A 143781-nucleotide genomic window follows, 5' to 3' on the forward strand; every position below is an offset into this window, starting at 1 on the left:
TGGTCTAGCCTGGGTCTTCCACCAGATGCCACCACCCGTGGCCTGTGTCCTTAACACTGTGTCCAGCATACAGTAGGTACTAAGTGTCTACAGCATTTGCTCACTCATCCACATGTGCTGAGGCCCACTGTGGGTCAGAGCAAGGGCAGCCTCCCTGGTGTGACAACTCTCAGGAGCTTCTCCTGGGCCCTAACAGCCCTCTCCTGCCCTCCCACCCTGAAGCTTTATCCTCCCAGGGGGACATTAGAGACCCTGAGGGTGAGCAAGGGGCTTGAAGAAGGAGCAGGAGGAGGGCTTGAGGAGCAAGGAGATGCAAACGTGGAGATGGGGGATGTCATGGAGGGACACACATAGAGAAGGGCATTTGGAGAAGTCTCAGTAATGATGCTTGATGTCTGATGATGGACGGGATGGAACCTTGTGGAGGATGAGACCTGAAAGCTTGTGACCACAGCCTGGGCTGGTCAGGTGGGGGAGGGAGCTGTCATGTGAAGCTGGAGTGGGGTGGTGGGTGAGACATGGTGGGGAAATTGTATGCTTAACCTTCTAACTGTAAAAGATAGATGATGATGGATGAATGGACCAAGAAATGATCAATTAATTGATCGGTAGATAATTGATGGATGATAGATGGATGATAAGTGGATGGATTAAGGAAGATAGATAATTAATTGAATACTTGATCAACAGAGAAAAGATAAATGGATAAATAAAGGAGAGATGATAGGTGGTAGACTGACAGATAAATGATAGATGATGGACAGATAGGAATAGGGGTGAGGAAGTGGCTATGAACCAGTTAAAACCCAGGCAGGGCCCCTCCATCCCTGGGAAGCTGGTATCTCCTCAGGCTCAGGTGCCCTACATACAACCCAAGATACAACAGTTTACTCCTGCCCAGTTCAAACCCTTGGTGTCCCCTAGGTGTGGGTCACTCTACAGGCTTCCCTCACCTGCCTCTTCATCCTCACCACCCACATGTGAGACCCTGGCCCACTTGATGGGTGAGGAAGGAGGAGGGACAGGACAGGTCAGGCGACCCTCCTCACCCCCAGGAGGTGACAGCCACAGAAGGTGAAGCCAGCAGACTGAAAAGGTGACCATTTGCTTTCACATCTGCCACGCTCACCTGCCTGTTTTCCTCCTCCCTCCCTCAGGTGCCTTCCAACTACCTTTAATTGATTTTAATTCTTTTTCCTCATGGCAATACTTTTAAAAATCAGGAAGCTAAATGTTTTCATGTTTTTCTTCTTTCTCAAGGATTTATTTCAGGAGTAAACTAAGTAAGCTTCTGGGTCTGTGTGGCACAAGGAGCTGCCCCAGGGCAGCAAGGCCCCTCTCTGGCCCCCAGCCCCTGTTCTTGGTGTCCTCTCAGTTGGGAGATGGGCTCAGTCTGCCCCCAGATAGGATAAAAGTCAACTGTCCCAACTGCCACCTGGCCAGTACTGAGGAAGGGCCCCCAGTCCCTAAAATGGGTTCCCTCCTTGCCCCTACTATGCAGGTAACCTGACCGAAGCTCCAACAGGCAGGCCTTGGAGCAGGACAGGCCCATCTAGATTTTCGTCTCCTGAGCCCCCTCCAGGTCCAACCCCTCACAGATGCTCATCTGTAAGACTGTGGGTCCTAGGGCTGATCTGGCAGGGCCCTGACCGAGGGCCTGGGGTTTGTGTAGAAATTTGAGGGGGGGGGGGATACAGGGGAACATGGCTGGGCAGGGTTTCCTCTGAACATTTGCCTCAGAGTGCTGACTTGTGGAAACTAAACTTGTGGAATCCCCAGTTCCAGCAGAGTCAGCGCCCCCTGCCTGGACCCCGTGCCTGCAGAGTCAACACCACCCTCTTGCCAAGGGGAACCCTGAATTGTGCAAGATGCAGCTGCATTCCAGGCTCTGAAAACATGAGCTCATATATACACAGCTTGTGACCATCTCTCTCCTGGGCAGGAGTAACTGGGAATCAAACTTCCTCCCTCACAGGCACAATCACATACATGCCCTCCTTCACAGTACCCTGCTCCCAACACACTCACCAACTCCCTGCCTAACCAATTTTTCACACTGATGGGTCACAGTCATTGATGTGAATTCAACACAAACAGAAATCCCCAATTTGGGGTGCAGTATAGAAGTAAACTTAATTATTGAGTGCAAACAACTAAATTATCAAGAATGGCTATGAGGCCCTGGGGTGAAGTGGCCCTGGGGAGGACAGCTCTGCTCTGCTCAACTCTGGTCTGGTGAGATAGCTTTGGTGTCTCAACTCCATCCAGGGAAAAGCAGTCTTCAGTTGAAAGGGAACGTGTAACCCAAGGGCAAGCTGACTTACATATATGACAAAAGTCCTTACCACTGGTCCTTGATTGGTCTGTCTTCATTTAAACGAGGACTCCAAATCCTTGCAGTTTGATTGGTCCAAAGGCACTGTGCTAATTGGTCAGAATGGAGCCTCTATGGTCAGTGAAGAAGCTGATAGGAATATAGCTGCTGCACAGCTCCAACCAGATAAGGAAAGTCCCGGTCCAATTCATTAACACAGGATTCCAGGAATTCCTTTACAAGGGCAGAAACTTCAGTGCAGGCAGACAGTTCAGTTTAAAGACTTTTCCACAAAGTGTAGTTTGTGTGAGAGGTCCCATGTGGAAATGGCTGCTAGGCTCTATTTTTCATATTTGAGCCCAATTAGTCAACAGCAGTCCCTCTTAGCAGGTATCTTCTCTCAGAGTCCACAACATCCTACTCACACACCATCCCTCACAACTGTCATCACACTTGGCTTCACACGCCCTCTGACACACACACCCAACTCCTGCCCTCACAAGTTCCCTTATATACTCCTTCTTTCACACATCTCTTACCAGCTCACTCACATCCCTCATACACCTCTTCCCCACATACCTTTGATAAAAGAAGCTCTCTCCCCACCCCAGCAACCTCTCCAAGCCTCTGCTCAGCTTTGGAGGTGGAAAAGGCATCCCAACACTGTGGTAGACACGATGAAGAACTACAGTCATGGGTCCCTTAAGGACAGGGACCCATTCTAAGAAATACCCCATTAGGTGACTTCATCGTTGTGTGAACATCACAGAGTGCACTTACATGAACTTGGATGGCGCAACCTGCTACACACCTCAGCCGTATGGGATAGCCTTTTGCCCCTGGGCTACATACCTGCACAGTTGTTACTGTGCTGAATACTGCTGACAACTGTAATACATGGTAAGTGCTTGTGTATGTGAACGTAGGAAAGGTACAGTAAAAATACAATATACCTGTACAGGGCACTTGCCATGAATGGAGTTGTTCTGAGTGAGATGGTGAGTGAGTGGTAAGTGAAACTGTGTACACTACTACTAGGTGTATAAACACTATACACCTAGGCTATCCTGTTTATAAAAATATTTTTCTTCAATAATAAATTAACCTTAGCTTACCATAACTTTTTACCTTACAAATGGTTTTTTAAATCCTCACCAGAGTACACTTTTTTCATTGCTTTTAGAGAGGAAGGGAAAGAGAGAAACATCATTGTGAGAGAGAAGCATCAACTGGTTGCCTCCTCTATGCTCCTGAACTGGGGATGGTACCCATAACATAGGTATGTGCCCTGATCAGGAATCAAACCCTGAAGCAACCCTTTGGTTACAGGATGACACTCCAACTGAGCCACACTGGCCAGGGCTACTCTATACACTTTTAAAAGTTTTTTAAACTTTTTGACTCTTTTTAGCTTAAAACACACACACATTTCCCTGGCTGGTGTGGCTCAGTGGATTGAGTGCTGGCCTGCAAACCAAAGGGTGATGGGGTTGGATTCCCAGTCAGAGCACATGCCTGGGTTGCAGGCCAGGTCCCCAGTAGGGGGCGCATGAGAGGCAACCACACATTGGAGTTTCTCTCCCTCTTACTCCCCCTCTCTAAAAATAAGTAAAATCTTAAAAAACACAAATATATTGTATAGCTATACAAACTTTTTCTTTTCTTTTTTTTAAATTTTAATTTTTTATTTTAGAGAGGGGGAGAGCCAGGAAGGAGAGAACACTGATGTGAGACTGAAACATCAACTGGCTGCCTTCAGTGCATGCCCTGACTGGGGACTGAACCTGTGCCCTGACCTCAAAAAGTGAACTTTCAGTTTGTGGGATGATGCCCAACCAACTGAGCCACACCAACTGGGGCCATTTTCTTTCTTTATGTCCTTGTTCTATAAGCTCTTTTCTATTTAAAAATTAACATGCTTTATTTTTTTAACTTTTTTTTTTTTTTTTGCTAAAAACTAAGACATAAACACATGTACTAGCCTAGGCCTATCCAGGGTCAGGGACATCAATATTACAGTTTTCCCACTCCATATCTTGTCCCAATGGAAGGTCTTCCGGGGCAATAACACATGTGGGCTATCATTTCCTATAACAATTCTCCTGGAACACCTCCTGAACGATCTGTCTGAGGCTCTTCTAGAGGTCATTCTTCAGAAATGTCACTGGTAGTGTACTTGGTTTCTTTCTTTTTTTTCATCATAGATTTGCCTGTAAGCAGGTAATAATACTATGGACATTCCTCTCTATTAATGAAAACCTTTCATTTGGGGGGTCCACATTTTCAAACTTTTTAAGGAGCATGCTGAGTTCTGAAAAAGCTTCTAAACTCTTATTTCTATCTTCACCTGAAGACATGCTTATTGATTTTAGAGAGAGAGAAAGGAAGAGAGAGGGAGGAGAGAAACATCGATGTGAAAGAGAAACATTGATCAGTTGCCTCTTATACTCTCCCTGACCGGGAACTAAACCTACAACCTAGGCATGTGCCCTGACCAGGAATCAAAACTGCGGCATTTCTTCAGTTTACAGGACACACTCCGATCAACTGAGCCATAGTGAGAGAGAAGTGGCCAGAGCTCTTCTAAACTCTGCATTGTGAATTTTCTTGGAGGGTTTTCTTCTTTTTCTTTCCCTGCAGTTTCTTTTTCTCTGGTTTCCTCTTCAGCTGGGTGTTCCTGTTTCAGTTCCAACCACTTATTAGTCAGTCCTGGGAAACCACCATGAGGAGTTCCTCAGTGTCATCCTCATCAACACCCAGGGTAATGCTGTGGATTTCTGCACCCATCTTATCCTTGGCAAATCCTTTGAAGTCATGGACGAACCTCTTGAGCATCTTCTGGATGACACTCATGGGGACATCACCCCAAGTAAAGTTCTTGATGTTGTCATAGATGTTGTAATCTTTCCAGAATTGCATCAGTGTCTCCCTCAGTTGCAGCAATAGCTAGGGCTAATAGTATGCTTTAAAAGCTGCTACAACTCCTTAATCCACTAGTTGAATTAAAGAGGTAGTATTTGGAGGGATAAACACCACTTTGATCATTAGTATGAAGATCACCAACAAAAAAGGATGTCCAGGAGCACTGTCAGCAACAAACAAAATCTTGCAAACTCTTATTCTCCAAACACAACTTCTCCATTTCACTGGCACAGTAATTCAGGAGGACATCTTGGAAGATGAGCTGCATTATCAAGACTTCTTATTGCTCCTGTAGTAACGTTCTGGCGGTGTGTGCTTACTGATGTGCTTGAAGGCTCTGGAGTTCTCACTGTGCCAGATCACAAGGGGCTTCAGTTTGTAGCCTGTGACACTGCCCTCAAGCAAGACTGTTAACTTGTCCTTAAAAACCTTAAAACCTAGTATTGACTTGGCCTTCTTATAAATGAAAGCCCTTTTGGGCATTCATTTACACAATATGGACATTTCATCCATATTGAGTATTTTCTCTGGCAAGTAATTTTCCTCCACAATCAGCTTCTAGAGTTTCCGAAAATTCTTCAGCTGCCTTCCTGTCAGCACCCTCAGACTACCAGTCATTTTCACATTATGTAAGGAATAACAATTGTTAAATTGTTTAAACCACCCAGAGCTAGCAGTAAATTCAACATCATAGTTGATCCAGCCTTATCTTTCAACATTGCAACTTTTACCCTTGGCTGTGGTCATTACAGTGTGGACAGGGACCAGCCTCTGTCTGGTCTTGAATCCAGGTCAGTAGAAGTTTCCCCGTGTCTGATATGGGCTCTTCTTGAACTTCTCTTAGTCTCATTTCCTTCAGTGAGGCAGATCCTGTAACAGCTTCTGTCACTTTTGTCTTGTTGGTAAAGATGGTGGCTGTGGTGGAATGGGACGTGCCTGACTGGCGAACAATAACCATCATGGACTTTCCATGTTCCTAGTCGTTACCGCTTCTGATTTTATTTTCAGGTCAGTCACTGAATGTGGCCTCTTACTGGCAACATTAGCAGTGGATTGTGTGTGCTTAGTGGCCATGATGAACAAAACAACACAAGATTAAATCAAGCATGAGGAAAAAATGATACAATCAAGAGATTTGGTAAACATGAGATGTATGAGGCTACTGCCAGGTTAACTTGGCATATCGTTTTATAGCAAACTTTTTCTTTTATAAATAGAAAGAGCATATGATAAAAAGTATAATATAGTAAATAGATAAACCAGTAGCAGTCATTTGTGATCATTATCAAATGCTATGTACTGTACATAATTGCATGTGCTGTACTTTTATGTGACTGGCAGCACAGTAGGTCTGTTTACACCTGCATCATCATGAACATGTGAATAATGCATGGCACTATGATGTTACAACAGTTCTGACATCACTAGATGATAGCAATTTTGATATCATCAAAATTGATGATAGCTCAATTATAATCTTATGAGACCACTTTTTATATGTGGTTTATTGTCGACCAAAATGTTATGTGGTACAACTCTACTCTTACTAGAATGTTAAGAAGGGCTTCCTGGAGGAGGAGGCATTTTCTCCAAGACCTGAAGTGTGAGTAAATAGGGGGTTAGTAAGGAGTGTTCCAGCCAAAAGGGAACAGCATGTTCAAAGGTGCAGAGACATGGATCATACGCAGTTACCATCACTGGAGTGTGAAGGTGGGGAGCTGGGGACAATGAGGGCCTTGAGGGAAAAGTGTCAAGAGGGCTGTGGTCACCCTTGCCCTGATGGACCTAATTCAATCTGGGTCACAAGCACTGACTGATCAGGTGGCGTACAGGGTAGGGGCCTCATGGGAGGAAGTGCTGACCCTAGACAAAGCTGCCACATTTTTTTTCCTCCCCAAGTCCCAGCCTAGGAGAAAAGGCCTTTAAGAGAAGCCTGGCTGGTGGTCTGGGCCATTGTAGATCTCAGCTCCAGGCACAGAGTAAAGGCACCATCAAGGAAGGGACCATCAAGGCGAAGAGTTTGGGAAGGGTCTGCAGCCTGGGCTTCAGTAGGTCATGGTGGAAAGAAGTCAGCAGTCATGGGCAGTAGCCCAGCCCAATCCAGGAGATAAGCACCCTGGACCATCACAGCTAACCAGACAGGTGCTGAGGCACTGGGATAGGAACTGACCAGCCTCACTCAGGGATGTAACCTGCCACAAACCCTAAAGTCTCAGGTCTCTGTCACCTGAGACGTACAAGGGCCCTAAAGACTTGTGGCCTTGTAGGTCTCAGGTGACGGATAGCTGGGCCCACTTGTCTGATGGACATTTCCTCAAAGGCACTGCCTTAGCCCATCCAAGCTGCTATAACCAAGTCCACAGTCTGGGCAGCTTAAACAAAGGGCATTTATTTCTCACTCTGGAGCCTCCAAGTGTGAGGTAAAGGAGCATGCAGGTTTGGCAGGTCTAGCATCTGTCACTTTCACCTGAGTGTCTCCATCATCCTCACCCTGGCATCTGTCACCTTTACCTAGGAGTCTGTCACCTTCACACAGGCATCTCATATCCATCACATTTCCCCAGATGTGTCTGTTACCTTTTCCCAGCTGTCTCTCAGAGAGCAGGACAAGCATGGAGAGCACCTCGGGGCTTCTGCCCACAAGATATTTAGCTAGGAATCAGGATCTTGCCTGGTCCTGGTGGCTGGAGGAGCTGCAGACTTGACAGAACATACCAAGCTGAGCCACAGGAGTCTACTGACCTTGAGAACCTCTGCTGCACTCCCACCCCAAAGCTCAGAGCCTAGAGGCAGCACTGGGACTAGTATCCTAACTGGCTGCCAACCAGGAGGCAGCCTCCAGCCTCCCCTCTGTAGCATGGGAGATGGTTCCTATGGGGCTTGGATGGCTGCAAGGGATGTAGAGCACCATGCATCCTCCCAGCCCTGGACAGGCCCCAGGGAAGGCCCGGAGAGGAGTGGTCAGGTTCACGTTCCTCACCTAGGACCCTGTGAAAGGTCCAGAAGGCTTCTATGTGTGGCACAGCCCAGCTGGCAGGGCTTTGCTCAGCCGGCCGAGCTCAGGGCAATAATTGGTCTTGCTGCACCAGAAGCCTGCATGAGTAACAACTTCCAGCCAAGTGGTCAATTAATGGAGCAATTCCCAAGCTGTGCTCAAGGAGCACACCCAGATCAGGTGCTCATTGCACAGAAGCCCAGCACCTGTAGCCCAGGAGTAGTGGACTGGTCAGCCACTGTCCTCACTGCCTGGCAGGCAGGAGGGCTCCCGCATAAAGCTCTCTCTTACAGGTACCCCCATTTCTCTGAGGGGCACACAAATGAGTGCTATCCTGAGCTGGCCACATGGGGCCACACCCCATATCCTGGAGCTGATCCCTCTGCTCCCATTTTGTTTCCCACTGCCTGCGCCCAGGCCCCATGGCATTATTCCTGGAGTCAGCCTGCCTAGCACCTCCAGAAACCTCCAAGGAAAAATGCAGACTTGTGATTTCGGGTTGACAAATATGCTTGTTTCCCTCAAAAGAGGCTGTAAGGCGGGAGCTGACAGAGGGAGGCAATCAAAAGGGGAACCCACTGGGGGCCAGGCTGAGGCACAGAAGCATGTTCTTCATCCATGTGCACATATGTATGGGAGAGCTATTTATGTGTATACATGTTTGCATGTGCACATGGGCATATGGCTGCCTGTGCATGTGCCCGTGAATATGTGAGGAGGGTGGGTGGAACTCTACTTTTGGCTGCTGTGTGGTCCTGAGCTCTGAGCCTCAGATACCTCACCTGTAAGGAGGGTGGTGGCAAGGCACTGAAAAGGGAAAAGTGCTGCTCAATTAGGTCTTCAGGAGAGCAGATGTCACAGCAACCCCTCAGGGGCCTGACATTGAAAATCAAGGGTAGCACCAGACCCTCTGAACTTGCATCCTCACCCTCCTCTGTCCATGAGCAACATTTCCACAGCATGAGTCCAGCAGGAGACAAAGGGCCGTGAACAACCTGGTCAAGTGGGGGCCCAGCACTAAGGTCAGAGGCAGGTGCTAACACAGTGGCCCAAAGGGGGCATGCACTGAGGAGAAAGTGGAAAGGCTGCAGCCAAACCCCAGGCAGAGACTGAGGAGCCAGAGCTCAGGACAAGGAAAGTACAATGATGCTTTTCATTCCAAATTTCTAGAATGTTCCTTGGGCTGTTTTCAGTCTGGATTCCCTTTCTCCTGGGATCCCAGGAAACTTTATAATCAGTTCCAGGCTCTGAACTACTAAAGAACCTGTCATCAACTTTGTGAGGGTGAGGGAAAGAAGAAGCTGTCACAGGGATGATCTTGTGTGGTCAGGCAGGGGCCCCAGAAAGGGACAAAGGGCTGAGGGAGGATCTCCTGGGGACAAGTTGTAGAACAGGAGAAGAATGTGGTTGCGCTCGCACCCTCTCAAGTGCAGGGTTCCCCACTGTTGGCTGAATGACCTCCCATCTTGGCCTGTTTCCTCAGGAGAAAGGCAGGGACAGCAGCCCCTACCTGCTGGGCTGGTCAGAGGAATCAAGTAAATACACATGGGCACTAGAGCAGCACAGGGGCCCCCCGAGGTCCAGGAGGCAGAAGTGAAGGGCAGGGGTGGGTGTGGGGAGGCATGAGCTCTGGAGAGCTGTGGGAGAAGGCCATGGAGGGAGGGGAAGGGGGGCATACAGCATGAGTAATGGGTTGGGGGTATTTGGGGGAACAGTGAGGTGGGAGGACATCTGGGTGCAGGGGCTACAGCAGGTAGCACAAGTGGAGGGGTGGGGCCCGGTCCTACAGTGCCTGAGAGTATGGCGTAAACATGAACTGGCGCCAGGCTGATAAGGAACTCCAAGGGTCCTCGGGGTCAGCCTCTGCTAGAGGCAAGTGCAGTCTCAAGTCAGAATTATTCAGAAAACACTCCTGACAGAAGGGAGAAGATTCCCACTTTTAATATCACTGACCACCATGGTCAATAGTAGGTGAAGTGCTTCTTTCAGTAACTGTAAAGTGAGAACAGTAATTGTAAAGTGAAATATAAGCATTTAGAAAAGCAGTAGGACCCTGGGTGGGCAGAACGGTGGGGGCTCTTTGGTGTGAGATGGGCAGCGGGGATCCTGGTCCATCAAAGGCCTCCCAGGTTATCTGTCAGGAAGGCCAGCAGAAAGCGGCTGACGTGCCTGTCCACAATGATGGGGGAGAAGCCCAGGACACGCCGGGACCTTGGCAGTACCTTGGAGTCTGGAACACAATGGGGATGGGGGCATGTCTCAGAACCCAGCAGAGATGCCTCTCTCAGCCTCACAGTATTGCCAGCCCCAAACCCGAGGGGCATGGGGTCAGCACCCCCAGGGGGACCTGCCAGGCACTGACCCCACATGACCTCAGCAATTTCAGCATGGTCGGAAAGGGACGGCAGGGATGCCCTGCTGGGCCTGGAGGGGGCCTCAGCCATGGGCTCCAGTCTACCCATCAGGGCCCTGACACTGGAGCAGACCTGAGACCGTGGGGCATGCTCTGCTCCAGGCAAGGCTTTCTAACCCAAGCCCTGCTGCACTCCTCCTCCCACAAGGGGCCACCATTCTCTGACCCCTGGGGTGGTGGGTCACTGAGGGTCATGTGTACAAAATGAGACCCACCATCACTGGGTTTGGTGGGCTCAAGTCCCACACTTCCTATTTCTCCTGAGCCCAGTCCCTGTCCCATTCCTGGTGAGCAAACTGAGGCATGATGACACCAGGGACTTGTGCCTTCCGGCAGAGCTGAGTGGGCAGTGTGCCCAACATGCATGGGAGCCCCCTCTGCTCTGTGGTCCCATGCGGGCTGGGCTGAGGCTGAGCGACACCCACCTGAAGGGCAGCAGTAGATGAGGAGGGCCAGCCCCGCAGCCAGGCCCAGACCGGCCAGAAAGGCTGTGGTTCCTGGCAGAGAAATAAGTATCAGTGGCCACTTGCACCTAAGGGTGGGGAGAGGTCCTCAGGCCACAAGGGACAGGCTAGAGCCCCACACTGGAGTCAGCTGGGTGAGGATACCCCCGATGAGCACTTTGGGTAGGGGGAAAGCTGTCCATAGGAAGCCAGGAACAGAGCCCAAATTAGAGTGGAGAAGACCCCAGGTGGATATGGGGCCCTGGGCAGGGGGACAGAGGGGGCAGCAGGAGGCGGTTACCCCTGTCACTGAGCTCATGGCTTGCGGTGCCCGAGTCTAGCTCTGTGCAATCTGAGATCTCTGGAAACAAAATCACAGGGTGCAGTTAGTCATGGGGTGGGCCAGAGAGGAAAGTAGTTGCCTGCCCTCAGGAAACCAAGGGGGCTCCCTCACTCCTGGTACCACCCAGCCCCTGGCTGAGCTGGACCAGGCTGTGCTATCACTGAGTACTCTGGCCCTGCTTGCTGGAGTAAGTACCGGGGAGGGGACCCTGCACAGTTTTTGGTTATCCCCTTTAGTCCACTTCCTGGTACCTTGAGGGTCATGGAGTAGGGAGAAGGCATTGTTCTCTGGTGGCCGTGAGACACCAGATGCAGTGGGAAAACCTGCCTGTCAAAATTCTGACACTGCCCATGTGTCAGCAGGGTGCTTTATCTTCCCAGGCCTTCCCAACGAGCCACATGCCAGACAGCCCTTGGGGGTAGCCATGAGCAGGGGAGGTGCTCGACTCCCAGCAGGGGTGTGGGGCCCTGAGGGCTAGTGTAACAGGACCATCTGGTGCCAGAGCTCAGAGCTAGTGCTTCAAGCCTGTCTTTGGGGTCAGAGACACCAGCCACAGGTCATGGCTGAGTGGCGTGGGTGAGCCACCCCACCCCTTGAGGCCTCTGGCCTCTTCTAAGAACTGGGAGAGAGCAGCCAATCCTCCTGGGGATCAGGGCACAGAAGCCTAAGACTGAACTGCCTGCACCTCCCCATCCTATTCCCAGCTCATCATAGGGACCCTCTAAACTGAAACACACACACGCTGAGCTGGCCATCTAGGCCTGAGACCAGGGATCCACCTGGATGAAGGGTGGTCACAACCTCAGTATCCAGCATGGGGGCCAGTTCACTCAGGCTGGTGTAACCGTGAGCCATTGCGATCATAAAGGGAAGGGTTTCCATAGTGCACTGGGTTAAAGATGGAAGAGGCAGATTCTACCTTTTGTGTAAAAGCTGGCACAAAAGAGACAGAGACACAGACAGGGAGACAGAGATATCTGTGTTGCCAGAAATACTCTCTCTACTTTCTAGGGGCTACACAAGATGAGATGTGGCCAGAGGAGGTCAATGCTAAGCCCTGAAGACTGGGACATGCACTTACGCAAGGTGCGCCGGCTGGGCAGGCAGCGGTGCAGGGACTGGGCGTGGATGTATAGAGCTCGGTAGAACTCCTGGCAATCCCTCTCGTTGCTCCGTTGCAGATGGCCCAGGAGGTCACAGAGCCGCACATGCAGGGATGCCTTGGGGTTCCGGAACTGGGGGGCATAAGGGACACAAAGGAAGGTCAGGCTACAGAAGACTGGGCCAAACGTGGCTGTGGGATGGGGATAGGTGGGCTCCAGGGTCAGCTCCTCCATTCCTTCTGGCTCCAGCTTCCTCATGGAGGGTGGGGAGGGGTGACTCCATACAGGTGCTCCAAACACCCCTGGGGAAGTAGTGGCTGTGAACCATGGCCTCATGGTGCCCAAAATGTGCTGGGTTCACAGCACAGCTGCTAATCCTTGCATTCCACGTGAAGGTGGAAACAAGTCACCAAGAAAGGCAGCAGTGACATCATTGCAAGTGTGGAAATTTAGTAGCTTGCTGTGTGACTTCAGTAAGTCTCTTCACCCTCAAAGACTTGGTTCGTTCATTTGTAAAAAGGGAATAATAAGCCCATACTGTACTGTTGTAGAAAATCAATGTGATGGTGTGATAACTTCTAGTAGCTTACAGTCTACAGGAATGTGATTCAAGTGTTTAAAAAATAAATCAAGGGTCAAGAAGAAAATAATTGGCTCTTTCAATATGTCTGATAGAGAAATGCGTGGTCCTAAAGGTCAGTGGACAGGGCACTTGGCATTCACCCCCAGGTCCTGGCATGTGGCCTGGTGCTGCCACCTAGTGGCAGCATACCATTCGACATGGAACCAGTATTCAGTACCCAGGAGGAAAGGGACTATGCTGGTATAAGGGCAACCACTGAGAAGTTTCCTTTTTCTTGTACAAAAGTCGAAAATGTTTCAAATTTCTTTTACAATGAGTATGTTCTAGACTTTTAATTACAACAGTAAGATACAAATTTGAGCTCTTACTTTTTACCTTCCTGTAATACTTTTATAAGCAATACCAGGTCCACGTGCATTCCTTTAGTCAGGGATCAACCTTACCTGTCCCCAAGAGAGGCATGAACCCTCCAAACAGCCCTACATCTGGCGCCATTTACCTGTGCCATGGCAGGAAGCTGCAGCTCTAAAAGGACCCTGGCAGTCACCCATCTGGGAGGCAAGCCCTGAACCCCAAAGCCCTGGCTGGTCTCTGGAACCCATCCTCAGCCCCACACAAGAGCCAGAGAAGCAGTGTAGCAAGCCAATGTCACCCACTCTTATCCAGTGTCCACAAACAGGACAGGCCAGATTACATCTAAGACATGTGCCCACCCTGGCTAGTATGGCTCAGTGGATTGAGTGCCAGCCTGGGAACTGAAAGGTCACAGGTTCAATTCCCAGTCAGAGCACATGCCTGGGTTGCGGACCAGGTCCCCAGTGGGGAAGCATGTGAGAGGCAAGTGATCACTGCATCTCTGGCACATCAATGCTTCTCTCCCTCTCTTTCTCCCTCCCCTCCCCTGTCTCTAAAAATAAATAAAATCTTAAAAAAATAAAATTTTTGCCCATTTTGAACTTTTGGAAGAGGCAAAGTGAAGAACTGTCTGGGACTGGCCAGTGTCCCTACTCCCATCCCCTTGCCCCACTCCCAGACTTGTCACATTGTGGGTTGTTGTCACATGTCTACTGTGACACTCCCATCATTCTGAAAGAGGACAGTAAGCACAATGAGATATAAAAAGACTGAGACCGAGAGAGCTGATGTTCTGGGCCCAAGGTCACGACAAAGAGATAAGTTTCCACCTCTGAGCTCTCTCCTTCCTCCCACTTTCTTCCAGCACAGGAAGGAAGGGAGAATAGAGATATGTCAGGCCCACCCCTCAGCACCTTTTCTGCATCCTTGTTACTGAGGATCTGGGGGTAGTAGCGGTTCAGCTGAAGAATGATCTTGTCCACCTGCTGCTCACTCAGGCACCCGTGGCCCATCAGGAAAGGTGTGTCCTGGACCAGCCGGTCACAGTAGGTCTGCTCTGAAACAGGCAGAGAACATGGAGGACATGAGCCAGCATGGCCAGACGCAGCCTTGGCAAGAACTTCTCATAGCAATGGCCCCATGCCCATGGGTAGCACACCAGCTATAAGCACCTGGACAACTATTGACATCCCAGACTGCATGGGCCTCATGCACAGCCCAGAACCCTCCATGTCTTCAGAAGACGGGGTAGGGGGTGTGGTGAGAACTGTCCAGAGCGCGCAAAAACAGTACAGAGCCTCTGCTCCCTTTCTTCTATGAACATAAACTCTGAGGGGCTAAGAGTTTGCTGTTCACAGGCCCGTATAGGGTCCTCTAGAAATATCCAGGCCTAGGGAAGGGCATGGGCAGCCTGACCCACAGCTTCCACAGGCACTACTATCATGGGGACAGAAGGCTGAGGGTGGGCTGAGATGGCATGGCTGCAGGACCAAGCAAGCAGCAGGTGGACAGGATCACCCTTCACACTGTCTGCACAGCCCTAAGAAGTACCAACAGCAGACCATTAAGTGTGCCTGCCCGGGGTGCAGGGAAAGGGTTTTTCTGTCTGGTCTTTAAGAATCAGCATTAAAGCGTCACTGTTGCACCTTCCTTCCCATTAAAAACATTCTTTAGAATGACAAGCCTTTACAGGAACTAGTATAAAGGACACATGGACAAAAACTAAGGAGGGTGGAAATGGAAGGGAGGTAGGGAGCACTGGGGAAGTGAGCTGAGATGGGAGTAAAAGACAGAAAACTGTACTTGAACAACAATTAAATAAATTAATTTTTTTAAAAAAAGAATGACAAGCCTGTAAAAGTGAGGGGTGGGATAAAGGCTGGCAGAGGGGGACACAGGGTATCCAAGGGAGGATCCTGAGTCCCTCTGGCACCAGCTGCCTGAATCAGTGCACCACCTTATTTACCTACCTGCGGCAGCTTGTGCTGCTTTCTGGTGGACACAGGGGTTAGGGGGCGGGCAGAGCTCTACAGGAGAAGAGTTTTTGTATGTGATTAGAGTTAAATTGGTATCAACTCAAATTTGATTGTTATAACTTTAGGAGGTTATGTATAATCTCATGTCAACCACAAAGAAAATATCCACACAATATATTCAAAATGTGTTACTATAAAAACTCAACTAAACACAAAAGAAGGCAGTAAGGGAAGAGATGAAGGACAAAAACCTACAAGATATACAGAAAATAAATAGCAAAAGGTAAAAACATGTTTTTTTCTATCAATAAATTAAATGAATTAACTTCTCCAATTGAAAGGCAGAAATTGGCAGAATGAATCTGTGATGTGATTTATAAGAAATATGTATTTGGTCTTCAGCCCACTTCCTGGCACACCAGGCCCTAATCCCCGGATATTCTTAGTTGATGAATGGTTAAGTCTTTTGTTACTCATAACAAGCCCCTTTCAACATCACCTGAGTTTGTGTACTGAGATGACTTGGAAAGCTCCTGCAAAAGCAGAGGGTGGGAGCGAGTTGCCAGGAGAACCAACCAAGTGACTAGAGGGCTGCAACTTTCAGTCCCACCCCAGCCATCAGGGGAGAGGAGAGGAGAAGTGCTGGAGGTTGAATCATTCACTGTTGGCCAGTAATTTCATTAATCATGCCCATGTAATGAAGCCTCTATAAAAACCCAAAGGATAGGGTCTGGAGAGCTGCTGAGGTGCTGGGAGGGTGGTCCATGCGGCAGGGGCATGGAAGCTGTACACCCCTTCCCACATGTGTTGCTCTCTGTATCTCTTCCATCTGACTGTTCATTAGTATCCTTTGAAATATCCTTTGTAATAAGTTGGTAGTCATAAGTAAAATGTTTCCCAAGTTCTGTGAATCACTCTAGCAAGTGATCAAACCCAATAGGGGGTTGTGGGAAATCTAATTTATAACCAGCTGGTCACAAGCCTAGGCGAAAACCTGGACTTATGATTGGCATCTGAACTGGGAAAAGTCTTCTGGGACTGAGGCCTTAACCTGTGGGATCTGATACTATCTCCAGGTAGACTGTGTGGGAATTGAGTTAAATTGTAGAAAACCCAGTTCATGTCCACCAGACAACTGGACAATTGTTTGGGGATGAGGAACAAATCCCACACATTTGGTAACCAGAAGTGTCAGAATTATTAAGAAGTGGAGTGTGTGGGGCAGAAGTAGAGAAGAAACTGGTTTTCCCACAGGATTAAAAAATATATGGTATTACTCAATATATGATGTCTTCAAAAGACTCACTTTAGATTTGTGTCACAAAAGACACAAATTGGGTAAAAATGAAATGATGGGAAAAGACATTCTGTGCAAACAGTAACCAAGAGAAATTAGGTGGCCATACTAGTATAAGAAAAAAAAGCCTTTAAGTCAAAAATTATTATATGAGACAAAGAAGCACATTTTATTTTTTATTTTTTTTTAAGAAGCACATTTTATATGGCTCTGGCCAAGATGGAGGTGTAGGTACAAACCCTCCACTTCCTTGCACAACCAAAAGGAGGATAACAATGAATCTAAAAACAATAAATAACTAAAAGTGCCAGAAAATCAAACTGCATGCAACTCTGACAACCAATGAGTTAAAGAAACAGTCAACCAGACCAACCAGACTGGTAGGAGGGGGACAATTCAGAGATGGGGGGCAGATGGGCCGATGGAGAGAACCTGCAGCAAGGTGAAGGACCACAGGGCGGGGCTGGCTGAACAGGAAACTGAGACTCAGAGCTGACAATGGACTACGGCAGAGGTTGCCACAGTGGGAGAAACTCCCAGTCTCACAAGAGAGTTCATTGGAAAGTTGGGCTAGAGCCAAGCAAGCGAACTGCATTGTTCCCTCTCTGACCCCTCCCCCACAGACAGCACCACAACACAGCAAAGAAGGTTGCCCTGCCCTGATGAATACCTAAGGCCTCCACCCCCTTACAACTTAACAGGTACACCAAAAAAAAAAAAAAAAAGAAGAAGAAATATGGCCCAAATGAAAGTACAGAGCAAAACTCCAGAAAAAGAACTAAGTGATGAGGAGATAGCCAATGTATCTGGTGAAAAGTTCAAAACACTCAATCAAAATGCTCACAGAACTGACTGAGCTTGGTTGAAAAATGAAAAAACAAATGAAGGATACCCAAAGTGGAATAAAGCAGAACATTCAGGGAACCAACAGTGGCAGGAAGGAAACCAGAGCTCTAAGCAATGATTTGGAACAAAAGGAAAAAATAAACATCCAACCTGAACAGAATGAAGACATAAGAATTCAAAAAAAATGAAGAAAGGCTTAGGAAACTCTGAGACTTTAAACATCCCAATATCCAAATTATAGGGGTGCTAGAATGAGAAGAACAAGAGCAAGAAATTAAAAGCTTATTTGAACAAATAATGAAGGAAAACTTTCCCAATCTGGCAAAGGAAATAGACTTCCAGGAAGTCTAGGAGGCTCAGAGAGTCTCAAAGAAGTTGAACCCAACGAGGAACACATCAAGGCACATCATCATTACATTACCCAGGATTACAGATAAAAAGAGAATCTTAAAAGCTGCAAGAGGAAAGGAGACAGTTAAATACAAAGGAGTTCCCATAAGACTATCAGCTGATTTCTCAAAAGGAACCTTACAGGCTAGAAGGGGCTAGAAAGAAGTATTCTAAGTAATGAAAGGCAAGGAACTACATCCAAGATTACTCTATCCATTGAAAAGCTATCATTTAGAATGGAAGGGCAGACAAAGTGCTTCCCAGATAAGGTCAAGTTAAAGTAGTTCATCATCATCAAGCCCTTATTATATGAAATGGTAAAGGGACTTATCTTTAAGTCCCTTCAGTCAGAAACTGAAGAAGATCAAAAACTATGAACAGTAAAATGACAACAAACTGACAACCGAACCTAAAAAAAAAGAAAAACAACGAAAACAAAAACTATGCAAACAAGAGGACTCGGATCAGAATCACAGAAATGGAGATCACATAGAGGGTTTTCAGTGCAGAGGGGAAGGGGAGGGATGGCGGGGGAAGGAATAGGAAGAATAATTGGTAGGCATAAAATACACGGGAAGAGGTTAAGAAGGGTAATTGAAACAGAGAATTCAAAGAACTTTTACATACAACCCATGGACATGAACTAAGGAGGAGGTAATGCTGGAGGGTTTGGAGGTGCAGAGCAGAGGGGAAATACAGGGGGAGAAGTTGGGAAAACTGTAATAGCATAACCAATATAATATACTTAAAAAGTATATTATGCTTTTTAAGTACTTCATGAAAAAAGCACATTATATAAAAGGGATATTCACCAATAAGATATAACAAACATTTATGCACCAAATATCAGAGCCCCCAAATATATGAGGCAAACATAGGCAGAATTGAAGGGAGAAATAGACAGCTTTATAATAATAGTTTGAGACTTTCAAATATACCACTTTCATTAAAAAATACAACAGACAGAAGATGAGGAAAAACAGAATGTAAACACCTGCATAAACCAACAATACCTAACAGACATATAAACAATACTGCATCAAACGATAATGGAATATACATTCTTCTCAAGCATATTTGGAACATTCTCTAAGGTAGACCTCAAAAGAAGTTTGGCCACAAAACAAGTCTTAATAGGCTTTAAAATATTTAAATTCTACAAAGGATCTTATCTGGAATTAAAGGAATAAAGCTAGAAATCAGTAACAGAAGGAACACTGAAAATTTCACAAGTATGTGAAAATTAAACAACCAATGGACTGTTTCTTCCAAGAAGAAATCACAAGGGAAATTAAAAAATACCTTGAGACAAATGAAAATAAAAACACAGCATATCAAAACTTAAGGTTTATAGCCCTGGCTGGTGTGGTTCAGTGGATTGAGCACTGGCCTGTGGACCTAAGGGTCACTGATTCGGTTCCCCCAGTAAAGGCACATGTCTGGGCTGCAGGCTGGGTCACCAGTTGGGGGTGCATGAGAGGCAATCATTCCATGTTTGATGTTTCTCTTGCACACTGATGTTTCCCTCCCTCTCTATCTCCCTCCTTTCCCCTCTCTAAAAATAAATCAATAAAATATTTTTTAATTTTAAAAACATAGAGGAAGTGGTGAAAACAGTGCTGGAAGGGGGATATATAGCTGTAAATGTGCATAATAAAATAGAAGACCTTATATCAATAACGTAAAGTTACACCTCAAGAAATTAGAAAAAGAGCAAATTAAACCCAGTGGCAAGAGCAAGGAAGGACATAATAGAGACTAGAGTACAGGTAAATGAAATAAGAGGAAGTAAAATTATCTGTTTGTAGATGACATGATCTTATATATAGAAAATCCCAAAGTCAAAAAAAACCCTGTTAGAACTAATATATTCACAGTAAAGTTGCAAGATACAAAATCAACAACACAAAAATCAGCTGCATTTCTATACATTAACAATGAACAATCAAAAAAAGAAAAAACACAATCCCATTTACAGTAGCATAAAAAAGAATAAAATACTAAGGAATAAGTTTAACCAATGACGTAAAAGACTTGTACACTGAAAACTACAAAAAAGAAATTGTTGAAAGAAATAAAATAAGACACAAATAAGTTGAAAGATATCCCATGTTCATGGATTGGAAGACTTAATGTTGGGAGGATGACTCGTTACCCAAAGTGATCTGCAAATTCAATATAATCCCTATCTAAAACCTAATGATGATTTTTCCAGAAACAGAAAAAGCCATCTTAAAATTCATATATCAAGGAACATTCGTAGCAAAAACAATCCTGAAAAAGAACAAAGTTGGAACACTCACATTTCCTAATTTTAAAACTTAATACAAAGCTACAGGGGTCAAAACAGTGTAGTCATAGTATAAGTCATAGATATATAAACCAATGGACCAGGATAAAGAGTTCAGAATAAATAGTATTTTGAGTGGAAAAAAACAGAGTGAAAAAACAACCCACAGAATAGGAGACTATATCTGCAAAACATGTATCTAATAAGGGAATAATATTCAGAATATACAAAGAACTCTTATAACTCAACAACAAAAAACCTACAAACAATCCAACTTAAAAAAGGGCAAAGTACTTGAACAGGCATTTCTCCAATGATATACAAATGGCTACTACACACATGAAAAGATGTTCAATATCATTAGTCATTAAGGAAATGTAAATCAAACCACAATGAGATATCACTTCATACTCATTAGGGTGACTGTGTGTGTGTATGTATATGTATATTACTACTAATGTGATTATTATATTGAAGGATTTTCACATGTTTAAACATCCTTGCAGTCTAGAAATAAATCCTTTTAATGTGCTGCTGAATTCATTTTGCTAGTAATACACAGGGCTCAGTAGAAGTAAGGCCTGCTTAGGTAGGGTAATAATACGGATGTAATAATTTATAGTTTTAATTTGAACATTTCACTTAAAATGTCATATGGCATGCTTGAGTGTGATATTGTTATATTACAGAATTACATGCTTATAATTTTGCAATAAAAGATTTGTAATAAAAAGGGGCATTATTTATGCCAGACTATCTATCTATCTATCTATATATATATATACACACACCTATATACATACACATATATAAAATACTGGAAATATATGTATATGAAGAATGATGATGAAAAAATTGGAACTCTCATGCATTGCAGGTGGGCATGTAAAATGGTGCAGCCAGTATGGAAAAACAGTATGGTAGTTCCTCAAAAAGCTAAACACAGAGTCATCATAAGATTGTACAATTCCATGTCTAGGTACACATCAAAAAGAATTGAAAGTAGGAACTACAACAGATACTTGCACATGAATGTTCAGAGTAGCATTATTCACAACAGCCAAATGGTGGAAACGATGATGGTGAATGAGTAAAACGAATGCGGTGTATACACACAAGGGAATGTTATTCAGCCTTAAAAGGAAAGGAAATTCTGACACATGCTATAAACATAGGTGGATACTGAAAACAGTATGCTAAGTTTAAATCAGTCAGAAATAAAAGGACAAATATTGTATGATTCCACTTATAGGATATATCCAGAACAGGCAAATTCTAGAAACAGAAAGTAGAATGATGATTATCAGGAGCTGGGGGGATGAAAGAAAGAGGAGTTATTGTTTAATGGAGATAGGGTTTCTGTTTGGGATGATAAACAAGTTCTGGAAATGGATAGTGGTAATGGTCTCACAATATCGTTAATGTATTTAATGCCACTGAAATAGTTAAAATGGTACCACACACACACAAAAGGTTAATGGATAATTAAACTGTAGTTTATGTATATGATAAAATATAATTCAGTGATAAAAAGACCTACAAAGTCACAAGACATGGAGGAAACTCAAATGCATATTTGTTTTTTAATGTATTTTAGACAGACAGACACACGTCAATTTTTTGTCCCACTTATTTATGTATTCATTAGTTGATTCTTGTATGTGCTCTGACCACATTCACAAACTTGATGTATTGAGACGACACTTTAACCAACTGAACTACCTGGCCAGGGCTTAAATGCATATTTCTAAAAATGAAAGATGCTAATCTGAAAATGCTACATACTGCATGATCCAACAGAAAATACAAAACTCTGGAGACAGTAAAAAGATCAGTGGTTGTCAAGGGTTAGGGAAGAGGGAGGGTTGAATAGATGGAGCAAAGAATATTTAGGACAGTGAAACTACTCTGGATGACACCATCATGATGAATACAGGACATTATGCATTTTTCAAAACTAAAAGAATGTACAACACACAGATTGAATGTAAACCATAATGTAAACTAGAGTTAGTACTACTCTATCAAATTGGTTTATCAAGTGCAACAAATGTACCACACTGATGCAAGGTATCAATAATACCAAAAACTGAAGCAGTTATTTGAAGCAGTCCAAAGTAATTTTAGGATTGTATAAATGCAACTACACCTTAACTGTTAAGGAGCTGAATTACATTCGGCCCTTTGAATTCAACCCTGAGATTGATTTGGCCCCCTGTGAAAATGAGTTTGATACCTCTGTGACTTAAATAAGATGAGGCTCCAGGTTATGCTGTACCCTGTGCTTCCTGTGGTCACTGTAAACTGTGCATGTAAACCACACCAGGCAGCCACTGAGAAGCAAAAAAGGGCACACACAAAAAAGAAACACTTTGGTCCCAGGTCCTGATAAGTAGTCCCTGATAGTTTTTACAGAATAAAGGAAGAAAAATGCTCTGGTACAAAATCCAGCAGAACTTTGCCAGTTCCCTTTGTTAAGCCCTTCCTCCGTCACCTTTGTGCCCAGCTGGGAACAGACAACAGACTCAACCTGTTACTTATGCCTGCACTAGTGGCCTCGTGGGAACTAGCCCCACCTGGCCTCACCTGACCTACCTAAGCCTTCCTACATGGGCAGCCCCCAACTGCACCAGACTGCCCAGGACCCCCACCCCAGGCAAAGAGCACCAGGCAAAGAGCACTGACCCTGTGGTTTCCATCTGGCTCATATTCAGCTTCCTGTCCTCCCTGCAGGGGACTTCCTGAGTTCCCCTGGCCCCTCCCCCACTGCAGTTCAGATGCTGGGGCCTCAACCTCCCCTCCGGAATGGAATCTCACAAAATCCCTTCCTGTCTCAGAGGTGGACCTGACCTTGGGCATGGAAGAGCTGGGATTGCTCACTCTCCTGAACATCACAAGGCAGGGACTGGTTCCACAGCAACAGTAACAGCTGCAGTAACATCTGGCCAGTACCTGCCCTGCGCAGACATGGCGAGTCCCACACACTCACTCCACAACCCATCACAGTGACCCCAGAACCAGCATGAGGCAGGCTTCTGTCAGTGACAGGGGCAATGAGCCCTAGATGACAGACCTACAGCCTGGAGGAGCTGCCCATTTGATCCTCTGGGGCAGTGCTCTCTGGGCCTCAGTTTTCCATCCCAAAATGAAGGGCTGTGCAGGGAGGGGTCTCTGGAAGTCCAGCATACAAAGATGACAGGGAGAGAAGAGATCAGGGGACCTGGGACAGACCACAAATCTAGTCCCAGCTCTGCCACTGACCACCAGAGGGGCTTGGCACTTGGTACCTAGCCCATCTGAGCTTTTGTTTCCTTACCCACACAGATATGACATTCTATATGTCCCTACATGGTACTGCTGGATGGGAGGTGCCCACTGCTGGGCCAAAAACACGTTAGGTCCTCAGAAACGACAGCCACAAATAAAAAGGATTCAGAGGAATGACAGGGGAGCAGGTGGCAGCAGGGGTCTCTTCTGGCCTAGTTTGGGACACTGGTGTCCTGGAAGTCTCCAGGTTCCAGCCCATGAAATCCTGTATGTGCAGGATCCATTCTGAGACTCCAGGGAGTTCTGGGGGAAAAAGGTCTGGGGCCTCCCTGACCCTCTGGTGCACCCCTAAATGCCTTCTGTTCTATAAGGCAGAAGAGTTGGTCCCTTAGGGATGAGGTGTAGTTTTTGGGAGCCCTCGCCTTCCCTGACCTTTCTGCCCTGAGTCCATCTCTGGTCTATCACCCTTGAGATTTCTCCAGCAGGTAAAGGTCCACAAAGCAGTGTGGCCCTACTTGGTTAGGGTCAGGAGGGAGGTGAAACCCCCAGGTCAGAGAGGCACTAGGGGGATTGCTGAGCTGGAAAAAGAGTTGGAGTGGCTGAGGCAGCCCACCGTGGAACACAAAGCCTTCGGGGGCTCAATCTGTGTCCCCAATTCCTCTGGGCCTGTCCTTGAGCTAGGAGTGCAACCCAGAGAGTCTCTGGGGTTGCACACACAGCCCAAGAACGCAGCGTCTTGTCAGGTGGCTGTGAGGTTGGTGTCTATTTCTCCTACTGAAGGCACAGTAGGGCCACAGTAGTTCTGGCACGGTTTTTACTTTCACCTCCCACTCTGTCCGCTATTACACTCACCCAAGAACCTCCCCGCGCACAGAATCGAATCCTCCTTTGTTCCCCAGAGCCCTCTAGGGCCTGACCACGCCCCAGTTCGCTGTAGTCCCGCCAACGGAGGTGGTGGACAAGGATACGCGGTTACGGACAAGGTCTCTAGGCCAGGAGCAGCCCTCCGGGGAGGCATCGAGGTACCCCTGGGGACCAGCGGGGTCTCGTGCCCTTCCCGGGACTGCAGGCGCAACCGCAGCCAGGCCCAGGCTCACCTGTCATGGCGACAGCACGGCGTGATTCCGGCTGATACAGGCCTGTCCCCTCAGCAGCTGACCGCCGGTCCCTAGGCTGGCCCTCCTCCGTCTGACCCTGGATAACCTCCGCCCACCCGCTCCGCGCGACTTACCCCTCCCAGTCACCTCCACAACCCTAACCCGGCCTTCACTGATGCACTACATTCCCATTAGGACACACCCTCAGCGCCTCTAAACCCCGCCCCCTACCGAGCCTTGCCTTCTCTAGCGTCAGCTACTGGGTCTCCTATCGCCCTTAGCTCCGCCCTCAACTGAACAACGGCCCGGCCGTCCTGGGCCAGGATCCCTACTCTTTCCTCTAAGCTCGGCCCCCCGACGTCAGCGACTGGGCTACCGGAGCCCCGAAACCCCGCCCTCACGGAGCCCCGCCCTCACGGAGCCCCACCCTCACTGACGTCCGCTACGTCCTTGCCTATGCTCCGAGCCGCACCTCTCGCTGAACCCCGCCCTCGCCAGTTGCGAAACCCACGGGAACTCGGCACCTGGATCCAGCTCGCATAGGGCGTGGTGTCCTCAGAAGCCCTTAGCTCCGCCTCTCACTCGAGCCCCGCCCTCAGCTCAGAGACAACGTTTGTAAGAACGGATGTGTGCCTTCCTGGCTCCGCCCTGCCCTCTTATTGGCTCGGTTTCGGTGTTAGTCCCTTCCTGGACCCCACCCGGTCTGGCTGCGAGGTTGGGGTCTAGGGGTCTAAACGATACCTAGCACCGTCAGCCACCCCTGCCGGCGCCATCATGCCCTACTTCCGGAATGAGAAAACTAGGTCTCTGAGAGAGGAAATAGTTTGCCTAAGTAGAAGGTCAGGTGGTTGTGGGGTACAGGGCCAGGCCTGGAGCAAGAGGTGGTGAGGGTCCACTACTCTAAAGGGCTCAGCCAAAAAGGGCCCTGCATGCACAATGGCGGTCAACAGTCCAGAGAAGGAGTCAGACTCCATGGTATAATTTGGGTGGCCACACACTTCTCTGGGGCCCTGTATGCAAAAGAGGGACACCAGCCTGCCAGTGTGACCCTGACTAGGAGGTCATTTAAGTTGCCTGAACCTCAGTTTTCCAATCTATAAAATGAGTCATCTTGGGTCCACTCCCCCTTCTGTCACAAGCTTGGGCTTCTAGCCCTGGTTCCTATCCCAGGAAGCCCCCAGTCCCATGATATGCGAATGTCCAGGGCTCCCACCACAAAATAGGGAAAGCAGTGCTTTCACAGCGGCTATTGAGCACAGGGTTTTGTTTTAATACCTGGATCCTTCTCTGCTTGTCCTGGCTGTTCCCCCATTAGCATGCTCAAATTTGAGATGCTGGGATTGGACCTGGAGTCAGGGCCCAAGCTCAGTATTCACTTCTTGGATACTACAAGCAATGCTCAGGTCCCAAGTCAATGCAGTCCACACCCCAAGTCTGTGCCTCAGTTGTTCTCTGTAAAACAGGGCTGGGACCAATGATTAAAGGTTTGTGCAGTTGAGGCATCCAGAAAATGGGTGCAGTTGTCTCCTGGAAATTCCAAACCTCTCAGGCTGAGTGGTGGTGGTCACTACCTGAAAGACACCTCCTCCTAAAACACTGAGGGTGCACCTGGCTTCACTTCCCTGAAAGGCCCGGGCCAAGCCTTCCCTCCTTGGGAAGGCTGAACAGGCCCCCCAGTTGCCTCTGGGTCGGGCCTCTTGAGCATAGTAGAACTCAGCCTGAACCCCATTACCTTGCATTTTTTACCCTGTGTTACAGCTCCTAACATTTACCTCTCAGTTCATGTCATTCTCTGGAAGTAATGTTAGTGCCATATTGGTGGGATCTGGATGGACAGGACACAGTAGGGTAGAGCAGGGGTTTCCAACCTTTTGGTGTCTCTGGGCCACACATTAAACACAAATACTAACAAAAACTGATGAGCAGGAAAAAGGTCCATGCATAGTTTTCATGATATCTGCCACCACAGATAATCAAAAAAGTCCTCACATAATAACTAAAATTAAGCCACATCCTTTTTGATAATATTTTTAAATCGTTGAGCAGGTCCCAAGTTTGTGATCACTAATACAGAAAATGTACATATCCAAGTAATAAAACTTAGTAATAAAATTAAGTAATGCCTTAAGTAAATTTACGATTTTCTGTTGGGCCACATTCATAGCCATTGTGGGCCATGGCACAGGTTGGACACGCCTACAGTATGGACAGCATGGGGACTAGGAGTGAGGGCTCCCAGCCCCATTCACATTAGGGAGCCCACACCCCTTCCCAGGTGGTCGTCATTCCAACCTTCACAGCTTCTGCCACAGGATGGAAGGTGAAACAGGTGTAGAGAGATGGAGTTCCTCACAGGTTGACCCTCCAGGTGCAGGATTCACGCCAAGGGCACCAGAGCTCACTGACAGAGCCCAGTGCCCCTCAGATGGGCACTCAAAGCCAGCAGTGGTGGAAGCCTGTGGCGCCGGCTAGGCTACCAGCCTGGATCCCTATCCCAGGTGGCAGATAGGTACACACAGCACCCCCAGGGTCAAAGGGTGGTCCCCAGTCACTTCTCTCCTTCGCTGAGGGGCACAAAGCACAGAGATCTCCCCTCTCACTTACTCCCCTGCCATAGAAGTGAGTGCTTGGGTCTGGAGGCTCAGCCATTCACAGTGGGAGTGCAGGGGATCTTGGAAATTCTCACCTGCCTCACTAAGCACTGGGGGGTCTTACACATGGAAGGAACTGGATCTCCCCTTGCATTGTGCAAACTGAGGTCGCTCACCACCTGACCCTGGATGTTACAGACGCACTGGCCCAGATCCCCCAACCCAGACAGCCTCCACCCGTCTTTTGTTTCTTTCCTATTATGTAACTATGGCATGCTTTGCCCGATTTAAAGTAAATACAATTTTAAACCACCAGGAAAGATCATGCAACATGGTGTCTGCACCCGCTATTCCCCTGATTTTCTCAAAGTCCCCTTTGTTATTGAGGCCTATTTTCCGCCTCCACTCCAACAGGTCATCAGAGTCAAATAGCAAAGAAGAAACCAGGGAAATGTTGGCAGCTCATTTCTCAAATTAATAAAGAACTCCTAGAAATCAGAAAGAAAGAGGTCAACACTCCTGTGTTCAGAGAAAGAGGAAACCATACTAAACTGCTCAATTCCATTCATAATAAGAATGTCACATTTCATGGATCCATCTGGCACATATCCAAGGGCCTGATCAGACCCTGAGCAATACCCTGCCACAGGGCTTTACTCTAGGTTCCTGGTCCTGCCCCTGGGCATTTCCTGCTATCTCTCTCCCCACTAGAACATTAGCTCCCAAGGGCAGGGGCCATGTGGGTCTCAGACTCCAAGGAGGCCCCATGATCATCATATCCTGGGTCACACTTTTCTGTAGTCTTCTCCTGTGGCAGGCATGTCTGTGTAAACTGGTGAAATGTGGCAGAGGTGATGGTGTGCAACTTCTGAGGCTGGGTCATAAAGGACATTGAGGCTTCTGACTTTCTCTCCTGAGTCATTTGTTCTGGGGACCCTGCCACTTTGTCATGAGGAGAGCCCTGTTTAGGAAGGAGCCAGGGCCCCCAGCTGGCATCTGGCATCAGCTGGCCATGAGGGAGTGAATCAGATGGGATGTGATTCACTGGGATCCGCAGCCCCAGTCAAGCTTTCAGATGAGACCACAGCCTCAGGAGAGACCCCTCCAGCCAGAGCTATCCTGCCAAGCCTCACCCAAAACTGTATGAGAAAATAGATTATTATTTTTTTAGCCACTACATTTGGGGGCAACTGGTTGCATGGCAGTACATAACTAATACAGTAGACATCTGAGCAGAGGCCTAGCTAAAGTGAGGGAGCAAGCCACATGATAGCTGGGGGAAGTATTCTAGAGGACACAATGCTCATAGGAGCCCCGGGTATGCATGACCTTTCTGTATTTGAGGAACAGTCAGTTTGGCTGGAGTGGAGTGAGCAAGGGGATGAAGTCAGGTTATGCAGCCAGGAGCCCTAGTCTGAGGGCTTACGAGCTGAGGGGTGAACATGGTGATCTGCTCTGATTTGAAATCAAGGTCTCAAAAAGATATTTGCACACCCCTGATCATAGCAGCACTATTCACAGTAGTCAAGAGGTGAGAACAACCCAAGTGTCCATCAACAATGAATAGATAAACTGTGGTATAGCCACACAATGAAATATTATTCAGCCTTGAAAAAGGAAGAAAACTGATACATGCCCTAAGGATGACCCAAGGACATTATACCCAGTGATATAATCCAGTCAGAATAAGACAAATGCTGTATGATTCCACACATATGAGGTTCCTAGAGTAGTTGATTCATAGAAACAGAGAGTAGAATGGTGATTGCAGGAGCTGGGAGAGGGTGAATGGGGAGGCAGTACTTAATGGGCAGAGTTTCTGTTTGGGAGGGTGAACAAGTTTCCAATGTTGGATGGTGGGGATAGTTGTACAACAGTGAGAATGTACTTAATGCCACTGAACTTTACACTAAAAAATGGTTAAGATGGTAAGTTTTATGTTACGTATATTTTACCACAATAAAAAAGTAAGGCTTTGATAGCTGTATAGAAATTGCAGGAGGTGGAGCTTGAATGGAGACAGGGATACCAAGGGGAGACCAGGAGGAGGTTCACGACAATGGTCCAGGCAAGAGGCTGGAATCAGAGTGGTGGTTGTGGAGGAGGGGGGACTGGGTGGGTTCCAGATGAATTTTGAGGTTGAGCCAAAAGGACTTTCTGCAAGATGATATGTGGAGTCTGAGAGAAAGCAGAGTCAGGATTTTTGGCCTGAGGGAAGTGAAGGAGTTAGTTCTTCTCTGGCAAGCTGGCTTCAGAAGTCTGAGTGCATCCACATCTCTGACTGCTCAGATGGTAGGGTCCTAGTCTGCACTCAGGCCTTAGGAAGTCAACAGCCCCCACTTCCTACTTCTTGGAACATTGACCCTTGAAGCCCAGCCACCATGCAGGAAAGATGCTCAAGCCACCTGTGGTTTCCTGCTGAGCACCCCAGGTGAGGTCTCAGACAGCTAGTGTCTACTGCCAGACTTGGGAGTGGAGACACCTATGGAAGATTCCATTCCAAGCTTCTGCCAACTGTACTCATGGGGGAGAACTGCCAGCAAGAACTGACAGAAATAGGAGAGATAATGACAACATAGCTCCTGTGGTTTTAAGCCACTGAGTCAGGGTGACTCACTATCTTGCAGTGGATAAATGGGACACTTAGGTAACTAACTGTGAGGAATTAATTCATGAGGCACAATCTTTTCCAACACCCAACTGGGGATGTTCTGCCTGGTAATGAGGTCTTCTTTGTGACATCTTAGCCCTATTCTGCTCAGCCTCATCTGGGGACAAGAATGACACTGCTTCAGTACTGAAGGCTGACTGGTGTTTTCTCTGATAACCTAGTGGTCACATCTACTGAAAATCATGGGTTCACTAGCACCATATGTGAAAAAGCTATGTAGGACTCAGAGGATGACATAGATGTAAGACTATTGCTCTCTCCTGGCTGTTTCCTCTTCCTTCCCACACCCAGGAGAGTTGCCATCCTGTCCATGAGATCAATGCAAGCAGTGCATTGCACACACAAGTGAGGTATGTCCCCTCCAGGTCAGATCATACTGTTGCTGTTGCAAGCCCCTGGGAAGGCCTTCCCCTCCCAGAGATCTTGGAGGTGTAACTGCATAGAAACTTTATTTCTTTAGTATGACCTTTTCTCCTTTCTTTCCTTTAGATCCAAACTGGCCTCATCCAGCACCCTGACTCACCTGCTTCCTCCCTTTCATGTGCACTCCCTTAATCATTAAGCCCCCAGGAAGGACCCTGGAGTTCTGACCAGCATCACATAATCTTAAGAACAAAGCCTTGGGTCTTTTGACTCCAGAGATTGAGTTCGGTCAAACTAGAGATAACATCTAGGTCTCAGTTGTGTTTCAGCTTCAGACCCAGAAAACACTGAAACCAGATGAAGTGATGCATGGCTGACATCAAGACCAGGTACACTGATCAACTACCCTCTACCAAAGCACCAACCAATCAATGGAGACCACAACCCCGACCACCACCCTAGCTCCCTTAGTCACCATGACCAAGGGTTTCCTCCCTATATAACCCATCCCCTGGAAGCCATCAAGGGGAGCAAGGTCTTCGAGCATTAGTGATCCTCTGGCTATGGGCCACTTTCTAAAAATAAGCCCTTGCTACAAACTCCTGTTCATGTCTTATTGGGTTTTAACATGCACAAACAGACCCCTTTAGTGTAGTAACAGAAGCTTGTGTTGGAATGGACTGGTCCATCAGCCTCCACTGAGCAGAGCCCCTGCCTATCACACTGGACACAAAAGAAATAGATGAAGTTGTTTGAACCTTTGAGACGGGTGGAGGGAAGGGTTTGTCATAGGTAACCCCCAAATCCATATAACCAAAGCCCTAACATCCCTCTTGGCTGTATTTAGAGATGGGCTTCTAAGGAAGTAATTAGGGTGTTATGTCTTCTAGGAAGTAATTAAGGATGAGGCTCTGATCCCATAGGGTTCATTCATGTCCTCATAAGAAGAGACATCAGAGCTCACTTTTATCTCCTTCTCTTCTTCTCTCTGTACATGAACCAAGAAAAGGCCATGTGAGGCCATAGGGAGAAGGAGGCCATCTGCAAGCCAGTAAGAGGAAGGACCCTCACCAGAAACCAAATGGATCAGCACCTTGACATTGAATTTCTTGCCTTGAGAACTGTGAGATAGAAATGGTTGTGGCATTTGTTATGGCAGCTCGAGCTGACTGAGACAAAGGTTATTTGTTTCAGCAACATGACCTCACTGATCCTGAATGTTATAACAGCAACAGAAGTTCATATTTCTCAAGCTGAGAAGGAAAGTGTACCACTGAGCCTTGTAGCCTGCAAGGGCAGTGTTGCAGGCCGAGGAACAGTAGGTGCTAAATCCTCTCGGTGAGGTAGTGGTTTCAAGAAACAGCAAGAGAAGTGGTTCCTCTCTCTCCTCAGTACAAGCTAGAATTGGTTTTAGGGGGCACTTGGGGCTGGCTCCCCCTCCCCCTTCTCATCTGTGGCTGGGGGAAGCCACTCTGCTCTGAAATGCCTGTGGGAAGGCTTGGCTCTCTCTCTCTGCTCCTTGATAGGACATCTCTGAGTCTACCTGAGACTCCAGGCTGCAGCGAAGCCAGGGGGCCAGCATGCTGCACTGCTGAGGTCTCTTGACCCCAGCTGTCCTGGGCAATGGCTCTGCATCCAGCTGCACCCTCTGCAGCTGGGCACCACATCTTTTCCCTCCCTTCCAACCCCATACCTCTGCAGCCCCCTTGTGACTATCTGGATAGCAGTCTCTGAATTCTCAGCTTATAGGAGCTGGAGTGGGAGGGGGCTACCTCCTTTTGCCACTTCACCCCCAATCCTCCTGTCCTCTGATTCAGTAGCCCAGGGTCAATGACCTAGGAATGAAATACTGGCCTCCCCTTGAAGTCATCCCCAAACACTCACAGCAGGCCCCTTGCCCCTCAGATTCTCACCACTTCCTCTCAGCGAGGACTGGGGCATGCAGGGGCTGGTAGGGCTGGCTCACACTGAGGACTGAAGATGAAGCCAACTCAGAGCCCATTCTCATCAGTGCTGACCTTTGGCAGAGTTGCTGAGCCCTGTAAGGAGCTAAGCAATTTATGACAGTTATGATACCTATCCATGCCACTCTTAACAGAATCAAGAAGCAGAGCAGCTGTCCACCCCTGCCTGGGCCACCGGACCCTCATAGGCACATGGTGGAGGGGTCTCACTTACCACTCTGGGACACGGTGGGAGAGCCAAGTCTGTCAAAACCTCAGGAACACTGCTTGTGCTAGTTTAGGGTAGAGTCTGAGCTTGCCCACCTGGAGTCCCTGCTGGATCTGTCTCCCCAGGACCCCGAGTAAAAACCACCACAGACCTAAGTGAGCACCATAGCCACCTTTGGGCCTCAGGATCCCACTCTGGAACCCACCCAGCAGAACAACACCTTGCACCAAAATGAATGTCAGCACCAAGTGTTAACAGCTGAACATGTGGGAACATCCATCAACCCTCACTGGAAGCTTCCTAATGTATCACGGGACAGAGAGACTACTCTGTGTAGAACATGTATATAAGTGATGGAAAACATAACGAGTGTGGCTTCACGGGCAGTGCAGGCTCCTTTAGGACTGCCTGCTCCTGTTCGTCATAGCCCCCAAATGACTGCAGAGCCTCCAGACTGTGGCCTCTTGGGAGCCATTCTGAAAGTCAGCTTTAGTCAGTGCATATCCAGGCAGAAATAGGGAAGAAAATAGGAAGACAAACCTTAGCTAGGACCTGCAATGTCCAGACAGGTCACACTGCAAATTGCAGAACGCTGGAGGTCAGATTTTAACTGGCTTGGGACATGTGGGCTCTGCTGGTGAGAGAGATATGGAGGCTGGGGCCATTCAGAGCAGGTGGATATACATTGAGCCCCACCTGAGGGCTCCCACCATTACCCTTTGGGAACAGGGCTGAGGGGGGCAAAAATCATGGCATCTTTTTATCTAACTGCTTTGACAGTGACAGGTTAGGGGACTGTGATGGCTCAAGGGTGTTGGCCTGTGTCTGGTACTCTCCACCCGAGAGTGGGGTCTAACTGCCCCCAATGTTGATCTATAGTGGCCCAGTATAACTTCCTGGGGCCTAAAAGGCAAGGCTTGTGCTTGGGACTCTCACTGTGAAAACCAGCTACCCTGTGCAAGGAGGCCCAGGCCATCCAAGTTGCTACCACCCTGTAAAGTCTCTGACAGCCAGCAGCAACCTCCTCACGTAAGCCAGCCCACCAGTCTTCATATGACCCAAAGCTAGCCACCAGCTGACTACAGCCACCGCGGGGAGGGCTTCCCATGAGAGGCTCCCTTGAGACCTGCCCTCCTGAGCCCTGGTTGCCAGAGGTCCTAGTGGTAATACAAGGGACTGTAGTTTTAGACCCCTACGCTTGAGGTTTTGTTATGCATGAACTGAAAACTGAGCCAGTGATTTTTATCTTTGCAATTTTCGGTATCAGAATTCTTTATTTTACAGCCTTCATCACAACTTTACAATTAATGGATAGAGCACTCAGCTGGGTTCCTTTGTGTGAGTAGCTGGCCCTGTGGAAGAAGATTCATGTCTGTGATTGCTAATAATGTTGAGAATTTGACTGTCCTCTTCCTTTTCTGCTATGCAAAACCAGACATGCTTAAAATGTCCCCAGTCTCTTTAAAGGTCCCTGGCTGGAGCAGGGCTGTAGTTAGACCTGTAAACCTCAGTGGTGTTTCAAGGAAGCCTATCTATAAAAGCTGCTACAGTGGAGTTCCCCAGGACAGGTCACTCCCAGCCTTCAGAATCAGGAAAGCATCCTGAGGAATTCCTAAACCCAGAAGCTTACTTCACTGACCAATCTCAACTTGGACACATGTGGAGGTGTAGGTAGCCAGCTGAAGGGTGGGCTTGGTCCTCTCAGTGTGGAGGGCATCTCTGGCCTGGGGCTTAGTCATCCTGGGACATAGGCCATGGCCTGTCTGGCCATTTCAGGGGTGGGCCTGTGGCAGGGAGGGTCTTCCCTGGGTTCAGTGTGTGCACCATCACCTGGGCCCAGGGTGAGCAGGCAACGCTGCTGGGGGCCCAGTGGTCCTTGTCCATGTTGCAGGTTATGTCAGCCAGCTCTCTGGTACTCTCACCAAGGTCTCTGCAGGGAAAAGAGGTGTGAGCTGGGGGAAGAGCAAGGACCCCATTTAACTCCAACCCTGCTCCCCTGCCTGGCACCCAGGTCCCCAAGCCTAGGGAGACCCTTCCATCGTGCCTTGCCCTAAGCTGGAGCGAGCCATCAAGCGGCCCAGGACTTGGGGATCTTGCCTCCATAGAGCTGTACCATGGGTTGGAAATGGGGTGGTTCCCAGGGCTATGTCAAGGAAGGGAGCTTATTCAAAGTGTGTGAAAACCACAGAGGTCAGGCTGTCTCCCTGGGCCAGGACACTGAAGGACCATCCAAGGAGGCATTTTGGCTCCTGCCAGGCTATCTTCTGGGGTCTGGTGGTGAATCACCCACCTTCTACATCTTCAGTTCCCTGAGGCTCCCCCACTCCCCAAACCACAAACCAAGACATTCTCCAGGCTGATGAGACCTTGGCCTGACTCTGTCACCTGGCTTACCCTGCCTTCCCCCTACGTTGGCATCTGCTCCCTGAGAGAAGCCACCCTGTCCCACCTTGAGCCCTCTGCAGGGCTGCTCCCTCCCCATAAGATGCTGTCTCCCTCCTTCCCTGAAACTCAAGCTCTCCCAATCTGTCCATTTCAGGCATTACCTCCTCTAAGAAGCCTTCCTGATCTCTGTTCCCACCCACACCTAATTCTCAGAAAAGCTATAGGAAGTAGTAGGTTAAGAATAGTATAGGAAATGGAGAAGCTGAAAAACTTATATGTATGACCCATGGGCATGAACTAAGGGGAGGGGATGCTGGTGGGCGGGGCTTGCAGGGGAGAGGGGAATGAAGGGGGGTGGGACAACTGTAATAGGGTAATCGATAAAATATATTTTTAAAAAGATTTTATTTATTTATTTTTGGACAGAGCAGGGAAAAGGGAGGAAGAGGGGGAGAGAAATGGCAATGTGTGGTTGCCTCTCATGCACCCCACACCGGGAAACCTGGCCTGCAACCCAGGCATGTGCCCCGACGAGGAACTGAGCCAGCAACCCTTTCATTTGCAGTCTGGCACTCAGTCCATGGAGCCACACCAGCCAGGGTAAATATACTTTTTTTTAAAAGTGCTTACCACTAAGGTTAGAACAGGGAATATCTGAAAGAGCTTAGAACAGCACCTGGCATGTTTTGAGTCCTGAGAAGTATTTATGTAATAAAAACAAGGTCAAGGGGCAAACCTTGTCTTGCTGATGACAGTTTTACCACCATTTGGTGGGAGAATAGAGGCACCTGGACCTTGCCTAGTATGGCACATTCAGAGGCCTGGAGGACCCTGCCTCCTCCATCAAGCTGTGAAGCCCTGGGCAGGAGCCACCTTCCCTGGGTCCCCATTGAACTGGGCTCATGGCTGGGGCCTAGGAGATGTATAGGAGAGCTCGGGGGGCTCTGACCCCAATGTCCCCTCAGCCTCACCTTGTACTTTCTGACTTGCACTGCTGGCTAAAGCTTATTCTGGTGCCCCCAGGTTGTCCTCAAAGAAGCTGGCCACACAGTTTACTACACAGCTCGGTGCTGGCCATCAGAGGGAGAAGAGAACAAGTTCCCCCAGGTTTAATAGCAGGTGTATATGGTGCTGACACAGGCCCCCTGCAGTCCCCCTGGGAGATCCAAGGCCTCATTGCAGCTAATGAAGGTCCTGCAGCAGCTGTGTGGCCTCATCCAGGACTCCAGCTACTGGGAGAGGCAGCAACTCTCTCCCTCATTCCACTGACATGCTTCCCAACTGAAATGCAGAACCATCTGACATAGGGCTATACTGAGGAGGGTCTGTCCCCTTGCATGGGAAGAAGGGGCTAGCTGGAAGGAAATCTGACTGTATGAAAAGGAAAGGCATGAGCAAGAGCATTGTAACATGACTAAAACAAAGTACTTGCAGCCAACTCTTGAATGAGGCTCATTTCCACACAGTATACAGAGCTCCTAGAATTTATTAGAAAAACACCAGCAGGCTATTTGGCACAGCAAACACAAAATGATTAAAACCAGGAATGCAACTGGTAAGCAAAAGGCTGAAGAAAATGCTCTTCTTCACTGTTAATCATAGAAAAGGAACGAAATGCTGATGAAAACTACCTGTGAGAGTGACACCTGCTAGGTCAACGAGTAGAAACACAGCATTAACACTCAGCGATGCACAGCTGTGAAAATGTCGCCACTCACTTGTGCAGGGTCTCTGAACAAATTTGGTAACAAAAATATTGAGACTATTTGGTCTAAACAGTCTGTTCTAAGGATCACTCCAAAATTTCAAGAAAAGTAGCTCTAATCACCAACATTTACGAAAACCAGAGCATTTTTCCAAAACCAGAGCCAGGGAGGGTCTCACAAACACTGGAGTATCTGGAGCAAAACTCTGGGGCTCTCTGACCACCAGGGCAACACAACAGCTTGTCACATCACATGCGAAGGACATGAAGCAGCAGGCATGAAGCACCACCATGAGGCAGGCATAGTGTCTGATGCTCAAGAGGGAGTTGGGACCAGTTCCTCCCACAGGACATGCCCAGAGTGTCACAGGCAGGCAGACATGAGACCAGATGGACCCACACCACGCCCAAACAGGTCGCTACCTCCTCTGTCTATTTCCTCATCTGTGCACAGGGATAAGAGCAGAATTAACAGCGGCCGGCACTCACTAACCTTGCGCTAATCACTTCAACAGGGCCAGGGGGTGAGCACTGCCAAGATCCTTACTGTACAAGTGAGGAAACTGAGGCTGGAACAAGTACCTGCCTCCCTGGGAAGTTTCCTGTGGGGACAGGTCACCTGCTTCTGTGAGGCAGGTGCAGTTTCTGAATGCCACCCTCCACCCCCCTCCATGGAGGGGCGGCCACCCAGGCCCCGGCAGAGAAAGCACTAGATGGGCTGGGATGTCTTGTGAGAGAAAGGAATGAAAGGGGCATGAGTGGGGGGCGGGGTTGCAGCCCACAGGAAATTGTATCCAGATGATGGGGCAGAAACTGCTGAGGATGGCAGGTGGGGACAGGGGACTACTTACACTATTATTCTCTGCTTTTGTACATTTGTGAAATTTCCCCAAAATAAAGCTCTAGAAAAGAATACTCATGAGTTCACAGTAATACAATAAACAACAAAAGTTTAGAAATAAACAGCATTCATTCTCATTTCTTATAGAAAAACATGACAGAATAACAACAGAATTAAAATCAGTATTTCATATGCCCCAGGGGAAAAACTGATCCCAGCAAGATCATCCCTGGATGCTGAGGCCCAAGTCAATGGTTTGAGGGCAGCAAAGTGATCCCTTGCAGAGTCCCTTTTTCATCACCTGACATGGACTTGCCTTCACCAAACACCCCACCACATATGCCCATGGGGACCAGTCTGGCCTGCACCAGCACCACCCACAGCACCTGCAAAAGAAACACAGCCAAATACCAATGGCAGACAGTCTGAAACATGACCTCTGTAGGGGACCACTGGCCACCAAGACAAAAGTCTGTCCCTATTTATGGAGTCTAGAGATCTGGCTGCCAGTGCCACACAGGATCCTGAGTAAGAGAGTGCACACTCAAAGCAGGTGCCTACATGGGGAGATGTACAATATCACAACCCACACTCAGCCAGATTAAACTCCCCAAGTCAGCAATGGGTACGTAAGAAAAAATCCTGTGCCGAAAGGGAGAGAAAGGGAGATGGGAGGACACAGTGAGCCTGCGCGCACACTGTGGAGAGCGGCTGGGTCCAGGTGAAGAGAATACTCTTGTTCAGAAGCTTCACCTTTTCCTCAGGTTTGAATTCTAAAGATAAAGATGTGGGGTGGGTGGTGGCTCTGTGTGCTAAGGTGCAAGGTCAGGACTGGGTGCCAGCAGGATCACTAGCCTGTTTGGGGCCAGGATTTGAAGTCCAAGGGAGCCTGCTCAGCATGTTGGGGCAGCGAGTACCCCCAGGGTCCTGGTCTTTGGCACTGTCTTGACCAAACCAGGGATCCTTTCATGCCCTGCCCCCACCTCTAGGCCTGTGCCCATGTGGTAAAGCTGTGGTTGTCATGCCCTTGGCCAGGCCAGCTCCTAGACTCAAAGTGGCCACTGTTGTTGTTATTCAAGCCCCTGAGGCCCAGGTCGGTGGCCTGCACTGTCTCCAAATCTTCACTTCTCAGCTGGGAAGTTCTGCAGAAAGATGCAGGAGGATATTCAGGTATACGGATGTCTAGGCTGCCACCCCTGAGTCTCTGCAAACCACACTGTGAGAATATGGTGGCCCTGTTCCCACTCCTCAGCTCTGCCACTGGAGGGTGGAAGCAGTCACCAATGATCAGCAGCCAGAACACTCTACTTTCAAAGGCAGGCAGTGGAAAGTTCTAGAGATGGACTGCCTCAATGGTAGCACAATACTGTGAATGGAACTAATGTCCTTGAATTCTACTCTTAAACATAATTTAAATGATAACTTTTATGTTATAAACATTTACCACTATTTAAAAATACTCCCTCAGAATACAACTTACAGTGAAAAAACAGCTGGCCGTGGACCAGTCTCCACCTGTAGCCTGTAGATAACTGCAACTCACCAGTCCTGCACACCCAACACAGTGGAGCACACATTGTGTGCAGGCAGACTGTACTGCAGGATGACACAATCACCATACTTGCAGCTCATGTGCCCTCCATGACCGTGATGCTCAATGACCAGATGCCAAGCCCTAACAGCAGTGGGGAGACCCTAACTGACCTCATCTGCAGACAGTGTGGGCTGTCAGGGCAGCTCTTGGTAGGGTGACCCTACTCCTCATGATCCCTGGACACCCTTGCGAGGCTTAAAATGGCCTTGGGTGCTATCACCCCTTGGGTAGTGCTGGGCCAGCTCCTGGCTCAGAGGAGCAGTCAGGGCTCAAGGTCATAGGCACACCTCCTGCAAGGATTCTGGGGCTACTGTACCTGTCAAGGCGCTGCTGCTTAGTCCTCTTCAAACACTTCAGGAGGCAACAGGTGAGAAAGACCATGGACATGAGCAGGATGATGGCACAGCTGATGATGGAGGCGATCACAGCCACCCTGAATCCAAAGGTCTCATGATCTGTCATAGCTATGGGAGAAAAGAAGAGCTCCTAGGCATGGCTCACCCAGGCCCTGCAGTGGTTGCCCAGCCTGCCCTCAGTGAGCCCCATTCTGTGGGGGAGGAGGGAGGTGTTGGCTGCTAAGGCTAAGATCTGTGCACATTGTCATAGGAGTGGGGCTGTCAGGGAAGACTTCCTCCCAATAAAGGGGTGTTTGAGTAGGGTTTTGGAGGGTATGTAAGAGTTCACAGTGGCACACTGGGAAAAGCTCTGACAGAGAGTTCAGTGAGGCCCCTCTGACTTTCACACACACTGCAGCCTGGGCTCTGGACGCCAGATGACAGCAGGGAGTTCTCAATCTGCTTTCACAATGCCCCAAGCTGGCAAAGACCTTCAGGGACCCATCTCAAGAAGGCAAAAATCAAGAAAAATGCCCACCTTTGGGGACATAGCCTTTGCCACATATCAACTGTGTGACCTAGGCTATGGGCTAAGAACTAGTTCTATTATGTTCTAAAGGATATTCTGGTAAAACAAGGCCCAGAATCCCAATTTAAGAAATTCCAACTACTCTCCCCTGCAGCACCGTTCACAACCCCAGCCCCTGGCATTAGCTGGACACTGGCCATTTAGACTGAAGACTACATTTCCCAGCCTCCTTTACAGCTTTATGTGGTCATATGACCATATTCTATCTAGCCAGTGGTTTACAAGAAGGGGTGTGACACAATTTCTAACACCCTTCTTTGCCCTGACCCTAAACCCATAACTACTGCCTGGAACACAGTTGACATTACCTGGATCACAGAGTTAAAGTCACACCCAACGTAGCCACATCATGGAAAGGGCCTGGGTCCCCACTGTGAGGTACCATATGAGCCTAGGACCGCTTAATCTGAGGGCTATGGGTAAGAGAAAGCTCCTATATTTTAGAGCTTTCTCCTGGAGAAAAAGCTATTTATTTTGGCTAACTCCTGTTATGTTGGATTTTGTATCTCTAGGAATCTAATCCTAATAGATGCCCTCTTTCTCAGAGATTCACCTAGCACATGAGCATTTAAAGGCACTGAGAAGTCCTGCAGCCTATTAATGTGGCCTTTCCCAAACTGTTTTGATTACTGAGCCTTTTTTGTTGCATAACACACATGGCCCCCTTTGAAAAATGCTGTGCTGGGTATTATCCTTTAACAGCGTGTACAACAAATAAATAAAACACCATCTCCTCCCCTAGACTGGGGGGCTCCTGGACCTGATGCATCCTGGACCTCGGTGTCCCCAGTTCTAGAACTCTTGGCATATGGAATATCCTATTAAGGTTTGCCATGTCCATGCTTAGAGAATAGATAAATGCCAGCTCAGACAGCACAAGCAGCCTCCTGGAAGTGACAGGCCAGTTCGGGGACAGACCTAGGATTTGGAGCACCTGCTAGGACTTGCATCCACACTGTGGATGTGGAGTCACCAAGGGCCACCAGCACCATGAGCAGGGCCTCCCACAGAGGCCCAGCTGAAACTTGGCATCCACTGCACCTTTTCTGTGGACGTCACACTGTTCATGTGACAGCATCAGGCCCCTCCCACCCAGGGCAACAGCTGATCTGGGTATATCTCCAGGGATCAGGGCTCACACTTGCACACAGGGGCCCCTGAAGACCACTCAGCGATGCTCCCCTTCCAGGTACAGGTGAGGAGTCCGGACCCCACCATCTGGTGTCCTGAGGGGCAGTGGAATACGATTACAGTCCCCACCGAAGTGCCATCACCATGAAGGACTTGCAGGGTACCCCTTTGGGGTGGCTGCACTCGGGTGCACATACCTAGGGAGAGAGAGATGAGACAGCATGAGGACCCCACCATGGAAAGTAGGGGCTTGGCAGGAGCCCCTACATGGGACAGGCACCACTGCCCCAATGGCTGTGTGATGCTCTGGAGCTGAACCAGCCACCCAGACCAGCAGTGGCAGCCACAGAGCCGGCGACCTGGGAACAAATACAGAGCTAATCCCTATATTAAGTGAACTCTCAATATTCTGTGGTCCACAGTGTGGAAAATAGAAACATGCTAGAATATTACTCACGAATGAAAATAGTAAAATCTTACCTCTTGCCACAACACTGATGGACCTAGAAGGGATTATACTAAGTGATATAAGTTAGCTAGAGAAAGACAAATATCATATGATTTCATTTACATATGGAATCTAAAACACAATACAAATTAATAAACAAAACCAGAAACAGACCTATAGATACAGAGAAGAAGCTGATGGTGGCTAATTAGGGAGGAGAGTTGGGGGCTGGGTGAATTTTTTTAAAAAAGACAAACTGATATTAAAAAAAAAACAGAATTTTGAGCAGAGGGTTCTTAGAAAAAGAAGAAATATAACACAAACCCACAAATGAAAAGGTACATTTTATAAGTGTAGGAAAAAATTAAAAAATAAAATGCATGTGCAAAGCTTGGCACACAGGAAAAAAGAAAAATAAAAATGTCAAGAGGCAATAAAAGCAAATATACAATGATTACCCAAGTGTTAGGACAAGGATCTCAAGGTCTGGGAGTATCTTACTAAATGCTATTCTAGCTATAAATGTTAAAAGGTACAATATTTTGCGGACTAGCTGTAAACAAAATGACCTTGACAGGAACCCAACCAGATAAGGGTAGCCAATTGCAAAGAAAAAAAATCAGCATGTAATTAACCAAGTACTGTATGTATGCAATGGCTAAGTCTCCCTTTAGGGAGACAGAGCTCTAGAATCTGGTCTTCTTTACTTGCTCCAAGTAAAATCTACCTTGCAGCAAGACAATCACGTCTTGTTGTTACAGGTAGACAAGCCTGTACCCTCAGGACTCGGGCTGGGCTGCCGAAGAGCGTTCTCCTGGAAATGGCTGAGCCTCCACAGCCACTGCCTCCACAGCCACTGCCGTGTGGTCTGAGGCCCCAAGGGCAGGGAAGCCATGGAGGTGCTAGAGTCAGGGGGAGTCTCCCCCACCAGCTGGGTTGGTGGGAGGGGAAGTTTTATGGGGGGTTTAAATTGTTGTTCAAGTACAGTTGTCTCTGTTTTTCTGCCACCAATGGTAGGGAGAGTTTCTTACACAGAGCACACCGAAACCTAGGAAGATGAATAGATAGGGCCCCAGCCTCCAGAAAGGTAGAAAGAGGAATGGATGAGGAGAAAAGCCCTTGCCCTTGCTCTTCTGGTATCAGATTGGGGGTGGGACCAGGGGAAGCTAGGCACATACAAGTCAGCAGGGCAGCAGGGAGTGGTGTTGAACTAGAGAGGCCTGCCAATCTAGCCTAGGGAAAGGATGGACTGGTTGGGAGATGGACACACCCAAAGCACAGGAAAGTTTAGGAAGTTAATTGGTCTTTCTGAAAAAGCACATGGCTGGTCCCACACCAGAAACAGATATTGCCCCAGGGGAACAGAGAGATGCATGTTCTCTCTTCCTCGTTGCCTACTGGTTGAACCAGCTCTGCTCTTGCTTGTCGCTCATTGCTTAGGCTGACTCTGCTCTTGCTCCTCACTCACTACTTGGGATCAGCTCTGTTGTTGCTCACCAGTTGCTGCTCCAAACCTGCACTAGGACAGTGCACTGGCCTGTCCTCTCCATGGGCCACATGATGTTAGCAGTCACGTAGCCCACGGTATCCAAGAGGGAGTCTCTCTCTCTCTCTCTCTGACCTGGTGAAGCATTCACTGGTATGTTCACATGTTCTCCCTTCCAGAAGCACATGACTTTGTAGCTCCAACAGCCACATGGTCATGGCCATACCAGCTTCACACATAGCCTCCAGGAGGGAGCGTGAAGCCAGATGGCAGCTGGGAACAAGCTAAGCTACCTGGATGACCACTTAGCAGCTGCCTCAGGCTCCAAAGGATGGTACTTTAAAATGGAGCTGGAATTCTGAGCACTGCCTTTTGTTCTGGTCTTGCTGAGGATGGCAGAGTTTTGTCTGGGTTTTGCAGAGGAAATGAGATTGGAAACATCGAGTCACCCATTCTCCAAGATAGCACAGCATCCAAATAAAACCTTTTTCCTTTTGAATCAGCACTCACCTCATGACTTTGACTTTTGTGGTGACAGGCAGTTGAACCCCCATTTTTTGCTCTGTAACACTGTTCTTGAGTACAGCAGCCTAAGTAGAGCACCCCAAGCAGTGAACCCCTTGAATTTGTTAACACAAGCATAGCTCCAACAACAGAATCAAGAAGTAAAAACGAGGGAGAGAGAGCAACAGATGTGATTGTATAAAAAGTAAAAAGCAGAAATTTTGTTACACCTTAATAACTGAAAACAAACATAAATTCAGATGAAAATATTTGGAAAAGACAGTTGGAGAATACAGGACAAAGGTTTAATACCCTTAGTTTATAAAGAGATCTTATACATCCATAAAAGCTGAACATTCAAATAAAAAAGAACAGACTGATGTGTGGGCAAGCATTTCACAAAAGAGATAAATAGCCAACACACATGGGGAAAAAATCTTGCCCTCACAATAACTGAAGAAACACTAATTCAAATTAATGCAAATCTTTTACTCCTCAACTTGGCAAAAAGAAAAAAAAAAACAGGCCAAGTGCAGAGTTAGCAAGGTCCTGGGAGCAACTTCTCTGGAACTTTGCTAATGGGTGCAGATCCAAACCTCCTGGATGGACTTTGGTAAATGTATTAAGATCCTTATGCTGTATATGTATCTGAGGATGTAGCCAAAGGAAATAATTATTAATGTGCTGTAAGGATTCCTACACCAGGATGTTCACCTTTGAAGAGTGAGAAGTGAAAATGTTTCCAGCTGTGGGGATTTGGTGTAGCAAATTGAGGTACATCCTGGTGATGAATGTCAGCAAGGGCATCCTAAAATTTTGCAACGTGCTTACTGCATAAGGTGGCGATCGCAAGCATGTTTTATACAATAATAACAATGACAACAGTTGGCACTTATGTGGAACTTACTGTGAGCTGGACACTGTTCCATCCGCTTTACGTACATTAACTCACTGATCTGCATAGCACCTTCCAAGAAAAATCATCATTTTCTTCACTTCACAGGTGAGCAAACTGAGGCACGGAGTGGTTAAGTCACTTCCTGAGGTCATACAGCTCATGCTGTAGGGCAGATTCAAAATAAGGAAAGGCAGCTCTGTCCTACCTTCTCAACACACACACCCAGACATGTGTACACACACACAAACACAGATACATGCACATACACAGCACATGCCCTTTCTGCCTAGTTTCTCCTGCTCAGCACAATGTGGGAGGTGCCATGCTGCACATGCTCTGTTTGCTTCTGTCCCCTGCTGCCGGGCATATGAGCTCTTTTGCCTGTTGGGGTATGTGGAATGAAGCTGCTATGGATGTTAGTGCCTCCTCAGCCCAAGTGCAAGAGGTCCTCTTTTTGCTTTTTTGGAATGTTCTTATTTTGAGCATTGATGTGTACTACTAGTGCGTGAAGGCAGAGCAGTTCATCTTGGAGAACAGAGAGATTCAACGTGCTGGTTGTCCAGCCTGTGCCAGCAGACACACTGACCTGGAGACGCCCTGCAGAGGCCCAGTGCCCAACATCCTCTGCACAGTGGCTAAGGCTGGAGCAATGCGTGGGGAGGGCAGGGGAACAGAGGCCAGCTCCTCCAGGCTGAAGGCCCCATTATTCCACACTGACTAGAAACAACACTTTACCTGTCCTCCTTGGGATGCTCCAGTCAAGACCACCCCTGCATGCCAGGCATGGATGTCCTGCTGTCCACTCGGCCCATCATGATGCAGCCAAGCTCTTGTGCTGCCAACCGACTTGTCCCATGGCTTCCCCTATTTTATCTTTGATGTTAGTTACCAACCCTCCATCCTTTACTTGCTTTGGCCCCAAATTTGAGAATTTACCTGGACTCTTTCTTAATCCACAACTGACTTCTAGCAAAACTGTTTTCCAAGTATATGCATACACAGGACATTTGTATTGGGCTGGAGTATCCCACAAATTCCACGCTCACCTGGAAGCAGCCATGGAGGACTCCATGTGGAATACACAGCATCCTGCTTCACATAACCATCAGGACAGAGCACACCCAGGACTGCCCAGAGCAGTGATTGTCACTCTGGAGGGCCACATATGTACTCACACACCCCACACTGGTGCTTCACACAGTGACCCACAACCAGCCCCAAGCCACCCCAGCCCCTGTGATACAGCCCTGCCCCACTCATGGTGAGGGTGGCAGCAGAGGTAGCAGCAGAGCCAGGCTTTAGTTTCAGCCACGTATTCTGCCATCAGGGAGACTGAGGCTTCCCAAGACTCTCACTATGGGTGGTAACAAGGAAGGCCAGGGTTGGCTGTGCTTGGCCAAGATTCATTAGTCCACCCTACCTCTGCACCACTAGGAACCTGGGGGACCTAATCAGGCAGAGTGTGAGCCTGGAGGGCCCTTGCGGTTTGTGCAGTTGTGGGGGAAGGGGCTCACTTCTGGATAAGCATAAACAACTTTGGGTGCTTAACAGGTGTTTGCTGGGTTGCAGCCCTATGAAGAAGGTGGCCATCTCTATCTTACAAATGGGGAAACTACGGAATGGAAACTGATACACCAAGAATGGCCACTGGGAAGGTGGCAGGGGTGGAACTGTGCCTGGCCACGGTGCCATGGAAGCTGCAGGTCCCAGTGTGCCTTCATTTCCAGGTGCTTGCCATCAGCATCACTGCTACTGCAGCAATGCAAGTCTGTACCCACATTCCTGACCTTGTGCGGCACTCAGAACCATCCAGCATACAATAGGGAAGAAATCATTATTATCTCCATTTTAACATGAGAAAACCAAGCTCAGAGAAGTGGCTGACATGCTCGATGCCCGAGATACAGAAAGAGCAGCTGGTAGTGGATGCAGCACTCAAGACCCTACACTAACAGCAGAACAAGGGGTAGATTTGGGGGGATACTCCAGCCTACTACCAATGTGTGGGAATTTGCAACACAGAGTGTCCTTCACCTATAAACAACACTTAAATATTAGTAAGACAAAATTTAAGCTAGAGAAAAAGAGATAGCCCCAAAGCCAGGATGCAGGACGATTAGTTAAGAAAATTAAATAAACAGCACCCAAATCATCAAGAAAGAAGCAAAACTTCTCTACTAGATAATATGGTCTTCTATACAGAAAATCCCCAGGAATCTGCTAAAAATCTATGGGAACTGCCCTGGCTGGGGTAGCTCAGTGGGTTGAGTGTGGGCCTGCAAACCAAAGGTTTGCTGGTTCGATTCCCAGTCAGGGCACATGCCTGGGCTGTGAGCCAGGTCCCCAGTTGGGGACAAGTGAGGGGCAACCACACATTGATGTTTCTATCCCTCTCCCTCTCTTTCTCCTTCTCTTCCTCTCTAAAAAAATGAATAAATAAAATCTTTTTAAAAATCTATGGAAACTAATAAATAAGTCCAGCAAGGTTGCAGGAATACAAGACCAACTCATGAAAACCCATGGTATTTCAATACAGCGGCAAGGAACAAGCTGGAGGTGAAATTAAAAAAACAATTCAATTTACAAGAGCATCAAGAAAAATACATTACTTTTACTTTTTAGAAATAAATTTAACAAAAGAAGTACAAAACTTAAACTTTGAAAAGTACAAAATATTGTTGATAGAAATTAAAGATGACCTAAATAAATGGGAAAATGCCACATGTTCATGGGTCAGAAGACTTAACATTGTTAAGAGGGCAATAATCTGGTTCTCCTGATGTACAGAGTTCAGCTGCCACCTTTGCAAAAACTGACAACTGCTCCTAAAATTCAAAGACCTAGAAAAAAAGACCTAGATTCAAAGGACCTACAAAAGCCAAAACAAAACCATCCTGAAAAAGAAGAACAAAGTTGGAGGACTCACACTTCCCTATTTCAAAACTTACCACAAAGCTATGGAGATCAAAACAGAGTGGTCCTGGCATAGAAACAGACATATGGGCCAATGGAACAGACTCCAATTCTAGTCACTCAATCTTTGACGAGGGTGCCAAGACAATTCAATGGGCAGGGAATAGGTTTCCAACAATTGTGCTGGGATGATGCTCACAATCAAAAGAATAAAGTTGGACCTCTCCTCGTGTCATCCACAGAAACTAACTGAAAGTGAATCAAAGACCTAAATGTAAAAGCTGAAACTTTAAACCTTCTAGAAATAAGCATAGGGCTTGGATTAGGCCATGGTTTCTTATCCAATGCCAAATAACAATAACAAAAAAATAAGCTGGGCTTCATTAAAGTTGAAAACATTTGTACTTAAAAGAACGTGATCAAGAAAGTGAAAAGGAGGCTGTGGCCAGGTATCTCAGTTGGTTAGCACTTCCTCTTGATACACCAAGGTTGCGAGTTCAATCCCAGATCAGGGCACATGCAAGAATCAACCAATGAATGCATAAAAAGGTGGGAAAACAAAGTGATGTTCTGTTTGTCCCTCTCTCTCTAAAAATCAATAAATAAAACTTAAAAAACAAACGAATATTTTTAAATGTGAAAAGGTTTACAGAGTGGGAGAAAATATCTGCAAATCATATATCTCATAAGGAACTTGTAACTAGAATGTATAAATTATTACAGCTGAATTCTAAAAGCACAAATAACCCAATTTAGAAACAGCAGAAGTCGCTCACTAGACATTTCTCTAAAGGTTTTCTGATGGCCACCAATATGCACATAAAAAGATGCTCAACGTCATCAGCTACAAAGAAACGCAAACCAAATCCACAGAACCTCTTCCACCTCCACCGAGTTGGCTGCACACAAAGAAGGCAGGTGTACCAAGAGTGTGCAGAGACTGAGCTGTCACAGGCTGCAGGGGGTGAAATGTAAACCCAGGCAGCTGCTTGGACAATTCCTCCAACAGTTCCATGGAGCATTACCACAGGAGTCAGCAACGCTCTTCCTAGAAATATAAGCAAAAGAAATAAAAACACATGTCCACACATGAAGTTGTATACAAATGTTCACAGCTCTGTTATTCATAGCAGCCAAGAAGTAGAAATAACTCAAATATCCATCTACCAACAAATGGAGAAATAAAATATGCCCCAACCATACAATGGAATATTATTTGGCAATATAAAAACATGAAGCCCTGACACACACTAGAACATGGAGGAACCTTCAAATGTGTGCTCAGTGTGTGAAGTGTTCCATGTGTGTGCTCAGTGCCTGAAGCCAGTCACAAAAGACCACATATTGTATGATTCCATTCATATACAATGTCCAGAAAAGGCAAATCCACAGAGGCAGAAAGTAGATCACTAGTTGCTGAGGGTGGGGGAATGGGGAGTGACTGTGCTGAGGGGCATGAAGCTTCTTTCTGCAGTGATGACAATATCTTAAAATTGATGGTGGTGATTGATGGTTGCACATATCAATGAATGTACTAAAAGCCATCAAGCTGTACACATTTAATGTAAATTTTAAATGGGTGACTCATATGATGTGTGATTTATACCTCCATAAAGTTGTTAGAAAATTTGAAGAAAAATATGGCAAGGAAATGTAAATTTGAAACCTAAAATACTGTTTTTGGCCTCTTAGCTTGTTCAGGATTGAAAAGACAAATAGCCCACCAGATTGGTAAGGGTCCAAGGGAGGAGTATATAACCCTGGGGTGGAGGCCAGGGAAGGCCTGAGAGGCTATCTCACCCTACAGAGGCAGGGGTGGGGTGGGGGGTGGCAGCTGAGCTGGGTGCCCCAGGCTAGCGGGCTAGCTGAGAACTCCTGTGCCCCCATCTGGACATTTCCAGGAACCTGACCTCACCCTCACCGTCCTGAGGGCCACCCACCACTCCACGGTACAGTGGGATGCCAAATCTGAGCCCACTGTCTGGGCTTTTAATTAACCACCATGTCTCCACAGGGGCCAAAGCAGGAGTGAGTGAATGCATGCACGAATGAATGAATATATGGATGGATGATCTAATAGATGAGAGCTATGATTAGTACTACCCCAAGAACCTCCTTTCTTTTCCAGGATCTGTGGACTTGAACATGTGTTGTCCTTCTGACTAGGATGGTGGACACGGGTTTGCAACGGGGTAAACAAAGCAGGGCAGCCACAGGCTGGACACGTGGTCCCTTTCCCAGGATTACCAGGAAGACAACACTTCCCAGTCCTCAATTTAGAGCTGTGACTTCTCCATTTTTCTGTAGCTAAACATCTTTTTTTTAGTGTACATTTTTTATACAATCGTACATTGGTCTTACTAGTTTCAGATATACAATATAGCAATTTGACATTTTTATACCTTACATGTGATCACCCCACTAATGAATTCCAGTAATTATCTGTCACTGTGCAAACTTACCACAATATTATGGACAAACTTACCACAATATTATATTATTCCCCTTCCCTTTTTCATCCATCCTTCCACCCCCTCCCTTCTGGTAACCATCCCTTTGGTCTGTTTCTATGAGTCTGTTTTTGTTGTTTTTAGATTTGTTATGTAAGTGAAATCATATGCTATTTGCCTTTCTCTGACTTATTTCACTTAGCATAATACCCTCTATATCCATCCATGTTGTTGCAAATGGCAAGATTTCATTTCTTATTGCTATGAAATACTCCGTTGTATATATGTTCCACCTCTTCTTTATCCACTCATCTATCGATGGGCACCTAGGTTTGCTTCCATATCTTGGCTATCGTAAATAATGCAGCAATGAACATAGGGGTGCATGTATCTTTTCAAACTAGTGTTTTCATTTGGATAAACACCCAGAGTGAAATCGCTGTGCCATATGTTTTATCAATCTTTAGTTTTTTGAGGAATATCCATACTGTTTTCCATTAGTGGCTGTACAAATTTACCAGCCCACCAACAATGCATGAGGGTTTCTTTTTCTCCATGTCCTCACTTACACTTGTTTGTTGATTTATTGCTGATAGCCATTCTGACTCATGTGAGATGATATCCCACTGTGTCTTGACTTGCATTTCTCTGATGATTAGTGATGCTAAACATCTTTTCATCTATCCACTGGTCATCTGTGTGTCTTCTTTGGAGAAGTGTCTATTCAGTTCCTCTGCCCATTTTTCAATCAGATTTTTTGTTATTGAGTTGTATGACATATTTTGGATAACAACCCCTTATGGAATGTATCATTCGCAAATATATCTTCTCATTCAGTGGGTTGCCTTTTTGTTTTGTTGAAGGTCTTTGTTGCTGTAAGCACCTTCTTTCTTTCTTCCCAATCCTATGGGGCCCTCAGGGAGGGGAGGCCCCATGGAGGAAGTGGTTAGAAAGGGTGACAGTTCTGGTGGTAATTGGGGCTGTCTGCCCAGGACCCACACCAGAGCCTGGTGAATGTAAGGAACAAGGGATGAATTCATGTTCATCCTTTAAAGATACAATTAGCACTTCATCAAAAGAGTAAGAAGTCTGGAGGGATGAATAAAGAGATGGCAAGAGATGTGGGGAAGCAGGCCTAGTGACATGTTAAAGGTGGGATTGAGCTGGGGGAGGGAGGGGATGTGATTACAAATATGTTGGAGGAAGCCCAGCCACTGACTAGCTAGTATGTCCATACCCACCAGGTCCCAGGTGGTGGCTGTTTTGCTCCTGGCCAGGGCAAGGCAGGATAGGGGCTCACCGAGATAATGTGCAGCCCCAGCCCAGTGAGGAAACATTACTGTCACCTTAGAAAGAGTGAGTGGAGTGGGGCCCTTGAGGCAGTGGGGCCAGGACTGGCTGTCAATAGCCATGATGCTACAGGTGGTTTCACCACCCATGGAGGTCACTCATTGAAAAGGACAGAACTAACCCTCCCTAAGATGCCTTGAGTCTGTCCTGCCTCTTGAAGGCCACCTCAAGACTAGAACCCTTTGGGAGCTGGGGATGGAGTCTCTCAGAAGTGCTGGAGGTGGGGCGGGTGCCTCCAATGTGGTCCCACCCTCTCTCCCCCTTTCTGCACTTCCAACAGAGGCAGGGATCCCCTGCTCTGGGAGAAATGTGAGAAGTGTGTTGTTTGAACTGGTCTTTCCAGAAAAAGGAAAATGGAAAGTCTGAGGAAATGACCCTTGTAAGGAAGGGTGGAGGGAGAAAGAAGCCCTTGATCAGGGCCACCCTGTGGTGAGTGTTACCTACTGGAGCCTTTTCCCACCTGGGAGGACAGAGCTATACCCCATTATGGCCGGTCTGCTCAGACCACCCCTAGCCCCAGGCTCCATCATACAGGGTCTAACCCTGGCTCAAACACCTCCTGGCCACAAGTGTTGGACCTGACCCTCACCTTACTCAGACTCAATTTCCCCAACTGCAAAATGGGGTGACCTGCTCCCTGAGAGTCACAGGAGGGGGGAACAACCTGCAGAGACTTTAGAGCAGTGCCTGGAGCTCAACAATGCTCCCCAGGAGGGGGCTTAAGGCCACAGCACCCAGGAGACTTCTACCTGCTCCCGCCCCTCTGGCCCTGGTGGGATATCCTGCATCCCCTGCCTGGGCCTAGAAGGCCAGCAAGGACTCCCCAGGGCTGAGCCCATTTTCCAGATAAGAAATTCATGCCCACAGATCTGCCCAAAGTCTAGGGTGTACCCTGATAGCATCCCCACCAGATATTTCTACAGGACTCCTGTTCCAAGTCAGGATGAGCAAGGAGGTGCCAGGGCCTATAGGGGCTTTAGTCACGTCCACTACAACTCCCTAGAGACTTTAGGACACCTCTCACTGTCACCCTCCCCAGCCTGGAGTCACAGTCCCCTTGCTGTCCAATCCCTAGCCTGCGGACTTCAGCCCCTCCCTCACTGAACCCCCAATAACCCTCACAGCTCCTCCTCAGCCTGGGGATCCCTCGACCCCTAGACACCCCTCACTGGCCCCTGACAGCACCCCCACACACTTGGTGCCTAAGAAGCAAATCCCATCTCCTCCCTCCCCCACTGGAAAGGCGTCATAGACACCCAGATACCCTAGAACACCCCTCCTGGCTCCCCTACCCCCAGCTCCACCCTGCCTGGAGCCAGGCCACCCACCTACAGCCCCTTGCAGCAGGACACCCTTAGCTGCACTTTTCCTCAGCACCCTTGATGACCCCTCTTTTTCACTATGTGAAAATAAATCTTCACTGAGAGGAAGCAGAAAAAACAAAGGGAATATATTTGATGTAAACAAGAGACCAAAACAACCCTATAGGCTCACTGAACAGTGAAGAGGGCAAACCTGCCCATCAGGGCAGCCTGGTGTGCCCAATGCCCCTTCTCGCTCCCTAGCTCTCTCCCTCCATTCTTACCCGTCTTGTTCCCAGACCCAGCCTTCCCCACCCGGCCTGGCCAGTGGGAGTGAGAACAAGGCTTGCCTGTTAATCTTTTATCTGGAAACCAGGACCACAGGCCTGCTCCTCTCATCCTCCCTCCTAGAGCTCCCACAGTCCCCAAACCTTGACCTCACCATGTGCAGACCAGGCAAATAAGTTGTATTTTACACTGGCCATGGTAGGGGAGAGGCAGGCCTCTGGCCAGCTCACAGGGTTTTGTGCCTAGCCTGGTCCCTGTGAAACCAGCAAGTCACTTCCTCCCTCTGAATCTCAGTTTCCCCAAATGGAATGGAGATCCTCAGGAGGAATTTCTCAGGCAGTTTGAAAGTATGACAAGACCCTTGTAGTGGGGATAGCCACATGCAAAAGGCCCACAGCCCTGGTTGTGTGTTCTTAGGCAAGACATTGCCCTCTCGGAGCCTCTACTCCACCCACGGAGGAGGGGCATGGGGTTCAGAGCCACTACAGGCCTGGACTTTGGCCACAGCCAAGACCTCCCAGGAGAGGAACCAAGCTAATTGCAAGCCAGGAAGAATGTGCCCCCAAATTTCTCAGGGCACAGCACTGAGGCTTTGGCAGCTGCCTTCCTCCAGCAGGCCTGCCTATACCCTGATAGGAGGCCAGAGCCAGTCTTGAGGACACACACGATTCATTTGGATTCCCCCTGCTCCCTCTGGGCCTCAGTGTCCCCTCCTTGAAATGGTCCCAGGCCAGCTGTGTGGCAGGGCTATGGGAGTAAAGCCCAGAGGATGCTAGAGCATGCCCTCACCATCTGGTGGTCCTCTTGCTGCTTCCTTTCCGGGCCCTTCCTCCACGGTCCTTCCAGGGTACTGGGTGGGCAGGGGTCATCCCTGGCCACTGGAACCCTGTGTTCCTCCTCCCACTAGGCCATGTTCCTGGATAATCTCCCAGATCAGGGAGTGCTGGAGCTGCCCTGAGAGTAGGGCCAGGCGCCTGTGGGCAGTGGTGGGTGGTCTCTACAATGAGCTGGGCACCAAGGTCCTCCCAGTCAGCCATTCAACAAACATTTACCACCCTGCTCTGAGCCAGCCTCCCTTCTTAGCCTTGTATGGGAGATGAGGGAAGGGCATAGACCCCAAGACACCCCATCTGTCTGGCTGGACTTTCAGGACAAGCAGAGTAATGCACCCATTTTACAGACTGCAGGAAAAAAACCCCACATAGCCTATGGCTGTGTTTCAGACAGTGCTAAACTGTCCCCAAAAGATTCAATCCCAACTGGAAAGCATTATGCTGAGCAAAATAAGCCATGCATTGAAAGACAAATACCATATGATCTCACCTTTAACAGGAAGCTAAACAACAAAGCAAACAAGCAAGCAAAATATAACCAAAGACACTGAAATAGAGAACAGGCTCACAGTGTCCAGAGGGCAGAGGGGAGGGAATTTCAGGGGGAAGGGTTTACAGGAACAAGTATAAAAGACACATGGACAAAAACTAGGGGGAGTGGAAATGGAAGGGAGGGGGAGGGTTGGGTGGGCGGGCTGGGATGGGAGTAAAAGACAGAAAACTGTACTTGAACAACAATTGAAATTTTTTAAAAAGATTCCATCCCTTCACAACCCACAGGAAGAGGTGCACTCCCACTTCACAGCCCAAGAGACTGGGGCTGCAGGGTAAGGGAGTGGTGGATTCCTAAGGATGGTGTTACCCCAGAGCAAAACAACCACAGCCAATGTGATGGCTCTATCTGGCCTGTCCAAGGGCCTGGAGGCAGGGATACACTGCCCACCATTTAACAAACCTGGAGACTGAAACAAAGCAGAGATGCTCCCCAGGAAAAAGAGGGGGTAGGGGGTAGTTCCAATCTCAAGTTTCAGAGAAGGGCTCATGGGTGGGACCCCAGGGGTCTCTCTTGTCTGGCAAGAAGCTGAGCTGCAGCAGGTCATCAGGGCTGGGGCAAGGCTGGCAAGCCAGAGGGCAGAGACTGTATTCTGGGACCATCTTTGCAGCAACCCACCCCCACCAGAGTCCTCTTCAAACAGCCTTTTGTATGCAAACATAAGCATACAAAAGCTCCCCCCCCCCTCCGCCGTCGTTGGCTGACCTTGGGCAAGTATCTCCACCTCTTGTCCATACTCACCTCCCCAGCATTCAAGCATACACACTGTCTTCCTCTCACATGGGCCAAACCACCCAGCTCAAGTCTGGGCATGAAGCTGCCCTAGGGTGTCAAGCAGTCAAACAAAATAAGCCCACCCCACCAGGCTGAGGTAGGTCTTAGCTCCCACTTGGTGACTTCATTCCCTGGGCCACTGTTTCCCTATATTAGAAAAAGCTGACCGCCCCCCCGCCCCCCCCCCCGCCCACGTGCCTCCTTGCTGGCAGGTGTCACTGTTTTGAGCAGGACTGGCTGTGCCCCCAGGGTGTGATCTGGGCCAACTTTCATCTGTGGAGAAAGCCCAGTCCTGCACCTGGACTCAGACACAGGTGCCCTGAGACCCTCGTGCTTAAGTGTGCACTAAAGTGAGCCTCCAGGACATCTAGGGCACAGGTCCGGGTTTGATTCTATTTCTAAAAAGGTTATATTTTAGGTGCATTCATGGAACAAAACCGGCATTGTAACTTGGTACTTCAGATGTTTCCTACATCAGAACCAGGGCACAAAGGTGAACCCTCTTCATATCATTCTGAAATCAAACACAAAGTAAAAATAGCCCGCCTGCCCCTTCTTCTAGAGACCCCGGAGCTCAACCCACGCCCCGCGTCCGTAGGATCGCCGGCGGTCGTTCCCCTTTCCAGGCTCAGTTTCCCCACCAAAGGAAAGTGAAGTGGGGCTGGGAGTTAGTCAAGGAACCAGAGCACCTTCCCTCAATGCGATGCCAGTTCCGATGTCCCCTTGTCCGCCGACTTCCTCCCGCTCCAAGGCGTGGGCGCCCGAGGAACCCGCGGCCAGCACAGGGTAAGGGCGAGCACCTGGGCAGGCAGGAGGTCGTTGCCTCCGCCTGGTTTCAGGCTGCTCGCCACCTGCCTCCAGTCTCCGGGGCCGCCAGTTGGACGGGCAGGGGAAGGGAGGGGAGGGGAAGGGAGGGGAGGGGGAGGGGGAGTTTCGCCCTCGTGCTGAGAGCCGCCCGCCCACCCCCACCCCGATCCCCCAGCTGTACGTTTCCCCGCCCGGGCTATGCGCCCCGCCAGCCCAGTCGCGCGTTCCCTACCTCCCAGCAGTGCGCACCCCTTGTCAGTGCATCCCGCCACCCCATCCCACTTTCCCTACGCCCCGCTGTGTGGCGTCTAGCAGGCTATGCACCAACCCCAGCCTCCCCGGCTGTGCTGTACACCCCGCCTGGTAAAAGGACACGGAGCCCGATTCGCCTCCTATGGTCCTGGCCTTCACCTGCACTATTCCCGGGAGCCGTTGTGGTGTCCTCCGAGTGGCCTCCAGGCCTCTGCCTGCCGCGTGGGGTAGCAGCCGCCAGACTCCTGCCTGAGCACCTCGCAGTGGTCCTCTAGACGGCCCTTACAGCGGCCGGTGGGGCAGGGCATCCTGGGCACGCCCTTCCAGAGCCCCGCCCACTGCACCCCTGGAGCCTGGTGGCTGGGATGAGCCAGGACGGTTCCGTCCCCCCTGGGGAGCAAGAAGTCTTGCTCCAGGGTTTGTGCAGGTGGTGACCTCTGCCCCACCTCCCCAGGCCAGGTGTCAGGTGGACCTCATTTGTCACTGTGGGCCAGACCATCCATAGTGGGTGCAGATATTGTAGGTCTTCACTGAGAGGCCCCAGGGTGGTGGGGGGCAGGATTCAGACCCCTCAGATCTAGCACAGGGTCCACACGCACACACACATGCACGGACCCAGCCCTTCTCTGCTGCCACAATCCTGCTCTGATCCCTCTGCCGGAACCTGCCTTGTCCTCTAGCCCCATTCAGTCTAGGTGCAGAACCCTGCCTGAGACACCACTGAGAGGGTCTCAGACCACAGACACCTGAGCTGGGGTCACCTAATAGGCAGAGCTGAGGTAGTCAGTCCTTGGCAGAGAGAAGAGCAGATGCAAAGGCCCTGAGGTCTGAACACTTGGGAAAGTTTGAAGGGCAGACTAGTGTGGTTGGCACAGGAAGTCTGGGAAAGTGGCCATACGGACAGGATTGGCTCTGGAGGGCCTGGCCTGTGAGGAGAGTTTACTATTCTCCTGGGACCACAGTAAACAGAGCAGTGTTCCAACAGGGCAGCATTCCCCACTCTGCTGTTGGAGCCCATAGAAGCTGAGGTTCAATATGATAAGTGAGGGATACTTCCCTTTCCTGAGTCAGGGTTGATTTCACCCCATAATATCTCATTCCCACTTCAGACTATGGACCACACCTGATGACTTTCTTCAATTTCCTTGATGTGAAACCCAGCATATGTGTCCCATCTACCACTTCTGAAAGCCAAGTGAATTTGCAGGGCCCACAGTGATCCCTTAAGCCCCTCCCAGATCACACTTGAGGACCCAGAACCCCAGAATTTCCTGAGCCCACCTCCAGGGCCTTTTGACCTCTTCCTTTTCCAGGACCTCTTGGAATATCACACTTTTAGAGTGTGCCAGCAACGCTATGCCCAGGGAGAGGAACCAAGGCCAGGGAGGGGAAGGCGCTTGGCCCATCACAGACAACAGACTACCTGGGCCGTCCCCAGTGCCACTACCCCCATCCATGGCAGGGACGATGGCTCTGACAGGCCTCCTTGTGCCTGGGCCTTGGTGTTCACATCAGAGGGATAGAGAAGTTTCTGCCACACTCCTGAAATGAGGGAGACCATGACAGGATCAAAGATGGAGTAGCTGGGCCATGCAGGACCCATCAGCATTCGGACTTGGGCACCCTGCCACCTACTCCTGGCTCTCTGCGCCTTGGCCTGGGCTGTGCCCGACTGGTGCCTCCTTGCCCTAAGGCCACAGCCATCTCCTCCAGGGAGCAGTCCCTGATGCCCTGCTCCAACAGAGCTGTTCTGTAACCTTAAAGCTTGTGCCATGTCTGCAAATTGGAGAGAACACATGGCTTCCTTGGTGTAGTCAACATGTGGACAGCTGGCAGGGAGGTAAGAACAACTCAGCACAGATGCCCAAGGAACTGACTGCAGCCTTGATCTCTCCGCATCTGGGGGTCCAGCCCCCATTTCATTACTAGCTTTCCCATCTAGGTTTGCAGCCAGGAGCACACAGTATCGGGTAAGGAACTAGGGAAACTTGTGCAGTAGGAGAAGTCTGAAAGCCCTGGGCCTGAATGTTCTGCTCTGTAAAATGGGCGCCATATGCTGTCAGAGATTTCAAGGGAATGGTCAGGATCTGCTCCGGTGGTCTCTCTTCTTCCCATCAAGTTTAGCTGAGGCATTATCTGCCCCAGGGAGCCTTACTCAGTGCCCCCATTCACCTGACACAGTACCCATGGGCCCTGCTTGGGGAGGTGGTTATTGGTATATTCCCCTGAAATCAGATAATCACTGTAGAATTGTAAATGCCTCTTGTTTTTCTTAATATTTTTCCTTGTGCTTCCACTCCATAGAAAAATGAGATTGTCATCCTAAAAACCTCTCAAGTCCACAAAATTTCCATTGCAAACGGGGGGTCCTCATGGGCTTTAACTTTTTCTTTTAACCTTTTAAAATTAAAAGCATTTTTATTACATAAAAGTAATCTGAGCTTGTAGCTCCAATGAGCTAGGTATTGGGGGGGGGAGAATAATTTCCCCCCAAGTGTTTTCCACCAGGTTGTTTGGCGCCCTCTAGGCATGTAGGTCTTCGAGCCATTGCACAGGGAAGGGCTGCTACCCTCATGCAGGTAGCCTCTGCCCAGAGCCTACACCCTGCCGGCGCCCAGCTCTGACTGTGGGGTGGTCCGCCCTGGCCAAGGGCCTGCACAAGTGAGGCTTGCCTTGGTTTTCAAGAGGGAGACAGTCGAGTCACCCTGGGTGACATGGAGCCACTGCCCACAGATTCAAAGTGACACCTTGGAGACATGCAGAAAGACACACAGGGTTACATGCTCCCCCAGAGGGCAAAAACAGGTGGCAGATTCACAGACAGATCCAACCAGCCCCTCTGCTGTGTCAGGCCTCCTCAAGAGCTGGAACATAGTTTGCCTGGAGGGACAAAGCCTCCCCCACCACTTCTGAGCAGCTAGACTATGGGTTATGTTTTCCTGCTTCTTGACTTTTCATAGCCTGTACTTTCTACAATGGGCATGAATCTATTATCTAAACAGAAATTAGAAAACTAATAAAGATTTTAAGGGTGCTGTTCTGAATTCCACCTGTAAGAAAAGACACAAACTGACCTGTCATTTACAGATAGGGAAACTAAGGCTGGGAGAGTAGGAACTATCCTGTCCAACATCAGTCTCTTGTTAGGATTATGACACATTACTGTGGCCTGATCACTCACTTGTAATTACAGGATTCGGCAACCCCCACTGAGGGCAGGGGTACATTTTCACAGCCCAGCTGCATCCAGGAAAGCCAGCAGTAAGAAGTGCACAGACCAGTCAAGGGCAATCCAGAGGCTTAGTGCTCATGAGCCAGTTAAGCTTCTTTGATGCTTTATAGCTGCCCAGCCAGAATGGTGGGAAACCAAGTCACCCAAGAAGTGTGAGGGCCTGCTTCTCCATACTCCCTACCACCCCGTGCTCCCTGCTGGCTTCCCCACTGCCCAGCACAGACCCTGTGCCCACTGGGCTCTCACCAGCTTCTTAGGTTCAGGAGGTTTAGCAACTCTTCTTGCCCTGCCGGACAGGCTTAGGTAAGTCCTACCCTATTTCTGTGTCTTCCCACATCCCCCAGGCCAAACCCATGGAGGCTCAAAGCTGTTTGTTCAGGGACCACATCAGAGGTTGAGGCGTGGGGCCTGCCTCACACCTGGGGGAGAGGTATTCCTGGAGCCTTAGGGGGTAGCCTCTCACAAGGCCTAGGAGTCTGACCAAGCCCATCCAAATGAATAGATGAGAAACCTGGCTTGGGACAGGTGCTTGGAGGGCTTCCATTTCACACATGGGGAGACTGAGGCCCACGGGAAGGATCTGCTCCTAACAACACAGCTCATCCCAGACATTCTCCCCAAAGCCTGGGCGCTGGGGCCCAATGGTGTGGTTTTCAGTGCCTCTCGGTCTCCACACCTGCAAAATGGGTGTGCTGGCTCCTACCAGGGTAGAAGAAAGATGAACTGTGAATGCCTCTCAGTGTGTTCAATATGTGGGACCCGCAGTCAGTGCTAGTAGGAGGGGCATTGTGCTCTCATTGGAGGGGAAAGTCTGCAAGATAGCAAAATGGGAAGGGACTACTTTGAGTCTCTGGCTGTATAACTGCTCGGGCCCCCTCAGTCCCTGCACTGACAACTGCACTTTTCCAGTAATCCTAAGTGCTTTGTTCTCCTCATTTTACAGATGAGAGACTAAGGCTCAGTCCTGTTTGCTGAGTGGCTGCCTTAGTCAGCTGCAAGGGGCAGAAACCCAACACCAACCCAGGGGAAATGGCTATTGGCAGCTCCCGAGTTCTGAGGGAGGCCCTTGTGGCTCAGCATCCTAGAGCAGGCAGAGCAACCCTCCCAGCACCTCAACACCTCATACAGAAACCATGTGCTCATTTGACCACATGTGTGGCCAGGCAGAGTCACTCAGTGTTGCTGCATAGCCACAGCACTGCTTAGGATACGGACAGGCATTTCTGCTCATGACTCTGTGGTCCAGGAGGAGCTCCCCTGGAGAAGGCTCATCCCGGGGCATAGATGCCTCTCCGAGGGATTGTTTGAGCTTTCTTACAACATGGTGGTTGGCTTCTAAGAGCAAGCATTCCCAAATACAGGAAGTGGAAGGTGCCGTTTTCTTCAGGCTGTGGCCTCAATGTCACTTCTGCTATATTCTGTTCATTAAGCAGCCACAGAGCTCAGTCAGGTTCAAGGAGTCGAGACAGAGACCTCACCTTTCAATGGAAGGATCATCCGCAAATTTGAGGGCCACCATGGAGCCTGAGCACAGGGCCAGCTCATCCCAACCTCTTTTTGGTGTCTGTGGGGCTTGTGCTCCCCAGCAGCCTGCTCCCCTCTATCCCCAAATTAGAGAACTAGGATCCTTGTGTGGTGTGACTGCCCAGCTCTCTCCTTCAGATAGATGGTTCTGCATTGTGAGAAAGCTGGGTCATGGAGTTCTCCCATTAAAGAGGATCAATCACAGAATATGAACATCAGACAAGGTCACTGAGAGAGAGAAACAATACTACTTTAGCACCTTATCTAGGCATAGAAAACACAAGGTCACTGGGTGAATATTGCGTTTTGCCGTGTATAGGTGTGCTTTTTTGCCCAAATTTTTTATGGAAAAATAAGGATGCACATTATAAATGGGTAGTACTAATTCCATATCTATATAAATGTTTTTAATTATTTTATTTGTGCTTATGTCTTAAAGTGTAACTCTAAAAAGCAATAACGATATCCATATGCAAAATAATACCCTTCATAATTAATTAATTAATTAATTAAATTAAAACAAAAGATTTTTGTCTGAAAGTTTGGGCTGAAAATGTAGGTGTGCTTTTTACATGGCAAAATACAATAATAATATACTGAAAGTCCTCATCCTGGGAATGTGAGTGACTGCTGACTTGTTACCAACTACAGCTTCTGCCTACCTTCATTCTCCCCACTTTCTAATAAAATGTATTGATACTCAAGCATAGAATGAGCCCCCCTTCCTGACAAAATCCCATCCTTGCTTTCTTTTTTGTTATTATTATTTTAAAGATTTTATTTATTTACCTTTAGAGGGGAAGGGAAGGAGAGAGGGAGAGAAATATTAATGTATGGTTGCCTCTCATGCATCCCCTGCTGAAAACTGGCCTGCAACCCAGGCATGTGCCTGACTGGGAATTGAACTGTGATCCTTTGGTTCACAGGCCTGAGCGCAATCCACTGAGCTACACCAGCCAGGGCCCATCCTTGCTTTCTTAAACCCCCCTTCAGTCCTCCCTGACACACCAGGTGCTTTTCCAAAGGTGTGATTCACTTTACCATGGAAGGTTAGAAACCCAGCATGTCAACAACAGTATGCTCCTAGGGCTCTGCTGTGAGTGTGGGTGCCCAGTCTTCCCTGCAGCCAAGCTCCAGTTGCCTCCAGACCTAAATTGCTTGATAACACACTTTGTGTATCAGTGTCCTGAGGCCACCACAACAAAGTACCAGGGAGCTTAAAACCGCAGATAAATCCTTAGGGCTCCTTGGCTTGTAGCTGCCCATTGCAATTCTTGCCTCCACCATCACATCTCTGTGTGTCCTCTCCTTCTTCTTATAAGGACACCAGTCACTAGATTTAGGGACCACCCTAATGCAGTATGAGCTTAACTAATTATACCTGCGGAGACCTTATTTCCAAATAATGTCACATTCTGAATTCCAGGTGGACATGATTTTGGGGGGAACACTATTCTACCCACTACAATCTACCCTCTATCCCCATCAAAAATCACTTTGATCCCATGTTTAAAATACATCCCCCTTCTCAACATCTCTGAAAGTCTTAACTCATTCCAAAAGGAAGAAAATGGAAAGAATAGCTAGTCCAAAGCAAGTCTGAAACCCAACAGTGCCAGTTTCGTTAGAGCTGAAGGCCTGAGAAGAATCCTTTGTGGCTTGGTGTTCTGTTGCCTGGTGCATGATGGTGCCCTGCTCTTTTGGGCCTTGGCAGCAACTGCAGCACCACCTTCTCTGGTCTCTGCCTTTACGTCATTCTTTCTTTACATCATTTATCTCTTCCTTTACGTCATTTATCTCTGTGTCCCTCAATCCAGGCTGGCAGGATTTCTACTGGAGTAACATTGTCAAAAACCTTGTTGGTCTCACCCTGGCCAGTGTGGTTCAGTGGCTTGGGCATCATTCCATACACTGAGTGGTCATGGGTTTGATTCCCAGTCAGGGTACATGCCTAGGTTGTGGGTTCAGTCCCTGGTGGGGTTGCATACAGGAGGCAACCAATCAGTGCCTCTCTCTCTCCCCCCGCCCCTCATCAATAAACAGATCCTCTTAAAAAACAAAAAACCTTGTTGGTCTCACAGGGGCTCACACCATCAAGCCAGGGGCTTTCCTGGGCATCCTCATCTCTATTCCTTCATTCCACTGAGATGGTGGAGTAGACCCGTGAGTCACACACCCAACCTCCCTGGTAATAGGTTCTCCCACAACACCTCTGCTTCTCTCTTCGGACCCCACTTTCTGAACAGCGACTTTTCTAATTTTAACAATCTAGACAGGCTAAGGATTTCCTAAATCATCAAGTCTTGGTCCCTTTTTACTTAATAGTTCCTTCTCCAATTTATTTCTTCCTTCTCAGATTTCACTGCATTCAGCAAGGAGAACGCAGGCTACATTGTCCACACTTGGCTTAAAATTTTTCTCACCTAAATACTCATCCCTTAAAATTCCTATTTTCTGCTCAGCCCTAGAATACAATTTAGCCATGTTTTTGCTGCTTTACAACAAAGATGGTCTTCCTCCAGTTTCTGATAACCTGTTCCTCATTTTTCTCTGAAGCCTCACTGGAAGTATTTTTCATGTTCGTACTTCCACCAACATTCTGCTCATGATGATATATGTGTTCTCTACGACAACAGAAACTCCCTCTACACTACCCTCACTTCTTTCTGTGCTCTCACCAAAATCACCTTTAACATTTATATTTCTGTCAACAGTCTCTTCAAGGAAATTTAGGCATTTTCAATCATGCACCTCAAAACTCTTCCAGCACCTATGCACATCATCCAACCCTGTGGCTATTTCCACATTTTCCACATTTTCAGAAGCATTCTTCTTCCTAGTACAAAATTTTTACCTTGCTAGGGCTACTCTACAAAGTTAACAGCTTAAAACAATAAGAAGTCAGCCTCTCACTACTTTGGATGCCAGGAGTCCAAAATCAAGGTGTTGGCAAGGCTGTAACCTCCCTCTGAAACCTCCAGGGGAGGATTCTTCCATGCCTCTTTCAGCTGCTGGCCACTCTCAGTGACCTTTGGTGTTCCTTAGCTCATAACTGACCATGCATGCCATCATCAGTTGGCCTTCCCTATATATCCTCTCCTCTTATAAAGATGCCAGTCACTGGTTTGGGACCCACACTATCCTCAGTAACTAACCACATCTGCAAGGACCTTATTTCCAAAGACCGTCACATTCTGAGGTTCGAGGAGACATGAATGTTAGGGTTATAGCATTCAACCCAGGAAAGCTGTGTTGGTATTCTGCCCTTCTTTGCCTCACTCTCCACTAACCTTACTGTTTTTCCTGGGTCACCTTCCAAATAAACTCCTTGCATTCAATACCTGTAGCAAGAGCTGCTACTGGGAAAACTTTACCTAAACACAGCCTCCTTCCTACTTTGAGGTACTGAAGAGCCACCTAAGAACAGACCCCCTGCACTAATCTACTAAAGACTCACCTAGACACAGGAGACCCTCTCCAAGCTACTGGGAACCAACTTAAGGTATAACCCCCCTCCGAGATAGCGGAGACCCACCTAAAACACAAACCCCTACTTTGAGCTACTGGAGACTCACCTAAGATGCTACCCTCCACTCAGAACTACTAGACCCACATAAGGCATGCCCCCTCCCCCTCTCTGAGTTACTGGATACCCATCAAAGACAAGAGCCCCTGCTCTAACCACTGGGGACCACTTCAGACATAAACCCCATGCTGTGGGCTACTAGGGAAACACCCAAAACATCATCTCTACCCTGAGCTTCTGGAAATGCACCTAAATATGGGCAACCCATTGTGAGCTTTGGGGACACATCTAAGACACACACTGCTGCTCCGAGCTACTAGGGACCCGCCTAATGAGGCAGGAGATAGGAAATCCTGAAACACTGCAGCTGTCATCAGGCAGCAGCCTGATTGCTGAGAATTGCCTTCTGACACCTGATAGCAATTAGCATTGTGGTTTTCCTCCCAAAGTGGGCAATCTAGGAAAATTATGGGAAATTGTAGGTGTAGAGGCTTAAGTAAAAACCCTATAAAGCCTGTAGCTGTTCAGTAGAAGAAAGCCATTCCCTGGTCAGAAAAGACCCACCACTTTCTTATCTTTGGGTAATGAAGTGGAGAGAACCAAGGCTGAAGCCACTATCCCTTTGGTTCCTGGAAGAAATGTAGATTTGTGAGTCAGGATAATTTTGACGTTGGAATTTGTAAGATATATGTTTACTTTGTAATTAAATATTTTGGTGTAACTTTCATTTCTGCATGTAATTCTTAGTTGGTAAAAGTCAATTTTTGACATTTTTTGTATAATCCGAGTCCCTGCCCCCTTTTCCTTTTTCTCTCATCTCTTGATTAGGCCAAGGGACTGGAAGTAAGGAACAGATTAGCTACTAGGAGCAAAGAAAGAATTGACTTGGAACTTTCGATATGATTCCTAACATACTGTAATGATGTGCTTTCTGCCTAGTGGTTATTCACCTTGGTTTGCTATGTTAAAACTGTAAATACAACAGATCATGGCATTCCCCTTTAACTGGCTTGGGTTTTTCCCATCTTTTTGTCTGACCACTTCAGCTGCAGAAAGGTGTGAGGCCATTTCAGGAGTTGGTCTCTCCCTAATTAAGTGGACCCTGATTGTCAGTTTTTCCACTTACTGCCCTGGATATTTTGATGGTCAGTATCGGCTTTAATGGGTGTTCCAGGTTTTAGACTTTCTCCTGTTTCTCAGAGGATTTATCAGTTATGATACCAGAAAGTTTCTCTTGCTTACTTTACTTATCTTTGTGTGGTCCATTAAATTCTTTGTTCATTACCACCAAGTGTCTGGACCCTGTCTCCATCTGAAGCACGTAAGACACAAGCCACCATCTTGAATACTGCAGACCCACTTGGTACAAGCCCCCCCGCCTTAGCTACTGGGGACCCACCTTAGACATAACCCCTTACTCTGAGCTGCTGGGTTCCCACCTAAGACAAAAGTCCCTCATTTTGAACTACTGGGGACCCACCTAAAATGTAAACTTTCCCCATTCTAAGATTCTAGGGACCACCTAAGAGAGTCCCTCTATGTCCTACAATCTTCCCCTCAGTGAGTCAAGGCCCCTTTTTTTGAGATTTTTGGGATGATAGAGGAGAAAACACTATGGNTACTTTACTTATCTTTGTGTGGTCCAGTAAATTCTTTGTCCATTACCACCAAGAGTCTGGACCCTGTCTCCATCTGAAGCACGTAAGACACAAGCCACCATCTTGAATACTGCAGACCCACTTGGTACAAGCCCCCCCCCCTACTCTTAGCTACTGGGGACCCACCTTAGACATAACCCCTTACTCTGAGCTGCTGGGTTCCCACCTAAGACAAAAGTCCCTCATTTTGAACTACTGGGGACCCACCTAAAATGTAAACTTTCCCCATTCTAAGATTCTAGGGACCACCTAAGAGAGTCCCTCTATGTCCTACAATCTTCCCCTCAGTGAGTCAAGGCCCCTTTTTTTGAGATTTTTGGGATGATAGAGGAGAAAACACTATGGGACTCTGGGCTTAGGGCCACACAGTCAATGGCCACTCCTTTCCTCTGGGAAGTAGGGGCCTTGGAAATGACCCAATTACATTTTTCTTAGAAATGGACTGCTCAGTTGTCATTAGTTTTCTGATTCTGCTCTGGGGGCATGTTATTTGGGGGGCATCATTTGCTCTCTGAATTTTGATAAGGCACTGGGAAGCACAGCTCTGTGTCCGGGATGATGGCACAGGAAGTGTGTGCATGTTTACAGAGGCAAAGCTGGAGCCCTGAAGATTGGGTTCCCAGGCAAGCCTGGCCCTGACAGTAGAGGTTAGAGATAGCCTAACCTCTTAGAGATATTGTCCCTCTTAGAGATACTGCTAGCCTGGATCCAGGCGGGGAGATAGCACCAAGGCAGGAACATTATGGAGGGTGCAGGCTGGCCCCTGCAAATGGTGTCTTGGGATTGGGTTAAGGCTGCAGTGAACATGAAATATGACTCCAAATATTCTTTATTCTCACATCTCTGCATCAGGTTAAGTCAGAGATGGTTTTCTTCCTGCCTCTGCTCCCCTATCCTGGTTTGGGCCCACAGGGGGCTTTTCCATCTGGTTCCATGATGGCCTCTTGAGCACAGATGTGCTGGCTTGGTCTACCCACTGTGGCTGGGGGCTGTCTTGGGTCATATGGGCAATCTGGACCAAACTTGGTTCAGGGAGTTGGAAAGTTGGCCAACAACCTGTGACATAGAAGGCTGAGGTGAGGTTCTTCTCTATTTCAGGATCTCTGGAGCCTGGTGACTCACCCCAGCTGCCAGCTCCTCTCCTCTGCAAGATATTTCCCAGGCACAGCCTTATGTCTTTGCCCCTGATGGTCAGACAGGGCCAAGTCTAGCTAGAGGCCAGCATGGGGCAGGGATAGGGACGGTTGGGGAGGGATAGGGAGGGGTGTGGGCAATGAGAGTGTGGGACAGGGCTAAGGGAAAAGCATGGGTGTGCCACTCTCTCAAGGACCCCTGAGGGGCTCCCACCAGTGCTGCCACTGAGACACAGTAGGCAGGGGCATGAGCACACCTGGGCGTCAAGAGGAAGAAACCCAAAAGTCAGAAGGTGGCATAAGTGCCAAGAGACCATGCCTTCCCAGCTCAAGGGGCCTCCATCAGAACTTTGCACCTATAAGCAGGGCACTGACACCAGAGGTCAATCTGGTCATAGATGAAGGTGTATAGCCAGGAGGATATGTGCAGAATATGAGGTGGGGCTGTTCCTCATACCTACCTTGCTCCCTCCCACCTCCTGGACCATCCCTCGCCCCCAACCTTCATATTTTCCCCTTGAAAATGGGAAAGTGGTCTTGGTGGGAGAGAGTGTAGAAAGGGAACAGCAGGCTTTTTCAGAACTACCTGGAGCCCCTCAGGACCACTTGGAACAACTGGGGATGACCCGGTGCCCCTCAAGAACTACCTGAAATCCCTTGGGATCAACTAGAGCCTCTCAAGGACCAACTGGAGCCTCTGGGGGCCACCTAGAATAGAACCCCCAGGGGTCACCTGGGATTTCTTGGGATCACCTGAAGCCCCTCAGGACTCACAGTTGGCAGCTGGCCCTCCCCAGAGGGATCATCCAGTAGAATCATGTCTGCAGACACATTCCAAGCAGCTCTGGGGTAAAGCAAGCCTTCCTTCCTCACTGAATTCTCAGCATCAGGACTGGTTTCTCAGAGGAACTTGGATTCCCAGGCGTTATCAGACCCAAGGACTGGAGAGGCTCATCTTGCCACCTCACTCTGCATCGTGGTGACCTGCTATCCCCTGAGAGGGTTGTGAAAGGGCACAGCTGCAAGTTGAACCCAGCTGTGCCCAAATGTCCCTTTGCTAGTGTACTGGGGCATGGCAGCTCCTCTGGGTCTCATTGTGCAGCTCATCTGCAATGGGACCAGTTGTCTAAGGAGGAACTTGCTCTGGGTCTCTGAGACTTGGGGACCTTGGGGAGTTGAGAGAGCCCTGGGCCTTTACAAGCCCAGGCAGCCACCACTTCTCTCTGAGCCTTAATTTCCCCATCTGTAAAGTGAGAATTCCAGACCCAAAGTGATCAGGGGCCACACAAGGCTGCTGGCAGATATTATCTGAGCACCTTCCACATGCCAGACACCATTGTAGGTACTGCATCCTGCCCTCGGAACTAGATGGGGAGATGTTAAACAAGAGGGCAAATACCCAAACATAAAGTAGAGAGACTGGGGCAAGGGCTCTGTGGAGATGGCACTGAGCAGTCTTGCAAAGACCTACAGGAAGAGTGAAAGAACAGCATGTGGAAGGGCCCCAACATGGCAAGGAGCTAGCGTGTTCTGAAGGCCCACTGGCCGGAGCCCATGGGGAGAGAAGCAGGAGGAAATGGGCTGGAAGTGTGGTGGGCCAGGGGCTACAGGGTTTCACCCAACCCTCCAGTCCACAAAATCTGAGGGCTTGGCCTCCCAGTGCCTGCTTCGTGAACAAATAGATGAAGAGTGGACAAGTGATTCCTGCAGGGTCCCTAACCTACTGTGTCATCTTGGGCAATTGTATTTCCCTCTCTGGCCTCAGTATCACTACTGCTAAGGTGCTCTCTGGGTCATAATTCTCTTTAGTGTGAGGCTGGGCCAGGCGCCTGGCTGCAGCAGGTCCATGTGGAGGCTGGCTCCTTCCTTTTCCCAGGACTGAGGGGGCCATTACCAACACCCACTCTGGGCCTAGTGGGGATATGTTTTACCCTGGTAGAGCAGTCAACAGCCCCTCTGGAACCCATGACAGAAGCCTGGGCTCTAACCACCATGTAGGAACTTCTGCCAAGGAGCCACCATTCACCTACTACCTCATTTTCTCCTTTCTTTTATCTCTACTTTTGCCACTGTGGAAACTCCTGCTCAGGTGCACACCGTACTCCAACCACAGTCCCTAGATCTGTTGCCAGGGTTACCTGGCCTACAGGCTGGGCAGGCAGCAGCCTCTGGGGGTGCAAAAGGCCACTGCCTTAAGTCCCTGACTCCCGCAAGTGCAGAATGAGTGAGAGCTGATAAGGTGGGCAGTATGTTGAGCTCCAGGAAGGGAAGCCCACTCTTCACAGCCCTTCCTGCCCAGTGGGAGTGGGACAAGGCAGATGCCTTCAACCAGAGATTCCTGGGGACAGATCCTAGGAAGGTCAGCCCCTGAAAGGGTACAGCACAGATCTCTATGTAGATGAATCCCTCCTCTGCCTCAGCTTCCACTTCTGGAAAGAGTGGAGACAGCCTGTGGCCAAAATGAGCTCAGATCTTGGCTGTCCATGGGTTCAGGCCCTTGGGCTGAGTGTCCCCCCAGGGGCCACGTCCTGTCCCCACTTTCCAGCTGCCAAGTAGCTGCCCACCCCAAGATTTCAGATTTTGCAATATTTGCTAATATCTTTCAGGATATTTCATAGGAACATCTGGGTTTCTTTCATCTCTTGAAAAACTGGAAGCTCCAGCCACACAGGTCCTGACTGTGTGGAGACAGTTGGTGGGGAGTCCCCACATTGCCTTGGCTGCTGTCCTCTGGGTACCTGTTGCAGGGGTCTGCGTCAACACCTGCTGAGGATATGGGACCCTGTCTCCTCTCCACTCAGTGCACCCACCCAAACCTGGGTCACTGTGCCCTTCTGTCACTCTCATCCCCCACCCAACCACCAGAAGGCCCACTTGGTGGGACCCTCCTTACACTGAGGTTGTGCCCACCTCCTGGCTGCCAGCATTTATTTAAGCAGATAAGCACTGCCCCCCAGGCATTACTCTCTGGCATCCATGTGACACTGGGGGGCGTCCCACTGAGTTTCTCGATGAGGTTGTCCCTCCTGGTTGGCCCAGGACCACTACTCGCCCTGTCCTGTGAGTGGCTCCACATGGGATGGTGGCTTGAAGGCAGTGTGGGGGCAATGGGATGCTTGGTAGCCAGGAGTGGGCAGAAGAGGAGGTAGAGTCTGGAGACTGGTCACAGCTCAGCTCACATGGTGTTGATGAGGCAGACAGGCAGACCGTGGCCTGGAGAGATGGCACCACTATAGATGTCCATCAGGTGTCCCTGGGCACCATTGATGATATTCCTCCTGTCTTCAAAAGCCTCCCCACCCCACCAGACAGGGTTCATTTGACAGTTGCCCTGCATCCCTCTCTGAGCCACACTGCTGGACCTCAAAGTGGAGGCTGGGCTCTTCTCTGAGACATGTTAGGTGACCCAGAACAGGTAATCACCCCTTTCTGTGCCTCAGTTTCCTTCTCTTGAAGCAGAGGCACCCTGTAGGGCCAAGTGTCCTGTGGCAGTTGGGCCATACTGCACCTCTGTACACAGCCTCCATAGCCACCTCCCAGATGAGCATAGGCCCTGCTGTGATGGCTGTAGAGCTAGAAATCTGGTCAAGACTCAGCTCCAGGGCTGCTGGGGCCTGAGGCTTCAGGACTCCTGAGCTAGCCTGGGGCAGAACCCCATGGTGATTGTGCTCAGGGCCTCCAACCACCACTGCTGCAGCTTGGTGGGTGGGATACTTGAGCACAAGGACTGCTAGGCCTGCTGCAGCTGCCAAATGTGCCCAGCGTCTAGCCTCTGTGCCAGGTTCGGTGCATTCACTGTGTAGCCAGAGAGGGGATGGTGTATGGTGGCCCATTGTCCTGTAACAAAGGAGAAGAGAGTCAGCACCCTGGCCTCTGGAGTCCTGGCATCACCAAATAATGCCACCCACAAAAGAGCAGCAAAACAGTGATTTAAGGCGGCCAGGAAACTGAGGCCCCAAGGTTATGTGAGCCATCTGCAACAGCTTGGTCCCAGGAAGCATGGTCTGGGCCCCTTCTGAGCATGTGGGCCTGAGGCCCTGGATTGTAGAAGCAGTCAGACCCTCAGCACAGCACCAGTTCTGGGATATCCAATATGAGAATGGTGGTCCAAACCTTATTCTAGGCCATGCCACCATCTGATACCCACAGAGGGCCACAGTGCAGGCTGGGTTGGGGTCCCGCAGAGTCTGGCTTCTGGGGACACAGAAATTAGGTCAAATGCAGGTTTCTTGTTGACATTACTCTCATGGAGGGTGCCAGGGCCGCCTCTAGGGACTGAAGCGGGAAGGAAAGATGAATTGGACTAGGACATGAGTCAGCTGACCCTTCACAGGGTCACCTCAAGGACACTTGGATTAGGCTGTAGCCCCTAGGAAATGAAGCTACCACTAAGATCAAGACAGGCATATGATAAAATAGGAAAAAATAAAATAGCCGGGGTCAGAGCACAAATCACTGGGAAAGTTTTCTGAGTCAGCTGTCCACACACATACATACACACACATTCACATACACACTGTGAACTCTGAGAAAGAAGACACATACTAGGAAAGGATCCTGGTGGCTAACTGGGCTCAAGTCAAAAATAATTTTTTAAAAAAGGACAAATACCATATGATCTCACCTTTAACAGGAAGCTAAACAACAAAACAAACAAGCAAGCAAAATATAACCAAAGACACTAAAATAGAGAACAGGCTGACAGTGACCAGAGGGAAGAGGGGAGGGAATTTCAGGGGAAATAGGGGAGGGATTTAAAGAAACATATATAAAGGATACATGGACAACAACTGAGAAGGGTGGAAATGGGAGGGAGTGGGGGAGCACGGGGTGGGGGGCGTGGGGTGGGATGAGAGTAATAGACAGAAAACTGTACTTGAAAAATAATTAAATAAAAAATTGGAAAATAAATAAAAATAAATAAAATTTTCAGTGATCAAGCCAAACTTGGGCATCAAGTTAAAAAAAAAAGGATTAGCAGCCATTTCTATGCAGGGGTCTCTTTCACAAAAGCCTGCACTGAAACTGCCTGCCTGCACGGCACCACTCACTCACTGCCTTCTGAGCAAACCCTTTAAAGGAGTTCCTAGAATCCTATTCCAACCAATAGGACTGAGGCTTTCCCCACTCAGTCAGAGCTGCACTGTGCTGAACAACCAAAGCAGCTCCATCCTGATCAATTAGGACAGTGCCTTTTGGACCAATCAAACTGCAAAGATTTGGAGTCCTCATTTACATAGAGATAGACCAATCAGGGACCAGGAGCAGGGACTTCTCCCTCTACGTAAGCCAGCTGCCCTGTGGGTTGGAAAGTCTATGAATGCATTTTTCCTTTCCATCCAGGACTAAAACACCTGGTTGAGCTAAAACACTCCAGGTGTCTCACAGGATCAGAGTGGAGCAGACCAGCACAGGCCACAGTAGACCGGGGTAGAACAGAGCAGAGCTACCTAGTCAGAGGCCTGGAGTACAGCCATGTTCCACTCACAGCTGTGCTGTATCACAAGTGAGCTGTTCTACAACTGTACTGGTTTCACAGCTGCACTTCTTTTTATAGCCCTGCTGTACCACAACTGAGCAGTTTGGCACTGAATAAAGTTTTCTTCTTCACTGCACCCCAAATTGGGGATTCCTGTTGGCATTAAATTGACACCAGCGATCATTGGTTGAAAACACACATACACTCACACTCAAATATATGCACCCACATGCAAAGACATGCACACACACTAACACACACACCCACTTGCTCATATACACATCCATCCATACATATATACTCACATACATACATATTCATATACAGTTATACATACACATACCCACATGTATTAACATGCATGCACACATACTCACACTTAGACCCATGAACACACACATATGCATATACCCACTCACACTCACAAATACACATTCACACACACTCATACACATGCTTACACATGCACACACACATTCACACTCACACATACATAGGCACACCCACACATATTTGTGCACACACATACATGCTTATACTCACATATACACCAACACACACACACCATACACCACACACACTCCTCCCCCTCTCTGATATGTTTAGAGCAATCATGAACACAACTCCTGCATCATTTGGAAGCACCTCAGACACCGCTGGCAGAGCTGGTCCCTGCGCAGACCTGGGTCTTCCAGATACTCAGTGTCTAAAGTACAGGGCCATAAGAGAAGCTCCCCTGTTAATATCATTCTATATTTGGTTCTTGCAGCATCTGGGGAGGGAAGCCAAACTTACAGATCACTTCCCAGGAGACCCCAACATGACTCTGGCTTTAGAACCATGGACTGTGTTATGTACAAAGAATGGAAAAATGCTTTTTTTGGAAAGCTACATTTTCTCTTTTCCATCTTTCCTGCCCCTCCATAAAATAAGGACTGTGCCTTTGAAGGAGGAACACAAAGGCAGTGGCCATCCTCAGAAGGGCAGGAAGTGAGGAGGAAGCTAGTGCCCTCCTTGCTCCTGGCCCTCAGTGGCTTCTGTGAGGCACAGGTAGCATCTCCCCTCCAGGCCTCCAATCACAGGGACCATGAGTGAAGATGACACTTGTTCCCATCGGCTACGGGCTGAATTGTATGCCCCCAAATCCATGTGTTGTAGCCCTAATCCTCTGTGTGAATATATTTGGAAATGGGGCCGTTTCCAAAGGGCTTTTAAGGAGGTAATTAAGTCAAAATGAGGTCACCAGTCCTTATGACTGGTGTCCTTATAAGGAGAGAAGATTAGGGCACAGATACACATGGTTCAACTGTGTAAAGGTTCAACCTTGAGAGACTCAACTGTGTGAGGACACAGGAAGAAGATGGCCATCTGCAAATGATGGAGAGGCCTCAGAAAAAACCAACCATGTCTACACCTTCACCTTAGACTTCCAGCCTCCAGGACCGTGAGGCAATAAACTTCCTCTTGTAGTAGTTGTCACACAGTTTGAGCTGACTAATAACCATCTAACTCCTGAGTGCAAGTAGCTCCCAAGGCCTTGGCTGTGACCAGACCCTGAGAATCCCAACACACATAGGCATGATATTAGGAATTCCCTTGCTGGCTGCTCCAACAACCTGTGGGCCCCATGGAGCCAATCAATTCTGGTTCTAGGGAAGCCAGCACAGCCTGCCAAGGTTGCCAGGGTGGGAAACTCAGGCTTGGGAGGCTCCAGGATACCCACCTCCATGCTCTCCTTGGGTTCAGTGGGCTCCTCAGGGCTGGAGGTTGCAGGCACCACTGGCTGTGTCAGAAAACACTCTCGGCAAACTCGGCTCTGCCTGCTATTCTCTGCCTTGAACTCGGAGCATTTCCCACAGATGACCTGCCAGACAGAGAGCATCTGTGACCCTACCTTCCAGGAACAAATGACTGTCCTGGAAGAGGCTAGAAGGGCCACAAGGCCAGGAGATATAGAGAACAGCAGGCAAAGAGGAAGGGCTTCTCTACAGGGGATGGGGGCCAGGAACCTTACTGGAGGGTAGAGACCCTGAGGCTGGAGGACTCAGGGTCCAGGGGTCTGTATGCACAGAAAGAAGGCTGGGAGAAGGCACCATGAATGAGATGGCCCAGGGCCAGCCTCCTCCTGCCCAGACTCACCACCCCACATGACTTGCAGTGGTGCCTCCTCTTCGTGATGGAGTTGAAGGTTTCGCCACAGATCCTGCAGCTCTGTTTCTCCTTGTCACGCCTGGTCTTAGAGGACCCTTTCCTGGGCTCGAGCTGTGGGGTCAAATGGTGGCAGTCAGCTTCTCAGCACATGGTGGTCAGCTGTGTGATACATGAACAGTACACACACAGGGCAAAAAAGCCAGATGTGGACCAGGGAGTGAAGCAAGAGTTCTGTGGGCCACTGTCTGCCTTGCATTTCCCCCGAGGCTCTCCTGCTGTCACACAGAGTAAGACTCTAAGTGCATCCAGAACTATATGCTTGGGACAACTGGCCCTACAGGGAGGCCAGTGACAACCTACTGTGTCCGAAAAGATATCCACTGGAGCTCATGCTGAGAGAGATAGTGCCTATTCTGCCCAGGGGCCCAGAATCAGGCACCCAGAGCATCTGGCCATGTGGCCCTCACTCCCATGCTCTGCTCTTCATGGGTGCCTGGAACTTGAGACACACTCCTCACTAGGTACATGTGTGAGAGTGGTTTTCTGAGGCCAAAGAGCAAATTTGCAGCCTCCAGATCTGAGACAGGGTAATTGTCTGTGGTCTAGGTCACCTAGTCTGTGGTATTTTGTTACAGAAGCCTGAGCTGACTAATACTGGCATCTTGGAACAAATTCTGATCTGTACTTCCCAGGTGTGTGGGCTCCATTTACAAGCTCCCTATCCCCTCACCCCCACCCCATACGCCACACCACTGTGAGGCCTGCATCCGTCTGGAAGGAGGAGCCCAGATGCAGGCTGGCTACTCTGAGGGTGAGGGAGATGCTTGCTCTGCCCGAGGCCCCAGCTTCTCCTCTGTGTCATGACTCTCTGCCCCCATGGACACTGGGTATAAGACAGCCCTGAGGCTCCTCTCAATTTATCCCACAGAAGACCTGCCAAGGGGAGAATGGGCATCACAGAAACCATAAGCCATGTGTTCTCCCTGGGGCCACCTCTAGCCTTGGTCACCTCTAGCCTTGGCCACCAGCCACACTGAAGCCCCTCACCCCACTCAAGCCTCTTCCCTTGCAGACCATCTGTCAGGATTGCTGGGGGCCAGATGTGAAGAGAGAGGAGAAGGGAGGGGCACGAGCCCCAGGGAAAGAAAGAAGAGGAGAAAAAAGGCCATCCGAGGGACTGATGTGGCTAGGCAGCCCCTGCCCTCCACTGGTATCCAGGACAAACCCACTGACTCTGTTTTCCAGATGAGAATATGGGAGGCCAGGAGAAGGGAGTGGTTGGCAGTAGGGTGGCCAGACCTACTATCTTGCCTGTGAGCCCAGACATGCACCTTAGCCCAAAGGCAGAACCATAGCTCTCAGGCCCCTGTAGGCAGCACTACATGTCTGCTAAGAATACAGGGAGGCCACGGGGGCCAACAGGGTGTCCCCAAGGGATGAAGTGTAGGGCCAACCCACCTGGGATGGAGGAGAAGCAGTTGTAGGGCTGAGGTATGGAGCCAGAATTGTGGCACCTGATGGCCAGCAGGGACAGAAGGACAGAAAGCAGCTCCCAGAGCATGGTGGCTTGAGGGTAGGGTTTGGAGAAGTGTTCCACCCAGTATCCTTTGCCAGGCAAGTTTTCCACCAACCAACAGAGCTGCTGACTTGAGTCAGGCACTCAGACAGAATGACAGGGTCCCAACTGGATGCCAGCTTCCTTGGTGCTGGGCACCATGGCCCACCGTCACAGACCCTTGAGGCAATTCCTGAAGACAGTTGTGACACCGAGGTCTTGCAGGATTATCAGATGGCTGGTGACCGGCTAAGTGGCTGAATGGCAGGGAGCCCAACAGAGTCTCAGGCACATGTCTTCGTGGTCAACCCTACTTTCTTTTTGAGTGAGGATATCTGACAGTTTGGCCAAAGGGAGCAGCTCATATTTTCTGTTTGGATGTCAAGATAAAGAGAGGCATGGGCCAAGTGTTCTCAGAGATGTGCAGCGCTGGCTTCTGTGGTCACAGCCTAGTGAGTCCACACGGAGCTCCCTGAACATGCCAGTACGGATCTGTTTCACTTCAGCAAATTTGGTTACACAGCAGGGAGGTAGGAGTCACATTCGTAAGAATCAGATCCCAAAGGGCAGCCTTGACAGCCAGCACTGAGGATGGAGTCACATAGCTATCCTCTGGTCTCAGGCCTGACCCTCTGCCCCTGCCAGCAGCTCCATCTAGGTGCCCTGGAGGGTAGGTGAGGAGTAGAGGGCAATGCCAGCTTTGTGCACACCCAGGTTATTCAAGGAGCTTCTTGTAGGAGCTCACTCAGCTCCAGGGAGAGGTCCCTGTGTCACCAAGGAGGGTCTGGGCCCAGGAGGGAGGGGTAGAAAGGTGTTGCATTGTGATGTTTCTATGCTTCTGCAAAGAGTGACACAACTAGCAGAGTGGGAAGGATCTGGGTTGTGCAAGACCCCACTGCAGAACTTCCTGGGCAGGGTTTAGCCTCTCTTAGGAGAGAAGGGCTTATGGGGACTGCGTGTCTGAGAACACCAGGAAATCAGACCCGCACCCCATGAATGGGCTCACTTTTCCTCTCCAAATATGCCTAGAAAAAGCTTATGTCTGACACATTGTAGCAAAGATCACTCATTTTAGTGTCAGAATTGAAACCCACTTTTGGGTACCTTCCACAAACATCTACTGAGTACATCTGAATCTTGTCCAGCAAGGCGAGAGGTCCACCTGCATAGTTGTTCCAGGTCCACCAAAACCTCTGCTCACAGGAGACACACCAATAAAAAAAAAAACTAGGCCAGGCCATGTGAACCAGAATCCAAGCAAGTTGTGGGTTGCTCTTTGTTTGTACTGGGGCCCAGCCCAGACTTGGGATGGGTAAAGGGTCAGGGACAAGAAGACCTGAGCTTGAATTGTGATCTCGAGCATCCAGCAAGTCAGGGAGATCCCTTGGGAAGCTGAGCCCCAAGGCAGGAGAAGGCAGGGAGGCCTATGCATCCACCTGGATGAGTATGGCCATTACCACCCAACAGCTCTGCTGATAAAAGCCCGGCCTGGGCAGCCCCCCAAACTTCTCACCCATCAAAGGAGTTGAGTGACCAATTAGAGAGATACCAGTGTAACCAATAGGTACCCAAACAGCTTCTCTCTCATGTCCCTGCCCAGGGAAAGGTGGAAATAGTGCGGTGGGGAGGATGACACTTGCTGAGGCCCTACTGTACAGGTTAAAACATTTAAAACATGCCCTGGCTTGTGTGGCTCAGTGGACTGAGCAACTGCCTGTGAACCAAAAGGTTGCTGGTTCAATTCCAGGTGGGGGCACATGCCTGGGTTGCAGGCCAGGCCTCTGGTTGGGGGTGGTGGCATGTGAGAGGCAAGTGATTGATATTTCTCTTCCTCTCTTTCTTCCTCCCTTTCCCTCTATAAAATCTTGGGGTGGGGGGGTGGCATTTAAAACATGGCCTTCAGGTCCCTCTGAATACCTGAGGAGGCCTCACTTGCTCTGCCTACCACCCACCTCCTACTCCTCTCCCCCTGCCTTGGGATTGGGCTCTCTCCAGCCCAGCTTCCCTGACCATGAGCTTCATTCTGCATTCAGGACTCAAGCCCATCTCCAGCTGCCTGTGGATTCACCCTGGGAAGTGCACAACAAAGAACGGGGTCACACAATGGCTAGACGGTAGAGGGCCCAGCATGGGGTCCAGCAGCTCCCCAGCTGAGCGGCCCCAGTGTGGGTTGCAGGGGGTTTTCACAGAGGTTGTCAGAGATGCCTGCCTTGGCAAAAGCAAAGGAGCAGTTGGAGAGTGCCTCACATACCTACATGTGAGGTGCGGAGGTCCCGCCTGTGGTTTCCTCAGGGCAGTGACATGCTTGATGCTTGGGTGTGCGAGCTGCTTTTCATTATGTTCCTAGCTGTTCCAGAAATGAGCCTGGCCATGCTTTTCCTGCCCACACTACACTTCCCAGGCTACAAGAACACAAATAGGCTCAGAATAGGGATCTTAGTTAGGCACAAACACCTCCCTAGACTCATCCTCCTGGGCCAGCATTGAGAGCTTCCCTCTATCCTCCAAAGTCCAACTGACTGGTCAGATGCTGCCTCCAGGAAGCCTTCCCTGATAGTACCTTTGCAGGCTCTCCTGACAGGGCTCCTGACTGCCTGCCTGAATTCCCAGTCCACAGGGCCATTTAAGGCTTGGCACTGCCTTGATTCACATATATTCAGCATATTTCACGTGAGGTGAAGGGTTTAGGTCTCCAGAACTCAGCTGGGACCTCCACCCACCTGAGGACATGGATATTTAGGTACCCCTGCCTTCTCCCTAGACCTTCAGCAACAGGCCTCAGGGTCATCACTGTGGGGACCTATGTCACACAGGTCACCCTGATCTGACCTCACCCTCCTCCTTCTGCTTCTGCTGACATGTCACTCACCCCTGCTGCACTCCCTCTACTGTCCGCTGCCATTGCAGGTTCCTCAGAGCTGGCACTCACCATCTGTAAGGAATAGAGACAGCTGGCATGAGTGGAGGTTCCATGGCCATATGTTAACATCCAGTGCAGTGTTGGGATGACCTCAGCCCTCAGTCTGATGATCACAGCCCCACAGGGAGGCAGCCCCAGTTCTAGCTCTGCCCTCAGGTGTCCTGTGGGGAACTTTGCACCTGCCTTCTACAGCCAAGCTTGGCCTCTGTGCTAACTTTAATTGCAGGCATTGCGGGAGCGGGGTTTGTTTCCAGGTCACCTCTGTTCAAGGCAGGGGATAGTACATTCCCTGTCCAGTAGTGATACAGTTTTCTTTCAAAATACTCCAGAAAGCAGAAAAAAGCAAGTAGATTTGATGCAAATATTCATTAGATAACAAGGTGGCCTCATTAAGCTGAAGACCCAGTTAAGCCATAAATAAGTCCAACTAGGCCTGGCATCTGGGTCTCTGGCTGCCAGGCCAGGCTGAACTGGACATTGCCAGGTTCAGGGACACCTCTGATGAGGAGCATGGAATGAGGTAGCCTCACTTGGAAGCCCAGACTGAGGAAGTGCTCATAAGGAATAAGGGATGGCTACAGCCCTGATTCCCCCACACCCCCTGCCCCAGGTGGCTCTGAATGGGGACCAGTGAACTGCCCTACTGATAAGATTACAGTGTTCAGGTTCATGCGAGACAAAGAAACTCCTCATTTGGCAGTCTCACCCGAGCCTGTCCTTCCTTCCTGAGCCTAAGTAACACCTGGCCTTGAAGCACACTGGTCCCCATTGGGTACTCAGTAAAGAGTGGGCAATGAGTGTACATCACCTGTCTGCCAGCCTCCTGGTCCTGGGCATGAGGGTAATTTGGCATGAGGGGCCAGCTTCCCTCCCTGACACCAGCCCTTGTATAACAGGCCTGTGTCGCTGTGGTGGGCACTGGCTCCCTGCAGCCACAAGCCCATCCAGGTGAGACTCATGAAGCAGGCAGGAGATCCCTCCCATAACTCCCAGGGATCTGGTGCTCACAGGTAGATCTGAAGAGAGGGAGGGGTCCTCGTCCTGGCTGAAGGAGCAGCTGAAGGCCTTGAAGGTCTGGCTGTTATGTTTGTGCTTCTCAATGGTGGCCTCAATGACCTGAAATCAGACCACAGAGAACGAAGGCCCTCAGCGTGTGTGCACTTAAGGGAAAACCAACATGGTGCCTCTGTTTCTGAGGATGGGGGGGGGGGGTGTCCCATGGTCACCATGGTAACCCTTGACTTTGCACATTGGCAAAAGACCCCTCTAAGACGAGGAAATATATAAGGCCCAGAGACATGACCAAAGGCCAAGCAGGTCCCCACAGGTACCATCTCTCAGGTACTAGTGCCACACCACAAGTGGCCGGGTTCCCTCTCTTGATGCTTCAGGCCATGGGTTGATGCTTTCTGGGAATGTGGATTTGAGGCCATGTTTCTATTTTCTATATCACATTTCCAGGTTCATTAGCATCTCTGAATTTCTTTTTACTTCTCACCCAGATATCTGTTCTGTGCATTTTAGAAGCCACAGTCTTTCATAGTATTTGGCCTACCCATGGTGAATCTGGGCTCCTTGTGGCTTTAACACACCCTGCTGACTTTTGCCCTCACAGGCTTGTCTGTACCCTGTACCCCACTGTGGCCAGTCCTAAGCAAGTTTGCTCTGGCTGTCCCAGGACACTTCCTTCTTCCCTGACCAGCCTGTCCCTGGAAGTATAGGCTCTATCCTGTAAGTCACACTGTTTGTCCTGCTTGAACTGCTGGCTGTGGAGAGAGGATAACGGGCTCTGTCTGGAACTATAAGACAGCAGAGATCCACCCCCAGGGTGAGGGCACCTCCTTGCCTGCCCACCTCTAGGCTCTTTGTACTTATTTATTTACTAGGGGGCCAAACAAGCAAATGGCTTGAAAGGCTTGTGCCTAAAGGTGCTTATAAACTTGGTTACTCCATCACTTCAAGGTGGACAGATAGGTACGTCAATGTCTAGAGATCATGGGGCTATTCAACTCCTTGTTCCAACAGGAAATGGCTATACTACTCGAGAATTTGGTGGTTTTGTTACTTTGAAACTTTAGCAGCTTCACCTGAATCCATTCTTTCTTCTCTTCTTCTGTCCTATGAAAAACGGAAACAGTATGCTATTAATTCAGTCTTGGATACTGACTATACACCACCAGACTCCTCTTAACCCTATAGCATATGCCTGAACTGCTCACTGTGTTGAAGTGCAATTCAAGGCTTAGAAGATTGGTATCGAAGGGCTCCAGAACACTGTGGCAATATGGAATCAGGGGCACCCAGGTGGGGTCAGGTATGTCTAGGTAGAGTCATGTGTGTCCAGGTGGGGTCAGTTGTGGCCAGGTAGGATTCAATGTGCTCAGGTTTATCCAGATGACTCATGTGTGTCCAGGTAGGGTCAGGTGTGGCCAGTGTCCATCCAGATATGTTCAAATGTCATCAGAGGTAGCCATATAAGGTCAGATATGGCCAGGTGGGGTCAGGTGTGACCAGATGCAGTTAGGTATAGTTACATGGGGTCAAATGGGGTCAGGTGTGGCCAGATGAGGACAGGTATGTCTAGGTGCAGGTAGGTGTGGTATGCAGAGCCCTCTTTCCTGGATGTAAATAAATGCCTCCCTTGGCCACAAGGCGTTATGACAAAGGTCCTTGGTAGAATTTAGAGGAGAGATCTCCCACATTTTGCCACTAGTCAGAGCACAACGCTGGAGCTGCCTTAAAGGGTATTTTGACAACAGCTACGAAAACTTAAAGCAGACATGCTACCAATAGCCAGCAATTCTATTTCAGGAGTCCATCTGACAGGTAGAATGCACATATGCATGAAACCTGGCGTGAAAATGTGACAAGACCCCAGAGGAGCCTAGGTGCGTGTCAGTGAGAACTGATCAATGATCATAAGGAAGAATTACACTACTTTAGGAAATGGTGCTCAGATTAAGATGATTTCTGATAAATTAAGTGAAAAAAAGCTAGATGCAGAATAGGCTATACAGTAAATAGTCATCTGTGATTTTACAAATAAATAAATACATACGTATGAGCACAGAAATTTTGGAAGGATATTTAAGGGATGATTAAGAATGTCCACTGTGGGGAGAAACAGGTAAGCAGAGACTTAACCTGTACTGACTTCCCCTTATTCTGTCACATTTTAAACCACAAATAAGTGAATACAACTAATAAATAAAAACACATAGCAAGGTTATCTGGGTTAGAAAAAGAAGACATCTGCTGAAATTCTAGGTCAAAGATGTTCAATTCACACTGCAACAGACACTAACACAGCTGAGCCTACCGGGTTTGTAGCTCCAGGGACCTTTTCCTTCCTGTTATGATGAATGTGTGGGCTGAGTGTGGCTTGCTGATATCCTGCACCTAAAGGCACGTGACGAAGGACAAAACAAAATAGCCAGTCGCTTAGCAGGCCCTGAGCTGTGGCCTCATGCTCTCAGACATGGAGGTCTTTTCTGAGGAGGGGGCAGAGGTGTTTCAATGTATCTGCCAGGTGCCTGGCTTAAGGTCATGGTTGGGGGACAGGTGCTCTGTGAACAAGTCTGTAGGGGAGGCTGGACCATCCTGTGAAGGAGTACCTAGGACCTCTCATCTGCCAAACCTGCCTGCCCTCTGGGATTCCTGGGAAAGCAGCAGCCAGCCCCTGGACAAGCTGAGCATTTCTCCACCCAGGAACCCAGAGGCATGACACCTGCCAGAGGGATGATGGGACTCTTAGGAGAAGGGCCGGTTGATCTCCACTGCTCTGCAGGAATGAATGAATACTTGAGCTCTGCGGCTAGATGTTGCCCTTAGGCAGGTAGCTGTCAGAACCAGCACCTGCATATGAGGTATACGGGCCTCACCTGCTCAGATCTTCACTGGGCCTCACAGAACTTTCCCAAAGAGCCCAGTACTGAGAAACTCTGCTTTAACACACCCAGTTAATTACACACACTGCCTTTTTTTATTAACAGAGAAACACTAGAAAAGTGTTCCTTTAACTCTGGGACAGAACCTAGCTTTTCTCTAGTTAGTCATTACTTTAATGGTATTTTTAAACATGGATTCAGAGAATTTCAAGGTAAGAAGGGATTTTTTTGTATTGCTAAGGCAAAAGTTCACTTTTTAGAACTATTTAAATACCTTGATATAGCCATTATATTTTTGAGCACCTATTAATTCTCATTCTTTCCCCAGAGGGGAAGGGACTGACTCTAGCTGCTGGAGCCCCCCATGCTAGGAGACACTGAGAGGCTCATGGAACTGGGACAGTAAGGGTAACAGGTTGTCTGGGTCTCAGGCTCAGGCACCTGTAGAAACTCTTTTGTTCACAGAGGAGGAGCGGGAGTGGGGAGAGCGCGGGTGGGGATCAGGCATTCATCCCATGCTCTGCCTTCAGGTCTGTAAATGGGGTCCTCAGTGCTGACCTCACAGGGCACAGGGGCCAGCCAAGGTCCTAGGCCCATCCTTCACCCTGTGAGCATAAAGCCCACAGTGCCCACAGGCAGATGGGCAAAGTAGAGGGACAGGGGATCCTGCCCACCCAGCCCAGTATGACAGGCCAAGGCACCCTCAGAGACAGTCCAGCCATGCCTGGGTCACACTATAGAGCAGAGGCTTAGAGAAGTGGGCCAGCGGCCAGGCGCACAGCAGGGGCTGGAGACTGCGTCCCCACCCTGGTGTGTGCCTTCCCAGGGAAGTGGGGAAGAAAGGAGGGGTTCACCCACCTGGAGGTCTGAAATGTCTATCTTCTCCCGGACGCTGAACTTCTGGCCCATGAGCCACAGTTTGGGCATACAGTAAAGGATCATGCTGTTGAACTTTGACAGAAAAGGCAGGGTAAGGGGCAGGCAGGCTGCCGGACTACCCCAAGGAGGAGGTATGTAGTGGCTCTGGGGTGGGGCTGGTGTGGAGTTAGGCAGGGATGAGTGTGGCCTGATGGGGTGGGGCTCACCAGGAAGAGGTGGCGGTCCTGGGCTGTGCCATTCTTGGCCGACAGCTTCTGGATATGGCCCTCCTTGATCAGTTCATTGGCAGGGTTGACAATGTTCTCCTCCCCACCCAGTTGCTCGTACACTTCCAAGAGCTTATGCATTTTCTCCTGCAAGAGACACAGGTCTCAGGCAGCTGTGTGGCCACAGAGACTGGAGGTCTGTGGGTCTGCAGGGGACCAGAGGTGAGTGGAACCCTGCCATGCAAGCATGGCTCAAAACCAAGACAGGATAATGAGATTGCTGATGGGGTAGGAGGGAAAACATGGGGTAACTAATGCTCAAGTTGAGCACTGAAAGACAACTAGAAGTTCACAGTGCGCAGAACAATAAATGACAACCACAGCTAATGCTGCTGCTATATGCCAGGCAGTGTTCCATGCACAATATAGGTATTAGCTTATGCAGTTCTAGCACTGACCCTCCTAGGTGGGTGCCATTATTATCCCCAATTTATAGGTAAAAAACTAGGGCACAGAGAAGTCAGGTGACACGCTGGAGGTGTTTCAGCTGAACTGGAACCGGCCCTCTCAGCCTCTGCATTGCGTGCCAGTTCCTTCTATGGGCCTTCTATGACAGCCTTCAGGGAGACACATCAGGAAGCTGCACCTTTTACCTCAAACAGTCCTTCCTCTTCTGGTAGCCTTGCCTTGTTTCCTGCTCTACCAGACCCATCATGAGACCAGACTTTTGCCAATCTGCAGCTTATCTCCCTCTGGACTCAGAACTGGTTGGGAGTTCACATGACCCACAAGTGCCCCTGGGGAGCAATGAGCGATGGTCAGCAGCTATGGCCCCAGCTCTGAGCCAGGGGGTCATGGGCCCTGACTTGTCACTGTTACCACCTGGGGGCTGAGCCAGGAGCAAAGGAGTGCATGGAGCAGAGACTGAGCTGAGACTGCGGGAACCCCAGCCCAGTAATATAGAGCATTGACCCACCATGCTGCGGCAGCTCCTGCCCTTGGACCTGGTCTCAGAGGCAGGTTGGTTTGGCTGACCCTTGTGCTTTTGGTACAGAAACAGATGGTGCATGTGGGTGCGGCAGGGGGGCAGGAAGAGAGCTTTCAATGAAAGTGAAGAGGACCAGCGGGCAGGACTACAGGGCCTTTTATGTACTGGAGGGCTTCGAGAACACCTGGGGTGTACTAGGGGCTTGAGCATGCACCTGGCGTGTACTAAGGGGGCTTAGGTGTGCACCTGGTATGTATTGGGGTCCTTGGCATACATTTGGTACATACTGGGTATGGTGGGTATGTACCTGGTGTTTACTTGGGGGGCTGGATGTGCATCTGGTGTGTACTGGGTAGTGGACTGTGTATCTGGCATTTACTTCGGAGGATACGAGTATACCTGGTGTGTTCTGTGGGGCTGGGAGTATACCTGGTATGTACTGGGGGGCTAGGCATTCACCTGGTAAGTACTGGGTGGGCTGGGTGTGCATCTGGTATGTATTGGGTGGGCTGGTATACATCTGGCATGTTGTGAATGCTTGGCACACACATAGTGTGTACTGGGGGGCTGGGTATCCACCTGGTATATAGGAGATCTGGTTTGTACTTGGGAGGCAGTTGCAGTCCAGGAGGGTTCTGAACAAAAAATGTTAAGATAGGTGCCCCTTAGAATCTCTGAGGTGGAGAAGGATGGATCAAAAACCAGGGAAACTGGTGGCTTGAGGAGGCTTGGAGAGGTTGTAGAGGCTGAGATTGAGGTTGTAAAGGTTGAACAGCTTGAATAAATGAATAAATGGAAAGGTGATTGGATGAAAGCGTGAAGAGGCACCAGTAAGCACACACTGATAAATCCCTAGGGTTACCTCCTGGGTTTTCATAGGGGCCTCCCACTGGAGCCTCCCATCTGTCACTCCTAGCAGGCAGAGGCCTCACTGGACTTGGGGTAAGAACCACCTCACAGCAGGTGTGCCACAAGTGGAACAGGAGTCCAACAGAATGGGAGGCCACAGGTCCTGTCCATTCCCTCTGTGATGTTGGCCCATGGAGGCTCCCCAACATGTCCACAGGCTCTGTATGGGCTCATGACCATGGAATTCTGCAAAGCAGCTTTCCCTCCTTCACTAGATTTAGTCTTGGGTGAGAAAAAGGAGGGAAATTTGGCCCTGGCTGGCATAGCTCAGTGGATTGAGCACAGGCCTGTGAACCAGAGGATCATGGTTCGATTCCCAGTCAGGGCAAATGCCTGGGTTGCAGGCCAGTTCCCTGCAGGCCAACTCCCAGCAGGGGACGCATGAAAGGCAACCATACATTGATGTTTCTCTCCCTCTCTCCTCCCCTCCAAAGATAAATAAATAAATAAAATCTTTTTTTAAAAAAAAAAGACAGAAAAAGGAGGGAAATTAGATTTTAAAAATACCCAGAGTAAAATTTGGCTTGTTTAGGGTTGCCATAAGTACTCTACAGTGGACCTGACCTCAGGCCAATCTGGTCCAGGGCCCCAGACCCAGACCTGGGGACAGATAGTTAACGATGCTGGAAGTAGTACATAACAAGAGTTGTCCCAAAACAAGCTGCTCATCTCTTAATTCTCACTTTTGAGAAATGTGAGATTTAAAAAAATATTTTACTTTCTTTTTCCTCTAAAAATGACAGTGCCCTACAGAATAATATTGAATGCAAACTGTAATTGGAAAAGAACAAAACAGCACTTGTGTGAAGGTTAATAGCTCTCAGTATTGGGAGAGAGACACCAGTGACCTGGAGAGCTGGACAGTGTGCAGGACAGAGCCACCTGAGTCACAGGGTATTGGGGTGGGCTCAAGGTTGTCTCCTTACCCACAACCCCACTACACACAGGTATTAGATCCACAAGGAGACATGTCTTTTCCACCTTTGGGCTGTATTTGGAGATAAGGTCTTTGGAGGTAATTAAGTTTAGGTAAGGCCACAGTTGGGAAAGCAGATCCTCATGATGGGATTAGAGTCTGATAAGAAGAGACCAGAAAGCTTTGTTGTTCTCTCTCACATATTGCCATTTGAAGACACAGTGAGAAGGCAGCTGCCTGCAAGCCAGGACTGAATCTGCTGGCACCTTAATCTGGGACTCTCAGCCTCCAGAACTGGTAGACTACATGTGTGTTGTTTAAATTGCCCTGTCTGTGGTACTTTGTTATAGCCAACAGAGCTGACTGAAACCGCTTGAATAAATGAATAAATGGAAAGGTGATGGGAACACTGAGAGCTAATATTGTGCCTGGCCCTGTTCCATTTTATGTAGAGTGATTTACTCCCCACAACAGTCCAATGAGACAGGTTCTATCAGTAACTGTTTTATAGATGGGGAAACTGAGGCACAGAGTGCTAAATAATATACCAACAATCATTGAGCTAGTACAAGGCAGGCCTGTCTGGTTCTAACAGAGTCCCTGTCTGTCCTGTGGGACATGTGGGTGCATGTGCACACTGATGGAGCCCATCTGGGGACAGGTGGGAAGGTGTACACACCAGTGGAGCCAGCTCAGGAACAGGTGTATATGTGCATGACGATGGAGCCCGACTGAAGACAGGTGGGGGGTAAGCATGCACACTGATGGACATGTGTGTATGTGTATGTGTGTGCATGTCAATAAAGACCACCTGGAGACAGGTGGGTGGGTATGCATGCAGAAGAAGCCTACCTGGGAACAGGTGTTTGTGTGTGGTATGTGTACATACTGATGGCTCCTGGCCCATTCCACACTCTTCATTATACTGTAGGTCCCTCAGATAACCTCCAGGAGTCACCTCCCCACTCACCATTTTCCGAATGGCAGCATTGGAGTGGTTAGCAGCAGTGGAGATGAGCTCCAAGGACCCTGCAGGAGGAAGCTTTGGAGTTAGGCTACAGGATGCCTGGTGGCTCCATACACATTTTGGACCAGTGAGGCTAAGAATTACGTTCTGCCCTGCTCTCCCATTTGCCAGGGTACTGGGGCTGCTCAAGAGGCTCAAGAGGCCTGGCTAGTTAGAAGGGGAAGTGACCCTACAAGACATACCTCATTTGCTGGGGCCTGGGGAGCTAGCACCTAATTTCATGGGTAGCCCCTACACTGTACTGTGTGCTGGTCACTATCTTTGGGCCAGCAGTGACCCCTGCCACCCAGTGAGGCCCTTACTGAGGCCTAAGCATTGCCAACACTTAGTAGCTTCTCTCCAGAACCTGTGTCTGCCCTTCACACTGTAGTGGAAGCAGGGGCATCTTCCTCTGTCTCAGAGATGCTCAATCACTTGCCAAATGTGTTTAAGGGACACTTGGAGCTCTCTCCCTCTCCCTTTCTCTCTCCCTCTCCCTCTGTCTCTGTCTGTCTCTCTCTGTCTCTGTCTCTCTGCTTCTCTCTCTATCTTTCTATTTCTCTCCATCTCAGTCTCTCTCTTTCCCTCTGTCTCTCTGTATACATCTCTGTTTCAATCTCTCTCTGCCTGTGTCTCTTTCTCTCTGTCTCCTTCTCAACATAGGTTTTTGACAAGTGCCCCTGCTCCCACTTTCCAGGAGCCCAATGGCCTAGTGGTGGCTCTGCTCACTTTCTGCATCCTTCCGGTCTGGGGCATCAGCTGGGAGACGCTTCACATAGTCCTTGAGCAGCAGTTCGTAGCGGGGGACCCTCTGCACAGGCTCCAGCATGTGGTGCTGCAGCGTCAGGTTCCCGCACACCTCCTGCTTCTGTAGGGAAGACAGACAGTGCAAGCCCCCTGTGGGCAAACGTGTGAACCCGGACCCCACCCTTAGTTCAAGCCACCCAGGAGGCTGCCCAGAGCATCTGAACCTGCTGACTGCAGACCACACATTGTGACAGGGGGAACTGTGCTTGGAGAGGCTGAGCAATGAAGCAAGGACAGAGAACCCAGATGGGCTGCTCTAGACCCAGTGCTGGCTCTTTATATACATACTTGGGGGAGAAAATGAAAGCTTGGACAAAGACCACCTCCTTCCCTCATGAGAGACTTCCCCACTCACATTCACCCAGGGGCCTAAACTGAGCCTCTTCCCCACACTGGGAAGTCAGGAGCTTCCCCAACACTCCCTACAGGGAATCCTTAGGGACCATGCCTACATACTGATCAAATGACATCTATTCCTTTCCTATGAACATGACAGTGAGTGTAGGGTGGGGTGACTGGCTGAGACCCTTCTGGTTGCCCCTGCCCAGCACTGTTCCCAGGCTCCTACCCTCTTTCTTAAATGTAACCCTCCTTCTGGCCCTTCAGAACCTCCTCCAGACCAAATTGGGCATCTGCACTCCAGACCACATGTGCTGTGCTCACCCACCAGGGCTCCTGCCTGTGCTGCTCTCTCTTCCTCCCCTGGCGAACGTCCCAGCACCTGCGTCTTGGCTGATAGGCCTGCCTGCCTCATACAGAATCTATCCCACCCCTGTGTCTACCTGGGGAGTCACTGCAGTCATCCAGGTCTTCACACAAGCCATTTACCACCACCACCACCACCACCCCGACCACCACACACACACACCTGTCACCCTTGCCTAGCTCAAGGCCTGGAACGAAATGGCTTCCAGCTGAATTTGGCTCAGCATGCCTTGGACCTAGCAGGGCTGAAGAGCATTAGTCTGCAGCCACCACACAAACAGTTGTTTCAGGCAAGATGTATCCAGCAGGATGAGGAACAGGGCATTATACCATCTCAAAGCATCTCCCTACAAAAAACTTATTAATAGGGAAAAATGTAACTTCACCATGGAAAGGTCTGGTAGACATGCCCCAAATCAAATGAGCATCCCCCAGAAGTGGGACAATAGGAAGCGTGGCATCTCATCAGGTTGGGACACTGTGTGAATGTGAGGTGCGCAGCTGCTATATCAAGGAGGAGCAGGTCCGCAGAATATGCCCTCCTTCCTTCTGGAATCTAGACAGTTGTTGCTGGCTGGTGAATGGGGAAGCACACCAAGTGAAACCTGATTTTGTCTTTTCTTCTCTTCATCCTCAAAACAACTGAATCAGATACCAATTGCCCAATGCATACTAGACAGATCTCTCAACTTCTTCAATTATAGTTTTTATTATTGTTGTTGTTGTTGTTCTTACTATTATCATTATTAAGAAGAAGAAGAAGAAGAGATGCAGGAGGAGAAAAGAAAAATAACAAAAGCAGGCATCTGGGCTGGGAAGGGTAGTGCAGCCATGGGGAGTTTGGGTCTATGAGGCCCTGTGGGTGGGTCCACGGTTCCCCTTGAAAATCACAATGCCTCTCCAGGGACAGCAGTTAGCCTGACAGGGAACTCTAACAAAACCACACAGGCACACACTTCCTGGGAAAAGAGATGGTGCTGTAATTTATGTCCCAGGAAATGGGGCTTTGTTCTCCATCTGTCAGCTTTGACAGGAGTGTGGAACCATGGCACTCACACCAGCCTAAACCTTCATTTCTAGGATGCCTTGCATTGGCCAACCCCAGTTAGCCCTGCTACTGGGTGACCAGCCCCTGAAGACTGGAAATCAGCATGAGTGTCTGATCTCCAGTCACTCAGGGCTGTGGGTAAACCACATGTACAGTTCAGGGAGGCTGGAGGAAACTGTGTTGTGAGGAGAGCTGGGAGTGTCCAGAAACAAGTGAGGGGGTAAGGGTTCAGTGGGTACAGGCAGTGGGTACAGGCAGAAGGGAAAAGGAAGAATTCAGTATCAGAGCTGTTCTTTCTGGGGAGGGACAGGGATGCTGAGGGACACTAGGAAATCATGGCTGACCTGATGACAGAGGATCTGAGAAAATTCAGAAAGTTATGGAGGGATCACCCCAAACCTAAGTCTGGTCTCTAAACCCTCAGCACAAAGGATCTCTGTACCCATTAACCCTCCAGAATACATTAAGGAATGTGTGTGTGTGTGCGTACTAGTGACATTGGGACTAGTGGCTAACTTCACAAAAATAAAACTAGATTCTTACCTCATACCTGGAACATTCTCACAATGTACCAGGAAACTATTCTGGAATAACATTTTTTTTATTTTTAATTTTTAAAAGGAAGCCATACATTAGAAGAAAACATAATTTCTATAACCTTGGGGGTGAGAATTAAATTTATTTTTTAAAGAATAACTTTATTTAAAATTGGCAAATGTGGCTAATTAAAAACCAAAAATTTTGTATAAAAACAGCACCCTAAATAAAATTAAAAAGCAAAAGTCAATGAGAAAAAATTATTTGTAACACATATGACAGATAACACTCTTAACATATAAAAATGTGAATCAATAAGAAAAGGGGCAAGACAGCAGGAGATAACAGCAGCCAAATGTGAACAGGCTGTCTGCAGAAAAGGACAGATCAATGTAGCATCTTCCTAAGTGCCTGCTCTAGCCATTGAGGAGCACTGTGGAGGAAGAACTGGCATTTGGATCCAGGTTCTGTCTACAGTAGTAGTTTGGGACAAAACAGATCACACAGCCTCTTTGAGCCATGGTTTCCCCACTGGTGAAGGAAAAATGATTTGTCTCTGAAAGTTATTTTAAGAATCAAAGCATCAATAGAGCACCAAGACACATCTCACACTGGTACCAATTTTCTCCACCCGAAAACACCAATCTAGAGCTTGCCCCTGAGGCCATGGCAGGGCCCTACCTGGATGCTGTGGATGATGTCTCTGAACAGTGGTGAGCGCTGGGTCCAGGCACTCACCAGCTCCACAGCCCGATCAAAGTTTTTGACATATTCACCATACATCTTCAGGAAGGGGGCCAGCTTCTGCAGGATGTCCCCAAACCGAGGGTTCATGTCCCTTTGTGGGGGAGTGAGATCATCAGAGAAACAACTCAGGTGAGGGGTCAGAATGGGACAGGGACTTCACCAGGGAGTTATGAGAGGATGGCCTGACTTGCAGCTCTTTGTGACAGTAGGCAAACTCATCACCTTGCGTGAGCCTTAGTTTCCTTCCCTGTATCACATGGAGTAGAAAATAGTGTATTACTGCATGGCCAATGAGAGGATCATAGAAAGCACTTCAGCAGTGCAGGTGCAGAACCATTGCTCAAAACCAGATGGTAGTAATGGAAAGCCACTCTCAGGATGGGTCACAGTTATCAAAGAGAAGCAAAGAAACTCTGTCTTACTCCCTGAATTGAGAAGAGATTAGAAGCAGTGGGGTAACCCAAAGTTGGCACCATCATGGAAGAGCAATACGCCACACTACTGATACTGGTTTGGACAGGAATTTAGAAATGTTTCAAAAAGCATAAAATATATTAATACTCTTTGACCTTAGAACTGTGATGGGTATTTAACCTAAGTAAATTAACAAAAAGGAGAGAAAAGGCACACATGCAAGCTATCCACTGCAACATCACTAGAAATGTGCACTTGGGATTTCATTCAAAGCTCCACCCCCCACCTATGAAGAGGGCAGGCAGACACTGAACTCCTGTACCATATTGTATCAGGACTGCATGGGCAGTCAAGCACTAACAGTCTCTCCAGGGCCTGGAAGAGAAGACCCGTTTATAGCCATAAGGACTATGTTAGCCAGAAGACTAGCCCAGCCCTGAGCTTTAACCCCATGGCCTAGTGACACCTGCTCTATAGGTGGAGCCTGCCCCTCTAAAGAGCTAGAAATGGACACAGCATCTGGCTGAGCCTTACAGGTGAGGGGACATCCTCTCTATCCAGCCCTGGCTTTGCTCTCCCTGGCCTGGTTGTACCTTGGAGCGGGCAGGCTTCTGGTGTTCCTGATGCTACAAGAGAACAACACACTGGCTCAGGCCAGGCCAGCAAGATAAAGCTGGAGCAGTACCCAGGACAGAGCAGAAATCACATGAGGTGGAAATGGCCAGGCAGGGCCCTGCCTGTGGTGTTTTATTATCATGACTTGCAGCTGAGCTAAGAATGAACAGAAGTGGCGGAGGGACAGAAGGACAGCCCCCAGGGACAGAGGAAAGATCCAAGGTGTACTATTGAGAGGGGAATTGAATTTTTAAACAAAGGTAGTATATACCCTAGGAGGAAAAACGAATCAACTAGCACTGTTTGCTGGCTGTTTGGTACCTGCAGATGTCTAAATCCATTTAAATCCCATGAAGCCCTAAGCATGTACCAAAGTCCCTTTGATTTGCAGATGAAGAAGCTAAGGCTGGGAGACACTAAGTAGCAGTGGAGTTGGTGGGGTCAGGATTGGCCCAGGACCTTGTGGAGGAGCACAGAACACCATGAGATGAGTACCTGCCTAGCTTTAGATCATAAAAACTCCAGAGATAGAGGCCACTTGGCAAAGAAAATTAAAAAAAACAAAAACACTGTGACAAAATCACCAGGACACTCAGCTGTCAACTCTGTTGAAGCCAAACTTCTTTGGAGATGCTGGTCCCCCATTTCCCAGGTGCTGTGAGCCACACTCACCATTCTTCTGTGATCCTTGTCTGCAGCTCAGGCAGGAGGAACTGTCCATGGAACTGATAGATGGAGGAGATGTTAGAGAAGATGCCTGTGGTGACTTCCAGAGGGATTCCTGCTTCGGTCAGCTGGGTGCAAAAAACCTGGGCACATAATGATCACTGAGTGTGGGTCACCATCAATAGGATCTTCCCATTTCATCGCGTGGCTCAAACAACCTTATGGCCTTAAAGCAAGCTTACTTACGGCTAAGGGTTGGGGGTGAGGCAAGGACAGTCCCCTCCACATGGGTATAAGCCATCTTTCCTCCATCTACCTTTCATGGGAAATGGGAGTTCCCAATTTTCTTTCTTTGCTTTTGAGCAACAAAGATTCCTTTGGAGTTACTTCCTGTGCTCATACACACTATGTTGCTACATGGACAGAGAAAGTGTCACCCACAGTCCCAATTATTTATGCAGAAAGATATCCAGAGGCCATTTACATGCTCACATAATGTAACTGCCAGGAATAAAGGCCTCCAAGGGTACCATACAAGACCTGTGTCATAGCTCTGAAAGAAAAAAACTACAGGTTTCTGAAGGAGACTTAAATTTGTCTGAATTTTACTACAGTCATTTGTATTTCAAATGTAAGGACTAGCCAATGCTAAGATAGGCAGTTTCCCTGTGAAACTGTCAACTAAACTCTGGAAGTAGACAAAGGCATGCCCCAGCCAGGAGGGCTACCTGGTCTAGCAGGTGCAGCCGCCTCACGTAGGTCACCTCAGTGTTCAGAAGTTCCTGGGCAATGTGGAGCAGCTCTTGGGGCTTAGGACACTGGGGAGAGAAAAGCCACAGGTCACCCGGGGAAAATGAGCCTTGGTGAGGCAGATCTGAAACAAAACAGGAGCTATCTGCTGTACATTAGGGACAACTAGGGGTGCTGTGGGGCCAGAGAAGGCTGCTGGAGTTGGAATGTGGGGCTCAGTTCTTGCAGATGGAATTTCCAGGCAGGTTTCTGGGGAAGGCACAACAGTTCCTACCAATCCCCGAAATCTTCTGCAGTCCAGAAACAACTCTACCTTCCTGGAGCTTTGAAGACAGAGCAGCTGCAGCAGCCATATCAAATACACTGTGTAGTGATGCCAGAAGTCTAGAAAGCTACAGGTCCTCCTTTCCTCACAGAGACATAAAGTTAACAGCAATATATGGACTAGAATACCTCTGTGAAAACTCTGGAGACCAGATGAGAGGCTACAGCTCCTAAGCCATATGAAACCAAGAAGAGATTCTGGTAAATGCAGTAGGAGACTGGCAATATTTAGCATGCCCTTTCATGTCCCTTCCCACACAGCACAGCATGGCACGAGTGGAAGGAAACCTTCTTTACGGGAGCTCCTCCCTCAGGATGAAAACAAAAGAATTAAGTATGTGTCCAATGTTCTGACCTATTTGAGGGCTGCTTGAGGGATTGGTTTCTCTCTTTTATGATTTTGAGTACTGACAAGACCAGTGCCAGGGTTTGAAAGCCACTGAAAACAAAGGCAAACAGCTCATCAGAACTGATGTTCTGCAGGCAGGTGTCAGGGGAGTGAGAGATCAGAAAAGGGTTTAAAAGACCCTAGGATTTCAGTCAGGCTGATTGGTGTTTTGGCTTGTAAAAAGACAGCAAGCAAAGCTTGGAGAGGTGGTTGTTTTCCAAATGCCCCAATTACAGCCAAAAATTACCAAAAAAAGAGAGGAAAATGACTCAATAAGAGGAACAAAATAAAATTTTAGAAACCAACCCTAAAGAAAAACAGATCTATTGTCTGCTTGACCAAAAAGAAAAAAAAAACCCTGTCATATAGATACTCAGTAAGCTAAAAAAAGCAGATAAACAACTGAACAAAATCACAAAAGTGATGCTTGAACAAAGTAAGAATATCAACACGTGGAAACTATTAAAAAGTTCCAAATAAAAATCACAGAGATGAAAAATACAACAAATAAACTTTTTTTAAAAACCTCATTAGAGGAGTTTAATACAGGCTTTTGCCAGCCAGAAGAGTCAGCAAACTTGAAGATAGGTCATTTGAAATCATCAAGTCAGAGGAGCAAAAACCAAAACAAACAAAAGAATGGATAAAAACAGAAAGTACCTAAGGAACTTATGGAACACTAATAAGAAGACTAATACCTTATGGGAGTCCTAGGAAGAGAAAAGAACTTCTTTTGAGGAAATAATGGTTGAAAATTTCCCAAATCTGAATTTTAAAAAATGGACATACAAACTCAAGATGCTCCAGAAACTCCAACCAAAATAAATCTAAAAACAAACAAACAAACTTCCACTCAAGATGGTGGCATAGGCAGACATGGCTTGCCTCCATCCACAGCCACATCAAAATTACAACTAAAATATAGAACAACCATCACACAGAACCATCAGAAATTGAGAGGAATGGAAGTCTGACTACACCTGAATTAAAGGAACCACATCCATCCGGCTGGTAGGAGGAGCAAACATGCAGAACAGTCTGGTCCCACATCCACATGTGATGGATGAATATTTGAAAGGGACATCTCAGGAGCAAGGGGTCCCAGCCCCACACCAGGCACCCCCAGTCCAGGGGCCCAGTGCCAGGAAGATAAGTCCCCACAACTTCTGCTTGCAAAAACCAGTAGGAATTAAGTCAGTGGCAGCAGGTTGAAAGGCACAAGTACCATATAGGGAAGAATTGAAGTGGCTGGCATCAAGATAAAGAGAGGCCCTTGTCCTTTTTCTGAACCCTCCCCACACAGAGCTAGCAAGCTGGTACCATATCTGAGACTACATCAAACTGGCTAACTTTGTTTGCCCTGCCCTGGAGATCCACTAAGCCTCCATCCTGCCTAACTTATAGGCCCACCCAAACTGCTCTCCCATATGAATGGCAGGTCTTAGCTCATGCTTCACAACTTCTTAAATCCTCTCAAACAAGCAATAGCTAGCCTTTGTGAACCCCAGGCCCAGCATTACCAGCGGTCAGCCTAGATCCACAGCTTGGCTTTGCCTGGAAATCTTCAAGCCCAGCACAAGTAGTTATCTCAGACTACTTTATAGACCAAGCAGAGTGGCCCAGGGTAAAACACAGGTTGGCTCATGCACCACCTGGAAACCCCAGAGCCTGCACACCCACCAGGGAGCTACAGACCACATCGGAGCGCCACCACTCAGCCCCTGCACAGCTGATCCTCCATGGAAGTAGTCAGAGCCAGTCCTTGGAGCTTACTGACCTGGGTAAAGCCCTCCCATTGACCTGCCAACAGCAATCAAGGTTCAACTACAAGAGGAGAATGTATTCAGCAGAACTAAAAGTGCATCTCAAGTACCCAGCTTGGGTGATAGGGGACGCTGGGCCACTGGACCCTATAGGACACCTACTACATTAGGCCATGCTGTCATGACACAGAATCAAAGCAGCTCTACCTAATATATAGAAACAAACACAGGGAGGCTGCCAAAATGAGGAAACAAAGAAACATGGCCCAAATGAAAGAACAGATCAAAACTCCAGAAAACCAGTTAAACGAAATAGAGATAAGCAACCTATCAGATGCAAAGTTAAAAACATTTGTTTTAAGAATGCTCAAGGAAGTTACTTCCTTGAGTAACAGCTGTTACTTATGCTGTTGAGTAACAGCATAAAAAAGATCCAGTCAGAAACAAGGCTACGCTAATTGAAATAAAGAATAGTTTACAGGGAAACAGCAATAGAGTGGATGAAACTGAGAATCAAATCAATGATTTGGAATATAAGGAAACAAAAAATGACCAATCAGAACAACAAGAAGAAAAAACACCAAAAAATGAGGATAGTATAAGCAGCCTCTGGGACAACTTTAAGCAGTCCAACATTCACATTATAGGGGTGCCGGAAGGACAAGAGAAAGAGCAAGAAATTGGAAGTCTATGGGACTGAAAAATGAAAGATAACTTCTATAATATGGTGAAAGTAATGGACATGCAAGTCCAGGAAGCATAGAGAGTCCTAAGCCAGATGGATGCAAAGAGGCCCACCATATCATAATTAAAATGCCAAAGTTAGAGAGAGACTTTTAAAAGCGGCAAAAGAAAGAAGTTAGTTACTAACAGAGGAGTACACATAAGACTGTCAGCTGATTTCTCAAAAGAAACTTTGCAGGATAGAAGGGATTGGCAAAAATATTCAAAGTCATGAAAAGCAAGGACCTAGAGCCAAGATTGCTCTACCCAGCAAAGCTATCATTTAGAATCGAAGGGTAGAAAAAGAGTTTCCCAAACAAACAAACAAACCTAAAGGAGTTCATCATCACCAAACCATTATTACATGAAATGTTAAAGGGACTTAAGAAAAATAATAAATAAGTGGCAATGAAGAAGAAAGAACAATAACATGGCAATAAATACATGTCTACCAACAATTGGATCTAAAAATCAAACTAAGCAAACAAAAATAGAGACAGAATCATGGATATGGAGAACATTTTGATGGTTGCCAGATGGGAGGGGATTGTGGGGAAATGGGTGAAGAGGTGAGGGGATTAAGAAGTGCAAATAGACCATCACAGATCACCATGGGGATGTAAATAAAGTATAGTATAGAAAATGGAGTAACCAAAGAACTTATACACACGACCTGTGGACATGAACAATGGTGTGGTGATTGCCTGAGACAGTGGACAGTGCTGGGTGGAGGGGGTAAAGGGGAAAAACGGGACAGTAATAGCATAATAAGTAAAATATAATTAAAATAGAAAGCCCAAACTGAGATCCATTGTAATAAAAAAAGAGTGAGATGATAGAGTTAATATGCTAAAAAAAAAAAACCCACCAACCAACAATACTGTATCTAGGGAAGCTATCCAAAAATGAAGAAAATATGACCTTCCCAAATAAAGTAGACATGCTATGCAAGAAATGTTTAAGGAAAAAAAATATTTAAGGGATACATTCAAGTTGTGAATATGGTAGACAGAAATATAAGCTGTAGAAAAATATAAGTTTCTCTGGTAAAGGTAAATGCACTGACAAATGTAATGTACTTTTGTAATTTTGGTACCTAGAACTTAAATAATAAAATCATTTTAAAACTATAAATATATGTTAATGGTTATACAATATATAAATATGTCATTTATGACATCAGTAACCAAGCAGGGAGGAGAGATAGCTGTAAAGGAGTAAAATTTTTATATGTATTTGAAGTTCAGTTTTCAGTTCAAAATAAAATGTACTGCTTTAATGCATTTTATCTAATTACAATGGTAACCACAAAGAATATAACTATGAAATACACCTAAAAAGAAATGAGAAGAAAATCAAAGCAAATCAGTACAAAATTCAGTGAAAAAAAAGGGAGGCAAAAACAGAGGGATAGAAAAGCAATAGTAAGTCTTTCATACTAGTGATTGCCTGTAAATGGATTAAATTCCCCAATCAAAAGACATAAATTTGGCTGAATGGATTGAAAATATATGCTGTCCACAAAATAACTCACTTTACATTTAAGGACACACACAGGCTAAAAGTGAAAAGATGGAAAAAAGTTTCATGCAAATTGTAACAAAAAGAGAATAAGAGTGGCTATACTTATGTCATACAAAATAGGCTCTAAATAAACAACTGTCACAAGATACAAAGAAGAACATTACATAAGGATATCATGACTAATTCACCAAGAAGATATAACAATTATAAATGTGTATGCACCAACCCTTAGAGGTCCTAAATATATGAAGCAAACATTGACAGAATTGAAGGCAGAAACAGACAGTAACAAAATAATAGTAGATTTCTGTGCTCCACTTTCTTTTTTAAAAATATATTTTATTGATTATGCCATTATGGTTGTTCTAATTCCCCCCTTCATTCCCCTCCACCCTGCATACCCCCTCCCCCACCATTTCCCCCCTTTAGTTTATGTCCATGTGTCTCAAGTTCTTTAGATTCTGTTTCCCATACTATTCTTGTCCTCCCCCTGTCTATTTTCCACCTACTGTCTATGCTACTTAGTCTCTGTACCTTTTCCCCCCTTCTCCTCCTCCCACTCCCCTGTTGCTAACCCTCCATGTGATCTTCATTTCTATGCTTCTACTCCTGATCTAGCTGTCCTCTTAGTTTGCTTTTGTTTTAGGTGTGGTTGTTAATAACTGTGATTTTGCTGTCCTTTCACTGTTTATATTTTTATCTTCTTTTTCTTAGATAAGTCCCTTTAACATTTCGTATATAAGGGCTTGGTGATGATGAACTCCTTTAACCTGACCTTATCTGAGAAATGTTTTATCTGCCCTTCCATTCTAAATGAGAACTTTACTGGATAGAGCAATCTTGGATGTAAGTCCTTGCCTTTCATGACTTGGAATACTTCTTTCCAGCCCCTTCTTGCCTGTAAGGTCTCGTTTGAGAAGTCAGCTGACAGTCTGATGGGAGCTCCTTTGTAGGTGACTGTCCCCTTATCTCTTGCTGCTTCTAGAATTCTCTCCTTCATTTTAATCTTGGCTAATGCAATTATGATGTGCCTTGGTGTGTTCCTCCTTGAGTCCAACTTCTTTGGTACTCTCTGAGCTTCCTGGATTTCCTGGAAGTCTATTTCCTTTGCCAGATTGGAGAAGTTCTCCTTTATTATTTGTTCAAACAAGTTTTCCATTTTCTCTTCCTCTTCTCCTTCTGGTACCCCTATAATTCGGATGTTGGAACGTTTAAAGATGTCCTGGAGGTTCCTACACCTCTCCTCATTTTTTGAATTCTTGTTTCTTCATATTTTTCTGTTTGGTCATTTTTTTCTTCCTTCAGGCCCACTCCCTTGATTTGAGTCCCAGTTTCCTTTCCATCACTATTGGTTTCCTGTGCATTTCTCTTCATTTCAATTAGTTTAGCCTTCATCTGTTCCTCTAATCTGTGACTAAAATCTACTAGTTCTGTGAGTATCCTGATCACCAGTGTTTTGAACTGTGCATCTGAAAGGTTGGCTATCTCTTGGCCACTTAGAATTATAGGCTCTGGGCCTTTGAGTTCTTCTTGAGCCATATTTTGGACTGTTTGTGCCTGTTATGTATGAGGAGCAAAGCCCTGGGTGTTCACCAGGGTGGGGCAACTCAGTCGCTGGGTTGTGATGCTGTATGTCGGGGTGGGGTCCAAGAGGGACAATGGCGGTCCCCTCGCTGCTTCCCACCACTGGGGCCTGTATGGTCTGTCTCACTGCTTGCTCCTTTACTGGTTTATCTGCACGTGAATGTGTGACCACGGTAAGCCTACCACCTTGCGCCCTCACTGGGTCCACCTGTTGCTACCCCACACCTGGGATACGCCCACGGCTGCCTGCACACCTGGGTCAGGAGATCTTTCCTGCTCGACCCACTCCGCTGCTGGCTCTGCCCCTCTTACTGGTCTGGCTGAACCGTTCATTGTTGTCAGACTTCCGTATAGTTCAATTTTCTGTGTTTTGGCTGTATTTTTGTTACTGAAACTTTGTTGACTTTAAACTTGGTTGTGCAATGAGGCACAGTGTTTCCACCTACACCTCCATCTTGGAGGAAGTCTGTGCTCCACTTTCAAAACTGGATAGGACACACACACAGAATATCAGTAAGAAAACAGAGGACTTGTACAACAGTAAAACCACAGGGGCCCAACAGACGTACACAGAACACAGTAGAACACACGTTCTCCTCAAGTGCACATGACATGTTTTTCAAGAAAGACCACATGTTAGTCCCCCAAACAGATATTAACAAATTCAAGAAGACTGAAATCATATAAAATATCTTTGCTAATCAAAATAGAACAAAACTAAATTTATACAACAAGGAAAAGTGGAAAAATCCATAGCTGTGTGAAAATAAGATGCCACGCACTCAAGAATCAAAGAAGTCACAAAGGAAACTAGAAAATACCTTGAGAAAAATGAAATTGGAAATACAATATACCAAGTTGATGGAATGCAGCATAAGCAGTGCTGAGATGAATATATGTAGCTGTAAATGCGTACATGAATAAGGGATAAAGATCTCGAATCAGCAACCTAACTTGACCCTTCAAGAAAGTGGGGGGGAAAAATCTCAGCTGAAAGCAACCAAAATGAAGGAAACAACAGAGACTAGAGCCAAGATAAATGAAACAGAGAATAGAGGAACAATGGAAAAATCAGCAACATTAAGAGTTGTTTCTTGAAAAATAAAATCAATGAAATTAATAAACCCTGAGTTAAACTAGGAAAAAAAGAGAAGACTCAAATAACTAATATCAGAAATGAAAGAAAAACATGACAATTGCTGCCACAAGTGGAACTACTCAACAAAACAAACAAGCAAGCAAAGTAGAATCGGAGATGTTGAAATAAAGAACAAACTGACAGTAACCAGAGAGAAGGGGGAGAGGGATGATAGGGGAAGGAACATCAAAGAACATGTATAAAGGATGCATGGACAAGACCAAAGGGGGTAGGTTTGAGGGTGAGAGGTGGGGATGGGTGGGGTAGGTAGGGTGGGGGGGGTAAAATGGAGGCATCTGTACTTGAACAATAATAATTTTTTTAAAAGATAATATTATGAACAATTGGATACCATAGAAGAAATGGACAAATTCCTAGAAACATGCAACCTACCAAGACTGAATTAAAAAAAAAAAACACCAGAAAATCTGAATGGACTAATAATGAGGAAGGAGATTGAATAAGCAATTAAAATTTTCCCAACAGAAAAAACCCAGGGGATTTCATGAGAGAATTGATAATAGTAGAGAATATTTTTCTCAGATGCTTCCCCAAAATTGAAGAGGGTAGAATATTATCAAGATTACTCTATGAGTCCAGCACTACCCTGACACCAAAGCCAAAGAAGGATACAATAAGAAAAGAAGACTACAGGACAGACTTTCGGTCAAGATGAAAGCATGGGTACATACACTTTGCCTCCTTGAGCAAATAGAAGAAGGATAACAAGAACAATAAAAATAAGAATAACCAGAACTGCCAGAAAATCAAATTGTATGGAAGTCCAACAACCAAGGAGTTAAAGGAGAAACATTCATCCAAATGGGTAGGAGGGGCAGACACAGGCAGCTGGGATGGAGAGGAATGACTGCAAGGCAGTGACTGGATGACCTGGGTGAGCAAGGCAGTGGCTGGTGGAGTAGGCAGTCACACATTTGCCTGTGGATAAACCAGGAGGAACAACTGAGGAGTGAGACAGATCGTGCAACCCAGGGTTCCAGCATGGGAAATAAAGCTTCAAAACTTCTGACTGAAAAATCCTATGGGGGTTGAGGCAGCAGGAGAAAATTACAGCCGCACAGCAGAGTTTGTTGGAGGGACTCATAGGGTCCTAGAACATACACAAACACCCCCACCTGGGAATCAGCACCAGAAGGCCCAATTTGCTTGTGGGTAGCAGAGGAAGTGACTGAAAGAGAGGAGAGACCTGTCAAAACAAAGCGGCATTGTTCCCTCTCAGACCCCTTCCCCACATATGCTGCCACACTGCAGGGATGTGGGTGGCCCCATCCTAGCCAATACCTAAGGCTCCACCCCTTACTATATAACAGGTATGCTGAGACAAAAAAAAAACATGGCCCTAATTAAAGAATAGATTAAAGATCCAGAAAAAAAAGTACAACTAAGCAATGAAGAGATAGCTAAACTATCAGATGCAGAGTTCAAAACCCTGGGACTCATGCAGAATGCTCATGCAAATGGCTGAGTATGGTTGCAAAATAGAGGAAAAAGTGAAGGCTATGAAAAGTGAAATAAAGAAAAATGTACAGGAAATCAACAGTAAAGGAATGGAAACTGGGACACAAATCAAGGATTTGGAGCAAAAGGAAGAAATAAACATTCAACCAAAACAGAATAAACAAACAAGAATTCAAAATAATGAGGAGAGTCTTAGGAACCTCTGGGACAACTTTAAATGTTCAACATCTGAACCATAGGGGTGAGAGAAGAAGAGGAAGAGCAAGAAATTGAAAACTTATTTGAAAACATAATGAAGGAGAACTTCCCTAATCTGGCAAAGGAAAGAGACTTCCAGGAAGTCCAGGAAGCTCAGAGTCCCAAAGAAGTTGGACTCAAGGAAGCACACACCAAGGCACATCATCATGAAGTTACCCAAGATCAAAGATGAGGAGAGAATCTTAAAAGCATCAAGAGAAAAGGAGATAGTTACCTACAAAGGAGTCCCCATAAGACTATTAGCTGATTTATCAAAAGAAACCTAATAGGCAAGAAGGGTCTGGAAAGAAGTATTCAAAGTCATGACAGGTAAGGACCTACAACCTAGATAACTCTAACCAGCAAAGCTATCATTTAGAATGGAAAAGCAGATAAAGTGCTTCCCAGATAAGGTCAAGTTAAAGGAGTTCATCATCACCAAGCCCTTATTTTATGAAATATTAAAGGGATTTATCTAAGATAAAGAAGATCAAAACTATGAGCAGTAAAATGACAAACACAGCTATCAACAACCGAACCTAAAAAAAAATACAAAAACAAAAATAAAGTAAGCAAAAAAACTGGAATAGGAACAGATTCACAGAAATAGAGATCACATGGAAGGTTATCACTGGGAAGGAGAAGAGAGGAAAATGGGGGAAAAGCTATAGGGACTCAGAAGCATAAATGGTAGGTATAAAATAGGGGGATGTTAGGAATAGTATGGGAAATGGAGAAGCCAAAGAACTTACATGTATGACCCATGGACATGAACTAAGGTGGGGGAATGCTGGTGGGAGGGGAGTGCAGGCTGGAGGGGAATAAAGGGGTAAAAATGGGACAACTTTAAATAGCCTAATCAATAAAACATATTTTTTAAAAAAGAAACTACAGGACAATATCCCTGATGAATATTGATGCAAAAGTCCTCAACAAAGTATCAGCAAATTGAATTCAGTAGCATATTAAAAGGATCATACAAGGGGGAACAAAAAAAACAACAACTCAGAATTGCCTTCTGGAGGGTGTGCCCCTTGTAGTACAGGCTTTTCCCCCCTTGGTGGGTGTTCTAGAAACTCATCCATATCAGTGTACCAGCTGGCATCGTCATGAGAGGCTGCATTCGGCTTTAGTGAATTTTTTTCTGTAGACTCAACACATCTGCCCATTTCATGATGGGTAATTTGTAAGTATAACTGCCCACACTATGCTGAGTGTTCAGCAGGTTTTTTACAAAAAATGATCTCTGTCCCCACCATCCCTATTCACCCAATCTCACCCCAAGCAACTTTTTTTTTGTTTCTCCAGATGAAAAAAGCCCTCAAAGGGAAATATTTTGCCTATGTGGAAGAGGTGAAACAAAAAACAGCAGAAGCACTAAAAGTCATCGAAATTGACGAGTTCAAAAACAATTCTGAGCATTTAAGAAGTCTTTATAGTGTATTGTGTCAAATAAAGAGTACTTTGAAGGTGACTGAAGTTTAAGCACGTATGAATAAATCACAATTTTTATAAATAAATTTCTAGTTTGGGGGGTCCCTTCTCATATACCATGACCNCTCAACACATCTGCCCATTTCATGATGGGTAATTTGCAAGTGTAACTGCCCACACTATGCTGAGTGTTCAGCAGGTTTTTTACAAAAAATTGCATGATCTCTGTCCCCACCATCCCTATTCACCCAATCTCACCCCAAGCAACTTTTTTTTTGTTTCTCCAGATGAAAAAAGTCCTCAAAGGGAAATATTTTGCCTATGTGGAAGAGGTGAAACAAAAAACAGCAGAAGCACTAAAAGTCATCGAAATTGACGAGTTCAAAAACAATTCTGAGCATTTAAGAAGTCTTTATAGTGTATTGTGTCAAATAAAGAGTACTTTGAAGGTGACTGAAGTTTAAGCACGTATGAATAAATCACAATTTTTATAAATAAATTTCTAGTTTGGGGGGTCCCTTCTCATATACCATGACCAAGTGAAAATTATTTCTAGAATAGAATTGTTCAGTAGATGAACATCCATCATATTGTATACCACATTAGCAGAATGAGGGGAAAATGCATGAGCATTTGAAGTGACACACCCAAAGTATTTGATAATACTTAACATCCATTTGTGATAAGAACAGTCAACAAATTAGTATTAGAAGAAGAAAATGAACTCCACGTAATAAAGGCCAATTCGACATGTGTGTACACCTGCATCATCTCCCCATGTCAACATCCCTTTATTCTACCTGGATAGGGAACATGCGGCAAAGGGTCCCTGGGCTCCTGGTTCAGAGCCTCACCCTGAGGATTGGGCCGGTGTCTGATAAAAGGCATTCTAACCACCATCCCATTATAGAACACATAGACCCATTCCCACCAGCAGCAATGTAATACGATATTTTCATGTCACAAATATACAGAGGCTTGGGCCTTCCCCAGCAATCCCCAGGCCTCAGGAGCCCCGCAGAGCCCGTGCAGGCAAGATGGGGCCAGGCTTTGGGTCTGCACTTGCCCCCAGTATGTGGGAGACTGGGGTGGTCAGCTTCCCTGGAATGCACCTTGAGAGTCACAGGTAGTAACCAATACATCATTTATTTTTATTTTATGGTGTTTTGACATCTTAGGGCATTGCTTACCCCAGAGGAACTATCCCTCCCAAGGATAGCTGATTCTTAGGGATATGAAAGACTAGCCTGGAAGCACATCTTTCCTATGCAAACCAATCCATCCCTAACCCATACCCCAACCATCTCCTTCGTATTTGCTATTCCCACTACCCCGCTGCCCTGACAACCAAGGGACTGTTCTGTGCACAGAGCCCACTGGACTTAGTCAAATTGGTGTCCTGAATGTGGTAGCTGCCTCATCTGTTCCTTCCCAAAGAAACTACAATAAAGGCTCTTGCCATCAATTCCCCTGACTGCCTCCTGACCAATCCTTGTGCTTCCCCACAGGGCCTCTGTGGTGTGGTGTGAGTATCAAACTATTTTTCAGTGGCTGTCCTCTCCTGATCTATTGGCCTCACCATACTCAAATAATAGTAAATCCAGATGAAAACATGACCCAGTTCATCCGCCAGAAATCTGGCTTTCATTGGTGCAGGCCCATAGCTGCCCTTTGCCCTCCCAGGCCTATCTCTTGGTGCTGCCACAAGAGCCAGCACCATAGTCATCAAGAGCCAGGAGGCCTTACCCCTCAAACACCACCTCACTTCTCTTTGGACACATTCGCTTACAGCTTATTCATGNTCGTATTTGCTATTCCCACTACCCCGCTGCCCTGACAACCAAGGGACTGTTCTGTGCACAGAGCCCACTGGACTTAGTCAAATTGGTGTCCTGAATGTGGTAGCTGCCTCATCTGTTCCTTCCCAAAGAAACTACAATAAAGGCTCTTGCCATCAATTCCCCTGACTGCCTCCTGACCAATCCTTGTGCTTCCCCACAGGGCCTCTGTGGTGTGGTGTGAGTATCAAACTATTTTTCAGTGGCTGTCCTCTCCTGATCTATTGGCCTCACCATACTCAAGTAATAGTAAATCCAGATGAAAACATGACCCAGTTCATCCGCCAGAAATCTGGCTTTCATTGGTGCAGGCCCATAGCTGCCCTTTGCCCTCCCAGGCCTATCTCTTGGTACTGCCACAAGAGCCAGCACCGTAGTCATCAAGAGCCAGGAGGCCTTACCCCTCAAACACCACCTCACTTCTCTTTGGACACATTCGCTTACAGCCTATTCATGCCATTTTCCCCATGCACAGGTGGTCTCCCCAAGGCAGGGGATACCTGATTTATTCCTATGCCCCCAAAAGTACCAGTATAGAGCACAGAGACCAATATGTTAAAAGAACACAAAGGAGCTTTCTCTCAAAGCCAACCCATCACACTGTGGACACAGCTGCTCCCCAGGCCACCTACTTTGGGCTCCACACGTGTGCACAGACTCCCTTCCCACCTCTACCCCACCCTGTGGGCTACTCTGGGGTTTCTCCCTTCACAAAACAGGCGACACTCATGCTGCCTTCCTCATGGGGATTCTGCAAGGTGACCAGCAAGCACGGGCAAAGGGTGCTGGTGGCGGGACTGTTCACACTAGGACTAATGGTTAGGTTATCCTGGAACGGGGTCCCTGTGCCACTGTGTAGCCATGGAAACCAGGCTCAAGAGTGAGGTTTTCATCCGAAGTGTCAGGGGAGGTTGCCTGTGTGGTAGTTCCCCAAGACCTGCCCACTGAGCCACTGAAGGGGACTCTCTGAACGTGGTGTCTGAGCAGGCACCCAACTACTAGCACCAAGTGTGGTTGATGCCACCGCAAACCTCACACCCCCTTAGAATAACCCCACCACCCTGGTCAGAAGGGCAGCCTACCTTGGCTGGGTCCGCATGGGCCCTCGGGGGGCTGTTCTTTGGCTTAGGCTCCTCGCTGCTGTCCCTGTCCACATCACTGTCGGCCTCCTTCTGGGGGGTCTTGCTGTCTGGTGCCATCTCTGGGCACAGTCCCAGGATGGTAGAGCCCAGGCCTGCCTCACTGCCCTCCTCACAGGGGAAGGGCTCGCTGGCAATGCTGCAGGATGGGCTGTCGAACCCGCTGTCCCTGTTAGGGATCTTAGTGTTGTCTGGGAGGCTATTCCCCACAGCAGCTTGGCCACCAGGGCTCCTAGTGGCATGGTCCTCATGGTGGACTCCAGGCCCAAGGGGAAGCACTTGGAGCTTCCCTGGGTCTGTGCTGGGCAGCTCCAGGGAGGAACAGCCAGGCCCAGAGTCTGGCCTTCCTAGGGTAGCAACAGGGGCTGGAGCTGTTGAGGCTTCCTCTCCTGATTCCATCCTCAAAGCTGAATTCTCTGAGCTCTGTGGAGGGCCTGGCCAGGTGTAGGGCAAGATGGGGAGAGGTGGGCTTCCTGTCAGAGAGAAATTTGCACAGTCAATGCCAGCAGGGTCGTGGACCACTCCTGGCGCAGCCCCCTGAAAGCAGCATCCAGATGTGTCTCCTGGGGAAAGTCAATAGGAAGGAAATGAACTGGGCCTCATGTGAAATGAATAGCTGGCCAGCTTCAGCTGGCTCTACCTAAACAGGCTTTTGGGCATTGGCAGATAGAAGGCATTATATTTTAAAAATAAATTTTTACATAAAAAAGAAGAAAAGAAGAGAGAGAAGAAGGGAGAAAGGGAGAGAGTGAAGAAGGAAGGGAGAGAGTAAGAAAGGAAGGGAGGGAGGAAGGAATCCTATAGTATGAAGCTACCTGCTGCTCAATGAATTCAAAATATATGCACAAAGTAATAGCAACAACCATTGTGAGTGTAGGGTATCAGGTCTACAATGTGCATTGCCACAGTGCTTTTTATGCTATGATGTGGCTCTGAGATGAGGCAGGATCTCTGTCAAGATCCTGACTCACCACCACAACCAGGCACCTCCTGGAGACACCAGCACCTCCACACCCCAATGGTACACCTTGCCTGAAAGCCCTCACTCAGAAGAGGCAAGTTCAAGCATCATTCTAGGTACACAGAGAATGCAAGTTCTGCCGAAGAGGGTCAAGTGTGAGACTAGACAAAAGTGAGATAGCCCTGGCTGGTGTGGCTCAGTGGATTGAGTGCTGCCCTGAGAACCAAAGGATTACTAGTTCAGTTCCCAGCCAGGGCACGTGCCTAGGTTGTGGGCCAGGTCCCTGGAGGGGGGCTTGTGAGATGCAACCACATGTGGATGTTTCTCTCCTTCTCTCTCCCTTCCCTTCTCTCTGAAAATAAACAAATAAAGTTTTTTTAAAAAGAATGAGAGACGTTCCCTGAAATCTTCCTTTTAAACCTTCAGTGGTGTTGCAGAGGAGGACAGGGACCAGAAGCAGCAGTCCCTATCCCTGAGGGTCAGGCCACTTACCAAATGCCCCGAGACTTCTGGGACAGTGCTGAGGATGGTGAATGGATGCCTGCTCCCTGCTGACCAAGTTCCGAGGGTCTAAATTGGCTGTTCAGGGCTGGGAGAATTCACTGAATGTCTTTTTCTTGTCCAGCAGGTTTGAAGTAGAGCAGTTCAGGAGGTTCTAAAGGAACATAAAAGGAAAATGAAAACCACCTCCACTGATGCTCGGAGTGGCCAGGGTGACAAGCCCGGTTCTAAATGGAGAGGATGAAAAGGCAGGCAGCTCCTTATTATCACCCTACACGGTGGACCGCAGGCAGGTCACAGAGACCCACAGGTAGTCAGAGCATGCTGCTTCTCTGGCTCTGAGCACCTGAGATAGTGACCCCTGTTGTGAGGCAGCTTCTAGGGCCTAGCTTGACACTCTCAGGCTAGAACTAAGTCTGTCCCTGGCTACATAAAGTCCACACCTGGGAGGCAGGGTGCCCTTAAGTGTGCAGAGCCCACCCAGTGTGAGGAGAGCTGGTGGACAGCACCACGTATCTTCCAGCCCATACCCTGAACACCTCGCTGACACCTTCTCACTTGGCTGTGCTGCCAGGAGCGTCTTCAAACACTCTGCTCCGCACCCATTAAACAGTAAAGAGCCCTCAGTGAAGATGCAGGTCCCACACACACAACCAGGCAGGCGTCCCATAGTGTGCCCTTTGGCTGCTCACATGGCACAGACGTCTCTTGGCAGAGCTCAGTGGGAAGTAAAGCATCAGCCCCAGTGGCCCAGCACCAACTCCAACCCTGCGACAACCCCCTTGCCTTCGCATTCCCTGTGGCCTCGCCACTTCTGAGCAGACTTTAAGGGACACCAAAACCAGTGCAGGGTGCATGTTTATCATTGGCCACTGCCACATTCTTAACAAGCTAATCTAGGAGAAATATTAAGATTTATGAACATTAAATATATGCTTTGCTGCATTCTTCTCATAGCACAAGAGGTAACCTCAAATTTTCAGAAGCCAGACATGACACAACAGTAAAAATACGCCAGATGGAATGCAGGCCTGGCGCAGCCACAGTGTGTGCACCTGCTGCCAGCTGGCACCAGGGGGAGCCTGCTTCAACTCCACCACAGGGTCTCCTGCTTCCAGTCAAGACACAGTGACAGAAACAGCCCTTAACCTCTTGTTTGAAACCAGAAAAACCCAGATAAAACATGTGAAACAACAGCTGGACAGACACCCCACACCAGACACTGAAGCTCCCTCCTCCTGAGAGGCAGTCACTGGTACGGTATAGCCCATGTCACCCCAGCTGCCTGGAGAAGGGGACCCCAGGTAGACGCCTGAGTGGGGAGATGGAGCTGGGAGTTCAGGAAGACCAGATGGCTGGAGGTCACAGGATGGAGCACTGGAGAGGAGAGAGCAGCACAGAGAGAGGGAAAGTGAAGAGAGCCCTTGAGGAAGTCTCAGCACAGATGTGCGGAAACCATGAGGCTAGAGAAAGAATCTCCTGAGAAGGTGAAGGGAACAGCACCTGGCATTCACACAAGGTAGGGCATATGTCTGTCTCCACCAGCCTAACTGAAAACTCCAAGATACAGGGCACTAGACAACTTGGAAGGGTCTGGTGTCAGTGTGGGGGACAGTTAATTCCACAGTGAGCTCTACTGAGGTCCCACCTAACAAATACTGATAAATCTTAACGGGAAGCCACTCTGTCTGCAAGCAACTTAACTGCACTCCTGACCCATGCTCAAGAAAATTATAGGAACACAAACATAGCCAGCACCCAGCAAGGTGAGATTCACAGTGTCTAGTCCCAAACCAACAATTATGAGGCACACAGAGGACCAGAGTATACAACCCACAGTGAAGAGGAATAGTCAGTGAAGGAAAACTAACCGACAGTGGGCCCCAAGGTGAGAATTAGCAGACAAGGTCATCAAGGCAGCTGAGGTGCCTGCATTCCATCATGTTCAACAGGTGAGCAGAGACGTGGAGGATACACAAGATACACATTAAACTTCTGGAGGTGAACCCACAGATTGTGCGATCAAGATCGCCTGGAAGGGTTCTTGATGGCAGATTAAACATTGTAGAAGAAAAAGTAGTGAATTTGGTGAGATAATAGGTATTATCCAAAATGGAGAGAGGGAGGGAGGGAGGAAAGGAGAGAGAAGGAAAGTTAGTGAGATGTAGGGAAAACTTCGAGCAGCATAATATATGTGTGGTCAGATTCTTCATATGTAATTAAAATCTCAGAAAAGGAATAAGCAGGATAAATGTTTGAGGAAATAATAACCAAAGTTTCCCCCTATATGATGGAAACTATAAATCCACAGACCTAAGAAACTCAGTAAACACCAAGCACAAGAAACATTTATATTAAAATATTTTTACACAGAGAAAACTCTAGGATTAGGTGGCCTTACTGGTGAATTCTATCAAACATTTAAGGAAGAAATGGTGTCAGTTCTACATACATCTTTTTCAGAACATTCAGGAAAGAAAGGATATTTCCCCACAATATGGATCAATCTAGAAATAATCTTTTCACTGCTAAGTGAGAGGAGACAGACAAAAAAGGAAGTACATACTTGCTTTTCAATTTACACAGAATTTTAGAAAATGTACACTAATCTGTGTTGTCAGATGGCAGACTGAGGGTTGCCTGGAAGGGGTGGTGGGTGAGGTGAGGTGTGGGGATTACAACAGAGCTTTTAAAGGGTGACAGACTGTGGTGATGGTTTCAGGGGTTTATATATATGTCAAAACATTGCATCATACACTTTAAACATGCAGTTTATTGTATGTCAATTATAACTCATAGGTGCTGCCTCTGAGTTGTGCAAACTTAACAAGTTGCTAACATTCCCCAGTGCAATTGTTCTTATCACAGAAGGAACAATGGATCATGCAGAAGATGGTGGTAAGGCAGGCATGATGGTCTCATCCAAAGGAGAGGTGCACATCCTTCCAGTGGAGCCATGACCTTCTCCTCTTCCAAGGACTTTTGTGCAAAGGCAGCCAAACAGCCCTTGGGCAAATGAAAGAGCCCAGGGGTCAGGGAGAGGGCCTGGCGAGGAACAACCAAAACCACAACCAATCTGATTCAGAAAGCTGAGGGATGCAACCCATGGCCTCACTCAGCTAAGGATTGGCCTCCCAGAAGCCTTACCCAGGCCAAAGGAAGCACCAGAGCTGGCCAGGCCAGTTTCAGCCTCCCCTCCATGCTGCTCAGGGGAGCTAGGGGGCTTTGGGGAGGAAAGATACACGTGCACATATGCCACACATACATACATACCTCCAAAACACACACATATGCATGCATACACACAGTTACATACACCATGTGTCAGGAGCCATGCTAAGCACTTTTGTGTGCCCACCTAGTCAGTCACTGAAATGGGTGATGGTCATGTTTCAGACAAGGAGGACATGAGGATGATCCTCATGCACATATGATCCACGTGCACATATGCTACACATCGGTCTGGAAGTAAACAGCCCCCAGGACCTGGGCCCAGCAGACATCCTGCTCTGGACCTTGGGACTGGGATCTGGGCTCATTCTGACACTCTCAAGGCAAGGGACATGTCACCACATAGGTGACAAAGAGCTGTTATCAATTCTACCAGGTCACTCAGCTCTCCCTTTAGAAACCCTCAGCTGCCTGAGCTGAGTGAGGCTGTCAACTGCCTGCTCCAGGTGAGCCCAGCCCAGGTAAGTTACACACAGGTGAGCCAACCCCAGGTGAGCTGTGTATGCTGCAGAACTCAGCCAGGGCTGCCGTCACTCAGCATCTGAGGTTTCAACACTGGGACTGGGGGAGGTGTGAGGACTGCACAAGTATAGAGAAATTAAATGCGTCCCACTCTCCAGGGCATGGTGGATCATTTAAGTGGCGTCCTGCATAGCAGCAGGTGGAGGGGTAACATGAATGTAGTCTCTGCCCTGAAGTCCCCATATATAGGAGACCATTCTGCGTGGCATGATCCCAGCTCCCACTCAGAGATGCACAGGACCCACACCCACGGATAGGTTCTCTCGTGGGGAATCAGGCCTTCACTGTACCTAGAATGCTATGAGACTTGCTTTCACTAAAACTCCCTCACCCTGAATTGAGGCAGCAAACATTTACTGCAGAGTAACTTCCTAAAATTCATGCTAAACCTTCCATGGATGAGTGTAACTAGTTGGACCACTTTTCCCTTTTCATTTGCAAATATCCCTCTTCTGTGATGTGATTAGTGGCAGTGGCTCCTTTGTTTTCTGTAAAAGGTAACCCCCTAAAGTGAACCTGTGCATAGTAAATAAGGATCATCATGTAATGTGTGGAGAAACCCAATAAAGGCTGGTCACGGCCAGGGCCATGGCTTTTTTTTCCTCTTGTGAGAGAAACCATGCTGTCCCTTTCCCTCCACAGGACTCTGTAGTCTGTATGAATTTCTCACGTGTCACCCACAATGTGGCAGGCCCCACGAGGTGGGGTCCGCATCACCCATATGGCTTGGTGCCTGCTGGAATTGGACTGGGATGGTCCCAAAGACGGGCCACGAGACTGCCTACCGCCCACCTGCACTTGCCATCAGACACCTCCTTAGGAGCAACACAGGAGCCCTGCTAAAACCACGACCACACCCATCTCATTTGTTCCTGTCACCTGGCACTCCAGGGGCCCTGAGAAGGCAGGCAACTCCGCTCTCCCGTCAGTGATGTGGCCCAGTGGCCTTGGCACATGGGACCCCAGCTGATGGCCCAGAGTAATCACCTGAGACAAGCCTTTAGAACTATCCCAGCCCTGTGTGACAGCAGCCGCAGTGAGAGATGCTCAATTGCACCCTGCCAGTCCCATAATTTTGAGAGATGACAATGCTCAGTGGGATTTCTCTTTACTCCACCAAGTTCAGATAGTTGGTTACCTGCAGGAGGTAATTAAACAATACTGAAAGTGTCAGGGGTGAACACCAGGAACCCCTGTGTGGCACACTTGCATGCAGGTCCACAAACCACCAGGCCATAGCAGCGGTGTGAAAGGCCCAGCTGCACTGGCCATGCAAGACAGAACAACCTATGGCCGGTCACCCCATTATCCAGAAGAGGGAACTTCCCTCCAGGGTCTGGATCTGGAAGTGCTCTGGCTGCAGCCAGGATGGCCTGGGGTGTTTACCCTGTGTGCCTAGAACACAGAGATGGATGGAGATGCATGAGGTGCCATGTGCTTTGGCATGCAGTAGAGGCCAGTGGGACCCTGAGGAAAGAGGAGGCCACAGGACACAATAAGCAAGGAAGATGCTCCCACGGGCTGCAGCTTGTCTTAGGGAAGCTGCCCTCATTCCAACACCAAGTTCCAACATGAGCCCAACTGTATCCTCAAGGATGCACTTCTCCCAGGCGAACTGAAAACAGACACTTGAGCAAATATTTGCACACCCATATTCACGGCAGCACTACTCACAGTAACCAAGAGGTAGAAGCAGCCCGAGTGCCCATCAACAATGAATGGATGTAAATAAAATGTGGCAAGTGCAAAGGAAGGGAATTCTGACACATGCTACAACATGGATGATCCTTGAGGACATTATGCTGAGTGAAATAATCCGGTCACAAAAGAACAAATACTGTATGATTCCACTTATTTGAGGTCCCTAGAGTAGTCAAATCATAGAGAGTAGGATGGTGGGTGCCAAGGTCAGGGGCAAGAGGTATGGAGGGTTAGTGTTTGATGGGGACAGAGTTTCAGTTTTACATGAGGAAGAGTTCTGGAGATGGATGGTGGCAAAGGTTACACAATGATGTGAATGAATTTAATACCACTGAATTGGACACTTAACAATAATTTACATGGTAGATTTTATGTTACATGTTTTACAACCATTTTTAAAAGCTTTATGCATTTCTCATCAGAAGTTCTCTGAATTAGTGCCAAGATGACAATGACTCAAAAGTACCTAAAATTTACTTTCTGCCCTGCAGCCCTATCACCCTAGGCCTCAACCCCTGGGCCTTTTTCTTTACATTTCCACCTGGGAGACCCCTGGCCTGGCCTGGATCCAGCGCTACTTATAAACCCCTCAGTCCATTGCTGATGCTTACTGCCTGCACTGCCTGCCTTGCTCCGCAGGAAACAGGCTGGAGTGGGACTGCACACAGACCTGGGCTGGGGGCGGCAACTATGGCCCACACTTGGTATAGGTCTGGCCTCTAGTTCTCCACCTGAAGGAGGGAGGCTCAGGGACAGCTCAGGGGCCAGCACAGAGTCTGGGTATCATTATTAGAGGCTCAGTAAATGATTTTTGGGAAAATAGAGGATGATTTCCTGTATCAGTCTCAGGATGACTGCATTCTGAGAGAGAGCAGAGCAAGGGCCACTGTTCCTTCTCTGACCCCTTCCCCACATACAGCGTCATAACCCAGCAACCAGGCTGACCCGCCCTGATGAACACCTAAGGCTCTGCCCCTCATACAAAAACTAAATAAATAAATGGCTCAAATGGAAGAACAGATCAAAGCCCCAGAGTCAATACATCTAAGTGACCAAGAGATAGCCAACCTATCAGATGCACAGTTCAAAGCACTGGTGATCAGAATGCTCACAGAATTGCTTAATTTTGGTTGCAAATTAGATGAAAAAATGAAGGCTACACTAAGTGAAATGAAGAAAAATGCACAGGGAACCAATAGTGATGGGAAGAAAAATGGGACTCAGATCAATGGAGTGGACCAGAAGGAAGAAAGAAACAACCAGACAGAAAAGAATGAAGAAAGAAGAATTCAGAAAAAAATGAGAAGAAGCTGGGGAAACCTGCAGGACATCTTTTAATGTCCCAACATCTGAACTATAGGGGTACCAGAAGGAAAAGAAGAAAAGCAACAAGTGGAAAACTTATTTGAACAAATAATAAAGGAGAACTTCCCCAGTCTGGCAAAGAAAATAGACTTCCAGGAAGTCCAGGAAGAAGTTGGACTCAAGGAGGAACACACCAAGGCACATCGTAGTGACATTAGCCAAGATTAAAATGAAGGAGAGAATTCTAGAAGCAGCAAGAGATAAGGGCACAGTCACCTACAAAGGAGCTCCCATCAGACTGTCAGCTGACTTCTCAAATGAGACCTTACAGGCAAGAAGGGGCTGGAAAGAAGTATTCCAAGTCATGAAAGGCAAGGACTTACATCCAAGATTGCTCTATCCAGCAAAGTTCTCATTTAGAATGGAAGGACAGGTAAAGTGCTTCTCAGATAAGGTCAAATTCAAAGAGTTCATCATCACCAAGCCCTTATTATAGGAAATGTTAAAGGGACCTATCTAAGAAAAAGAAGATAAAAAATACAAACAGTAAGAAGCAAACTCACAGATATTAACCACACCTAAAACAAAAGCAAACTAAGCAAACAACTAGAACAGGAACAGAACCACAGAAATGGAGATCACATGGAAAGTTAGCAACAGGGGAGTGGGAGGAGGAGAAGGGGGGAGAAGATACAGAGAATAAGTAGCATAGATGATGGGGAGAAAATAGGGAGAGGGCAAGAATAGTGTGGGAAATGTAGAAGCTAAAGAACTTATGACACATGGACATGAACTAAAGGGGAGGAATGTGGGTGGGAGGGTGTGTGGAGGGGAACGAAGGGAGGGAAATGGGACCACTGTTAAAGAATACTCAATAAAGTATATGGAAAAAAATGAAATCACACTGGCCAGGTGGCTCAGTTGGTTGGAACACTGTTCTGTGCACTGAGAGGTGGTGGGTTAGATTCTTTGTCAGGGTGTATACATAGCTTGAGAGTTTGATCCCTGGTTGTGGTGCATACAGGAGTCAACCAAAGCTTCTCACATCTCTCTCTCTCTCTCTTTCTCTATCTCTCTCTCTCTTCCCTTTCCCCCTCTCTAAAATCAATAAACATATCCTCAGGTGAAGATTAAAATAAAAAACTCTGCTGATATAAACAGCTGTTTATATTAAAATATAATAATAATAAATAAAATCACAACCTTTAAATTAAACAAATCTTTACCTGTGCAGGTAGCTGGATGTGTGACAAAGCATATCAAAACTTGGGTGGACACTGCAAAATTCTTAGAGTTTTGCTGTATATTTGAAATTTTGTATAATAATGTTTTTATATGAAACAGTTGACCCCTGCAGCACCTCACACCCCAGGTCCCCACTTGGGGCAGTGGGGAGGGGGACTCCTCATTCCACTCTTTTTTTTTCACATTTTTTATTGTTGTTCAAGTACAGTTGTTTTCATTCCCCACCCCTCCCCACTCCATGAGTTCAGGCTGACTTCCTGATGAGCACCCTGGGCTCACTACATAATTCTCTCTACTTCTGATTATGTTGTAATTTTTTTGTTTTAAAAAAGCAATGAAACAAAACAAACAAGAATCTTCCAAAGGCTTCAATCAACACTGAAGTCCTTACACAGATGTAGCTCTGTGTAAGACGTAGTCCCTGTCTCAGTATTGTCCTAGCTCAGGCTTCTTAGGGCACAGCCTGCCCCACGGCCTGCACCTGCCCTGCTCCCCAGGCATCCACAGATTCCCACTGCACTCCACACCAGGATATGACCCCTGGAAGAAACAGGTGAAAACATCACCTTTTTTACATGGTCCCAGCATAGCAAACAGGACCCAGTAAGCATTTGGTGAATAAATGAATGGATGAATTGAATCAGCATTTCAAGCAGCCTTTATTTCTTTTCTAATATGTACTTTTACATAAAAATACAAAAATCCCCTCTGGCTGAGTCCAAATTTTGAAAATAAAAACTACAAATCAACATTGCAGAAGGTCACAGCCCACTTCCTATAACCCTATCACTAGGCCTGGCTCCTCCAGGATGCCTCACTTAATGTCACTGTCACTCTATCAGGTTATTTACAATAAAAGGACTGCCCAGATGGCAATTCACCCTCCCAAGTCACATGCCTGACCAGAAAGAACTCTGTGTCCTGAGCAATGAGAGACTCCACTTGGGCTTCTAAGATATTGGTGCTAACTTGTAAGGTTGGTCACCATCCACCAGAGACCTGGGTGACCAGTCTTACCCCCACACATGGGGAGTCAGACAAGAAACTGCCCCAAACCAAGGGAACAGACAGAGGAAACACTGTCCCAGACAGAGGGAACAATGTCTCAAACAAAGGAAAAAGTGTCTCAGAGGAAAAAGTGTCCCAGTCAGAGGAAAAATTGTCCCAGACAGAGGAAACTGTCCTAGACAGAAGAAACAGCATCCCACAGAAAGGAAACTGTAGCAAACAGCTTCTCAGACAGAAGGAACAGTATCTTGGAAGGAATAGTGTCCTAGACAGAGGAACTGTACCTCAGACAGAAGAAATAACATCCCAGACAGAGGGAACATATCCCATACAGAGAAAACAGTGTTCTAACAGAGGGACGGGCACAAGGGCAAGTAAGATTGAGCCAGACCATCTACAGAGCTGGTAGTGTGTTAGCGAGGGCCAAGTCCAGAGTGGGTGGAGGTGGAACCTAGACAGTGGAGCCAGGATGGATCTCACTGTGGTGGACAGACAGGGCCATGAAGGTGGGCGACATTCCTTTCAGATCTGGGTTTCACATCTGTGCCACTGTCAGTAATGCCCCAAGGTTTCACTTTGACTCCCAACCTCACCCTGTTTATGTTGGAGCCTCAGTTTCTTCAACTGTTAGTGGGGGCCATCAGAGCCCACCTGGGGCAGATACAGAAGATGCAGCAAGACAGGAACTCCCACTACTGTGGTTACTACCCTGGGGCTCAGGGCAGCAAAGCCCCACCTGTCCTCTAGTATCTCACGGAGCACTTCATGTCAGCTCTGACCTTAAAAAGACCACCTTCAATCCAGGCCTCTACCTGTGCAGTGTGTATAGTCTTGTCCAGCTCCAGGAGCCACTGTACATTAGGAGATGCTGGTCTTTGAGCACAGACAAACGTTAGCCTGGAGGAGCAGAACTAGGTCTTTGGGCCTCCTACAACTACACAACTGCAGACAAACCACTTCCTTCCTCTGTACCAGGCCCCACCCAGCCCTAGCAAGCTCTCAGGCACCAAGGTTTGGGTTTGGGGATTCTGGGACAAGCTTGGGGCACAGTGTGTCTCAGTTTCCTCTCCTGCAAGAATGGCTGAGCTAGTGGGCCTTCGGTGCTACTGGGGACCATGCCCTGAGCACACCAGCCTTGGAGCTCTGTGCTCAGAGCAGGAGCCTGGGCACCACATCGCAGACGGGAGAGTGAGACAGTCAGAGCAGCTGCTTAAAGTGAGGAGCTGGGGCTGTGCACCTGGCGCTGTTTCACACTGTTTGGGCGCATCATGGGTCCTGATAAGGTCCTGGTGGGCTTGGCCCTCTATCCTAGTAGCATTACCACAGACAAGCCCTGGCTGTCGGTATCAAAACTGCAGATTGCAGAGCAACCTTTAGGGACCCACATTGTGTGAAAAGACCTAGCCCCCTAGGGACTGTGTCTGGGACCATCCACCCCTCCTTGGCCCAGGCAAGGAAGACCCAGATAGCCCTGGGCCAGTGTGCTGGCCAGACTGAAGCAGGGATCTCCCTCAACTGATCAGCCACTTGGACTCTGGCCCGTCCTGGGCTCAGGTTTACCTTTGTTAAAGACTGAGGTGCCCCAGATGACATCCAGCATTGTCCCAGCCCTCCGCATTTACAAAGGGTTGCACACTTGCCATTCCACAATAACCTGACTTTCAACAGCAATATCAGAGGCACCACAGGAAGACCAAGGAGCAAAAAGAAGACACCATACAGTGTCACCATGACAGCTTCCTGCCTTGAAGATAAGTCCACAACAGCTCCTCCTCTGAATGTCCCCTGACCCAAAAGTGCCCCTTCCAGCATGAATCTGGCTCTCAGGGCTGCAGAGACCTGGGAGATAGCACCACTCACCTGCCCCTGAGGACACTCGAACTTCTTCCTGAGGCTGACTTTGGGCAGCAGCAGAACACACTTCCTTTTGCTAGTTTTCACAATATGGGTCACAAAATGATATGCATGTGCATTTCCGCATTGTCACACACCCCAGCTTGCTGGTGCTCCAGCTGCGTCATTTGCGAAAGCTCAGCCTAGACTGGCTGGGACCGAGGCTGTCTGAGACCTGGGCAGCAGCAGTCCACTGCAGCCTGCAGTGGCTTTAAGTTTAACAGGATGCTGTGGTGCCCCTGAGTGGTTCTGGGCTGGAGGAAGCAACCTCCACCTCATTGGGCTTTTCTTAGCAAACCTGCAAACACTCTCCATTAGAACTTTCAGGGAGGGGCATGTAGCAGACTTGAGAGGTGTGACTAGCCCCTGGCGACAGCCCCCTGGGCTGAGATAAAGGGCCCAACCACCCTTTATCTCAGATGCTTTCATCTCAGGGCCTTCTTTGTTAGGAAGAGTGAAAGTGGCCACAGATGGTTAGAAAATTGAGAGACCCCACTGAAAATAGGTTATTTTAAGGTGTTCCCAGGGGTGCCGTCAGCCCTCCTCCTGAGAGAGACCTGCCCTGTGATGGCTGCTCTACCCAGGCCCACCCTCCTAAAACCCATGGGGAGGGCTCTGTGTCTCCCACCCAAGGGGAGGGAGAAAGTAAATATAGGAACAGGCAAAAGTATGTTTACAGTTGTAATAGAAATAAATAATACAATAATTAATAAATAGCTATTTGAGTATACTGTGTTTTGCAGTATAGGTTCATAATTGTAAACCTACTTTTGCCAACCCCTTTACATGAAGACACAGAGGTCCTACAAGGCTTAAATCACAAATTCTGAACAAGTATAAATAATGGTTTCTTCATCCAACCCTGTAGACTTTTTGAAAAACAAAGCCATTTCCCTAGGCATTGTTTTCCTTATTGTTACACAGGCTCACTGTGTTAGCGTCCCCCTTGGGGATACCACCTCACACACAGGTAACTTGTGTGACAAATGAAATCTACAAGGGGCCACAGCTGATTCCTTCACCCCACAGGGACCTCTCATGGCACATACCCTGAATGCACAGCCCTGTTTCTCCACAGGTTCCCAAGTGAGGCAGCTGAAGAGAAGACTTGCTCCCTCCCTCAGTTCCTCTACATATTTACCAGTTGTTTGACAGAGGCAGAAAGCTGAGAGATGCGACCCACTTTCACGTCCGGATATACTTTCTTTCAGCCTAAGATTTCAAAGATTCTACAAACAAGACTGATGAGCACATGGTCACCTCCATAACAAATGGCCATGAGAGCCACCATGTGCTGGGCCCTGGGGGTTCCACAGCCCCATACCACACCTGGCCCCACACAGGTGGAACTCCTTCCAGGAGTCTACAGAACAAAGTGAGGACAAGTCTGGTTTTTCTGGCTGCCACCATTGCTGAGGACTCAGAACATCCCACCCAGCAGGTGACAGAGGACGGGTTGCCGGTCTCTCAGAGGCACCTGAGTTCGCATCCCAGCTCACAAGTCTTCAGTTTTGCATATCATGGAGCCTCTTGGAGCCCCACCTCTCATTTCATAAAATAGGGAGAATACCAGATTCACAGTTGGAGTTTATGATGACCAGTGGCCTGGCCTGTGGCAGGTAGACCATCCAGATGCTTCCAGCTCAGTTGGGGAAAAACAGCCCCTGACGCCATCCCCCAGCACAACCATTTTCCAAATGATGTCCCTGAGCCAGGAGACTGGAAACAGGACCCCATCAGGGTCTGGGGGCCTAGGCCTGTGTCCCTGCTAATCAGAAATTGTCTAAGAAGACAGATGTAAATACTGGCAGCATGGCAGCTGGCCAGATGTAGTGACTTGAAAGGTGAGGGGTATTGGTAGGTGACTAACAGAAGGAGAAGTAGGGTAAGGGGCATGGCCAGAAAGCAGAGTTGGAGTTTAAGAGTCCTATCATCCTGAAAGGTATTTCCACCAGGGAGGTGACACCCTCTAAGAAGAAACATGCCTGTGGCAGCTACTCCCAAGATGGCCCAGCGATGGTCACCTCATGGTGATCCTGAACCTGTGCAGCCATGTCCACCTTGCATAGGGTTGCCCTTATAATGTAGCCAAAAGGACACTGCAATAGGTGACTTCTGAAGCCAGGACACGTACCACATGGCAGCTCCTGCTTTTCTCTCCTGAACCTTTTGCTCTGGAGAGCCAGCTGCCATGTCATGAGGAGAGCCCTGTGAGGGAAAGAGCCACGGCCCCCAGTGGGTGGGCAGCACTAGCTGTCCATGAGGGAATGAATCAAGTGGAAGTGGATCCCTAGCCCCAGTGAAGCCTTCAGATGAGACCACAAGTCCAGCCAACATCTGACCCCAGCCTCAAGAGAGACCCTGAGCCTAAGCCACTCTGCACTGAAATACCTGACCTACTCAAACTAACATAGTTGATAAGTGTTTGCTAAGTTTGGGGAATTGGTATGCAGTGATAGATAGGTGATGTAATATGGTTACCAGGAAAAAAAAAGGAAGGGCTGATCTAAGATTGGGCATCAGTCCACAATGGAGAGATACCCACAGGGAATCAATGGCATATATTTCTATTTCTCTGTCCAATTATTTCATCAATGACTCAATGGTCCAAACTGAGTCCTCAACCCTGAAGGATTTCCTGGTGACAGTGGCGAACATTCATTTGTGCTGTTCACTTTGAGTGGCCCCAAATGCTACACACATCAGAGACTCTTCAGGGAAAGGCCTCATGACTCCCTCCCATCATCCTCCTGCCTGCCCAGGGTGGTGGAGTGGGGCTGCCTTCTTCTTCCCCAGGCAGCTCTGATGGGGACGTATTTCCCCAAGGATAGCTGGCAATGACTTGTGGACCGCCCATCTGCAAAAGGCAGAGGAACCCTCAAAACCAGGTAGCCAAAAGGGTCTGTGTGGAACTAAAGGCTGAAAAAATAGGTAAGCAGAGACCTTTGCACTAGGGGGAATGTCGATTTATTTCACTTAGGATGCCCCGAAGGGAGAAGGCCCCAGACCAGGCAAGAAAAACTGGTCAGGGGAAGGCTGAACTCGGCAGAGCCCACATCCTGAGGGGAGACTCCTGCCCAGCTCAGCCTCACAGAGGACATGGGACCATCTCTAGGGAAAAAGACAAGCCAGCAAGGAACCAGGAAGGTCTGCATAAAGGGCCATAGAGTGATGAATGGGGATGCATGGGTGGTGAAGTTCAGGGTGTGTGGAGTCTCTCTGGGCCGCACATTGTGCTCTGCCCAACCCTCAACTCTCTGGTTTACCATTCACTCTAAAAGCAGGCACAGCACCTGCCCTGTGACTGCTCAGGGTACACAGAGGTCATCTTGACAACAGGTGTAGAGTGCACTCCGTGTATCATATTAGCCCTTCTGGCATTATTTGGTCTAATCCTCATAAGAAATCCACCAATTTGGCATATTATCCCCATTCCAGATGAAGGACAGAAGATCAGACAGAGGAAGTTAGCCTGTCCCAAACTGCATAACTAGTGAGTAAAAGAGTTAAGGCAGATCTGAGTCTAGGCTGAGTTCTGAAGGCCTCGGGCTGCTCAGAGACTGGAGAAGAGAGACCTGCACACAGACCACCCAGGTGCAAGATGAGGAGGGGTGTGTGCACATGTGTGTGGGACACAGGTGCAGACACGGTACAGATGCCATTACAAATCGAGAAGGAAAGGATGGATCACTCAATAACTATGGAGAGGGATACAAACAAGATCACTGCCCCTCACCATTCATGAAAATAATTTCAGATGAATTAAAGACCAAATATGAGAAGCAAGAAAACCTGAAAACTTTTAGAACAAAGTATGCGGAAATGTCTTTATGACTTCAGGTTATAAAAATTTTAAAGCATAGATCATAAAGTAAAAAGATTTGATGTGAAAATTTAGAATGTCTACACAGTAAGTAAATAAGTAAGTAAATATATATATATATATATATATATTTTTTTTTTTTTAAACTAAGGGGAGATGCTAGCAATGGCCTGAGAGGACTCCATGCAGGGGCCTAGTCATACTAGAACACAAGAGATGGTGCCAGATTTACAAATTCTCAGGATCATGGAGCAGGCTGGCATTTAAAGAGCTCTATGTAGCTGATCTTGGACAGAACATGATGGAGGGATTTAAGAAAAGCGATCCTGAAAGAGGCCAGGGGCTAAGTTCTACGGACTTCTGGGCACATGTTACCTAGTTTATGTGTCTTTAGGTAATTTTGGCTTTTCAAGTAGGATATGTTGCATAAGGCACACAGATTCCAAAGGTTTAAAGATTCCAAAGGCTGATGTGCTAGCCTCTCTTACCCTCTTAGGAGTCCTGATTTAAGCCCCTGCTATCAGGTCGACTGGAGGCTTTGTGCAGTGGAGACAAGAAAATCCAAGTCATTCCTACCCTAGCCAACATCTGCCGTCCCTGCCAGTTACATACCTGAGCTTGCAGTCACAGACTTGCCTGAAAACAAAACTTTCTCATTGAAACACCATTTGGCTGAGTGACCAGAGTTAGCAAATAAAAACACAGTATGCCCTGTTATTCAAATTTTTGATAAATGAAGACTAATTTTTTTAGTAAAAGTATATTCCATGCAATATTTGGGACATTCTTATGTTTTTACAAAAGGATTAATTATTCATCTGAAATTCTAATTTAACAGGGCATCCCGTATTTTATTGCTGATAACGCAGAATTACCCAGCCTATATGAGCCCAATAGCCAGTTTATGGCAGCCACACCTAATCAGCTGCACCCCCCTCCACATTTTAGGTGACTATCCCCTTGATACCCAGGCCTTTCCCAGCCCTTCCACTCCCTACCCCTTGACCAGTTTGTGGCCACTGTAAGCCACACTGTTAGCTTTGGATTCCTCTTGAGGTACAAACTTTAACTTCTCTGCAACATTGGCTAAAATCAGAGCAATGGACCCGGTGAACACGGTGGCACTGACCAGGTTCTGAAAAAAATCTCTCAGGTCCATTCAATGCTCTTATAACTCTGGCCATCTGAGAGAGGTTTTAACTTCAAAAAGTCTCACCATTCTGATACCCTTTGGGGAAATGCTGCCTCACTCTTACAGGCGTGACTCACTGGATCCCTCACAGGCAGTGGAGTGAAGGCTGGTGCGTATTGACAGGCCACCTCGCAAAGCGTCAGAACAGTGGACACTATGACCCACAGTGACAATTTCTACATCCTTTGTCAGTAATGAGTACTTTATAAAATGAAATATTAAACTGTAAAATAGCACCTCTTGGTTGTTTTCTCTCTGCCCTTGTTGGAGCGTAACGAGTAGAGAGCAGTCGCACCGGCCCCACTACCACTTCTTCTGAAAAGCTGAGTGATCCAGCAGGTCCTGTCACACCCCACCCTCCCTGGCAAGAGATGCAGAGCCATGCGACCCAGCCTCAGACAGTGGATGGTGCTCCCCTCCAGGTCTGACTCCTCAAAATTTCCCAGCAATCTTCTAGGTCCTTCTTCCTGATCTGCAGGGCAAATGCACAGAAGACAGGCCAAGAGCCACCACATGAGAGAGATTGGGCCCCAGACCATGGATGGGCTGAGATAGACCTACATGGCCCAGAAACTTTTTCCCATGAGAATCTTAATTAGAGCTGGCCACATGGGAAGTTTGCTGGAGATCTGGGAGGTAGAAGTGAAGAGCTTCCCTTCTCTCTGAAAATCACTGTGGAAGAGATGGAAGAGGCCCACACAGGTTCCAGCTTGTTCCCATTTATCTCTGCACTTTGCCCAACTCTGCGTCCTCTAAAACAACCACTTTTAACCCAGGCTCAGCCCCAGGTGCAAGGCCACAGCTGTCCACGAGGGGCCCCACCAGCTCCCTTCACAGTCGGTCTGCTGGTAGGCTGCTGGACCCTTCCTTCCTAGCCTCTCATATGGTGAACAGTCTTGTTTCTACAACAAAACCCGTACTTGATACACCCCTTCACTCTCCCATTGCCAGCACTGGGCCATGACTGAATTTCCAGACTGCTTCTAATAGCACCCAGCCCACACTCACTCTTCCACTCACCCTTTTTTAAAAATGTTTTGTTTATTTTTTTTTTAGAGAGAGAAAGAAGAGAGAGAGAGAGAAACATAGTGTGTGGGAGAAATAGCAATTGGTTTTCTCTCTCATGCCCCCAACTGGGGACCCAGCCTTTGAACCAGGTATGTGCCCTGACTGGGAATCGAACCAGTGACCTCAAGGTCTGCAGGTTGGCAGTCAATCAACTAAGTCACACCAGCTGGGGCTACCCACCTTCTTTCCCAGAGCTGTTACCAGTTTACCCTTCGTAGGGGGAGATGTCTTCCTGGCATCCAGAGGTAAGACCCTGAAAAACCATGTCACCCATGGTGACTTCAGAACCTTTCAATGGAAAGTTTTAGGACAAAAGCAGCTGATATTTATAGTTGCCGCCCCTTATCATCAGGGGATACACTCCACTAACCCCAGTAGATGCCTGAAGCTGCAGATAATATCAGACCCTCAATATGCTATGTTTTTTCCTATGTACACACACCTATGATAAAGTTTAACTCATAAATTAGGCATATAAGATACCAACAACTATAACTAATAATAAAATAGAGCAATTATAACAATATCCTATAATAAAAGTTATGTGAATGTGGTGATTTGTTTCAGGGGGTCCCTTGCTGAAATCTTTGTGTAGGCTCAGTGCTTTCTAGTGCAGCACATTGATGTCAGTTAGAACCAGTTTCCTGTTCATATAATACACACACAAATTTAATATCTTTTCTATTCTAAGTACTTAGGCACTGTGGCCATAAGTCTTGCAGTTTCAAGTACAATAGAAAAACTAGCATGAATTTTCTTTTAATGTATAGAAAATTTACTCTTATTGTACACCTTAGCAACCTCAGCATAGAATTTTTTTCTTATTAAGTAAAGAACTTTTACTTTTTCACTTAGAAGATGCATTTTACAGCTTCTCTTTGACATATCCAAATCACCAGCATCACTGCTCTTGTGCTTTGGGGTCATTATTGAGTAAAATAAAGGTGACTTGAACACAAGCACTGTGATACTTCAGCAGTAGATTTGATAACCAAGATGGCTACAGCTGAACAAAGGGATGACTGACATCTAGGCAGGACAGAGCAGGATGGAGATTTCATTATGCTACTCAGAATTATTTAATTTAAAACATGAATTGTCTATTCCTGGAATTTTCCATTTAATATTTTTGGACTGTGTTGACTGCAGGTAACTGAGATCACATAAAATGAAGCTACAGATAAGGGCGAATACTGTACTAAATGTATACCTGAGGCAGATCCTGCCTGGGATGGATTTGTGGGATAACTTGGCACCCACTGGGCTCACCCCAAGTGCTTCTCAGAATCAGATCACCCACCAGGGCCCATCCTCCAGGCATGGAGTGGTGTCTCTGGCTGTGGATATCTACTGGCTGAAGAATATTCAGAACCAGGAGTATGGCCAGGCTTTGCTGAGCTTCTCCTACATATGCAGAGGCCAGAGGGCAGCAAAAGGATTTAGTTACAGGTAAAAGTCATCTATCAACTGTAAAGCACTGAGCTTTGACATCTTAAATGAGCTACCTCTAAAACTCTGAAGATGTTCAAGTTACCTCTCCATGGACACGATTCAGATTTTGCTCATAGACACCTGTGATACCCAAGTCCCTCCTGGAAAAAAAAGGGGGTGCATAACCCACCCAAGTATGTTCTGGATAGTGCTCAGAGATCTCATGAAATCCTCTAGCCCTTGATGGAGTTAGGAAACCAAGATTCCTGAGGATGATGTTTCTTATCCCTGGTAAGTGGTGGGCTGGAGTAGACCAGTCCTGCTGCTCAGACTTGAGCTGACCTGGTCCTACTTTCCTGCAGTAGGTGGCCAGCATCTCCCGAGAACACTCTGTGAACCATTAGCATGGATGTTCTAGACCACAGACTTTTGGCAATCACTGTTTCAGCACCAGTGAGGTCAGGTGATACATGGAGTAGACAACTTTCTGGATCTTCCAAGTGCTACCAGGACCCACCTGTCTTCTGTCAGAGCCACTCAGCACTGTTGCTGATTCTACATGTGCCCTCCCACCCACTGCACCTTCTGTGTCCTTGGGGATTGGGGCAGAACTACACAGCTGACATCACTTCAGCATCTCTGATGGTGCATCCCTGCACCAATGCAATGACCTAGAACAAGTAGCAGTAAATACCTCCTAAGAGGCCAGGCAACAGGCAACCCCACTACTCAGTAGTGCAGGACCAAGAAGATGGCCTGCAAAATGGTCCTGACCAAAGGGAAAAGGTCAGGTTCCAACATTTTTAAAAATGTTTGTCAGAACAGTGAAAATTCTCTCATTGTTGCTATAAATATAGAGATGAAAAAATGGTAAAACCAACATTTGTTCTAAGTAGGCTATGACTTAAAACATTGAGAATTAAGGTGTTTTGTTTCTTTGTAAAAAATATTTATCAAAAGAACCTAAATAGCTCTCCAGCCTTTTAATAAAATTCTGGGCACACACAACATTAAAATTCAATATTTACTAAACACAACATGGCACCCCAGACTGGATGTTGGTGAAATGTGAGTAGTCTGTAGCTTGCAGTAGTCTACCAATGCTAATTTCTTGACAAATAGAGTCAGTTGTGTTAACATTGGAGTAAGCTGGGTGAAGGGTATACAGGAACTTTTTATATTTTTGCAACTTATTTGTACATCTAAAATTATTCCAAAATAAAAGGTTTTTAAGCTCAAAATTAAATGTTTTAATGAGATGGAACAGTTTCACTTGGGAGCCACGAGCAAACTGGCTTTCTTTCAAAATCTTTTCTCTTACTGTGTTTCATGTTCTGAATAACTTCCTGGCTCATCTGTCAGTCAGTGGTAGCATAAGGGACAAAAGAATGATTTTAAAAAACTACCAGATATAAAACAATTTGTCTGATGTTTATATCTATGGAGTTAGCTCAGTTGATTCTACTTAACCCACATTTGGTTTACTGCAAAATGATTCCGTTTTTAATTTTTTAATATTCAAGTGGCTGAACCCCCATCACATGAGTCACCCTCCAACATTTAGTCTGGGTAAGAGGTGGAGCACGGGCATGAGTGGTCAGTGGAATAATCCAGAAACTGATAACTCTGAGCAAAGGGCAGGAACAAATAATTCACAGAAAAAGGCAAGGAATAGACTGGGAGAAAATCTTTGCAAACCATATATTCAATAAAGGACTACTTCATAAAATATGTAAAGAACTCTTAAAAGTTAGTAGTAAAACAAAACAATCAAAACTGGAAAATGAGCAAAAGACACCAAGAGACATTTCACCAGACAGGATACAGAAGTGGCAGAGAAGTACATGAAAAGTTGTTCATCATGTTAACCATCAAAAAAATGCCAATTAAAGCCATGATGAGATATCATTCCTTTACTATCAGAATGGCTAAAACAAAGATAGTGGCAACACCAACTGCTGGTGAGAATGTGCTGAAACTGGCTCACTCACACACTGCTGGTGGGAATGTACAGTGGGGCAGCCTCTCCAGAACGCTGTTGGCAGTTTCTTTTCCAAAAGAGAACATGCAGCTGCTCTACAACACAGCAGTTGTACTCCATGGCATTTGTCCTAGGGAATGAAGACCCATGTTCACACAGAAACCTGTTCATGAGTGTTCAGAGAAGCTTTATTCCTCATAGCTTCAAACTACAAACAACCCAGATGATCTTTGAGGGCTGCATGGCTGATCTGTGACACAGACACTGCTCATCAGTAAAAGGAATGAACTGATGCAACAATCTGGATGAATCTTCAAAATTAATGCTTAGTGAAAATAGTCCGTACTCTATGATTCCATGTATAAAGCGATGTGTGCACCAGCTCGTGGTGCTCATGGCATCATGGATGAGATATAAGACAAACTCACACAGACTACTGAGTCCTGTGGAGGAAAAGGGACCACATGGCTACTCCCTTAAGGGGGGAGTGCTTCAGAGTGGCTTGGCCACTCTCTCAAGGGGAGTGCTGACCCTTGCCTAGACAGGCTTTTATTGGGTTTAATTTGCACAGGAGTACAGGTACAGCTTATTAATCATTGTCAGGCAGTAAGGATCAAATGATAGATAGCATACAAAGAACCATTAGGGCTTCTTCTGAGTCAGGGTCTGTTAACTAAAAGGCTACAAAACTTTGGGAAACAAACTCATTTCCTGCTCAGGCCTTTATCATTTAACTAAGAGCATTCTTAGCAAATCAGGCTTCACAGTATTCTACATATCCTTTCTCAGGCCTGATCACCTGGGGAGCCTGCCCTTTCCAGCACAGGACTGCACTGCCCTCTGTCATTGTTTCAAGCTAAGTCAGGCAGAGGAGGCAGATAGTCAAGGAATATTCAGAGACTTCTCACAGACTCAGGGGAGTCTGGCTTCATCAAAGCTGAGGGGTGAGGGTCTATCATCCCCTTTATCCATAGCCCCCCAAGTCCTTCCCTGGGGCCTCCATGTGATCATGCCTGTCTTAGGTCATTCCCCCCTTGGGGAATCTTACTGGTCATTGGCTAACTGATCAAGCATTGGGGGCCAGGCAGAGTGAAGAAAAAGTAGGAGAAGCAATGCTCCTGCCAGGGAGATAAGCTTTGTCTTCTTAGTGGCTTATGGTCCGAAGGTCACTCACTCAGCCTTAGCCATGGGGCGTTTACAGCTCCTGAAACCACACAAGGCAGTTTCCAACAATAAAGCATTCTTGAAATGACAAAATTTGGAAATAGACAGCAGATTAAAGGGTGTCAGGGGAGGAAGGAATTAAGGGTAGTTATTAAAGAATATCAGGAAGGATCCTTAGAGATGGAAGGGTTCTGGATCTTGGCTGTGTTGTTGCCAGCATCCTAGCTATAGCCTGGCACTCTACAGTTCCACAAGATGTCACCAGTGGAGGAGGCTGGGTAAAGGGTACCTGACATCTTGGCATTATTTCTTACAACTGCATGTGAAAGTTTAATTTAAGAAAAAGTACCAATGGAGTCCCTTGGCTGTTAAGAGAAACAACAAGTTATCAGGTGAAACACGGCAATTCCTGGAATCCTTGGTTAGTGTTCCAGAGATAGAAGTGGCCAAAACCCAAGGCCCTCCTGAGCCGTAGTCCCTGCCCACTTTTTCCCACCTCTATAACTGCATTACCTGCCTCATATGGGTGTGGTCCTAAAATCTGTGCCCCCCAGCTAGTGTCTCTCACCCACTCACCTCCAGCTCAAGGGTGTGGGGTTGGTCATTCCTGCCCTGCTGGCATCTAGCTAGATTGCCTCCCCTTACAGACATTTAGACCTGGTGTCAGTCATTCTCTGGCTGGACTGTGAGCCCCCACAAATAGTGAATGATGCGGAACCTCAAAGCTACCCTCCATTTCCCTATTTCTAGAACAGGAAGCTGTGGTTCAGAAGGTGAAATAACTGCTAAGGCTACAGGGGTCTGAGAATTGCAGAGGGTGCAGCTGGCCACTAGGGACAGCTGAGGTACAGGGTATTGAGGAGGCTCAAGGGCAAGTGATAGCCCTGGAAGTAAGAACCAAAGTACCAACCAGGCAACTGAAGGTCAGAAATGCCAGGTGCCTTTAAGTAGTCAACGATCTTTTATAGAGCAGCCATCAGGTTTAAAAGAAGAGAGGCAGGCTCTGAAAGCAGGTCCCGAAAAAGGAGGTGACACTTGGTACTGCCAGCTCCTCTGGGACAAGTCATCCCTGCACCTGGACCCCTTCTCCTCACTTGTCAGCGTCACAGCTGATCACAGAAGCCATACAGGCACTGGTCACTTGGGAGTACCATTTAGACCCCAAGGAGGGACAAGTGTCCAGAACTGGCATTCTCCTCTCCATGGGGCGAGAGTCACAGAAGTGCCAAACTAGCTGGGGTGGGGATACAAAGGGCTTTGAGTGTGGAGGGGGACACCTCTGTTGACTTTCAGGACCCAAGACAAATCCTAATGAACATTCCATCTAACGGTAGACAAGACCCAGGAAAGGAAGTAGAAAATATTTCCAGATGTGAGTGGACAGCTGACATTGCCAGCTCTGGGTGGTGAGCTTCTGGGGATTTTCATTTTCCTCTTCATTCTTCTTGGTAATATATAACTTTCTGTAAAGAACACTCATTGTATTTGTAATCAGGAGAAAAGCCAACCTATTGAACAGAGAATACAGCTTCTGTCTTGCTCATCTGAGACTCCAGTCCTCCAGCAATCACTGTCAGAGCCGACTCTCTCCGTGTTGTTTGTGTGTAGGAAATTTAATCTCCACTTAGCTGTCCTGACTCTCTCCAAAGAAAAAAAAATGTGGTCTAGAAACAAAAAAGAAGGTATTGAATGTAATTTTGCTTTCTTAAATCAGTCTTTTGAAAAAATCCTCTAGGTTGCTTTAAACTGAAACTGCATTTCGTTCAAAGACAGAAAATAGTTCCTAAACATGGGTACTGCCTTGAATTTCGTCAGTCAGACGGTGCAGAGGGTGGACAGGCCAGCACCTGGAGCCCATGAGGCCTGCCAGGTGACTGTGGGAGAGTACTTTGCTCCAACACCAGGCTCCCTGGGGAAATGCACATCAGATACAAGGCATGAGCAATGACAAGCTGACTTATCATCACTCACTTTACTACCTTATGGTAAAAAAAATGGATCACTAAAAATATTTGATGGTTTACTCAACTCAGCCAAAAGGAACCTCTGGCTGTGCACTGGAAAAGCAATCATACCTCAAACCCCTAGAAGTGGCACTTGAGAGCTTCCAGACAGGACAGGATAATCACAGAGGCCCTAGCATGGGCTAGGAAGACATTGGAGAGGGAAGATAGAAAGGTGAGAGAGGAGACAGAGGGGGAGACAGGAGAAGGAAAGAGAAAGAAAGTGGGAGGTACAGGGGAAGAGCAGGACAGGGGGAGGAAACGGAGTGCCCTTCACAGGGGTCCAAGGGACACACATTCAATGTTAACAGTGCTGAGGAGGACTCCAATGGGGCTCCACCTGTATTCATGACATTCTGACTGTTAGGTGATAAAGGCTGGGACCCTAGCCGGAGGAACCCTGGGCCTCAGAACCTTTAGCTGGCCTTCTGGAAACCTACCCACTGGCCTGACAACACGGGTGTGGACAGAAAGACCACCCTCACCAAGATATGTTTAACTTTCCTGCAAAGTGCAACTTCTACGGTAGCCTCTCTGGGGCTGAGTTGTGCAATAGTGTACAAAGTTGCCTCTATATGTATGTGTGTACGTGACACAACCACACATCCACTCTTTTCACATCAAGCAGACTCTGGCAATGAAGCTGTGCTCCCTAGTTACCTTAGAAACCTGCACATCAGCTAAGACATTCTCACTGTCCTGATTCACAGACGCAGCATCAGGAACACACCACCCAAGAGCCAGGGACAACCTGGCATCCTCAAGGACCCAGCAATTTACACCTTACAGCCTCTTTGAAGAAAAAATCCCCTTGCATTTATCCAAACACTTGGCTGTCCTAATGAACCTCATGCTCCCATAGTAACAACAAAGCACCAGTTCTCACCTGGCTTCATTTACAAGAGGTGACACTTAAGGGAAATGTTCAGTGTAACACCAAAAAATTAAAAAACAAAAAACAAAAATTGAATAAGAAAGAAAAGAAGATAATCCCAGAAACTTAAATGCATCCTGAGAGAAACCAATCTGAAAAGGCTGCACATTACATGATTCCAGCTGTAAGATGTTTTCAAAAAGCGAATCTATGGGAACAGTAAAAGATCAGGGGTTACCCAGGGTTAGAGAGGAGGGGTGAAGAGGTGGAGCACAAAGAGTTTCTAGGGCCGTGAAACTACTCCGTATGACACCTTAGTGGTGGATGCATGCCATCACACATTTGTCCAAATGCACAGAATGCACAAGGCCAAGGGTGAGCCCCGAGACACATTACAGACTTGGGTGGCACTGATGGACCAGTGCAGGTTCACCCTGATGTCGGAGGACAGTGATTATGGGAGGCTATGAGGGCTGAGGGGCGAGAAATCTCTGTATTCCCCTCAGTTTGCTGTGAACCTAAAACTGCTGTAAAAAATCATTTATTTTCTTAGCCCTGGCTGGTGTAGCTCAGTGGATTGAGCCCGGGCCTGCGAACCAGACAATCGCGGTTTGATTCCCAGTCAGGGCACATGCCTGGGTTGCAGGCCAGTTCCCTGCAGGCCAACTCCCAGCAGGGGACACACGAAAGGCAACCATACATTGATGTTTCTCTCCCTCTCCTTCCCCTCTAAAGATAAATAAATAAATAAAATCTTTAAAAATATATATTACTAAAAAAAATCATTTATTTTCTTAAAAATGACAATCTTAACATCTGAAATGGGATCCCTGTTATCAGGACAACTTTGGGCAACAGTACTTCTAAAGCACACTTCATCCCTTCCTGTCCATTTAAAAAGACACAGGAAGAGGGGTGAGGATAGAGAAATTCAGTAATAAACCAGGTGCTATTGCAGGTCCAACAGCCTACATTTGTTCTATAAACATTCTGGGCAATTCTGTTCAAGAGCCATGGACCTCAGATTCCTCAGGGGAGCCAGGGCAGGTCAGCAGCCAAGGGGCTGGTGGAATGCCTTTGCTGGAGAACAGGCAGGACTACGCCCATTAGTACTCCAACCTCCTCCTGAAACCTGGGGAAGTCTCTCCCTTTGCAGACACTGGCCTACTCACCTCTGTCCCATGAAGAGAAAAAACATGAAACAAGCAATCAGAGCCAGGAGGTCCCCATCATTATTCCTGCTGGGACCACTTGTTGGAGGCAACTGCAGTGAGTCACACAGGAGTGGAACTCAGCCCCAGAGTCCTGTGCTGTGCTTTACTGTGGGCAGTAAGTCTAGGGTGAGGCCAGCAGGAGCCCCACCAGCCTGGAGCTAGACCAGGTTGGCAATTTCCTCGCTGTTAAGGGGGCCCTCATGGGACCCCTGCAGCGCCCATAGACAGCCCATTTGCTTCTTTGTTTGGCAACTGCAGGGAGAGAAGAGCCCTGACAAAGCCCTCCTGCTCATCCAGAGCCGCTGGGAGGGGTGAGGGGAGCACAGCCCTGGGATGCCCACTGTTGCCATAGCAGTGCAGGGCGGGGAGGGGGGCGTGTCCTCGGCTGGTGGAGGCCAAGAAGGCTGGGAGGGTATTAGTCATTGTTCTAAATACCTCTGCCACCCGTCCTCCCTCTTATAGGCTTTTTAGGAGGTCCTGGGACAGGACCTCGGGCATTTTAAATACCTCATCACCTTAATGAACTACCTTCTGCTGGATGACATTTGCAGCCATGAGCATGTCTGCTTCCTTAGGCCTGGTGCTGAGAACTTGACACAGTCTTACCTGTCAAATCTCTGCTGCACACTGATAAGGTAAGTGCTATTATCACTGTGTTTTCACCCAAGGGGGCCGAGGTACAGAAGAGATAATTGTCCTACGAGGTCATTCCCTCTGCACACGAGGGGCAGAGACTGCCTGGCCACATCACAGAACGTGAGTGCTGAGATCACGGCCTTGAATTGGCAGCTCTGGCAGACCAGCCTAGGCCAGCCTAGCAGCCCGTATATGTGCTTAAAGCTAAAGCACAGTGCCTCAGCTTTTCACCCAGCCCTGACCGCAGGAGTCTGAACACCTGTCATCCTAATGCCATTTGTCTCAGCCTAAGTCTCTGCAATGTATCAGGGAAGGCCTGAAAATACCCCACAGTTTCCCTGGAAACAGTCTGAAACACCAAAACTCTAACTTCTCACTTTGTATTCATAGATATACATTTCTGGTAGCACTGAAACACCTTGCAAAGAGGTTACACTAATAAATTACTTCTGAAATTAAAAATAAATGCAACAAAGAAAAAACATTTTAAAGGAAAAAGACTAGCTGTGGTTCCAAGGGCTAAGTGAATGGAGGCGTCTCTCCTGGTGCCTATCTAACCTCCTACATTGGGTAGAAATGTAGGGGAACCAGCAATCAAGTGATTTCTCCTTCTTCAATGGGCACTTCTTCTCCCCAGCACTGACCTCACCCAGTCCACCCTAGCTACAGTCATAATGCTATGAACAATGGACCACCTTACACCATAACACAAACAGAGAAATTATTCTGAGGCCAAGATACCACTCCCTGCCCAAACTACATTAACCTAAATGTAGAGGGACTCCACCCGCTGGGCCCCCCATGCACCACAGATGAGAATAAGTCTACCAAGAAGTGATCTGCTTTGGGAAGAAAGGTGGCCAGACTCTCAAGGGAGAAGGGCCAAGAGCCTTTTCCTCAATGGGCTTTTACTGGGTTCAGTTTGCACAGGAATACAGGTAAAGCTCATCAATCACTGTCAAACAATAGATGGCATACAAAGAACTACTAGGGCTTATTCTGAGTCCGGGTCAGTTAGCTCAAGGGCTATACAACTTTGGGAAACAAAATCATTTCCTGCTCAGATGCTTATCAGAAAATTGGGGGCATACTTAACAGAGCAGGTTTCACAGGATTTTATGTATTCTTTCTTAGGTCTGATTGCCCAGGGGAACTCACCCTTTCCAGTACAGGGCTGTACCACCCTCTGTTGTTTCAGGTTTAAGTCAGGCAGGGAAAGAAAGGCAGCCAAGAGATCAGGAGACTTCTTGCAGACAGAATGAGGACTCAGGCTATGTCAAAGCCGAGGGGTGAGGGTCCATCACCCCCATTTTCTATAGCCCCCCCAAGTCCTTCCCTGGTTGCTCCCTGTGATCATGCCTGTCTTAGGTCATCCCTCCCTTGAGGAATCTTACCTGTCATTGGCTAACTGGTCATGCACTGGGGGCCAGGCAGGGTGAAGTAAAGGGAGCAGAGGCAGTGCCCCTGCCAGGGAGATAAGCTTTGTCTCCTTAGTGGTTTATGGTTCCAAGGTCTCTAACTCAGCCTTAGTGATGGGAGGTTATAGCTTCTGAAACTAGGCAGGGCAGTTCCCAACACCTGAAATCCTTCATATTTTGCAGTTCTTCACAAATCCACAATCTGGGTCTGCCAGGTTGGGCCTCTCTGCAAGCCCACATTTCTGGTGTGTTCTGGGCTCTCTGGGTGGGACAGGCTGTGAGGTAGGTGGCTAACACCCCATTTCCATGGTGCCTGCATCTCAGAGCACCATCCTCATGTCAGTGAGGGACACTCATGTACACTCATGCCCACACAGTGATTGACATATATGGGAGGTGACACTGAGGGGAGGTTCTTGGTGCCCGGAAATGCTGTGCCTCTCATCCTATCTCCTGGAGAAAGCTCCAGGCTTGAGGCTCCAAATGTCCCCATGTGGCTTTTACTTAGAAAATCTTCAGATAAATACAGAGGCTTGTGATCTTGGGAAAATGTACACTTATCCCTGAATCACTAATGCACAAAACATCGGCGGCCTCTAAAATAATGAGGAGAGTGATGTAGCACACAGGAAAGCACACCCATGAATGGCAGTCAGAAGGGCTGTGATCACTACTTTGTAAAAAAAAAAAAAAAACTTTTGCAAAGGAGGCAACAGAGTACACACTTGTGGGACTGTTTGCAAAATGTTCCTTTTTTTCTCATGCTGTGGTGATACAAAAATGGGTAGAAAACAGAAACTATAAATAAAAAGGAATTTCCTCTGTTTTCTAAGCACTTGTTAGGTTTCATGTGTCACATGTCACATGTATATATATGCTCCCACTGCAGGTGCCCACACACTCTTCAATCTCTTGGTTCCACCATGACATATCCAAACTTTTCTAAAGGATAATAACCAGGAAGCCAGAACACAGGCCTCTGTGACGCATGGAAAGTAGCAATGTGCTAAACCCAGCCCAGAAACCCTTTCCCAGGAAAGGAACAGCCTTTCCAAAATCACTGAGACAGACATCCCATGGTATATGACCCTGACAGGCCTCAAGAGCAAGTCTCCCAGCATGGACATGGGGGCCAGTACTTGGCCACCCTCCTGCCCTGGGCTGCAAGACTCAAGGCGGACAGTCTCAGGTTAGGCAGGGCCTGGTGTAACTTCTTCTCTTCCAGACAAATCCAGGACCAGTCAGTCCTGTGGCCCCTGGGGTCTCAGAGTGAGAAGGCCTGACACTGCTGTCCTCGGGAGCACCCCCACATCTAGCCAGGCCCCTCCTTGTGTGCCTTCCTACCCCCTCTGGTGACAGAAGCCCCCAAAGTAGTGCTGAGCCCTGAGGATGTGGCTGGGTAGGTGGAGGTGGCCACGTGTCCAGAGTGAGAGCAGCCTGCTTTTTTTGGCCAAGGCCTCATTCAGAACATGGGAAAGCTTTGCTGACAGATGGATTGTCCAAAAATGCCTCAGTGGGACAGCACCTTTGCCTCCATCTGACGTGGTAAAAATTCATATCTGTGCAGAGCTGCCCAGGCCCTCACTGTCGCAGCTCTCTATTCTAGTCTCTAGTGCTCCTGGTGGTGCATCTCAGGCCTCTGGTTTTCTCATTGCCCCCTGTGCCACCTAAACACACAAGCACACAGAGTTTGCTCCAGGCTGGTGCACTCTCTCACCACTGCTGACATGTTTTCACCACTAATTTAAATGATGGCAAGTGCAACTTCAGAAGCACCAGTGCTCTGGGAATACAGGAGTCCCCTCTTATCCACAGGGAGTACCTTCGAGACACTAGTAAATGCCTGAAAGCCTGGATAGTATTGAACTCTCAGCTTTTCACTAAAAGAAGCACTTTATGGGTTCTCTTTGGCATATTCAAATCACCAGCATCACTACTCTTGCACTTTGGGGTCATTATTAAGTAAGATAAGGACAACTTGAATAAAAGCACTGTGATACTGTGACAGTTTGTCTGATAACCAAAGTGGCTAAATGGGTGGAAAGCATCTACGAAGTGGATGCCCTGGACAAAGGGATAAGTTATGTCTCTGTGGGACAGAGCAGGACAGCACAAGATTTCAAGATACTTTTTGAGTTCCCTTCCTGGGTTTGTGGTCTTACCAAACTCGTGCTGGCACTTGGTGGGCTCACAATGGCAATCAACTTAAAACTTATGAATTCTTGATTTCTGGAACTTTCCATTTAATATTTTCAGACCATGGTTGACTATGGGAAACTAAACTGGGAAAAGCGAAAGTACAGATAAGGGAGAGTTACTGTATGGTATTTAAAACTTGTGCCAACTCTTCCTTAGAAAATGGCACATCCCAAATCTTGATTTTAGACACTTTCTCCATTCATCCAAGAACAGCATCAAAACGCAGAAGCCCAGTCAGATGTTACCAAGCTTCAGATTCCTTCTACATAGAAAGGAGACTGAGGACCTCAAATTGAGGTAGTGAATTTCAATGGGCCTCCAGCCCCAGGCTTGCATCTCTGCAGCCCAACCCACCCCGACTCAAAGTGGACCCTCCTGACTAAACCCTCCTATATACCGCTGGGATCACACAAATCTGGTCCCCAGAGACCTCTTGACAATACCTTCCTTGTTCTCAGAGACTTCTGATGGCAAATCCTCTTGGTCCTCAGAGACCCCTCTGACCACATCCTTTCATCACCCTTTCATATTCAGAGACCCCATCACTCCATTCTTGTTCTCAAAGAATCCCCTGACCAAACCCTCCTTGTCCTCAGTGACCCTTTGAGAACACCCTCCTTGTCCTGTAGATTCCCTGACTGCACCTTTCTTCTTCCTGGAGGCTCTTGGTTGATTCCTGGGCTCAGTCAGAGAAAATTAAAAAATGAGCCTAGAATATCTTGCTATGCCAGATAGTTAGCATTGCTGCCCCAAAAGGCTGGGGCTTGTTGAATAACACCAGACCTGAACTGGAGGAACTCCTATTCAGCAAACCTGGAATAATTTTAGCAACTAAATAAATGATGGTATGAGATTTTAACCTACAGAATAAAATAGATATCTGAGTCTATACTTACTATATTAATAACTGCAGTCAATAAATAATACAGGAGAAGAGATAATTCATTTCTGCAGAATTCCACGTAACAAATGGCAGTGGAAAGAGAGACACAGAGAATCTGAGTTGGCAAACAAGGGCTGTAGAAAAGATGCCCCCAATGGAGGCAAAAGGAAAATTTGAAGAGAAACAGGATTTACATAATGACTGCCAAATTGTTATCAACTAGGTGGGAAAGGGAGGATCATTACAGTGGAGAAAGTTAACCAACACAATCATGTGATCAACCTAACTTGTACAAAGTGTTTAGAATTATTGTAAAACGGGAAAAATCAAATATAAAACAACAGTTCATCAGCATGTTTATGCTGAAAATCCCTGGTGGCATCAAGGACTAGAGTAATGAATATCCTGTCCATCCAGCCCCATACACATTCTTTTTCTTCAGAATCTGTGCCATAGCATCTTTTTATTTTACTTTATTTTTTTATCCTCACCTGAGGACATTTTGTTTTTCATTGCTTTTAGAAAGACGGGAAGGGAGAGAGAGAAACATCAATGCAAGAGAGAAGCATCAATTGGTTGCCTCCTGTATGCACCCAGACTGGGGCTGGAACCTATAACTTAGGTAACCCAGCCCTGACTGGGAACCAAATCTACAACCTTCTGGTTACAGGATGATGCTCCAACCAACTGAGCCACACTGGCCAGGGAACCACATCATCTTTTCAAACTAGTGGAAGGAAAACTTGGGAAAGGTTATAAAAAATTGTTGTCAACAAGAAAAAAACAAACCTGTAAATTCAAGCAAAGAGTCTGCTTTGGGCCTAACTGAGGACTAGCCCAAGAGCTGAGGTTCACAAAGTCTTAAGGAATGTGAAGGGGAATGTATAGGCAGAAAGGAATCAAAGGTACATTGGTATGTTAGAAGTTACACTTAGGGTCCATATGCTTCAAAGATGAGCAGTTTTACTTTAAAGGAACAGGATGCACAGAGATGAAGTTGAGTTGCTGTGCCCCTCTGGCATCAGAGAGACTTGGAGTAGGATCTACAAAAAATAAATGCCTGGAATTCTTTGAGGTGAACCTTTATTGGGGTGCAGAAAGAACAGGCACAGATTTTTGTAATCATCGATTTTCAGTGTTGAAACTTTGTAGTGCAGTGGTGACTGGCCCCCATGGTTTGTCTTTGAGAAATTTCAGTTAGGAGAACCATGTTGTCCTTCGTGATTATTGATTTAGTCAGAGAGGCTTTGGCACCCTATCCTTTTCCCATTGTGAAAAACTGTGAGAGTTGAAGGCAGCTGACAATGCAAATTATCCTTCTCCATAGGAATGTGTGAAGGGAATGGGTGGAAGGCAGCTGATTGCTGCCCTGGGACAAACGCTGTAGCTAATCAGTCATTGACCCAGTATCCTTACCACCTGAATACATGATGTTGAATCAGTTCTGTTGAGAAATTTGGGGGAGTGGAGGGTGGGTGGTACCTGAGCAGGAGTGTCTTGATGATTCTCAGGTCAAATTTTTGGCATGTGCTTGTTTTATGTCTGTATGAATCATGACTTTACTTTTCAAAAAGTCGGAATTCCTCTAAAACAGACTTTATTTAAATGCCCAGATTCAACATTTCGTTACCACATGGATAGCAAGTGCCAACACACTGACAAAGACCTGGCTGGGGCTGTAAACCTCACTGTGATTGTGCTCTCAGAACCCCAGTGGAATCACAGAACTGAGCACCACAGGCCCTAACCCTAGGCTTTCAGAGAGTCCAGGGCCCTCTTCCCTTCCGTTTGGAACACCTGTAAATTGTAAGTTGTAGAAATTAGTTTGAAGAGTAAGGGTGCTGAAAGTTTGTAGAACAGACCCTAAAAAGCCTTCTTTCCTGAAAAGGAGGTTTAGCTACCCATGGTACAATATGAACAAAAGGAGGTACCACATCCAGGCTTGCTGGGCAGACTCCCTTCCATCTGCCTTACTTCCTGTCAGCTACTCCTGGGCCACATCCCTTCCAAAGAACAAAACACCCTCAAGAGATACCAGACTGACTCCTGGACTGTGGGCTATACCAGGAACTTCCTAGAGTATACACAACACTCCAGAAGATAACTTTGTAGGCAATAACTGCAAACCTCCAACCAAATTCTGTCAGGGAAGGGAGAGTAATGCAGGCACAGTAACAGGTACTTGTTAGAGGGGAAACTGAGACTGAGAGGGTGAAGGAACTTACCTCCTCAGACACCTCACCTCCATCCCAACTTCAACCTTACCCTCACTCTCAACATCAAGCTCCAGAGGCTGGGTCTGGGCCTCCTCATTCCACTCCTCCTCCTCCCCCAAACCCTCCACTCAACCCTCCCTTCCCAACACTCTCTCCCCAGTCCCTCTCCATTCTTGTCTCCCATCTTCACTTCCTGACTTCGCTTGTAGAGCCCCTCTGCATAGGCCTCCCCAGGCCTGGTTTGTCTTCCCTTCTCCATGACAAATACACTCCTTGGGCTGGTTTAGCTGCTCTCCTTGCTATACTGAGTAACCTTTGTATCTTTCCTGAGAGGAACTCCCCTCATTATTGGACAAGGCCAAAATTGATGAAAGAAGGATCCCTCCTCACAAGAAGAAACCCCTGCCCCTGGATACTCTGGAAGGTGTACAGGCATATGAGACCCCAAGCACAGACCTATCCCCATACTTATCAGACAGATGTCCCTATTGCTCTCCAAGCCAGCAAGGAGGAAGACAGGGCTGACATTAATGTTCAGTTTGAGAGAAATCATAAATCAACCTTTGTTCCCATCTTGTATTTTTTCCAAGTGAAATACCAGGGTACCAAGATAACCTCCCTCTTATTACTTCCTTCCTGACCACCAACAATGAAATAAAAATGTTAACATGGATGCATGTTAATAAAATGGAAAGGAAATGAGGAAAGCAAGTAACTTAGCATCAAAGTGGCCTATTTTTCACAGGTAATGAATCACTAATGAAAATAATTACTCCTGAAATAGTGCTATTTGAGTTATGTCACAATGATGGTGGATTAAGTTCTCCGCTTCATGACAAAGGCCCCCATAGTCCAGGAGGCCCAAAATGTTGTCCCTGCCTGAGCCTGGGCATCCACACCACAAAATGAGAGTGACAAGAGTGCCCTGCCCAGCACAGAGGGGCTGAATAACCAGTGAGAGGTGTTGATACCATCCCCTGTTGTCAAGGCTCAGAGAGAGGGGAAAGGGGAAGTTTTATCTCAGGTTACAGATGCTGCAATGGAAACTACTAGACTTTCAGATTTGACCGAGCCCTGTACTTCTACCCAGGTCTGCATGACTGCATATGGCCTTTCTGGGTGCTCATGTATAGAATATCAGTAATTTATATATGTTCATCTTATATCCTGCAAACTTGCTAAACTTATTTATTAGTTCTAATAGTTTTTCTGTGGATGTCTCAGGATTTTCTATATTTCTCTCCCCTCTAACCACCTTTTGTTTCTTTTTCTTGCCTAACTTCCCTGTCTAGACTCTCCAGTTTGCTATTGAATAGAAGTGTAGTGGACATCCTTGTGTTTGATGCTTTGATGAGGGGGGAAACATCAGTCTGTCCCCATTATGTATCATATAAAAGAGACTTCTGGCCAAATTGGAGGCATAGGTGGGTACACTTTGCCTCCTTGCACAAACAAAAGAAGGACAACAACAAATTTAAAAACAAAAAAGTAACCAGAACTGCCAGAAAATCAAACTGTATGGAAGTCCGAAACCAGGAGTTAAAGAAGAAACATTCATCCAGACAGGTAGGAGGGGCAGAGACAGGTAGCCAGGGTGGAAAGGATGCATGACAAGG

General features: G+C 47.6%; 3 protein-coding genes across 8 annotated transcripts; all 3 read right to left on the minus strand.

Moving 5' to 3' along the window:
- Positions 1 to 10141: 10141 nt before the first annotated feature.
- CARD19 (caspase recruitment domain family member 19) lies at positions 10142 to 25028 on the minus strand. 4 transcript variants are annotated; one of them, XM_037037254.1, is made up of 7 exons: positions 24634 to 25028; positions 15441 to 15497; positions 14385 to 14527; positions 12512 to 12665; positions 11389 to 11448; positions 11070 to 11141; positions 10142 to 10461 (listed from the first exon to the last, which is right to left on the minus strand). In XM_037037254.1, the coding sequence occupies exons 1-7, from the start codon at positions 24638 to 24640 to the stop codon at positions 10346 to 10348; spliced, it is 609 nt and encodes a 202-aa protein (XP_036893149.1). In that variant the 5' UTR covers positions 24641 to 25028; the 3' UTR covers positions 10142 to 10345. The 4 variants fall into 4 exon arrangements, with proteins under 4 accessions (XP_036893149.1, XP_036893147.1, XP_036893150.1 ...); XM_037037252.1 differs by lacking the exon at positions 24634 to 25028 and adding an exon at positions 24389 to 24621; XM_037037255.1 differs by lacking the exon at positions 15441 to 15497 and having other exon boundaries at positions 24634 to 25024.
- Positions 25029 to 34161: 9133 nt separating this feature from the next.
- On the minus strand, positions 34162 to 42353 carry SUSD3 (sushi domain containing 3). The gene is made up of 4 exons (XM_037037063.1): positions 42236 to 42353; positions 41019 to 41207; positions 39272 to 39419; positions 34162 to 34360 (listed from the first exon to the last, which is right to left on the minus strand). The coding sequence occupies exons 1-4, from the start codon at positions 42351 to 42353 to the stop codon at positions 34162 to 34164; spliced, it is 654 nt and encodes a 217-aa protein (XP_036892958.1).
- Positions 42354 to 69854: 27501 nt separating this feature from the next.
- FGD3 (FYVE, RhoGEF and PH domain containing 3) lies at positions 69855 to 120244 on the minus strand. Of its 3 annotated transcripts, none has more exons than XM_037037176.1 (17): positions 120031 to 120244; positions 109150 to 109312; positions 107640 to 108169; positions 94104 to 94193; positions 93382 to 93422; positions 91615 to 91771; positions 88566 to 88704; positions 87801 to 87859; positions 84018 to 84164; positions 83791 to 83883; positions 82365 to 82444; positions 81133 to 81163; positions 80054 to 80161; positions 78995 to 79057; positions 74559 to 74681; positions 74143 to 74283; positions 69855 to 70777 (listed from the first exon to the last, which is right to left on the minus strand). In XM_037037176.1, exons 3-17 carry the CDS (start codon positions 108093 to 108095, stop codon positions 70733 to 70735), a joined length of 1773 nt encoding a protein of 590 aa, XP_036893071.1. In that variant the 5' UTR covers positions 108096 to 108169; positions 109150 to 109312; positions 120031 to 120244; the 3' UTR covers positions 69855 to 70732. The 3 variants fall into 3 exon arrangements, with proteins under 3 accessions (XP_036893071.1, XP_036893070.1, XP_036893069.1); XM_037037175.1 differs by having other exon boundaries at positions 79055 to 79057; positions 93382 to 93518; XM_037037174.1 differs by having other exon boundaries at positions 93382 to 93518; positions 120031 to 120243.
- Between the last annotated feature and the right edge of the window lie 23537 nt (positions 120245 to 143781).

Source organism: Sturnira hondurensis, unplaced genomic scaffold (assembly GCF_014824575.4).
Source record: "Sturnira hondurensis isolate 20B ecotype Veracruz unplaced genomic scaffold, ASM1482457v3 Scaffold0022910, whole genome shotgun sequence".
In the NCBI taxonomy this organism is placed as follows: domain Eukaryota; kingdom Metazoa; phylum Chordata; class Mammalia; order Chiroptera; family Phyllostomidae; genus Sturnira; species Sturnira hondurensis.

Coding starts and splice junctions, on each gene's coding strand:
- CARD19 (XM_037037252.1), bottom strand. CDS start 24,554: ATGCCTCCCCGGAGGGCTGCTCCTGGCCTAGAGACCTTGTCCGTAACC. Junction 11,142..11,388: donor CCATGAGCTCAGTGACAGGG/GTAACCGCCTCC, acceptor TTTCTCTGCCAG/GAACCACAGCCTTTCTGGCC. Junction 10,462..11,069: donor CATCTACTGCTGCCCTTCAG/GTGGGTGTCGCT, acceptor ATTGTGTTCCAG/ACTCCAAGGTACTGCCAAGG.
- SUSD3 (XM_037037063.1), bottom strand. CDS start 42,353: ATGGCTTCCCTGCCCTTGGGGCCTCAGACCACACGGCAGTGGCTGTGG. Junction 41,208..42,235: donor GCCCAGCCCGAGTCCTGAGG/GTACAGGCTTGT, acceptor CTCTCTCCCTAG/GTATGTGCACCCGAGTGCAG. Junction 34,361..39,271: donor AAGCAGCAGCGCCTTGACAG/GTACAGTAGCCC, acceptor TTTTCCCTGCAG/AGACCTTGGTGAGAGTACCA.
- FGD3 (XM_037037174.1), bottom strand. CDS start 108,095: ATGGAATCAGGAGAGGAAGCCTCAACAGCTCCAGCCCCTGTTGCTACC. Junction 87,860..88,565: donor AGACCGGAAGGATGCAGAAA/GTGAGCAGAGCC, acceptor TTCCTCCTGCAG/GGTCCTTGGAGCTCATCTCC. Junction 83,884..84,017: donor AGGACCGCCACCTCTTCCTG/GTGAGCCCCACC, acceptor TTTCTGTCAAAG/TTCAACAGCATGATCCTTTA.